Below are 144,179 nucleotides of genomic sequence, written 5' to 3'. Positions count from 1 at the left end.
GCAGTATGGACAGCCTCAAACCAAAAATGTTTGGGCATATTCTTTTCATCCATTAATGCCCGTGTGACTTCTGCAATATGCCCATTTTTCTTTCTGCAACCCCATTTTGCTGTGGGGTATACCTGCAAGTAAATTGCCTCTTTATCCCGTGGGTCCTCAACAAGCCACTAAACTCATTAGAGAGGTACTCTCCCCCTCCATCTGATCTCAAGCACTTTACTTTTAAGCATGTTTCTGTTTCAACAGCTGCCTTAAAAGATTTGAAGTGCTCAAACACATCACTTTTTTCCTTCATGAAGTATACCCATAACTTCCTTGAACAGTCATCAATAAATGTGATAAAGTATTTGCTGCCACCAAGAGATACATTCTGTGTAGGCCCCCAAACATCAGTATGCACTACATCAAGTATTTTTCTACTCGCTTCTCTGTCATGCGAGAAGGGTTGTCTTGCATGCTTATCAAACTGGCATGCTTCACAGACGTTATGCAATTCTGCAACTCTAAAAGAAGGCAACCCTGTAACCAATCCTCTTGACTGCATTAATTTCAGCCTTTACATATTTGCATGTCCAATATGTTTATGCCATATTTCGATATCTACTACTCCTTTTCCTTTAGCATACATAGCAGCATCCATTGCAAGAATTCCAGCATCTAAAGTGAACATTCAACCAACTCTACTTCCTTTTGTGACCAACCTGCACTTATCATTACTGACAGATGACCTTTGATGCCGAGAAGTGCTTAAAAATAACCAAAAATTACGAATTTCAGGGGAAAATTAGACTTCGTCGAAGGCGGCGGTGGCAATCAATACGATTTTAAGCGGCAATGCCCCGAAAGTGTTTAAAAGATCACTCGATGGCGGTCGGAGAATTTTCATAATTTTTTGGCATGACAAACGAGACCCTGGGAGATGCCCGACGGTGGAAGACTTTAAGATGATGCCCAAGATTTTTCAGACCACGATTCGGGTACCGGACGTGGGAGAGGGAGTGCCCGGAAGGCCAAAGGCCAAATAGCCAAGTGGGAAAGGACTTTAGGAGAGTCCAAAGGGTGTGACCCAAAAATAAAAAAAGGTGGAGGGGTGGGGGGGGAGGGGAGGGGGGGGGAGGCATTTTTTTTCCACGCAAGGAAGAAGGAAGGCGCCATGAAACGAAATGGAGGAGAGATGGGTTATGCGGCCAAAGAACAACCCCCACAACTAATCTTGGGCCTGTTCTTCTTCCTATCTTCACTCTCCATCACTCCAATCCGCTCCTCCAAGGGCTACCCAATTGTGGAGATGCAGATCTAGTCTTTCTCTCTCCTCTAAGCGGTGGTTTGCATGCAAGAAATCAAGAAGAAGAGGGGCTAAATGATGCTTGTCTGACTGTGATCGGATTGCTTCAAGATGAAGAGGAGGCTGAGGAAAGAAGTTCAGCACTGAAGAATGGTTGCTGGTCAGTCCGTGGTCTGTCCAGAATAATTATTCAAAAACCCACAACACGCAAGACACGCGGTATGCTCCAATTTTATGAAGAAATTTGCTTGTTTTTGTTGTTTCATGGTCCAAATGTTGTTCATATGAGATGAATTTTTGTTTGAACTTTTTTTGCATCATGTTTGAGGGGTGCAACTACAAAATATCAAAACCCGTAATGATTTAGAGTCGTTATTAATTCTTTAAAACCCGCAAAATATCATTTTTAATGGAAATTAGTGTGTTTTTCCGTTTTTAAGTTGGGAAAAAGGAGTGAAAATGGGATAAACTCAGAGAAAATGTTAAGTTTCAGTCAAAATAATAAGCCAACACAAATAAATCAGAAAATACCTATTTTCCATGAATAATAAATGGAAAAAATAGTAAAAAATAGAGAAATTTGGGATTTTCGCGCTCAAAAAATATAGAAAAATAAGATTTATGTGCATGAATGTTTGGCGAGGCTAAAGCATGAGGTTAAGCCTCAGTTTGGCCTCATCCTTTGTGTTATAATACGTGTTTATTGTTTTTTACATACAAAAATGACACAAAACAACCATTTACACCTATGCAACGCAGCAACACCTAAACGGTGAGAGGGGGAGGAAGTTTGTGCGACAATCTAATTGCTGAAAATATACAAATCTTGATTTCTCTCTTTGTGCATAGAATTTAGGGATCGTTCCATAATTAATTATACATGACTAGTAGCACGGAAATTCCAGTGCTAGTCCCTAAAGCAGTGCATCACATAACGCTTAGTTAAAATTCGTGAAAGGGCTGTTTTCCGCACCTCACATGGCTGGTTTTATTTATCATAAAATGGTTGTGCACAATCGTCATACACCTTGCATCAAGCATGCCACATAGTATCTCTTGGAATGCATTGCAATTGATTGATAAACTTTGACCAACGCTGAGAGAACAGGAAACCTAAGTCGTCAGTTAGACGAGCACTTCCGTTGGGGAAAGTTTTGCGAGGCAAATCAAAATCTCCTGGAACGCTGAATTATGAAAGAGTGGAGTTTGTGCGAATGTTATATGTGTTAGCGACGCATCGAGGGGCCAATCCCCGAGGTGTAGGAGAGTCGCAGTGGAGCCGCGGCAATCAGCTGAGAGATACTTCCCTATGTGTGTATTACGAGGAATTATGCCTATATGTTATGGGATCTCCCTCTGAGGAGAAGGGAATGTGAACGTTGAACTACATATTGGATACAAACGCAAAATCATCATAAGCATTTAGTGCAAAGTGAGTTTTAGACACTCCTAGCCCACGAGGCCGTGTGGTGGGGTTGTCTGTCATATGCATGAGGTCTAGCTAGTGCCATAGCCAATGCCGGCCCATTTTAGGTCCCATCAGTGGTGCGTCTGTCGAGAGCCGCCAACAAGTGGTGGTTCTCAAATCTAGGGTTTTTAGGGACCAAATAGTTGGTTTATGTCCTCTGACAAGGACTGTCAAGCCGAAATACAAAAAGCAGAATATGCTAAGAGTGCTAGATGGCGATTGGAGATTGTAAGACTCTATTCTCCTCAAAGGAGCAACCCGTTACGCATAAGTGGCAGTGGTTCTAGTAACCTAAGTGTTACGAGTAGCTCTTTGAGTGCAAGAGGAAGTCTTGGTACTTCCCTATTTCTAGTTAATCAACCCACAACAAGTGGGGGTGTAGTGTTGCCTACACAAAATCCTGTTGTCAATCCAATTGTAGCCATGGCACAACCTATCGCAATTCCAACAGGTACACCAGATTTATCGGCATTAGGAGCACCGTTGCCCATTTTCCATGGGTTAGCAGAAAATGGAGAACTCCACATTAAGGAGTTTCAAACGCTCATGTTCAATTATCGAATCCAAGATGAAGGATACCTAATGATGTTCTTCAATATGATGTTAAAAGGAAGGGCAGCACTGTGGTATCACAGTCTAGAAGCCGGAACCATAACTAGCAGTGCCCAATTCTTTACGGCTTTCCATAGGGAGTTTGCCCCTGAGAAGAGTGGACAATATTGGTTGCGTGTTCTGAACGTAACACGCCAAGAGTCAAATGAGAATGTCCAAGCATATGCCAAGAAACTAAAGCAAGTTGTTCGTAAACTTAACGCTTATATTCATATTCCAACGGTTGTACAGTTGCAATATTTCCTACATGAATTGGATTTTAATATCCAGGTGCAGCTGAGTAGTGTCGCTTTGGCCGATATTGACATTGCCATTCCCCAAGCAGAAGGAGTAGAGTCGCGCTTGCAAGCGGCTTATGCAGCAAGGATAAATTGGAATGGTAATTGTTTGGCCTTGACCAATGGAATTCAAGGGAACCCCGTGTTAAATACGAGTGGCAGAGGGAGTATTATGTCGAATTTTCCTATGTTACCAACTCCTCCTAGCATGACTATGTCTATGGCTAGTCAGGCGGCCTCAGTAAATAGTGGTGGAAACCAAACAATGAATCATAATGTTGTCCCAGTTGGTCAGCAACCGATTCCTAATCAGGTGGTTAGGCCCATGGGACGACAGACTGACGATCGCGGCTATGAATCGAGTGCTTCTAATGTCCTTGGTGAAGTTAAGGACATGATGAAGCACTACACCAATATGATCTCTAAATAGTTGTGGATGTCAATTTTCTTAAGAAGCAACAGAATTTGATAGGGAGCTGATGCCCTAAAGAGGGTGGCCCCTCAAGATTCAGCTGTAAGTGGTGTGGGGGCCAACATTTCCCTAGGAATTGCCTGAATGTCAAATGTGATATTTGCGGGAAGTCTGGCCACTTAACTGCTACCTGTTGGAGTAAGATCAGTTCTCTCCAACAAGGGAGTAAACTACCAGGTCCAGTTAACCATCACGCACCAGGGAATAATCTCCAGCAAGACGATGGACCAAGGCAAATACTGCAAAGAGGAAAGGCTGTTGTAGGGGAGTTACCTCATGGTAGTGGAGTCAGCCTTATTGAGGCTATACGTGTCAATGATGCTGAAACTTCTAATCTATGAGCCGTAACAAGAGGTCAAAAGATTAAAGAGGGTGACAAAGGAATTGTAAAACCTATCGAGGGAAGCCCAAAGCGAGATGCTAGGGAAAAGCGAGTTCTGAATCCTGATAAGGAAGGTGGACCGTTAAGACCTGTTGGTAGTAAAATCGATCCCGATGAGGATAAAGGATTGCCAAGAAAGAAGGTAAAGGCTAAAAAAGAGGCACCAAAGTCGATGGAAAGACCAAAGGAGCGAATGGTTTGGCACGAGAAGAGAACTTTGGCTAATTACCACGACTTTGATCTAGCAAGTTCTCTTTGCAAAGTCAAACCAGACGTGAATCTCCTGCAATTGATTAAACTTTCTCCAGGAGTACGCAAGGAATTCAAGAAAATCCTGCGTATAGGGTATATAGTAGAACCTTTGGGCATAGCTAGAGTGGGGGAAGATTGGTTCGATCATGCTGAAAAGCATTGCCCTAGGGTTCCAACACATGTGGATGGAATATTAGTGGAACACGCTATTGTGGACATTGGATCCTCCATCAATATCACAAGTTCAGACTTGATGGAGAGGTTAGGTCTAGAGATCCAAAAAGACGGCTCCACACTTCTTAGGATGGCTGATGATAGTCTAAGACAACCAGAAGGTTGCATTACTAAGGTCCACATTACAGTTGCGAGCGTGGAATGCTATCTGCACTTTAGGGTGATAAGGTTTGCAGGGCGTCCTAGCTATTGAGTTTTGCTAGGCAAACCATGAATTCTATGAAAACACTGTCAAGTCGATATACTCGCTGGTCGAGTGATTCTAGGTCGAGGTGCCCATCATGTAATAGTGGATGCTTACCCTGAGTCTCCTCAGAGTGAGAGAGCTCCACTATTCTCACTGAACTAGAAACAGTAGATGATCCATCTGGTAGTGAGACGTCATCAAGCGATGGATCTAAGGAAGGGTTCACTACACAGGATATTTATCAGATAACCTTGAATGGGTCGATAGAGCCTCATGATCAAATAACAAAGGCAGACGTTATTGAGCTGGATCTTGGTACGCTAAATGATTCGCGGCCAATTAAATTAGGGTCCATGCTCAGTTTAGAAGAAAAAGAGGATTATGTGTCCTTAATTCGAGAGTTCCGCGATATTTTTGCTTGGAGCTGTGATGAACTTCAGGGTATTCCTCCCAGTCTAGCTGTGCATACTATTCCTATAAAGGAAGGTACCCGCCCTGTACATCAGAAAGTAAGGCATAGGCCTTTTGAATTAAGGGACAAGTTGTACGAGAAACTACAGAAGTTTCGAAACGCGGGTTTAATCTTCCCTGTTCAGAATACTGAATGGTGCTCACCAGTTGTAATCAAGAAGAATAATAATAATCAAATCCGTCTTTGTGTAGATTTTAGAGAGTTTACTAGTAGTTGTCGTTTATTGACCAAATTTTGGATCAACTAGCAGATAGGGAAATCTATTCTTTTATGGACTGCTTTGCAGGGTATAACCAAATGGCAATTGCTGAGCAAGACAAGCTAAAAACGACGTTTATTACAGACTTCAGTACCTTTGCGTACCATGTGATGGCATTTGGGTTGTGTAATGCACCTAGTTCATGGCAAAGAACAACCGACAAGACCTTTGGAGACATCTCCCCAAAGGAGCTGAAAGTATTCATTGATGATCTGGGGGCAACCATCGTAAGGGATAGACAGTTGATCATTTTGCGCAAGTGTTTTGAGCGTTGCAAACAATTTTACATAGCTCTTAACCCACGGAAGTGCGTCTTTGGAGTCCCTTATGGGCTCTTGTTAGGCCATGTGGTTAGTTCCGTAGGGATTGAGATTGATCCTGAAAAGATCAAAGTCATAGTCACCATGAGTCCTCCACATACTCCAAAGGAAGTGCATTGCTTTATGTCATCAATAGGGTATTATCGGAGGTTTATCAATGCCTTGGCAGAAAGAACATTGCCGCTGACAAACCTATTGTCTAATTGTTAGTTTTCATGGAGTGTTGCTTGCAAAGTATCTTTTGACGATGTGAAGCAGGAGCTTGCCAAAGCACCTGTTTTAAAAGCACCAAAAAGGGGCGAAATGTTCTATATATTTTCAGCAGCAACCATGTATAGTATTAGCTCTGCTGTTTGGCCCAAATTTGGGAGGAAAAGTGGTACCATCCGATAGCTTTTGCCAGTCGGAAGTTGGGCATATTGGAAATTAACTACACCTATATGGAGAAGTTGTGCCTTGCGATGGTATTTGCAACCAAAAAGTTCATGCACTACATTCTTTATGAGAGGGTGGTTTCTTATACGAAGGCGGAAGGGCTTCGATTATTGTTGAATAAGTTACAGCCGCCTAACCATTTAGCAAAGTGGTTAATCACTTTGCAGGAATTTGATTATGAGATTTAGAGCAAACCGTCGAAGCTTCAGGGCATTGTAGAGTTTCTTGTGGATTTCGGAGAACCAAAAGAGGTTGTGGCTGAAGGAAGTGACATGGAGACTTTGTTCAAGATTGATACGGCATCTATTCCCTCCTGGTATGCTACTATAACACACTCTTTCTATGGGAGAGACTGGAGCTACTTTATCAAAATCGAAGAAGAGGAAAATTAAAAAGCAGGCATTGAAATTTTCCTTGATTGCAGGCACATTATATCGGCAGGGTGTTGATGATATCTCGCTGATGTGTGATGCCTGACGAGGTTCCCTTTATTTTAGAAGAGTGCCATGACTCCGCTTGTGGAGGGCACTTTGCTAGGCGGTTAATGGCACAGAAAGCTTTAAGAGCTAGTTATTGGTGGCCGTCCATATTCCAAGATTAATTTGACTATGTCAAGAGATGTGATACATGTCAAAGACATGATAGTCGAGAGAATAGGAAGTATCCACTTATGCCTATCATGGCTGTCCTTCCATTTGAGAAGTGGGGCATTGACTTTCTGGGTCCTATTACCCCGTCATCTACTACTCAGAAGAGATATATTATAGTAGCAACAACTGATTACTTTACAAAGTGGTCAAAAGCACGGGCGATGAGGCAGAACAATGCAAAAGAGACTGCCAGTTTCCTACTTGAGCAAATCATCTGCTATTTTAGTCCGCCAAAAGAAATAGTATCGGACCGTGGAACCCATTTTTTAAATAAAGTGATTAAAAGTCTGACTGAAGCTTGGCAAATCAAGCATAACAAGATGATCCCCTATAATCCGCAAGCAAATGGACAAGTCGAAAGTACCAATAAGTAGCTTGTGGGTAATTCAAGATAGTCTCCGAAAAGAAGCGAGGCTGGGATACAAAATTATATGTGGCAGTTTGGGTGTATAATACGATGTTTAAACGAGCCACTGGCCACACCCCATTCAAATTAGTTTACAGGGAGGAGTGTGTCTTGCCCTTAGAAATTGAGTTGCCGACCATTAGATTCACAATCAATCATTCTCTAGGTGATGAAGATGCCCTATTTGAGCGGTTTATGACTATAGCCCACTTAAACGAGCTCAAATTGCAGAGTTTGTTGCACCAGGAGGTAGCTAAATGTCGGATGAAACGGTTGCATGATTTGAAAGCAAAGAAATATACTTTTAAAAAGGGGCAATTAGTTTTATATTACGATGCGCGTAGGGAGCTATTTCCACCAGGGAAGTTGGAACCTCGATGGGATGGCCCTTACAAGATAGTTCGGATAGGTAAAAATAAGTCCACAGTTCTATTAGTTGATCTAGAAGGGGTGGAATTTAAGAATAAGGTTAATCTTAATAAGATTAAACCTTATTATTTCTAAGTATGCTAACGCGAAAAAATGCATTGCAGGTCCATGCTGGGGCTGATTGAAGACATGCAGGAGAGCTTAAATTGGTTGATGGGGCAGTTAATTTTTTATTTGGAGCACCCATATCTCGAGCAAAGATATCATCAAGGGATGCTTATCTGGTGGATCAAGGGATATAAAGTGATTGGACGGTACCTTTGTATGGAAAATTAAAGTTTTCTGCCATCACTGCTTACAAATCTTGACAAGCATCCCTATTGAGTTTAATGAAGAAGGTGCTGAATATTGCTAAGAAAGGTGGTATTAGGCGGTTGTTAATAAAAGGGAATTCCCATCTGATCTTAAATCAACTCAATGGGACATATATAGTCCAGAATCCTCTCCTTCGCATGTATCATCGAACTGCTATAACCCTACTTGATGAATTTGAGAGCATATCTCTTCAGCTGATTTCATGTTATTGGAATCAGTTTGCAGATTCCTTAGCTAATTTTACTTATGAAGAGGACCTCTTCTTCAATTGTGGTCCTAGTCCGGATGTCGCTATTGATACTGAGGCAGGACCTAGTCGCTTGTGGGGGATGTTATCAGACCACGCGTTATATGGTAGGCGATGGTTGATATGGGTAATGCAAAGAGTAGCCGAGACCCATCTACCACTATTATCTTGGACCCATAGGTTGATCAGAAGACATGTTATGCGTACACCTCTTGCTATATATGCAAGAGGTATGGGCCATAATTTGATGCATTTAGTTTAGGGCTGAGAGCCCTATTTTTCCCCTTGGAATGGAGTGTATTTGCGTATATCTGCCTTCTTCCAAGGAGGGATCTCTATGAGCTGTTTTGTTTGATTCCGTTAGACCAAGAGGGCCAGCAACTTTAAATAGTTAATGTCTGATTTCTTTAGGTCAAGAAGGCCCTTTGTTTTCAGGTTTTAATAATCTATCTCTTTAGGCCAACATGGCCAGTTAGTTTGTAGTGAAAAGTGCTATTTCTTTAGGCAAAAAGGGCCCTATCTCTGTTTGGTGCACGTACGTTTAATGCTTTGTTGTTTTAGTGATTGCGCCATATAGGTTTACGAAGTCGCTGGAGGGAGGCTTTGCTGCAAAGGAGCTTCTTGTGGCCATTCCAGGTGGTTTCATCCCCTTTTCGAGTTTTTTCCCTTAAGCAATTAATGATATATGTGCGGGTGAGGGTTACTTTCTTTTGTTTGTTGGGGATCGGCACTTGAGGCAAGAAGTCCCAGGTTTAGGCTCTGTATGTATGGGGGAGGTCTGATTAGTCCTTGCCTCCTGCAAGGCATTGTCATGGATTGAAAGACCTGTTTTACATGGGAGTTCTAGTAACCCTGTTCTGCCAGCCTGCTAGGTAGCTGTTCTAGGAGTTCCTGTTAGTTTTGAGCTAGTTAGAGAAGCCTACTAAAATAATGATGGAAAGAGACAAAACCCAAAAGATCTTAAAGACAATATATGAATATATGAAGGTGTGTAAAAAGGGGTTCTAACCCCTATAATAATAGAAAATAGAAAAGGAAAGAATTAAAAACGATGGTGGAAGAATTTTCATAATTTTTTGGCATGACAGACGAGACCCTAGGAGATGCCCGACAGTGGAAGACTTTAAGACAAACGCCCAGGATTTTTCAGACCACCATGATTCGGGTACCGAACGTGTGGGAGAGGGAGTGCCCGGAAGGCCAAAGGCCAAAATGCCAAGTGGGAAAGGACTTTAGGAGAGTCCAAAGGATGTGAACCTTTGCCCCAAAAATCAAAAAACGTGGGGGGGGGGGGAGGCGTTTTTTTTCCATGCAGGAAAGAAGGAAGGCGCCGTGAAACGAAATGGAGGAGAGATGGGTTATGGGGCCAAAGAACAACCCCCCAACTGATCTTGGGCCTGTTCTTCTTCCTATCTTTGCTCTCCATCACTCCAATCTACTCCTCCAATGGCTGCCTGGTTGTGGAGATGTAGATCTAGTATTTCTCTCTCCTCCATCTCTCTCCTCTAAGCGGTGGTTTGCATGCAAGAAATCAAGAAGAAGAGGGGCTGAAGGATGCTTGTCCGACTTGCTTCAAGATGAAGAGGAGGCTGAGGAAAGAGGTTCAGCACTGAAGAATCGTTGCTGGTTGCCGGTCCGTGGGCTGCCCAGAATAATTATTAAAAAACCCGCAATACGCAAGACATGTAGTATGCTCCAATTTTATGAAGAAATTTGCTTATTTTTGTTGTTTCATGGTCCAAATGTTGTTCATATGCGATGAGTTTTTGTTTGAACCTTATTCGCATCATGTTTGAGGGTTGCAACTAAAAAAATTCAGAACACGTAATGATTTAGAGTCGTTATTAATTCTATAAAACTCGCAAAATGTCATTTTTGATGGAAATTAATGGTTTTTTCCATTTTTGAGTTGGGAAAAATGAGTGAAAATGGGATAAACTCAGAGAAAATGTTAATTTTTAGTCAAATACTAAGCCAACACAAATAAATCAGAAAAGACATATTTTCTATGAATAATAAATAAAAAATAGCAAAAATAGAGAAAATTAGGATTTTTGCGCTCAAAAAATATGGAAAAATAAGATTTATGTGCGTGAATGTTTGGCAAGGCTAAAGCATGAGGTTAAGCCTCAGTTTGGCCTTGTCCTTTGTGTTATAATATGTGTTTATTATTTTTTACATACAAAAATGACACAAAATAACCATTTACACATATGCAACGCAGCAACACCTAAACGATGAGGGGGGAAGGAAGTTTGTGTGTTGATCTAATTGCTGAAAATATACAAATCCTAATTTTCCTCTTTCTGCATAGCATTTAGGGATCGTTCCATAATTAAATATAGGCGACTAGTAGCAGGAAGTTCCGGTGCTAGTTCCTAAAATAGCGCAGCACGTAACGCTTAGTTAAAATTCATGAAAGAGTTGTTTTCTGCACCTCACATGGCTCGTTTTTTTAATCATAAAATGGTTGTGCACAATCGTCATACACCTTGCATCAAGCATGCCAGGTGGTATCTCCTAGAATGCATTGCAATTGATTGATAAACTTTGACCAACGCTGAGAGGACAAGAAACGGTTAGACGGGCGCTTCTGTTGGGGAAAGTTTTGTGAGGCAAATCAAAATCTCATGGAACACTGAATTATGAAAGAGTGGAGTTTGTGTGAATGTTATATGTGTTAGCGATGCATCGAGGGGCCAATCCCCGAGGTGTAGGAGAGTCGCAGTGGAGCCGCGGTAATCAGCCGAGAGGTGCTTCCCTATGTGTGTATTACGAGGCATTATGCCTATATGTTATGGGATCTCCCTCTGAGAAGAAGGGAAGATGAACGTTAGACTACTTATTGGATACAAACCCAAAATCGTCATAAGCATTTAGTGCAAAGTGAGTTTTAGACGCTCCTCGCCCGCGAGGCCGTTTAGTGGGGTTGTCTGTCGTAAACATGAGGTCGGGCTAGTGCTATTGAAGGGGAGCTACAAGCTCTACCCCGAGACCTACGGACCACTTATTGCTCAAGTATTTCGAACCGAGCGGCCATGGCTACCTCTCACATAGCCGACACGCAATACCTACCTTACGGGTGTAGTGAGCTTACCTTGATACTCGATCAAGTACCCTCCTCTTTCTTGCACACCGGTAGCTCCACAATCCTTGAGGCAAGCTCAAGCAACCTCAATCCCTCTCCCATGAGCTTCATCCTCCATAGCCACGCGTGAGACAAGAGAAGAGAAGAGAGGAGGGAAAGATGAAGAGAGAAGATGGAGAGCTTCTTCTCCAAGATCCCTCACTCTCACACAATCACTCCCTCACACTCTCTCAATCCCTCTCTCAAGCACAAGCAAGAAGGCAAGAAACAAGAGAAGAAAAAGAAGAAGCTTTGGCCACACGCAAGAATGAACTTCTCATTTACTTTTCAACTTTATATACAAAACCCTAAATCCCTTTTGGGCGGTCATCCCCTTTTCCTCTTTTTACATGGTCGGCCGTAGCCTAGGCCCTTTTTCCCATTGTCCTTCTATCTTCCTAGATTCCTTTCCACCGCCCGTCTACATTTACAAATTGCACGGGTGAGAGCCCGGCGCTCTTTTACAAGATTTCAGGGTGTGCCTTTTTATTTTAAATGCGCCTTTCTCCTTTTGCATTTCCCTTGGACTTTTAAGGCTGCCCTTGTGCTTTTGGCCTTTTCTCCTATTCTTTCTTCAGTCGTGCTACCTTTTTTCCGCCTTTGCCCTGCGTCTTTTTTATTTCCTTTTGCTTTCTTCATGTTGGGGTTAAAATTACCCCCCTCCTAGACGAGTGCCAGTCCCATGGCATTGCGGTGGGACACAATGGCTAGTTAGGTCGGCTGCAAGGTGGAATAGGTAGGTGGGTGACACTGCTTCCAATGTGGTTGGGTGAATGATAGGTGATGGGGTTTAAGAACGATGACCAGGAAAGATTTCGACGTGCTTTAGGCTTTATGAAGATACTCGGCATCTTTCACACTGTTGTTGCGCCCCTTATGTAGCCGGTCGTCTTTTGAGTATCAGAAACGCCTGAAGCAATAAGCAATCCCTTAGGAGGGTGGTATTAGAGGGATTTATTCTGGGGAAACCCCCCGAACGCAGTTTGCCTTGAAAATTCGTGGCTTTGATTGAAGATCCTTGTCTTTGAGTTGAAAGTCTTCAGTTTTGAGTTGAAGGTCTTCAGGCTTGTGGAATCAATCAGCGATCCGTAGATCTTTAGGCATTGGGCATGGATCATTGGACGAGCAACAGGCAGATGGCTAGATGCCGGCACATGAAAAGAAGGTTTAAACATTAAAGGATGCCATGGGCGATCCTCTTCCGCGGGTAGCCATTTCCTGAAACTCGAACATAACCTACAAGGAAAGTTGTGCACTTCCTAGGGGCTGTGTCTGTCTCAGTGTGTAGTGCATGGTGCCCGTGCTAGTGGAACTGGGAGATGGGTCTAACCTTGGGCAAGCCCTTGGTAATGCCCCACACTTGAGGACCCAGTTCGTGCATCGTTGGAGGTGCGGTGCAAAACTTAGGGTGACAGGTCTGAAAGTCTTGCCCTTGATGTGCCCTAAGTGTGAAGTGGGGAAGGGGCTAGGGAGGACCCTAGATGCAGTGAGTGTGGTGCACAATAACAATGAAAGGAGACTGCAAGCACATGTGAAGTGTTCTCCTTGTTAACTTGCTTAGTAGTAGATTCATCTTTCAGCTTTGCTATTTTTTGCTCTTGTCTTTCTCTCCAGTCACCTTGTCTTTGTTTCCTTGTGGCTTTTTCTCTCTTTGCTTTCTTTTCTTTTCTTTCCTTTCCTTCTTCTTCTTCTTTTTTTTTTTTGGGAATGAGAGAGGGAGTACAATTGTCAAGGCATATCACACCCATTTAATCACGGGGCGGTTGTACATTGAGATAAGAATGTGCGACTTTGTAGGTATTCTTTAATATCGGCCTTAGCTCTCAGAGGAGTGGTTAACAAGAAAGGGTGATTACACCTTGTGAAGCGGATGTCACTCATATTTTCTAAGAGCTCTAGACAGAAGGAAGGAAGGAGAGTAGCCCGCATCATTAACCTAGTCATAGCTCTACTATCTATTCCTAGGTTGATATCAAAGAAAAGTGGGGGGAGATGGGCTTCCTCTGCTGTGGGTTTTTGGAGTAGCAGGAATTTGATAAGTCGGAGGTAATTACAAGTGGTCAAAAACGCTGGATCTGGGCAGGAAGAGAAGTCTGCAAAGGAAACGATTTATAGAAGGAAGTATATCTTCTAACCTAAACACTAAGCATTCCTCAGGGCTCCTAGCATTTACATTATATATTTTTGGGAAGTCGTAATCCCCATGCAAGTCTCTATCATAGTCCACTCCATGCCTACGGGGGTAGGGCATGTAGATAGGATCATTACGCTCTTCGGGGAGTGAACTACAAAATGTGGTCCATGCATCAAAATTGGTGTCCCAAATCCTCCTCCGCCATTTCGGCAGTGCCTCATAGCCTTGGACGGTTTTGGGAACCAGATTGACCTTATCTTCCTAGTAATCATGTGGTTCTTGTCGCCACCTAGTCATTATCAGGCTCCTCTCTTCAATCCACCTGTTTGCAAGTTCATTAGCCAGATCCTTGATCTTGGCTAAGACTCCTAGAGGCAGGGCCCGGTCCAGAGAGAGTGGGAAAGCAAATGAGAGCTCAAACAGCCTTTTCTGGAACTCTCGCTAACGCCAAATGACCAACTCCTGGGGCCAGTCTACAGGATGTGCATCACCTCTCAGTGGCATGGGCTCTTCAGGAAGTTGTCTTGGAATTGTGCGTGCTCGGCGTTGGGCCTCCTCAGCTAATTCTTGTCTTCTCCTCCTTGCTGCAACTATACGCTCAGGCAGATGGGCATCTGCAGGTTCTTCCTGTGGGAGATTGGGTTGAGGCAGACTCGGCATTCTTTGTTGCTCTTCTTCATCACCTTGCTCGAAATCCGGACCCTCTTCGACATGTCGCTCAACCACAGATGGGATGATTGGCGGTGGTGGTGGTGGCTGTTCATGCTCCTCAAAACCTAGCTCCTTGAGCTCAACAGTGGAAAGGCCTGTACAGCGTAAGTAGTGGAATTGTTGCTCCTTAGTGATCCCTGTACTCGTTGGGAGCTCCCGCTCTTGAAGACCATATCTTAGAGCTCGAGTGGTCAGCTCCAACTTTCTTTTCACCTTTTCCACTGGATCATTGCCCTCAGCTTGTGTGACATGGAGTACCGTGTTGAGGAAGGTCTGCCGCTGTGTTTTAGTAGTTATTTCGGTAGCTTCAACCCTGGCTTCTGCAAGCACCCTTTCGCATTCTGCCACAAACGGAGCTCCATGGTATGTTCTTGTGGTGTACTGGCTTCGCCTTCCTGAACCTCATGTATTAGCATTTCCACTTGAGCGACCTTTTGCTGTAGATCATTGTATTGCTGCACTAGTAGCTTTAGACTCCTTTGCTCTGCCACCAGGTTTTGCTCTTCGTCTTCCAGCCTTTGTCTAAGGCGACTTTCGTTGTCCTAGGCTTTCTTTGCTTTTGCTACTAGCTGGTCCTGCAGGGCCTTCATTTCTCTTCGTCGGTCGGCTCCCTGCCTTGAGACTTCTAGCCTAAGATCAGCTGACGTTTCTTTTTCTTTTTCTAGCTCCATCAAGGCCACTTTCTTCTCTTCCTTCACCTTGTCTAGTTGTGCCAGTAGCTCAGCCACATATGTGTCATAGTCAGTGTCGGCAGGCATGGGAGTATGGGGTGTGGTGGTTGATGCCTCCAGCCTTTGTCTTTTAGGGTCTTGCCGTGACTCTGCATCTACGGCAGCAGCGGGCCTTTTCAATCCGGTTACTGGCATGATCTCGGCCACTTTGCTCACTAGCATTTGGATCATGTTCATTAGCTATGCCGTGTCGAGGGGAGGTGTGGGTTGTGTGGTGGTTGTAGTCGTGGTTTCAGTCATTGCAGGCACAAAAGAGGAAGGAAGTGGATGTAGTAGGGACTTGCCCTTGCCTACAGCCACCGCTGGAGCTGCTTCCACACTTGAACTAGCTTCAGCTTTATGACGGGGGCTCACAGGTTCGAGCTCCCCACCCCTGTGGGTCTCTTCCACAGATCTTCGTGTAGCCTCTGCCAACTCGGCCAGCTCCTTCAGTCTCTGCTCTTCAGCTTCTTCTTCTGTCCTTCTTTTCCTGTCCTCTTCTGCCTTCTTTGATTCTTCTCTTATCTTTGCAAGCTCTTCCTCCTCTTTCCTCCTTCTTTCTTCCTCAGCCCTCCTAGACCCTCTTTGAGCCCTCTTGATTTCAGCTCGTTCTTCTTTGCTTAATTCCTCTTTCCTTTCCTTCTGTCTCCTGTCCCCTTTCTTTTGTCCTTCTGGTTTGCTTGCTTGTATAGGCGGCACCTCCTGTTCTCCCTTGTCACTTATCGTTCTTTCACTTGATTCTTCTCCTTCGTGGTGAGGTGGGCTTTGATGCGATGGGCTTTGATGTGCAGCTTGCTCTTCCATGACTCCAGCATCCTTCATTGCTTCATCTATGATGGCTATCAAAACACCACCATATCTAATTGTGGTTGCCTTTGAGACAGGTTTCTTCCTTGTGGAGCATGCTGTTGAGGCAGGGGATCCTCGTCCTGCTAGTGCTTCCGCTGGAGTGAGAAGGGCAGCTAAGCTTTGAATGGTTTTCTGCACGAACCCATTCCAGTCTACCTCCTCAGGGACTCCTGCTGTGATGCTTTCTAACAACAGGACCAATCCTGTTCATCAACGCGTTGTACCTTTGGCCCGAGAAGAGTGTGTGGATCATCTTCGCTTGCACCTTCACTGTTGGATCCGGGATGTCAGCCAAGCTGATTCCATCCACTGTGTGCACCTCTTCTTTCTTTACCCCTAGCATGGCGTAAACATCCCTTCTCGGCCGCCTCTCTTTCTTGGGTACGAGCCTCAAGGCCTTCTCTACGATTGCCGCATTGAGGGGCACTTCTACTTTTCTTTCCTGCTCCCCTGTCCTCACTGTGACAATGACCAATTCTTTGACTGCAGGTTCCTCCAAGATGGCCTCATCCAGGTTCAACGTGTGCTTGAAGGTGAATTGACTGAATCCTCGTGTCTCGACGTTGATGCCGAACTTGGTCATCTCTTCTTCAAAAAATGGGAGTTTGTTCCCTTTGTCTTGTCCTGCCATGGTGGTTACCTGTCAACACACCATGCCAACATTAATGCTTAAAAATCGGCTTAAAACTCAACTTTGAGAGAAAAATGTATGTGTCAAAAATTGATATACTTGCTTAGAGGCTTGAATTTTAGAGACAGGCTCACAATAGCAATTGCTATTGTTTTCCCTTTGCAGTATCTTCTATTGAAACTCAATTAATCATAACATTCTGCTAGATAGCATGACTCTCATTTTGCTCTGCTCTTGCTTACATTGCTCCCCCCCGTCTTGGATCTTTCAAGGAATCCTTCCTAGGATTAGCTTAGGAAGTACGAGGCAAATGCTGTTTTTCGTGGATTGACTTACTTAGCCAATAACCAATCATAGAAGCTTGGATTGTATTCGAGTTGGGCATGACAATCAAGAGCAGATGGTTGGATGGAGACTTGGGAGATGTAGGTCAAGACATCGTGAAAGAGATCTCCAGTATTAAGGTGGCTTGCAACATGTAATTCCTCTTCCGTAAGGAATTGGTCAATGTAAGGGTGAGCGAGCACATGGTCGTCTAAATGCTGGTTGTGAGTGATGGCCAAAACCCTAAACGAGATAGGTGCCACATAAGTAGGGTCATATTCGATGGTTTTAACTACCTTGCATTGCTCAGCATTGGTCATTATCCGGCAACCTTTTTTCTCCCATTGGATTCTCAGAGCAAACCACTGCTGCAAGAACGTGGAAGGCGAGCTTGCCATCTATGTAAGCTCTTGCAACTCGTGCTCAGGAACAGAACGAGGAGGCTTACGATATGAAGTGATTAGTCTTCTGAGGGCAGCTTGCTCCTTTGAGATTTCGTCGTTTGCTATCAGTTCAGCAGAAATTTTGGGGAATTTACAGGTCATAAGTTCGTATTCTTCCCAAGTGCATGGTAATGCACGAACATCCAAAGCAAGTGTTTTGTCAAGAAGGCCTAGGTCTAGCCTCTCATAACTTCTAGCGAATGTAGTGAAAGTTTGGTCCAACATCTTGATGCAGGTTACTAAGTCATCCCTAGAAGTCGCGGCGAGGTCTTTAGCCAAGGAAAGGAAAGGTCGTACCGTGTAGGAAGGTTTAAGACCTGCTAGTGGGAATGATGCAAATGGACTGGATAGTGGTGACTCCATCATTGGTATCACAAGTGTGGCTTTGCACTCCGAAGCACTTTGAGGTGCTGTAGGAAGCTCTGGGCGCATGGGAGTTGTGCTGGGTTCTGAGTGAGCAGTCATGGGGATATTTAAGTGCTGTGGATTAGGTAAGTCTAAGGCTTGTGGCATTTGCTTTGGTCGATAGATGAGCTGGGGCTTACTAGCCACAGCGGGTAATGGTTTGCTGACTATGCCCTGGGCACCATGTGTGCAAGTCTCCCTCACTGGGATGAGATTGCTTGTAGATGAGCTTTTAAACTTACTATTTTTAGGCACCCAAATCCAGGGGTTTCCCTCGTAGTATCCTTGTGCTCGCAAGAGATCTTTGGGGATCCATCGCGGCGTGGTTGTGTGTCTACGTCGATAGCATCTAGACTGCCTCTTAGGCCGTGATGGTTGATTATTTTGGTGTTTAGAATCACGTTTGGGTGGTCTACCCGGATGTGGTCTTTGCTGTTTTGGCACCCATATAAGCTTGGACTCCTTGGCCTTGTGAGCATTCTTGGTGGGTTTGGGCCTAGGGTGAGCTTGGCATGAGGCCTTAGTTTTCTTCTGTTTAGACTTGGGCTGAAGCGTGGTCATAGGGGTTTCTACCGGTGGCTTCGTAATGGTGGAGGAGTCAGGACAGCCCTTGCTGAAAGTCGTCACTATACGCACATTGCCTATAGCCAGATGAATGCGGTTTAGGTTGTAATCCACATTACAGTTCGTTTGTTTCTTGAAAGTACGACCTAATAGTGACATATTACCGGCTCCTTTAGTGTCAGGCAACACATGGAAGAAAGCTGGTAAACTTTTAGACTCGATAGAAATGACTACCTTGCACTTCCCTAGGAGTGAATAAGCATTACCCCCAAACGGGGTGAGTTTGGCATTAGTGGGCTGTAGTTTCGGTTGACCAATGCGTGTCCAATGGTCATGCGTCAAGATATTGTAGTCGGCACCTTCATCAATCAAGGCATCGAAAGAATACGTCTCTCCTGCTGTGACTATGATTATACGCCGGTGCCACTGCTTCTTGTCCTGATCTATAAGGTCGATTATAGTAGCCATGCAGACATTCATTGGGGGTTCTAGCATGGGTGGCTCATGTAATGGATGGGAAGGAGGATAGTACTTCTTTATGCGGCTGCCATTAAAAAAGCCTATTCCTTCGCCTTCAAGTGTCTCTAACTCAACATTCCCTGTTCTACCAATCATGCGTACTCTGAAAGGCCCTAGCCCCCAAAACTTCATCTTCTGTTTATGTCCTTTTACAGAGTATAGCAGAACAAGGTCCCCTTGTTCAAAGTTTTGATGTTTGACAGGCTTGTCAAACCACATCTTTCGTCAAGCCTTCTCACAAATCAGAGAGTGAGTGGCGAGGATTCGGGTCTCTGGGTCTCTGTTAGGCGCTCTAACTCCACTAAGCGATTGGAGCAAGCCTCTCTTCCCTCCCAATGCTCCTGGAATGCTATCCTTAAGCTAGGGATGAAGAATTCTAAGGGTAAAATGGCTTTAGTTCCGTACGTCAGCCTAAAAGGCATCTGTCCTACATCTGTTTTATAAGCTGTGCGATAGGCCCACAAGGCCGCCATTAGCTTGTTGTCCCAGTCACTTCTTGAAGTAGACACTACCTTTGTAAGCACGTTGACTAAGATTTTATTCGTGGATTCGGCTTGGCCATTAGCCTGAGGGTAATAGGGAGAGGACTTCCGATGAATTATTAGGAAGGTAGAGAGCAGGTGGGAAATCACCTCATTAATGAAGTGCATGCCTTGGTCGCTTACAAGTTCGATTGGACAGCCAAACCGTGAAATGACCTGCTCCCACAAGAACTTTGCAGTGGTTCTAGCATCATTCTTCCTCGTGGCTCGTGCCTCTGCCCACTTTGTTAGATAATCGATTGCCACTATGATGTAGCGAGCTTGGGAATATTGTGCCGTAGGACTGATAGATCCAATAAAATCGATGCCCCATTTTTCAAAGGGTTGTCGGGCTATGACAGGGGTCAACTCCATCTTGTCTTTCTGCACAGGCACTTTGGCCCTTTGGCACTCATCGCAGTGTTTTACGAATTTAGCTGCATCGCGGAAAAGGGTGGGCCACCATAGTTGGGATTGTAGTACCTTTCGGGCTGTTGTGTCCCCGCTAAAGTGTCCTCCAGCGATTCCGCCATGTGCTTCTTTCAATGCATCGTGCATCTCGTGCTCACATACGCATCTGCGCAATAAACCATCTTGTCCCAACCTGTAGAGTTGGCCGATCAGTTGGTATGGCTGAATTTTCAGGATAAATCTTCTCAGCTTGGCCTTCTCAATGGGTCTCTCAGGTAGTCCGCTCTCTAGCACTTGCACTATGTCATCGGCCCAATACAGCATCAGATTAGCTTTAAATAATTCTCTCTCGCTAGATAGGTTAAAGAGATGAGCATCCGGTAAATCGTCAGGTATGCCTTGTCCAACGGCTTCTCCTATGGGTATGCGAGACATGTGGTCAGCCATGTAGTGCTGCTTTCCTTTGCGTACAACCACAGAGAAGTTAAACTCCAGTAGAAGGAGTAACCATCTAGCTATGCGTCCCGTAGCGCAAGGCTTGTTCACAAGATATAGCAAGGCTTGATGGTCAACAAAGAAGACAAAGGGAGTGGCCAACAGGTAATGCCTAAATTTCTTTACCGCAAATACCATGGCCAACCCCTCCCTTTCTGTCGTGGAATAGTTCATCTTGGTCTCTGTGAGCTACCTACTGGCAAAACTCACCGAGTAATCTAAGTTATGTTCACCAGGCTAGCATAGCACGGCTCCAATAGCGAACTTAGAGGCGTCTATGTATACATGAAACGTTATGTTCCAGTCTAGAGCTCGTAAGATTGGTGTAGTAGTAAGAGCCTTTTTCAACTCCTCATATGCGCACTGGCATTCCTCAGTCCACTCGAACACTACCAACAGCTTGTACAATGGTCTAATAATTAGTGCATAATTTAGTACAAAGCGTCGATAATATCTAGTGTGTCCTAAGAAGCACTGAACTCCCTTGTAGTTATCGGGTGGCGGTAAGTCAACAATGACTCTGACTTTAGAAAAGTCAGTGGCAATGTCGTTCCTTGACACTACGTGCCCTAAGATGCATCCGTGTTTCACCCAGAACTGGCACTTTAAGGGGTTCAACGAGAGGTGGTACGACCTACACCTTTCAAAGATAGCTCTCAATTTCTCTAAGTGTTTGGCCCAACTAGAGTGTACGCATAAGTCATCTACAAGCACTTTCAGTTCGCGCCTAAGCATTCCTTAAAGATAATGCACATTAGGCGTTGAAAAGTCGCATGTGCGTTCATCAACACAAAAGGCATGACAATGTAGGCGAATACACCCCATTCCGTGGCAAAGGCAGTCTTGTGCCTGTCGTCGTGGTGCACTTGCACTTGATTACAGCCCGAGAAACCATCCAGAAAACTGTAGGCTTCTTTACCTGCTACCCTCTCAAGCATGTGCTCGGTGTAAGGTAAAGGATAGTTATCCCTCTTTGTAGCGACATTCACTTTCTTGTGGTTCACGCACACTTGGATTTTTCCATTTTTCTTCATGACAATCACGATAGGTAATACCCATTCCGTGTGCTTGATCTCATATATGAATCCTACCCTCATGAGTTTATCAATCTCCTCTTTTACTGCATGGGCATGTTTGGGATTCATGGGATAAGGTCGTTGTTTCGTTGGCACTGCATCAGGGACCATTGGGATATTGTGAGTCACAACCCTAGGGTCGACTCCCTTAAGTTCATCCAATGTCCAAGCAAATACGTCAATGTACTCTTGCAAGAGTGCAACAAGTTTGGTCTCCTCATCCTCCGTCAAGTCATCTGCAATGAATACAGGTCTTGGCTATTCACCTTCCCTAGCCAAGTTAACTTCCTTGACTTTGGCGGGTCCCTCGATCGGTTCACTAGTTTGGCCTTGTCTTTTCGCATCTAGCAGAATCACCACTCTGTCACCCTTTTTAAATTTTGTAAACCGTTTGGGTAGATCCTGTGGTTTCTTTTGCCTTTCTGCTTCTGAGTCCTTTGCTTGCCTTAGGTGGACTAGCAAGTCTCCTGTGCCTTAGGTGGACTGGCAAGTCTCCCTTGGTGAATTTGACTTTAGAAGGTTGTGGTATCTCGGGATCACTCTCAGTGCTGACTTTCGACTCTGAGTTAATCTCGCATCCCTCACTTGAGGAAGGTGTTTCCCCAGGGGGTCGTAGTTCAATAGGTGCATCCGTCTTGAGCACTGGGATTACCCATGGTTGTGCCACTCCGGCGTGCTCGTAATCCACGGTTCCTATGTGTTCTAGCCAGGATCTATCACACTCCATTCGCATGACTCCTTTTTCATTCTGACTGGTCCTTCCTCTCCTAGGCCTCGAGTCTGCCTTGATTTGTTCTATCGCTTTTCCTTCCATGTCGTACTCTATTGTATCTATCTCTTCTTCACTCTCCTCTCCCGTAGAGCGACAGTCCTCATACTCCTCGTCATCAGAGTCATGTCCTTCTGACTGCTCATCATCACCTAAGCTTTCCTCTCCTATCTCCTTGTCATCAGTAACTAAAGCCCAGTTATATAACAAATTCAGGTCGTGGACCTTGGTCCATTTCCATTCTGGCTTAGCTAATAGATCACGTAGAGGTTTTAAGTTAGCAACCAAGTTGCCTTCCAGTTTATTGGTCAAATACTCTACGATTTCCTGAAGCTCTAGTTTGTTGTTGGGGATATGGAACAAGGCTAGTTTGCCTGGGTTGAGTGACCTTCCTGCCATCATGCAGAGTGGCACAATTGGCTCCTCAATTGGCATGGTTGCAGCTTTAGCAGCCTGCCGATATAGTTCTTCCTCATCCAAGAATGGTAGGTCAATGGTTGCCAGAACGTGCATCCAATCCCTCTCATCCTCAGGGCAAGGAATATATTTAGTGAGTGATCCATAGGGTTTGGTCGTTTGAGTATCGCCTTGCAGCATAGCTGAGATGGCATCTAGGTCAACAGGGGTCGTCTTCCAAGTGTCCATCTCTACCCTTACTGCACTAGTTCTGTTCCCTAGGAAAATCAAACCATTACCCCAGTCCTCAATGACACGCGCATTCCTCATCTAAGGTCAGCCTAATAGTATGTCGTAATCCACTCCCTTCATGACAATGAAGTTTACGAAAAACTGCACATCGACAATCTTTACTGGCCAATTCTTTAAGACCCCGAATGGTCTTACCTTCATTCCATTTGCTAACGTGACGTTAAACCTAGCAGTCTCTATAGGAGGATTTTCCCATGCCTCTAAGACTGCATGGCTTAGTACACTAACACCTGCGCCTATGTCTATAATTCCTTTTCGCGTCATATCTCCTAAGGCTAGGACGGGTAAAACTGCATGCATTTCAGTGCCTTCCCAAAAAGCATTGATGTGCAAAGTCTTAGGAGTTGAGTGTAGAGTTAGACTTGGGATCTGTGTAACCGCATCATGATCTTGCAGATCAGCACCTGCAAGTCCTATGTGTCCCTCCATCAAGTCTTTTAACTCCTGCCATAAGGAATGATTCTGCCTAAGCAGGTCTTCCAAGCTTAGAGTTACTAGAGTAGACAACAAGGTTGTGAGGAGGCTACTGGGCTCTTGTCTTCCCCTGAGGCTAGCATTTCTAGGCCATGCGTTCTGTCTGCCTTGGCAAGTTTCCCCTTGGCCTTGCTACTGAGTTGCCCCCAGTGGTGCAGGTATGCTCGCAGCTTGTGGTTTTGAAGGTGAGACTGGTGTGCTCACGCTCGAGAAATTGTCAATAGGATCTTCTAATATGGGTTCAGCATCCTTGAGGTGCTTTTGGGCGTCCTTGACTCACTCCTTGACCTTAGCTATAGCCTCAAACTGCCGTTTGGGATGGGGATATTCCCCTACCTTGGCACTCCCTAGCTCGGTTGTCTTAGGAGCTGAGGTCTCCACCTCTGCGTCTGTGACCCTCTTTCCCGTTACTAACGTAGTCGCTTCCTCGGTTTTAAGAGTTATCTTTGCATCGGTTCTCTTTTTCCGTCTCCTCCGGCTTTTCTTTCCTATTGAGGTTGCGTCAAGGTTACTTGGCCCTGGCAAAGAGATGCCTGCCTGTTTTGTTTGAGCTCGCGTCATAACATGTAGTGGGATGGGTGTATCCTCACTATCAAAGGTTTCCACTCCAAAAAGCCCCAAAGGCACCGATGGCATGTTGGCAGAGCTGGTTGATGGCTTCCGCCTAGGACAGTTAAGAAATAGATGTGTGATTCCACACTGTGCATTGGAGATCTGCTTTGTCCTTGTTAGCTTGTTCTCATTCTGGGCAGCGTAATGAAATGTGGCCTGGGTGGCCGCAAGTCCAGCATGTGACTGGATCTTGGCTTGGCCCTCCAAAGCCTCTGCCTCTTCATCTTCCTAAAGCCATCACCGGCACCGGTCGATAGTCCATCAGGACTGGGTTGCCCTCCTCATCATAGGATATGTACGGGTTGACATATGTTTCTTCCTCATTAGGCTCCTCCACAAAGTGAACAGAAGCATCGCTAGATGGGTGGGTTACAAAAGGCCCTAGTGGTCTGGGTATACTAGTCGGGTTCATCTCCAGCCTAGGTACGGCAGGTCTTGAGTTAATCGGTGCTGGGAGAGCTAACTGGGCTCCCCTCCCAAAGAAATTGGGTAGTCTATTACCTAAGTATGGAGGGTTGTACTGCTGCGCGTATGGGAATCTCCTCGGCATTCAGCAATGCACTGCATCATGCCCGAATCTACCGCAATTTGAGCACGGCCGAGATCTAGGATCTTGGCACTCAACTGGGAGGTGATTGCTGCCGCAGTATATACATTGTACATGCAATCTCACAGGCTTCCTTACCAGCTCTTGCAATCGTGCAATCTCCATTCTCATTTCTGCCATCCCCTGGTTGTGGTCTACACTCTTTCCCTTATCCTGCACACTAGCAGTTGCTTTTCCCCCCGAAGTAGTTGATCTCTCAGGGTCCCTCTGGCTTGCACTCTCTCGGTTGGTAGTCCTCATGCTGCGTTCCCTGAGTTGATCATCTACGCGTATTGCCTCCTCCAAAACTCTAGCTAGCACGTCTCGTTGCAAGGTGGAGTTACTGGCCAAAGCCTTGTAGAGCTCCTCACTCCGAATCCCGTTCATGAACACTGTAGACACTGCCCTCTCGGTAGGTCGCTCATTAGCAGGGATTCTCTTGTAGAGGCTACGCACCTGAGTGACATAATCCCTAACGTCTTCCTTCTCCGTTTGACTGATATTTATCAACCTAACAATGAGGTTATTCGAATACCCTGCCTCCGAAAACCTCTTGATGAAGAGGCCCTTAAGGCGAATAAAGTTCTTACGTTCTGCGTCATCTAGACTAGAATACCAGGTCCTCCCCTTATCGCCTAAGCATAGGCCGAAAGCTTGAGCTCGCTGCGCAGGGTCAGTAAGACCGTTTGCCTCACATATTTGCTCGAACTGCTCCATGAAGCTGTACGGATCACTGCTAGGTTCGTATCTAGCTAGTTGTTTTGCTACAATGGGGATTCTAGCTTGCCCTTTAGCCCCTTGCGTGACTCCCAATCCCGATAGTAGCGCGGTGGCTAGGGCAGTAGCGCTCTGTTCAACGGGCGTATTGTTCAAGAGTCGCTTTGCTACCAGTTCGCTCAATGTCATATCAGCCTCTGCTGCCCGTTCCCTCTCTACATTCGGCCCAAATTTGGCCGCTCCAACTAGATCTAGCACTCGTCTAGCCTCGTACATATCTACGTCTTGCTGTAGCCTTCTAGCCCTTTGCTCATGGTTGTAGGCAATTATGCCTTCTAGCGCTCTCTTGATTGCTCTTCTCTCTTCTTCCAGGTTTGCTACCACTTCCTCTAGTGAGTAGGTCGCAGTTGTGGACCAGTTCCTGGACTGAGGTTGGAAATTCTCCTAAGTCTAATTGTTCTTCTCCTCGTTCGCCTCTTGATCCCGACATTGTTTCTGCTTCCAGCTCCACGAGGTTGTCAATAAATCCAAGCAGCTCCGGCAGCGTCCAATCCTCTATATTGTTGCTTTCCGTATCTTCGTGTCTTTCCAAGTCCTACTAATAGGGCACTCAGACACCTGTCTAAATTTTGGGGTCTTCTCCTACTAGTGGGTTCCTTAATGTTATTAAATATCCTGATGTGTTCCTTATTATTTGAAAGCAGCTGCAATCCTTATTCACACGTTATGCTTAGTGCTTTCGTGGTGCTTTGTGCGAAAATAGGCTTTTCTCTTTTCTTGCAGTGCAAACTTAGTGGAACACAAGAGTGAAGTGCTGATGCAGAAATCGTTTAATGCGAACTCCACTCTGTTTCTCTCCACATTCTTAGCCTGATTTGAGTTCTAAGCTCGGTTCCCGACTATTCTATGGTCTTTTTGAAGGTCTGTGCTGCGTTTTCTATTCTACTCTAAGTTTGATTGGTCTCTGAGGTTCTAATGGTCAAACTGGGTCTTGGGGGTGTTCAGGGTTGTGTCCTGGGGTTCAGGTCTATGCTAGGTCAACTAAAGATCCTTATTTTTTCCTTCTGGCAGGATGGTCCGACTCCCAGAATCGGACTGTCCCTGGGGATTGGACAGGGTTGGTCCGACTCTAGTAGTCGAACTGTCCGATTCTTGCAGTCGGACAGAGTGGTCCGAGTTCAGCAATCGGACAGGGCTGGTCCGATTCCTAAAGTCTGATGGTCCGACTATGATGGGCGGTCCGAGTGCCACGTGGCACGTCCGATCGGGCTGTCCGATTCTGGGAATCAGACAAGGCTGGTCCGACTCTAGTAGCCGGATGGTTCGATTCTTGGAATCGGATGGTCCAACTCCAAGACTCGAGTGGTCCGATTCTGAGAATCGGACCACTCAGACCTGGTCTGACTGCGTCTGGCGGCAGGCGCGATTTCGATGCGTTTCGATCTCACTTGACGTCTGCTATACACAATCACACGAGACTTTCCAGATATGATTAGGGCACTACTAAGAAGCACGAGACTCACCTGGAGTAGCACAAATCGATGGCGCCCAGAATCGTGATAGCGCTCTCTCTTCCCGGCAACCAGAAGCTCTCTCTCTCTCTTTCTCACAAAGCTAACTAGTGCAATGAGGTTTGCCCTGGCCTCCCAAGCCTCTTAAGGTCCTTTCCTAGCACTGCAAAACCTTAAAGCCAGTTCCCTTCTCCTTGTTTTACCCAGAAATTTGAATCTGGTCCCCTGTTTCCCTGTTTCCAGCAGCAGCCAAAACCTTCTATTTTCTCTTTTCTTAACCTAATCTAACCTTAATCTAGTGCAACCAAAGTGCAAAACAGAGATGCAGAATGGTAGTCCTACACTAATGCTTCCAACAAACCAAAACACTTACTTGTTTCATGGATTAAAACCTTATAAATCTCCTAGCTATCTCGAGGGTGTGCAAATTTCCCTCTCAAGCTAGGTTGTGCTCTCCTTCCTCATCAATAGGGGAGGGTCATCTCCCTTTTGTCCTACCAACTTACCCGACATCCACTTTTCCTCGTGGGTATAGACATGCCAGTTCAATGCTAGGCTAAGAAAACAACATGAAATGCATGTATTGAAAGGAATTTGATTTCCATTTCATGATATGCAAGAACTTGAATGGAATTGAGCTGAAAATTGTTAATAAACACGGATCTAGAGCTAGTTAGCTATGGTGGATGCAAATCAAACACACGATACATTATCAAAATGAGAGATTATAACTCAAGTGAATTAGGTTCCAAGATAGATTATCTTGGACTCATAAAGACAATCTTGAGTAACTCAACCAACTTCTATGCTCGATTTGATGCGCACGGCGCTCAAGGCTCGATTCCGTCTGTCCCGGCAACGGAACCAAAATGAAGGGGAGCTACAAGCTCTACCCTGAGACCTACGGACCACTTATTGCTCAAGTGTTTCGAACCAAGCAGCCATGGCTACCTCTCACATAGCCAACGCGCAATGCCTACCTTGCGGGTGTAGTGAGCTTACCTTGATGCTCGATCGAGTACCCTCCTCTTTCTTGCACACCGGTAGCTCCACGATCCTTGAGGCAAGCTCAAGCAACCTCAATCCCTCTCCCATGAGCTTCATCCTCCATAGCCACGCGTGAGACAAGAAAAGAGAAGAGAGGAGGGGAAGATAAAGAGAGAAGATGGAGAGCTTCTTCTCCAAGATCCCTCACTCTCACACAATCACTCCCTCACACTCTCTTAATCCCTCTCTCAAGCACAAGCAAGAAGGCAAGAAACAAGAGAAGAAGAAGAAGAAGCTTTGGCCACACGCAAGAATGAACTTCTCATTCACTTTTCAACTTTATATACAAAACCCTAAATCCCTTTTGGGCGGTCATCCCCTTTTCCTCTTTTTACATGGCCAGCCGTAGCCTAGGCCCTTTTTCCCATTGTCCTTCTATCTTCCTAGATTCCTTTCCACCGCCCGTCTACATTTACAAATTGCACGGGTGAGAGCCCGGCGCTCTTTTACAAGATTTCAGGGTGCACCTTTTTATTTTAAAATGCGCCTTTCCCCTTTTGCATTTGCTTTGGACTTTTAAGGCTGCCCTTGCGCTTTTGGCCTTTTCTCCTATTCTTTCTTCATTCGGCTACCTTTTTTCTGCCTTTGCCCTGCATCTTTTTTATTTCCTTTTGCCTTCTTCGTGTTGGGGTTAACAGCCATAGCCAGTGTCGGCCCATTTTAGGTCCCATAAAAAAAAACCTTTAGCATTGAATCAGACCTGCAACCCCTGCTCTACCATTTGGCCAATAGACACTAGATTCTTTGTAATTGATGGCACATGTAATACATCTATCAGAGTCTTTGTCTGGCCATCATACAAGGATAAGGGAACCTTTCCAATGTGTGAAATTGGGTGGCATGAATCATCACCCGTTTGCACATAACCTGGGTTTTGTAAGTCCCGTATCTCTCTAAATCATTCAACATGACTGGTCATATGATTAGATGCACCTGAATCGACATACCATACATCATCAAGTGTTCCCTTTCTTGTAACCGCATTCATCATATGTTGCATAACAAACAGACGCTCATTTTTGTCTTCATTTTGTTGTGAAGTTGATGCATAGTTTCCTTGCTACAATTTACCACTGTGAATATCATCCTTCTTTGCATAGCAATGGGCTGCAATATGACCTGTTTTGCCACAATAATGGCAAACAATAGCAGAATTTCCAGAACCTCTATTTTGTCATCCACCTCTTCCTCTAGAGCTCCCCCTGTCTCTAAAGCTTCCTCGGCCTCCTGAAACCTACATTTCACCAAATTGCTGATTGAATCTGTTTTGCTGGTTATCGCCAGCACGTCCCATACCACAGCCTCTCAAAGAGGATCTACCACGTTCCCTTCCCGAACTTGAGTAAAATGCTTGAACCTATTCATCATTTTTTTGAGATGAGTCACCCTGCATGTTGATCTCTTTGGTAATCATGGGAGAGATCAAGTCATCAAAATCTGGAAATGGCTTCCGTACATATACTAAAGTAACAAATGATTTCCATGCCTTCTCATTGTCAAGGCCACTCAAAGTGGATGAAACCAAATCATCATCATCAGGCATTGCATCAATCGCTACTAAAGCATCTGTAATGCTCCTTACCTTCAATACATACTCATTGATAAACATTTTTCCTTGTTTCAAGGCATTCAACTCTTGCTTGAGTTGAATCTTTCATGCCTTTGTATTTACTGAAAACATGTTCTCAAAAATTGTCCAAGCTGCATGTGAAGTTTCTGCATTCTTGATATGTCCCAGCATAGTATTATCAATAACTGCAGATAACCAGTACATCACCTTTTTATCTTTCACATTCCATTCTTTCCATGCTTTTAATTCATCTGCAGTCGGAGGGATATCCAGCTCTAGCTCCTTTTCTTCACCTGAAACAAACTCATAAAGACCCTTTCCAATGAGGAAGTTCGTCACACGGAACTTCCATGAAGGGTAGTTGTTCTTGTCGAGCTTCTCAATAATGGGATTTTCACTATTCTCTGTCATTATCACAAACAAGGATACAACACAGCAAGCTAGTCTTCTGCAATCTTTCACAACACGTGCACAGCAATACACCAAGCAACTTTTTTCACTGATTGCTCAATAGTACATGTAATCTGCAACCTGTTTGCAAATAAACCTTATGTTTGCTTTCTGCAAACATCTCAAAAATTACAAATTCGAAATCTATAACCTGTGCATCCACTTTCAGTCAATAAAGCTGAAATCACATCGTACCCTGAAACTGCTGTCCGTAACCCTGCGACTCTAAAACAGGGCTTGAAACGGCCTCAGACGCCCAAAATAACTGCGGGATTGCCCTAAAGGATTCAACTACAGAATATAAAATGATCTACTTGCACACTAAATCTCACAGCAATCTGAGATTTTTGCTCGACCCTGCTTCCAGTGCCTCCACCGGCACTATCCAAGAGAGAGAGTGGAAGAATGGGAGCTTCTTACCCGTTGCTTGCTTGCTCGAACTTTGCTTCTTCTCCTTCACTTCAGTCTTCAAAATCAGCCTCTCTCAATGGCGCGGCTCTAATACTATGTCAAGAATTGCGTGATAGGGGGATTTGCTTGAGCTGCTACACCAAACACACATTGTATACACAAGATGAAGCTCACTCGAGAACACAAGAAGAGAGATGGAGGCCAAAACGTTTTCTTGTTGATTTTTCTTCTTCTTCCACACACTATACAATGTACACAAAGTATAGGTAAGATACAACATAAAGGAAAGTGGCCTTTCTAGTCAAACAGTGCATAACCGACTACACTAATCGACTGGCGTTATATCTTTGCCAGCTGTAGGTAGGTGTAACAAACTAAATATAATAAGTGATAAGTTAGTGGTGGCCATGTGAGTATCATAATGACCACCAACGTGCTAAGTGTAGACGTGCAGACTCATGGACATAATCTTCATTGGTATTCCATGAAGCTTAAAGATACATTCCATAAGCTGATCAACCACTTACTTTGCTATAAATTGAGCATTTGTTGGAATAAAGTGGGCTAATTTAGTCAACCAATCTACCACAACATAAATGCTATTCCACCCATGTTTTGTTGTAGGTAATCCTGTTATGAAATCCATGCTAATATCATTCCACTTCCCATGAGGAATAGGTAGTGGCTGAAGCAAATCACTGAGTAGAAGCGTGGAATCCTTATTTTGTTGATACAGAAGACAACTCATGACATAGTCTTTAACATCTTTCCAAATACATTTCCAATAAAAGCTCTTATGGATATTATCAAATGTTTTGAATAAACCATGATATCCTGCTAAAGGTGAAGAGTGCATCTCTTGTAAAAATGCGGTCTTTGAAAAATGATGGAGGAGTCAAGAAAATCCGTCCTTGATACCATAGAAGACCATTATGCCATTTATAATTTGGATATTCTTCTCTTTTGCCTTGCTAAAATTCCTTCATCATTTTGGATGCTTGCTCATCAAGCAAATACTCTTCTTGAATGTCATAGATCCAATCCTTATGCACGGTTGAAATGGTAGAGATAGAACATACCCACATTCTTGATAAGGCATCGGCCACCACATTGTCTTTTCCAGTCATGTAAGATATCTCAAAGTCATATCCTTTAAGAGAAGCTAACCATAATAGGATACCTATTCTTGACCATTGACTTATTTAAATCTCAATAATCAATGCACATATGAAATGATCCATCCTTTTTCTTGACTAAGAGTACGATGTCGTACCGTTACGTGAACACAATGTGAAAAACTCTAGAGTGTAACGTCATCCGGCTTTCTTATTGATCTAGAGAGTCAATACCATATTAGTCATTAGTGTCAATGTCCATAGTATAGATGGTTCAAAAATACTAGATTTTTGAATAATTTTAGCCTATTTTTGATATTTTGGATATTATTTCTTGTAAATATCCTAAAAAGCTGTAGAAAACTTCTAGAATAGGGTGACATGCAAAAAGCAAGTGGTTTTTTCAGCCAGTTTTGAAGATTTCATGCAAAAAAAGAAGGATTAGTAAAATCGTGCGCGTCACGATCACAGTTTACAGGCAAAAAACAGCACTCCGAAGAAGGAGGGTCATAAGAAGGAAAGACAAAATGGGAGAACCTTCGAGCACAATTTCTAGTGTTGCTTTACAATAGTTAGTGCAGAATATGAACATGGTTGTGCAGGTACAACAATAACAATAGGTGGTGCAAGCTTCTGCTCAAACAGAAACTATTGTGATGAATGCTCTACAACAAGCAGTAGAGCGTGAGATGAAGTTGTTAAATCGCATGAATGTATCTGCATATATGCATAACTATGCTCAAAAGATGGAATTCTTTGGGGTGACTCAACTTGCATGGAGCCGGTAAATTGTAGAGTTATTGTACATGAATTAAAAGTGTGAATTACTGTTGAATTGTACATGAAGGATGCTGATTGGGTAGCTTTCAAGAAGACACTCAAGGAAGAATTTTACATTAAAGACACCAGTTTGATTACGCACACAAGACTTTCCAAGAGTGGGTTCTACAATCCAATAAGGGTCTTGCGGCTACATAATTATTAAGAGAATTTGAAAGTTGATTTGAGCAGTTAGATCTTCCAGAATAGCAAGCTCTTGCAAGTCAGAAAATTGAATTGTTTCTATAAGCAACAAATTCTGAGCTTCAAGAGAAGCTTGATGATTTGTTAGAGGATCAGATTTCAAAGACAGGTCTTAAAATAGAGTGGAGTCATGTCAAAGAAGTTGTTATTACTACACTAGTGAAAAAGCATAGAAGAAGAGAAAGATTGCATGTCTCTAGCTTGCCCACTATTACGGGCAAAACAATTTATGTATCTAGTAAGCCACCCACTTTTGTTGCTAAGCCTATGGTTGTACCTGTTGTTGTTCCCATTGTTAGGGAAGATGTATTAGATGAATTGGTCAAAGGCATGGTGGGATCTTCAGTTGAAGGTCGCAAAATTGGATGAAAAAGGACAAGAGGAAAGGGGACGATAGGCATCAGCCCCTAAACCAGGGAAAAGATGTATGTGGTGTGATAGTTTGCAACATGAGAGAAAGGATTATGCTGCTTATCAAGAGGCCTTAACACGACATCTCATCTTTTGGAAAGATGGCAAGATCCATGCATAAGAAATGGGATTGTCTCTTGCTTTGAATTTTGGAAAGGGAGGTATGTAGAAGTTGTTGGAAGATTTGGCTATCTGAAATGCTTATGCGGCTGTACATGCTTCTACTTTTGGTCTATAGTTGGATAGAATGCCTTTATGATAGTAGTTTAGATAACCAGCATAGTGCCATGTGTAAAGTCTCCAAAAGATGGTTTGGACCTTATGTGGTAAGACAGGTGTTTGATAATACTACTTATGCATTAAATGAGATGGATGGAATAACCATAAAACTTTTGGTAGCAGGAAAAAGAATCAAATTATTCAAGAGGTGGAAATCTACTGCCTATGAGTTACCAAAAATTGGAAGAAAATAGTGGCCATAATATAGGGGCTAGCCACAAAGCAGTCGTCAAAGCACATGTAGTACCCTAATAGCCATGCCATGCATATGCAAATTCCATTGTGGGAGTTGTGCAAGTCAATGGAATGCATGTGTGGTTGTGGTGCTTGGACTTGGAGTTGTAATAATTGGGACTTATAGTGGTTTATGAAGTGTCTCTAAAATTAGAAATTGACCACTATGTGACGGTCAAGTTATTGAGTCTTGGCTTGCCATATATATATATATATATATATATATATATATATATATATAGAGAGAGAGAGAGAGAGAGAGAGAGAGAGAGAGAGAGAGAGAGAGAGAGAGAGAGAGAGAGAGAGAGAGAGAGAGAGAGAGAGAGAGAGAGAGAGAGAGAGAGAGAGAGGCTGCAACCTTGATTCAAGTTAACTACTTATGCATGGCTGCTAACCTTGAGAAGTTTAGATCATGCCTAGTGATGTTGTGAACCTAGGCATGGCATAGCTTACATGTACTAGTTGCAATTCCTCTTTTTCTAGTGTTCTAGTTGAAGTTCACCTTCGAGGTGCAATCAACACATAACAACTTGACAAGTAGAATTTGCCCATGCGTGGCCTAGCTCTAAAGCCGCGTGTGTTATCACTGTACTAGACAGTGAGAATGCAAGGCAGGCCTAGTGTTCACAAAAACATTTTTTACAAAGCCAATACAAAAACCTTTGGATGTGTGGACTTGTAAATTTTTTTCAATCCTTTAAGTTCACAAATTTATTGACTAAAATTTCAAGGTATTTTACATTCAACCTTATAATTTTATTGTCAAAAACTCTATACCAAATAATTCAACATTCTAAAAATTCCACCGGGGGACGAAGGGTAGGCCATTGAAGGAAGATGGAGGAGGAGGAGCCAAAGATGGAGATGGAGGGGGAGGAGAAGGAGGAGCTGAAGAAGAAGTAGGTCACTAGAGGAGAATCAAGGAGAAGGAGCCGGAGATGAAGATGGAGAGCAAGGAGGAGGAAGAGCTGAGTTGCTAGGATGTTGGGCCCGCTTGACTGCTGGAGGAGGATGGAGGAGGAGGAGCTGAAGATGAAGATGGAGGGCAAGGAGGCCGTTGGACAATGGGCCGCTAGAGGAGGATCGAGGGGGAGGAGTCGAAGATGAAGATGGAGGGTGAGGAGGCCACTGGACGTGGGGCTATTGGAGGTAGGACATCAGCTCGTTGATGGAAGATGGAGGAGGAGGAGGAGCCAAAGATGGATATGGAGGGGGAGGAGAAGGAGTTGAAGGAGAAGCAAATCGGACCACTAGAGGAGGAGCCAAAGATAAAGATGGAGGGCGATGAAGATGAGTGAGAGTAGAGGAGAGAAGATGAAGATGAAGAAGATGGAGAGCCGAAGACGAAGATAGAGGGTGATGAAGATGAAGACGCAAGCAGTAGATGATGGAGGTGGAGAAGTTGGACTTGAGGAGTCAAATGAGCAGGAGCCTATAAGATGAAAAATACCAAGACTTAAGGAGATATGAGTGAAAAACTTATTTGAAAAATTGTCATGATTCACAACTCACTTTGGATGCTGCCCACCCTTCCCATTCTACTATCTAGAATCTACCCATTCCAAATTTCAATTTCCAAACTTCAATGCACTGCCCAACCACCCTAGACTATTAACACCTAGTAAATGAAATTCTGTCACCAAATATTCTTCTAATCTTTCTCATATTTTTTAATAATTAATAATTATACATGTCAAGTGTTAAGCCATGAGTTATGCTTCATAACTCATGGCTCATGAGTTTTTAATAATTTAAATTTATATATTTAATAATTAATAATTATATTTACAATACATACCATTTAAATATATTCTATGAATATAATACCAATTCAAAAATTCATATCCAATTAATATTTACATTTATTTACTGGTCTAAATATTATTTTATATACAAATTATTTTTATCTCACTAAAAAAATTGCTAAACCTTTTATCCATATTTTTAAAAGTACTTTTTATAAAATTACAATTCATTTTACCATTGGACCTCGGTTTTTCGTGAACACTGGGGCCCCTGCCCGCCAGGCCCCATGGACGAAATAATAAGTTGACCGTGTACAACGTGGGCCCTGGAAGGGATCTGAGAGTCGATTGGCCTGCTGTCCTCCTCTCTCCAGGTACTTCACGGTTGCTTTTACTGTTCTCAAAGCTCTCAAAGGTGTCTGACATCTGTGCTTGAGGCTCCGGACGTCTGCAAAGAACCAGACAGGCCAGCGTCCTTAGCCTTCGTGCCGATCTCTCACGTCTCGAGGAGGAGGTCCCGTAAAACCACGCAAAGATCGGTCGGCAATCGTGTCTTTCCGCTAGGTTTGGTTTCTTGGCGCCATTTTCAGCCATCATCAAAATTCAATGATTTGCCACGACAGACCGAACATGGAAGCGCACAGCACAAGCGGAGGCGCTGCTTGAAAACGGACTGAAGGAGATCCCATTGCGTACACAAACTCTGCAAGTCTGCATCGGGCATGCTTAAAGGTTCCATCTGAGCACGGGGGTTTTGGTGACGCCAACGTTTGGGAGGAGCTGTGAAATGAAGTCTCCGTTTAAAAAGCTGCGTGATTTGGCTGTAAGCAAGCATGGATTGAAAGAGCAAAGTCCTGATGCCTCGCTTGAGTTGGAAGAAGAGTCACATGATATTAGCAGAGGCATGCAGGTAGTTCCACACGAGTTGATATCTTCTTTGGCAATACCCTGAGAATCAGACTGCAAATTTTGAGATTGATGTCTACCATTCTGATGTTTACTATTTACTTGATTGTCAATGCATCGTACTGTGCTGGCAAAATTGTTCTGCTTGACTATAGTATCAGCATTATACTTTTCAGTATGTTGTTGTAGACCCCTTTCTTTTGTGTGTGAAGTAGAGCTGCTAGAGGTTATAAATGGGACAATATTGGCTGTAACATGTATGCTAACTAAAATGGTTTGTTTCTGATGTCTGTAGGTCCTTTTTTCTTAACCTTGCGATTCGCGAATGGCAAGCTAATTCAGTACAAGTAAATAGATTTAGACCCAACCTTTACCTAACAGTCCATTAGCTTAAGTGCAATATCCATACTGAAGGGGTAAGGGTGTTTGTTCAAAGAAAACATGATACAATACAAACTAGAGTTTTTATCTAGCAGTTGGGTGAAGTCCGTCCTCAAGATACATGAGAAAATTGAGAGTCTATTGTACAATTTTAGGATAAGGTTTCCGATTAATAATGTGCAATAGAGATGGAAGATTGACAAGAGGACAAATGAGGATGTTGTAGACGCACCTTGATAGATGTGGTTATTGGTGTGCATTTTCACACTTGTCCAAATGGTGGTCATTAGTGAACAAGGGACTAATAAATGCTTATGATTGCTTGGATGACAAATTGGCTTAGCCGATTTCATTGTTGGTTGGTATAATTAATTTTTTGGAGCAAGAATTAATCATTATATTAAATTTCAGAATTGCTATTCTGAAAATTCATTTAATTGGTCTGAAAATTACTGAAAAATGTATTTAGAAGATTGCCCCTTGGAAAACTTGCCTATGCAAGTGAGGGAAAGGCTAGCAGAGGCTGGTGGAGGCTTATTCCAGCATTGTGGAGGTTGAGAGAATAGGAAAAGAGCTGCTACTGCAATTTTCGAGCTATTGGAAGTTGTCAAGGAGCTGGCCCTAGTTGATTAGGAGGCCATTGGAGGTAGATGAGCTGTGTAGGCTATCAACAAGTAGGTGACAACAATTTTGGGGCCCACAAGGATAGGTGACAACATGTGGGACTCCTATTGATGATGGGTTGCAGTCAATCAGCTGTCATAGAACAACATTATATTTCAGCCAATTTTGGTGATGAAACTCAGTAATCTCTCTCTCTCCGGCCTCCTCTCTATTCTCTCAATCAATTCATAGATCCCCTCGAGATTTGAGCCAAATTCAATTTGAGGAGAGTGCAATCAAATAATTTCTCATGGTAAACCCTAATTTAGAGTAGAAATTAGAGTTTTCCAACCACCCCAAGAAGAGTTCTTATAATTTAGGGCCTAGTACTTGAAAATCAGCAGCTAGGATTTCAGAGAATCGCAAGATGCTAGCAAGCTAACATTATGTTTGGGGCAGAATTTGTCTTCCTAGGAGCAAATTGAATGCCCATCCCCAAGCAAACCATGGGGCAAATTGGTTTGAAAGCTTGTCGGTTGCTTTGGACAACAAGATGCATTGAAGATTGAAGGAGATTGAGTTGGATCTTAGTATACTTCAACCATTAGCAATACAAGTTAGAGAAATGTTGCAAGGGATGCTAGTTTTTGGGGTCAATAGGGTTATTTGTTGAGAAATCACTTCTTTAGTTCACACACTTTATTTAGGGTTTCGCACTAACAGCCCCAAAAAGGGCCAGTGTCCACATTTTGGCCACTTTTTTAGTGGACGCCCACACAGTGATGTGCCATCCTAGGCAACTTATGCCTATAAATGGGCAGTCACTTCATTCATTCTTTACCACACTCTCTAGTTCACCCCTCTTCCTCCATCATCAGACACCCTTCCCTTCTCTCACCAGCCCCTTTCACTGGCCTCACACCCCTTCACAAGGACATTGCGGCTTGTGGCTTGTGGTTGCCTTCACTCTTTATCATTTGCTTCAGGCGCCCTGTTCTAGCATTAGGCTTTGCGTTTGGGGCATCTTCCTCCTGGCGTCACGATCATCTGCTTGGTGTCAGCACCCTTCTCCTTTAGGCTCCACCTTCACTTGCATTTTTAAGTTTGGAGGCCTTCTCCTTGCTTGGCGTTATCATCTTCAGCTTGGCGTCAGCATTCTAGCCTTTGGCGGCAGTCTACATCATCGATCGTCAGTGATTTCATCACTATATCACAGGGGCTGCTGGGACTTGCATTTTTGTAGCCTAGCTTCTCCTCATGGACACCTGGCGTCACTCATGTATCACAAAGATTACTGGGACTTGCGTTTTTGCAGCCTGGCTCATTCTTCATCATCTGCATCATCACTATCCACCTGGTGTTAGTATTTGGGCTACTCTTCCTACGTTTGACAGCTCGGACACTTTGGAATTTTTGTTTTGGTACTCGGGTCACTCCTCGGCATTAGAGGATTGCGGTACCATAAGTGTTGCCACGTGATTCAGACTGGACAGTGTAGTTATCTTCTAAACTTCAGTTTTGCTGTATAGCTTTTCTTCTCATAGCATGATTTAGTACATTATCACCATGCTCTTCTTGTGTTTTTAAGTTTCTCCTCTCTTGGTGTCTGCCGTACACACTCTGTGTTACTCCTTGCAAATCCTACTGTCTCTCTTCACTGTAGCTTATTTCGACATAGTATTAAAGCATACTTGTTATTTTTGACATGGTATTAGAGTGTAGGATCTTAGAGAGCTAAAGATCCCGCTCATCAAAGAAGGCAAAGACAGGTTGTGGGTTCAACATCATCTACTGATTTTCCTCTTCATTTCCATTGCATCACTAGGAAGATACCTTTCTCTTCCTCTCCCACCCTCCCTCCCTTTTATAGGTTGACGACTTTTTCACAAGCAAATGGACAGACCACTGGGTGCTCCTCTTTTGGCATCATCGGAATCCCCACCGATGCTTGCTGCCGTGGATCTTTGCTTCCTACCCTACCAAAGTTTATATGTCTATTGTCAGGCACTTGTTGTGCCACCTCTCCCTTCTTGGCCACAGAGTTTATTATACACCGACTTTCAGATTTTTATGCTCAAGGCAATAAGACGCATTCAATGCACACTAAGCCCTTTTGAGGCATAGGAGGATTGACTAGTACCACGGTCTCCTCGCAACCGCCGCAATGCGCTACAGAGGTCGCTTCTACTTTTTCTTGGATTTCAGGAATGCCACCTCGACAACCCGTGGTTTTACAATCCGCTCTGCCGAGAGTGATTGTTGGATAACGTCCCCTCGGTAGTGCACTCCTTCAGGAGAGCGTGATTGTTCGATGACCTCCATTACGTCAGCTTCGCCGTCGGCTCCACCAAGAGACAGTGACTGTTGCCAACCCTTGGCTCAGCGTGAGCCTCCCTTTTCCCCGCCTTCGACTACTTAGGTTCGAGAGGCTACCTCTGGGAGTCCTAGATACTTTCTTCGGTACGACTGGCGGCACTTCCTTTGTCATTAGATGATTCGGAGTTCGTGATCCATGAGTTTTTAGATTCCCTATCTCTCGCAAATGTGGGTTCAAAGGGGGATGTACTTCCTTCGTTATCAAATGATTTAGAGTTTGTGATCCATGAGTTTTTAGATTCCCTCTCTCTCGTAGAGGGGGATTCAAAGGGGAATGTACTCTCTTTGCCCTTGGAGGGAGCTTCTACTTGTTTGGCTTGAGAGGGGGACTATTGCACCTCCACTCTAAGGGGGCACCTCATCATGATAACATTCTTCATTCACCCTTTACTCTTTTGGGATGGCTGTCCTCGAGCAATCATTTCTCCTTCGAATACCCAAGATCTTCAGAGACCACTTAGATGGGGCCTTGGTGGTTCAACTGCGACTTGGTGACAACACCTTTGAATTCCCTCTAGCATGGAGTTATGGAGCTAGTGGCTTCTCTCTCGAGGTGGAGTTACGCTCTACAGTTCATCCCGTATATTGTTCCTTACTGCAAGTTACCTTTTAGGTGGAAATCTTGGATCTTCATGATCCTCTACATCTTCGTCTCTCTCTTCACTTCTCTTTCTTTATCCCTTTTGGGGCATGAGAGGGGGTGTTGAGAAACCACTTCTTCACTTCACACACTTCATTTAGGGTTTTGTATTGACAACCCCCAAAAGGACTGGTGTCCACATTTTGGCTTCTTTTTCAGTGGGTGCCCACATAGTGCTGTGCCACCCTAGATAGCTTATGCCTATAAATAGGCTGTCACTTTATTCAATCTTTACCACTCTTCAGTCATTCTTCATCCCTCTTCCTCCGTCATTAGATACCCTTCCCCTCTTTCACTAGCCCCTTCTGCTGCCCTCACACGCCTTCAGGAGGACATTGTGGTTCATGGCTTGTGGTTGCCTTCACCCTTTATCATTTCCTTTAGGCACCCTGGTCTAGCATTAGGCTTTGCGTTTGGAGCATCTTCCACTTGGTGTCACCATCATTTGCTTGGCATCAGCACCCTTCTCCTTCAAGCTCCACCTTCACCTACGTTTTTCAGTCTAGCGGTCTTCTCCTTGCTTGGCATGATCATCTCCAACTTAGCATTGGCATCCTAGCCTATGGCGGCAGTCTACATAATCGATCGTTTGTGATTTCATCACTCGTCTATCACAGAGGTGTTGAGAAACCCTTCACCCTTCACCCTTCACCCGCAGTTTGCATTTTTTGCATTTCTGCGTTTTGCGTTTAGGGTTTGCAGCCCCAAAAAGGGGCGCCATCCTAGACTGACTGTGTCTATTTATAGACCATTCTCTCATTCATTCCTCATGGCTGATTCATTCAGTTCGTCACCTCTTCTCTCCAGCCTCTCCACTACCCTCACACCCCTTCAGGAGGACATTGCGGTTCGTGGTTCGTGGCTGTCTTCATCACCTTCCTTGTATTACGGTACCCTTGTTCCCTTGTATCACATTCACTCCATGATTCGGAACGTCATCATTCCATTCATCAGAGTTTCTTCTCTCTTCTCTTCTCTTCTCCATGTTTGCTGAGTTCACTTCGTGTTCCTCCCCGCAAACCCTACTATCTTGTTGGTACGTCATCTTCTAACATGTTATCAGAGCCAGGTTTTGCTCACCTAGCAGCGAAGATCCTCCACTCCAGTGAAGGCAAAGACCGGTGGCGGGTTTGGCATCCACTTCTCTTTTTCTTCCGCTGCATCGAAATCTCGTTTTTGCAGATTTCAGGTGTCTTCAGCTTGTTGCCCACACCCCTTTCGCAGAGGACATTGCAGTCTTAGCTGTCCCTTGCTGTTATCTACAGTCTGGCGCTTGTTTCCAGCCTTCCACCTGGAGTTTGCAGCTGTTTACAGCAGAACAACTGTTGCTAATTACTCTCCATTCAGAAAACAATCTCGTTTTTGTAGATTTTAGGTATTTCAGTTTGCTGCCCACACCCCAAACACGGAGGACATCGCGGTTCAAGCTGGCCATTGCTGTCTACAACAGTCTGGCGCCTTATTCCAGCCTATCACACACTGTTTGGAGCTGATTTCAGCATATTGACTGCTGCTGCTGTTTTTTTTCTTGCGTTTTTAGTTTTTCTCTCACCTGTTGCCTACGTTTTTAGTCTTTCTCTCTTCTGTAGGCTGTCCTGCATGCGTTTTCAGTCTCTCTCTTCTGCAGCCTGCGTTTTTAGTCTTTATCTCTCCTGCAGGTTGTCCTGCCTGCGTTTTTAGTCTTTCTCTCTCCTGCAGGCTCCGTTTTTAGTAATTCTCTCTCTTGCAGGTTGTCCTGCTTACGTTTTTAGTCTTTCTCTCTCCTGCTGTCTGCGTTTTTAGTATTTCTCTCTTCTCACTTGCGTTTTTCTATTGGTTGCAACCTCTTACTACTGGTCACATCCTCCTCCCACTAGCAGCTCACTTCCAGCCCTTCCACTACCCTTCCATCCCTTGAGGCGGACATTGCGGTTCGTGCTTCACACTGCCCTCACACCCCTTGAGGCGGACATTGCGGTTCGTGGTTCATGGTGGCTGACCTCTTCCTTCTTCAACAAGGCACACTTGTATCCATGGCTTCTTTACCAACAGATGTCCAGACTATTGGGTGCTCCTACTGTGGCATCACTGGACACACCACCGATGCTTGCCGACTTCGACCTTTGTTTCCCACCTCCCCGGAGTATATGCGTCTTCCACCAGGCACTCCTTGTGTCACCTCTCCTTTCTAGGCCATAGAGATCGTTCTGCATTGGCTATCAGAGTACTATGCTCAAGGCAATAAGACGCATCCGATGCGCACTAAGTCCTTTTGAGCACATGGAGGATCGATTGGCGCTACGCCCTCCTGGAGATCGTCGCAATGCTAGCGATAGTCTTCTCCCACTTATTTTCAGGTACAGTGGCTTCCACGACCTACGGATTTGCAGTCTGCTCCATCAAGAGACAGTGATTGTTTGATACCGTCTCCTCATCAGTCTGCTCCTTTGAGAGACAATGGTTGCTCGACTCCTTCCTCTTCTTCGGCTACCCAGTCTGCTCCACTGAGAGATAGTGACTATTGCCCACCTCTTGCTCATTTTGAGCCCCACCCTTTCCCACCCTCGAGTACTCAGGTTCAAGAGGCTACCTTTGGGAGCTCTTCGGCATCCCAGATACCTTCTTCGGCACGACCGGCGGCACTTCCTTCGTCATTAGACATTTCGGAGTCCGTGATCCATGAGTTTTTGGATTCCCTATCTACTTTAGAGGGGGATTCAGAGGGGGATGTTATTTCTTTGCCCTTAGAGGGGGCATCTACTTCTTCTTTGACTTCAGCGGGGGCCCCTCCACCTCCCATCTTAGATGGGGAACCTACTCTACATGAAGTTCTTCACCCATCCTCTACTTTCTTGGGGTGGCTATCTTTGACCAGTCATCTCTTCTACTGATACCCAAGATCTTCAGGTACCACCTAGATTGGGACCTCGGAGGTTCAGCCGCGACTTGGTGACGAGGCCTTTTTATTCCTTCCAGCATGGATGCACGGAGCTAGTGGCTTCTCTCCCGAGGTTGAGTTTCGGGTTTTCCAGTTCACTCTGTCTACTGTTCTTTTCTGTCGGTTCCCTTTTAGGTGGAAATCTTGGATCTTAAGGATCCTCTACCTCCTATGCATTGCATGTTTTCATCATCTTTGTACTAGGGCGTTTGGGCAAGTGAACAATTTTTCCACGAGGGACACTGTCCAAGTGGCACCTGCTGCATGAGCATTCTTCAGCATGTAGCATTGCATCTCCACCTCACTCTTCTCTTGTTTCCCTTTTTGGGCTTGAGAGGGGGTGTTGAGAAACCCTTCACCCTTCACTCGCGGTTTGCGTTTTTGCGTTTTTGCGTTTAGGGTTTGCAACCCCAAAAAGGGGCGCCATCCTAGACTAACTGTGTCTATTTATAGGCCACTCTCTCATTCATTCCTCACGGTTGATTCATTTAGTCCGTCACCTCTTCTCTCTAGCCTCTCCACTATCCTCACACCCCTTCAGGAGGACATTGCGGTTCGTGGTTCGTGGCTGTCTTCATCACCTTCCTTGTGTTACGGTACCCTTGTTTCCTTGTATCACATTCACTCCATGATTCGGAACTTCATTATTCCATTCATCAGAGTTTCTTCTCTCTTCTCTTCTTTTCTCCATGTTTGCCGAGTTCACTCCGTGTTCCTCCCCGCAAACCCTACTATCTTGCTGGTACGTCATCTTCTGACAAGAGGTTGTTGGGACCTGCGTTTTTGCAGCCCGACTCATCCTCCATCATTTGACGTCATCATTATCCACCTAGCGTCAACATCTGGGCTGCTCTCCCTAAGTTTGACAACTCCGATACTTTGGGATTTGTGTTTTGCTGCCTAGGTCACTCCCTGACATTAGGGGATTGTGGTACCATAGGTGTTGCCATCTAATTCAAATAGGACAATGCAATTATCTTTTAAGCTTCGGCTTTGTTGTATCAACTTTTCTTCTCATAGCATGATTCAGCACATCATCACTATATTCTTGTGTTTCTGAGTTTCTCTTCTCTCTCAATGCTTGCCGTATACACTCTGTCACTCTCTGCAAATCCTATTGTCTCTCTACACTATCGCTTATTTTGACATGGTATTAGAGCATACTTGTTATTTTTGACATGGTATCAAAGTGCATGAGCTTAGAGAGCTAAAGACCCTGTTCATCAAAGAAGGCAAAGAGAGATTGCGGATTTGGCATCATCTATTGATTTTCCCCTTGCCATAGGAGGATTGGTTGGTACCACGACATCCTCGCAACCGCAGCAACGCACTATGGATGTTGCTTCTACTTTTTCTAAGGTGTCACAAATGCCACCTTGACAACTCGTGGTTTTGCAGTGCATTCCCTTGAGAGAGAGTGATTGTTGGATACCGTTCCCTCAGCAGTCTGCACCTTCTAGAGACGGTGATTGTTCGACACCCTTCATTACTTTGGCTTCGCCGTCCGCTCCCTTGAGAGACCGTGACTAGAATTCGTGATCCATGAGTTTTTAGATTCCCCCTCTCGCAGAGGGGAATTCAAAGGGGGATGTACTCTCTTTGCTCTCAGAGGGGGCTTCTACTTGCTCAACTTCAGACGGGGCTCTTGCAGTCCACTCTTAGGGGGGGCACCTCCTCATCATGACATTTGTGACCCACCCTTTACTCTTTTGGGATGGCTGTCCTTGAGCAGTCATTTCTCCTCCTAATACCTAGGATCTTCAGAGACCACTTAGATTGAGGCCTTGGAGGTTTAGCTACGACTTGGTGACAACGCCTTCGAATTCCTTCTAGCATGGAGGTACAAAGCTAGTGGCTGCTCTCCTGAGGTGGAGTCACACTCTACAGTTCATCCCGTCTACCGTTTCTTACTACAAGTTCCCTTTTAGGTGGAAATCTTGGATCTCCGGAATGCTCTACATCTTCTACGTATCACTCTTTGCTCCTCTTTCTTAATCCCTTTTTGGGCCTGAGAGGGGGTGTTGAGAAACCACTTATTCAGTTCACACACTTCATTTAGGGTTTCACATTGATAGCCCCAAAAAGGGCGGGTGTCCACATTTTGGCTACTTTTTCAGTGGGTGCCTACACAGTGATGTGCTATCCTAGATAGCTTATGCTTATAAATAGGCTGTCACTTCATTCAATCTTTACCACTCTTCAGTCATTCTTCACCCCTCTTCCTCTGTCATTAGACACCCTTCCCTTCTCTCACTAGCCCCTTCCACTGTCCTCACACGCCTTCAGGAGGACATTGCGGTTCGTGGCTTGTGGTTGCCTTCACCCTTTATCATTTCCTTGAGGCGCCCTGTTCTAGCATTAGTCTTTGCGTTTGGAGCATCTTCCGTTTGGCGTCACCATCATTTGCTTGGCATCAACACCCTTCTCCTTCAGGCTCCACCTTCACTTGCGTTTTTTTAGTCTGGATGCCTTCTCCTTGCTTGGCATCATCATCTCTAGCTTGGCGTCGGCATCCTAGCCTTTGGTGGTAGTCTACATCATGGATCGTTAGTGATTTCATCACTCATCTATCACAAGGGCTGCTGGGACCTGCCTTTTTGTAGCCTAGCTCTTCCACCATCACCTGGTGTCACTCGTCTATCATAGAGGCTGTTGGGACCTGTGTATTTGCAGCATGGTTCATCCTCCATTTATTTGGCGTCATCACTGTCCACCTAGTGTTAGTATTTGGGCTGCTCTCCCTACATTTGACAGCTTCGACACTTTGGGATTTTTGTTTTATTCTAGGTCACTCCTCGGCATCAAACGATTGTGATACCATAGGTGCTGCCACCTAAATCAAACAGGACAGTGCAGTTATCTTCTGAGCTTTGGCTCCGCTATATTAGCTTTTTTTCTTATAGCATGATTCAGTGCATCATCACTGTGTTTTTCTTGTGTTTTTGAGTTTCTATTCTCTCTCAGAATTTGCCATACACACTCTGTGTTACTCCCTGCAAATCCTACTCTCTCTCCATTGTCGCTTATTTTGACATGGCATTAGAGCATACCTATTATTTTGACATGGTATCGGAGCATACTTGTTATTTTTGACATGGTATCAAAGTGCAGGAGCTAGGAGAGCTAAAGATCCTGTTCATTAGAGAAGGCAAAGATAGGTTGTGGGTTCGGCATCATCTACTGATTTTCCCCTTCATTTTTGTTTCATCACTAGCAAACAAAGATACATTTCTCTTCCTCTCCCACCCACCCTCCCTTTTAGTGGTTGATACTCCAGTGCTGTGACTTCTCCACAGGCAGATGGATAGACCATTGGGTGCTCCTCTTCTTGCATCATAGGAACCCCCACCAATGCTTGCTTGTTAGTAGTCTAGTCTGCTCATGTGTGAGTTTGGGCTTTGTTTGATAGTATTGGGTAATTTAGACATTTTCTAGTGGTCATATGAGTGATTATTTAGGCATTTATTGCTGGCTGATCAGCTGTCATATTTGGCATATTTTGGGCCTATTTATTCAGTGGCTCCTCCTCCTCTCATTGAGTCATCATCATGCCGGTGTCGGTGCCGGTGTCCACACAGCTAGTGCCTCACTGTTGTACACGTCATTCTCGTGTTTGGTATATGGATTCCGTTTCCCTAGCACATCTTTTAGTTCTCTTCTTTTGTTGTGTTCTTTTGTTCTTTTGTTCTTTTGTTCTTTTGTCTTGTGTTTAGTAGTTTATTTCAATACTTGTATATGCTTCCATTGCTGCACTGCTTCTGACATGGTATTAGATTGTAGGATCTTGGTTCCTGTTGCGATTTTTCTGTTGATTACATGTCATGGGATGTCAAAGGCAAAAGTTGCTATAAGTTATGTTGCATAGGTACTTGGTGGTGTTTGGTGCCAATTGTTTGCCTAGTTCATTCATTTGGCCATAAGTGTTAGTTGGTGACACTAGAGAAGTGGCGTTTAATGGTACCCAACGCCAATCTGATGGTCAAAGTTGGTGTAGAGACACTCAGGAATGGAAGGAAGTTGCCTAGCCAATTTAATTATTGCAAGAGGAGTTGGAATGCTAAAAGGGATTGGGAAAATCCCATTGTACATCAACTTCTTCAATTAAGTTAAAGAAATACCGAAAGAGGCCCTAGTTTTGGGGCCAACAGGGTGCCCATTGTCCAAGATTGTGAGTTATTGCATTAGTGCTGAAATTGCTCTCAGTAGTGAATTACAGCAAGCAGGTCTTCACATGGTGATATTGGATCAAGCGGAGAGGATGTATCACTCCTTGGTTAGTCACATTGTGAAAAGGGAAATGCAATGATCGATGTTGGGCATGGTTCTCAGCATGGAGAGCAAGCTGAAAATGTGGGAAATGACCCAAATGTTGGCACTTCAATGCATAAAGAGGTTGATGACCGGCAAGGGGCTAAAGAATTCGATGATAGCTTCAAGGATCGAATGCGTACAGTAGCAAATCTTTTTACTGAAATGGCAAAGGATCCCTAGTTTTCTCGATTCATGAATTTCCGAATGAAGGACATCAAAGGCAAAGAGAAGAAGACACCTTCTACAGCTTCGGGACAGCCACAGGAACCGAAGAAAATGCCTAAGCCTTCTTTGAAAGAGCCCAAAATGCCTGATGAGCACAAATTGTTGGTACCGTGGGGCAACAAATGCAAATGCATGGCCAACTTGGTAGTGCCAATCCATGGGAACATGGGCAGCAAGGTAATTATGCACATGCAAGCATGGGACAGCAAGGATACTTCGGTGGTGGTTCCATTTTTCATGCTATGGTTGGAAAGGCACCGCATACGGGAATGTATGGCTCAAATCCCTATGGTATGAGCAACCAATGCATGGCTCACAACACCCAATGTATCCTGCAAGTGGAATGCCTAATGCCATGTATATTGGCATAGGCATGATGCGTGGGGCACAAAGCGGGCCATATAGATATGTATCTGCACCCCCAGAGGACTGTCTGAGCACAAGGATTTGGTACTGGTAATGTAGGAACATTTGATAGTGCTAGTTATCATGTAAATACAGCAAATTTACCCTTTTTATAGCAGCCTATTTATGATAACTTGACTCCCATAGGTCCGCCGAAGGACTATGATGAAGATGGAAAAAGTGTGAAGTTTGAGCCTTTCAGTGGTACACAAGATAGGCTGAAAGCACGTGTTTTAATTCAGCAATTTGATGTAGCCTACTCTGTAGGCAACTTCACAAAGGCATTTAAGATATGAAAGGCAGCCTCATTTTTGAAGGGAAATGCATTACGGTGGTGGTCTACTCTTCTTATTCAAGTGAAGTCACCTACCACTTGGATCTAGCTCAAGCAAATGTTTGCTTCAAATTGGTTGATTGGTACCTTTAAAGTAGATATTATGATAGCTTGGAATCAATTGAATTCCAAAGATTGCAAGAACTTGGATCGGTATAATAAGAAGTTTTTGGGATGCACTGTTGCCAGTTACTTCTTACTGCAGAGTACCCCTCCATGAGTAGGTGGAGAAGTATATGTGTGGTTTACCAAAGGGTATTCGGGATTTTTGCATTAAGTCCACTATTTCCAGCATGTCTCAGCTGATAGAAACTGCTACTACAACTGACACATTGTTGCGTGGAAAGGATGCAGGATTCCAAGATAGTGATGCTAAGCCACATGTCACTGAGGCCAAGGTTAAGAAAAAGGGTAAAATCTGAAAATAAAGTTGAAAATTAGTGCCGATATTGGCACACACAGAGTGGAAGATTAGGGGTAAGGTTTCCAAAAGGTACTTGGTGAAGTTTCACAATTATTCACCAATGGATGCTAAATGGATAGAGGATGACCTGGCAGGCCATTCTTAGTTGTTGCAGCTTTACCTTGATGCTTTCTAGTTAGAGACGACTTTAGTTCTGGGCTGAATTAGGTTCAACAAAGCAAGGGTCTAGAGTATTACACGCGATGCTCGTGAGGGAGCTAGCACCTCCACTCCTCAATGATGGACAGCTCTAGATGTAGTGGATCTTAGATGTATTCAGCATACATTTAGGGTAATGTAGCCGACAATATGTTTGCTAGGTCTTCTCTTTTGGGATCCCTCCGGTTGTCGTGTGAACTAGGACGAAAATCTCTCCGTCTCTCAGAGGAAGGAACAGAGTGTTAGTAGAGTATGTCAACTCATGTGTGAGTCTGAGCATGTATTATGGTTGGGCACTTTATGTAGTTATTTTAGGCATTTTTAGCGTGTAGCATTTTATGCTATTGTGGCATTTATTGTTGCTAGTCGGCCAGCATTAAATGCTGGCTGACCTGACATATTTTATGGCATTATTCATGCCTATATATATTCTGGGCTACTCCTACCAAGGAAGGAGGGAAGATGATAATATATGTGATTGCCAAGTGGGAAATGGCTATTAATACCCAAATATCCCGAAAACTGGTCGATCTGAAATCTGAGGCCAAAAATGTGGCCGACCAGCATTTAATGCTGGTAAAAATGCCAAAAATGCTCAGAAAAATCCCGGAAAGGGTGGACAATGTCTAGCAAGTGAGGTAGGTTGAAGAATGCAGAAAGTGCTTGGGAAATGCACTTAAAATCCTGATTGGAGGAGAAAATGCAGTGAAATGCAATAAACTGAGTGCTTTAGAGTGAGCTACCTCCTCTGTCAAAACAAGTGATAGACAGATCAGAGCTTCTGAAGTCCTTGTTTGACTCTGACTGAGACTCACAGGCATGACAAACATGACTACTAACACATGCAAGCCACCTTGATTGTGGATGAGCAAAGAGATTTGCTGTTATTTCTTAGATTTCTGGTTAAGTCCATATGTTGCATGACTGATATTTGAAGGCATGCTTCCAAAGAGAGCTCAAAGACCCTAATTTCTATAGAAATTGAAACCATCATTTCTTCTCAAATAGGGTGGTATGTGAGCTGATTTAATATAATTTACACCAAGCAGTAAAATTCCCAAATCTGAAATTACATCTGATTGACCCCAACAACGGGTGCAGCTTGTAGTATTTCTTTAACTTGTATTGCACTAAGTTGAAGTACAATGAGATATGGCTGATCTTTGTCAATCTTCGATACAATGGGCTGTCATAAATGACCAGCGGCACTAAGAATCAATTTGCCCTTTGATTCGACTACAAATCGGTCTTGCTCTTGAGTGCAAGCCAAAGCAAATGGGGATGGAGCTATCCTTCGGATTAGCTGCAATTTCTTCAATTAGAGCTGCTAATCCATTGCCTGGGTCTTCAATTAATGTGCATGGGTCCCAAGGTGGTTGAGAAAGCTTGAATTTCTGTTGTAGATTAGGGTTTGACAGCAGTAGACCATTGCCGCTCTTCACCAAAGGTTGGAATATGCTGAGAATTGTGGATGGATGTCAGAGAATAAGAGAGGAAGTTGTGGAGAGAAAGAAGAAAGAAAGAAAGTTATATTAACGTCTACAAGAGGCCAAGTTGGCCTATGAGACCAAAAGGTTACATACAAAATATCTGGGAAGTTTTCCAAGTCCCAGTGTCACAAGGACGTGAAAATTTGATGCTTTGCTTATGTTTAATTGACATTTGATTAAAGGATTAATCAAATGTGCAATTAAAAGATGCACATGTGTTGCACATGTGAGGTGCAAGCTACTTTCTCACAGTTGAAGACCGAAGGACCCTGTGAAAAAGATGGGTGTCAAAGGCAAAAGTTGTAACAAGTTACACTTGTTAGATTCTAGGTGAATTTTGGTGTCAGTTTGCCCCTAGGACCATTAATTGGCCATTAAGTGTCAGTGGTGACACTAGGGACTAGGCATTAATTAATGGATTAATGCTTGTCCAAGGGTCTGTTAATGCATGGGACCACTTTGGGTTGCAAATGGCCTAGCCAATTAATTTTTGGATGGGCAAGGTCAATTTTCTGGACATGGATTAAGGGCTGAATTAATTTTCAGAATTAATTAATTCTGAAAATTAATTAAATGGCTGGAAATTGCTGAAAATGGATTAAGAAAGCTGCCACTTGGCAAAACTTTCCCATGCAAGTGGGGGAAAGGCTAAGTAGGGCTGAAGGGAGAGGGAAATCTCGTTTTTTCATTTTGGAGCTGTTGGAAAGAGGTGTTGGACTGTTGCTGCCAGCTTTTGGGGCCAATTCCCAGCCATTGGCGACCATTTTGGTGATGGAGATTGCATATTCTTGACCTTGGGAAGCTGACAATTGCTGCTGATGCACTTTCTCCTGAAGATCACAGTCTCTGATGCTCCTATTGTTGTTGGTGCATCCGTTTGGGGCTGGTACAGCAGGGCAGCAACTGATTTTTGATCAGTTCTTCGCGACAAATCTCAAAATTTTCTCTCTCTACAACATTCTCTCAGCTTCTTCAGCCTATGCTTAGCCATTCTCAGCAATTATCAGCCATTCGGAGGAGATCTCAGCCATTTTTGGTGGGCTGATGTGTAATTTCTGCAGTAAACCCTAATTCACAGCAGAAATTAGGGTTTAGCAGCCACCTTGGGATCCATGCCAGAGATTGAAGGCTCAAGGAACTGAAATCAGCAGCTGATAATTGAAGATTATCAAGGGATTCCAGGAGCCAGCCCATCCCGAATTGATTTGGGGTAGCATTTGGCCAGCCAAGGGTCAAATTGGAGAAGAAGTCCTGGGTGAAACAAGGGGCAAATGACCCAAAAGGCTTGCTGGACATTTATGACAGCAAGGGCAATTGGTTAGCAGGAGGAGATTGAAGAATCTCAAGTTGTACTCCTTCCAATTGAATGAAAGCTAAAGAAATACCGCAATGGGCGCCAATTTTGGGGCCAACAGGGTGTCTACTGTCCAAGAATGTTATGGTAAAGTGTGTATTTCATTTTATGTGCATTTATTTATTGCTGTGATTAACTCTTAAATAAGGTTATCACCACCCATTCCAAGAAGGAAGGCTGGTTTCACCCAGCAAAGCTACTATCTGGTGCTATGGTGAACTAGGTGAGTAGGTACAAAATGGTATACAGACTCGATACAATCTAGATGCACTTCAACTGCAATGTGGAACTGCTCATGGAGCGTGGTCATCTTAAGATGTCCTGCATGGGCTTGTCTAGCATGGAGAGGCTGAAGCGGTGAGGTGTGGCTCCCCAGTGGCGCTGTAGTATCCACTATATTTGTAGGTGATGTCTCTTGCGAGGGTGTGGGCCTGCTGGGTGTGGGCGGCGAGCTCTGCCTCTCTCTGTAGCTCTATCCAAGGTGACTCCTCAAGGTGGGGCCACTGGTCGGTTGGCTGCAGTCCTCGTTGTAGAGGGGGTGGCCGAGGGTTTGTAGAACTCTTGGAGGGTGCGTTGCTGAGTGTTCCCAACTGTTTGGTCCTGGACTCGTAGAAGGTGGTCCCTATGTCGGCATAGCTCCAAGAGAAAGAGCTGGAGGCATTTTTGGTTGGGGAAGTCTAGTGTTTGGGAGAGTGGTCCGAATCTCTCCTTGAAGAGACAATGGAAGCGGCCTTTGATCTCGTAGTACACCGGGCATCTACATTTGTAATGTTCTTCTGTCTCTGGCTCCAGCTGGCAGAGTTGGCAAATCGTGTCCTCTAGGGGGAGAGAGACTTCAAAATTTTCTTGTTGAAAGTGGCCCAAATCTTCTGCCACCCTTCCACATGACAGCCATAAATGCTGTCATTTGCAGCTTGGAAGACCCCAAATGTTGTCGCCTATAGTTGGGGATGCTAGAAATGCTGTCGCCACTACTTTGGGAGCCTCCTGCAGAATTCTATTGCTGGAAGTGGCCCAAATCTTGCCACCTCTCATAGGACAGCCATAAATGTTCTCATTTGTGGCTTGGAAGACCCCAAATGCTGTTGCCTATCGTTGGAGATATTAGAAATGTAATTCCCGCATTTGGGGGACCTTCTGGCAATTGTTGCTTGCATCCTGGTTGATCTCCTAGCTAGAACCCTCTCTTGGATTAGGCGCCAACATCCACAATAGCCCATCCTTCCTCCTCTAGCTTCTAGAATGGTTGCCACCACCTCAACCAACCCCAAAAAACTGCCCTCTTTGAGCTTGCATCGGCAAGTTTGCTGAGTGGCAGCTTTCCAAAAGCAATGTTGAACTTCAATTAGGACAAGGTATATTTCTTGTCTAGTACTTGTGCTCGGGATTTCTATGTTGGGGTGAAGCAGAATAGATATGTCTTGGTATATACCAAATACGTCACAAAGTAGTGCAAAGCCAAAGCTCTCAAGCAAGATGATTGTTCTTGAACATTATCACCCACTCTAGAGTTGGTAAGTAATCGTGGCACCCACTTCTTGAATAAGATCATGGAACAATTGACCGAGATCTTCAAGATCTGACATCAGAAGTCAACGCCCTATTACCCAAAGCCAATAGCCAAGTTGAAGATGCGTGTGTATAGGGGTTTCCGGTTGTGTTGATGAGGGAGCCCAGGGAGTTGCCACTTCGAGGATATGGCAGATTGTCATTAGTAGCCAATACCTTGATTTGTATGAGCATCGGAGTTTCTCTCTCGATAATCGATTTTACATTTGATGTTAATGTTAATTTAACATTAAATGCGAGTGCAAGTTTAACATTTAATGCTTATATTAATGTTATGGTTAATCCTTATGCTAACATCATTATTAATGTTGATTTTAATGCTAACTTTGAATATGCTAAAAAATATGATGTTGGGGAGAGAGAAGGCGAATGATGTCGAGGGAGAGAAATAGATTGGAATAATGTCAAGGAGAGAGAGTGAATATGATGTCGAGAGAGGAGAATTGGATTCTCTAAGTGTAGTAATGTAGTTGTGAGAGGAGCGAGAATGTGTATTGGGTGGCACAGTGTAACAATAGCACACACACACACACACACAGAGAGAGAGAGAGAGAGAGAGAGAGAGAGAGAGAGAGAGAGAGAGAGGTCTGGCTCGATGGCGATCTGTCGTGACCTGCCTCCTGCACCGCCTTGTCATACTCCAGCCCGTTCCACCCGCGTGCAGACAGAATAAGCCAGTGTCAAGTCTACAGGCCTGCACCACTCTGCGCGGCCCGTGCGGAGGGCTCAGGCAGAGAGAGAGAGAGAGAGAGAGAGAGAGTGCTGTCACCTGCGTTGGCCCCTCGCGCCCATCAATGCGACCTGCACACTGCCTACCTGTAATCGTGCGGCGCTGCAGCGTCGAAGCCCTGACCAGAGTGTCACAGAATTGCCAGGATCAACGGGTGTGCTTGCAGAAAACGTCCCTGCACAGGCCGGGAAACGACAGTAACAGGGACAGACTGATAGACATTTTACAAGGACAGATCTGTGCCCAGGAGGCAGCAGATTACTGACGAGCAGAGACTGTAGACAGTACATTCTGCTGTTGCACGTGCAATCTGCCCCTACGGATAGTCAAAGAAAGCAGACCTGCCTCTAGAGAGAGAGAGAGAGAGAGAGAGAGAGAGAGAGAGAGAGAGAGATTTACGAAAAAGAGAGAGAGAGAGAAGAAAGAAAGAAAGAAAGTTATATTAACGTCTACAACAGGCCAAGTTGGCCTATGAGACCAAAATGTTGCATACAAAATGTCTGGGAGATTTCAAAAGTCCCAGTGAAGCTAACATTTATGCTATGTTGAACTAAATTGAGTAGGTACAAAATGATATCTAGACTAGATACAATCTAGAGGTACTCCCAGTGCGGTGTGGAACTGCTCCTGGAGTGTTCATCCTAGGATGTCCCGCATGGGTCGATCTAACATGGAGAGACTAAAGCGGCGGGGCAGGGCCCTCCAATGGCGGCGTAGTATCCCTTGTATCTTCGACATGTGTCTTTTGCGGGGACGGGGGCCGGTGGGGTGTGGGCGCCGGGCTTTGCCTCTCGCTGTGGCTATTTCTAAGGTGGTCCCCCGGGGTCGGGAGGTCGGTTGGGCTGGTGGGGGCTCGGTGGTGGGGAGGGTAGCTGGTATTTGGTAGAATTCGTTGAGTGTGCGTTGGTTGGTGGCTCCTTGTCTTTGCTCCGTGGTTTGTAGGAGGTGGTCTCTGTGGCGTCGTATTTCCAGTAGAAAGAGCCCCAGGCATCTCTAGTCTTTGAATTCCATCACCTTGGAGAGTGGTCCAAATCCTTCACTGAATAGACAGTGGAAGCGTCCCCGGATTTTGTAGTACACTGGGCATCTACAGATATAGTGTTCCTCTGTCTCTGGCTCGAGATGGCAGAGCTGACAGATTCGGTCTTCTGGGGGGAGGGGGTTGGCCCCGTATCTGCCCGTTTCGACCTGTAGTTGGTGTGAGGACATGCGGATCTGTCCGATGGCACTTCTGACCCTGTGAGACAGGTGTGTGTCCATGTAGCTTGGGCGGGTGATGAAGCCATCCGGGGAGATGTGCAGGAAGTGCTCTTGGTAGAAAGCCTTCTTGGTTCCTAGTTCCAATGTGGGGGTCACCCATGTCCTGGTTGTGTCTGTCTGGATGATATCCATTCTGATGATGCGATTCACCTCCTCTCGGCTGAGCTCCAGGTGTGGGCAGTCTAGGCTGTATTGTAGTGGGGGGAGGTGGTCCATGTGCAGGCCATGGAGCCGTAGCCAGGTCTCTGTTCGGGCATACCAGCACTCAGTGTCCCCTTGTGTTGCTAGCTGTTTGGATGACTCCAGGGCGAGTCTGGGGTACCGGTGCCGGGGCAGGTCCCATATTCCGTGCAAGGTCACGGTCCGGAAGAGGGCCTCAGCCACGAGGGGCGGTGCCCCTAGCTCTGCGCGGATGATCTCGTGTGGTACGAAGGGCTTGCTTCGGATCATCCGTGAGATCATAAGTATTAAGGGTCTCTCCGTCTGCTCCCATCCCTCATAGGTGGCCTCCTCCTTAGGCAGTGGCTGATCCTGTGGGGCCCTCCGCGTGTGGTAGAGACTGGACCCCCATATGGGAGCCCCGTACAGGAGGGTTGGTGTGACCAAGGTGTCAAAAAGCCAGAGCTTTGTCCGGGGTTCCTGGAACTGTATGCGAGCACATTGGTTCTCCACTGACCCGAGGGCTGCATAGCCTCGGGTTAGTCTATCTTCTGCTGCTTTTCTCAGGGTAAATCTCGGTCCAGAGAATGTAATCCCCAGATAGACGTATCTTTGGACCACGTCCACGGTCTCTCCGCCGTATGTGAAGGGGGGTACCGACCATCGGAGCCATTGGGTTGACGTGTTGAACACCATGACCTTGGTTTTCCCCAGGTTCACAGTTAGGTCTTTGTCTTGGCAGAAGGCCTGTAGTGCGTCCAGTTGGCGCTGTAGCCCTTTGGGTGTGCTGAAGATGAGGACTATGTCGTCCGCATATAGTAAGATGGGTATCAGTGTCCCTCCCAGGCTCGATCCCTCCTCGCCCAATCTATCTATGTACTCTGAGATCTCATCAATGTAGAGGCCAAATAGGGTGGGTGAGAGTGGGCATCCCTGCTTGACTCTGATGGTGCTGGTTATCTCCTTTGACAGCCCTCCTGGTGCCCGAACTCGGCCCGTTACCGATTCGTATATTGCCAGTATCCCCCATCGCATTTCAGTTGGGACCTCCAGTTCCTATAGTCTCTGCATGAGCCTCGCTTATGGGACTGTGTTAAAGGCCTTGCAGAAGTCCACGAAGCAGCAGTATACCCATCTTCCATGTGCTCTGCCCTCCTCTATGATGGCTCTCAGTGTGAGGATATGGTCAAGGGTGCAGAACCCCCTCCTAAACCCTGCTTGTCCTGTCGCCCGATGTTGGTGTTGCTCTGTCCACTTGCTCAGCTCGTGGTCCAATATGGATCCATAGAGCTTAGCTAGTACATGGCCAACCATGACTGTTCGGTAGTTCGTGGGAACCATGGGGTCTCCGGTCTTCAGGATAGGTATTATGGTGTTGGCTGACCAGCTGGCAGGGAAGCCTTCGCATAGGGCTTTGTTGAACATGTGTGCTAGGAGAGGTGCCAATATGTCTCTGGCATGGGTCAAATGCTCTGCTACCAAGCCTTCGTGGTCTTGGGCACGGCCATTTTGGAGTCTATCAATGGTGTCCCGAACCCGCTCCGTGCTGAAGAATGTGGATGATCCGGGTCTGCTCCCTGGGGGCCGGGGTAGCTGGGGCTGCTTGGGTACTTGGTATAGTGAGGTTGCATATGCGTGCCAAGTGTCTGAGGAGGTGATGGGCGTCTGGGATGGGGTTCCTGAAACGCCTTCCATGCCTCTTTCTAACCTGTCCTAAGAATAGCTGGTAGAATTCGTGTTCCACTTTGGAGAGGTAGGCTCGTTTCTTCCGTCGCACTAGACGACGGAAGATCAAGCGTGCCTGTTTATGCGTGTGTACTCCCCGTGCTTCGTCCTGTTGAAGACAGAGCCAGGTTTCCCTGCACTCTGCGTCGTACCAGCTATTCTGTGGGACATTCTTGTTCGGAGGGGTGGAGTGGGAGGATGTGTGGGGGAAGTATTTGGCAGCCGAGGTGTGTAGTGTGCCCGCCAACTGTGCTGTGACCTCCTCCAGGGGTGTGCGGGGGTCCATTTCTTGCAGGCTCCAGTAGAGATGGTCGGAGTATGCGCTCATAGTTAGCCTGGTAAAGTGGTACCTGGGGAATCTTGGGGGGTTGCTTGCTGGGGGGGTTAGGTCATACCTGCAGGTTATGTCAAATTGCAAGTAGGCATGGTCGGCAGCCACTGCGAGTGGGCGAGGTGATATTTTAAAGGATCGGATGTCGGGGATAAGTGATAGAGGGCCGAGGATATAGTCCACTGTGCTTGTTCCCAGTTTCTGTGTGGGTGCTCCATGTGCCCCCCGTTCGATGCAATTGGCCGCGTGCTTGTGTGGGAAGCATGTGAGGGCATCCGACCCGGGCCATCTGTTGAGACAGTTGAGGATGGCTAGTCCGTGTGCCCCCCTTAACGCCAGTAGGTATTCACCATATTCGGTGCATTCAGCTGTGTCCTGTGATGCCCGGTTGAGTCCTATCTCCTCCGGTGCGATCTCTTTGTACATGTGGTCTTCGCTCTCGAAGAAGGGGGCCTGCCTCTGTGCTGTGCGTGCGTTGAAGTCTTCGGCCAACATGACATCCCCCAAGCTGGAGTAGTGCATGATATCCTCGTACAGTGGTAGGTATGGTGACTCGCCTTTCGGTGATGCGTATGGGGAGTGTGCTGGTGGGAAATAGCACACCGCCATGTATATGTCTTGGGGGCGATCTGTGTGTATCGGGATCCACATGAATCGGGCTTCCTCATCTTTCCGCATGACTTGCACCATGGGCTGTAACTTCTCCTTGTACAACACAGCCACCCCTCTGTGAGAGTGCGCAACGGAAGAGGAAATACGAACACGGAGGAGAGGAGAGAAAGCAGAGAATGAAGGAAGAAAATCTGCACTGACTGAAATGAATGCTGAATACACTGAAATGGACTGATCAGTCCCTGCACGCAGCCCGAAGCGTCAGTAAGGGAATCAGATCAGGCTGATGACGATGGCAGCACCAAAGACGGAGGAGGATGACGGAGTCGGAGTGTGCACCTGCCAAGGAAGGAGGGAAGTTGATAATACAACTGACTGGCAAGTGGGAAATGGCTATAAATAGCCAAAAAACCCACAAACTGGCCGACCTGAAATTTGAGGCCATAAATATGTCCGACCAGCATTTAATGCTGATCTGACCAGCATTTAATGCTGGTAAAAATGCCAGGGATGCTCAGAAAAATCCCGGAAAGGGTGGACAATGTCCGGCAGGTGAGGCAAGCTGATGAATGCAGAAACTGCCCCGGGAAATGCACATCTGAGTGCTCTAGAATGAGCTACCTCCTCCGTCAAAACAAGTGATAGACAAGTCAGAGCTCCTAATGTCCTCGTCTGACTCAGACTGAGGCTCACAGGCAGGAGATGACAAGGCATGACAAACATGACTGCTAACACCCCTTGTCAGATCCTGGATGTGGCTGAAGGCCGAAGAAGAAATGGATCCGGGGATGGCAAGAGGAATGCCAATGTCGATGAAGTCCGTCGATGTAGACTGTTGCTGAAGGAGCTCCTCACGATCCTGGAAAGCCCCCTCTAAAACACTAGGGGCCAGGGAATCCACAGCCGCATCACCGAGATCGTCCCCCTCTGAAAGGGATGGGAGGTACGAGGGAACCACCGGAGGAGAGGGTGGGGGATGGGAAGGAACCTGTGGAATAGAAAGTGCACAAGCGGGAACGGGTGTAGCAATAGACTGCCTCGGAGGACCCTGCATCAAAGAAGGGGAATGGAGCCTGTAAAGCCCGCTCTCCTGCCAACCTGTAGATAAGACAGCTCCTGTACAAGAATCCTCAATAACAACGGCATGCTCGGTGAAGATCACTCGTGTGCCAAGCCTCGTAAGGCCATAAACTGAGAGGAGGGGAAGGCCCAAGTCCGGAACATGTAGGGCCTGTGAAAGGAAGCTCGTAGGTCGGTCGGTAAACAAAGGCAATGTGCCAATACCACTAATAGGCACCGATAAAATGTCACCAACAGTGACGGAACCCTCTGATGGACGGAGATCCTGTAACAAATCACCTCGGGGAGTCATATGACTCGAAGCACCACTGTCCACTAACCAAGGCTGCGCAGAAGACACTGCAGCCACGGAAGAAGGATCCTCCTCCAAAGCATGGATATGAAGGAACACTGACTCATGGGTAACAGCTGGTGTAGAGGTAGAAGAAGGCTCCGATGGAGATCCACCCTTCGCTCCCGGACGAAGGTGAGGGTACTTCTTCCAACATTTCTCCTCTGGATGTGTCCCTTTCCCACAGTGTGGGCACTTCGGTCTCTCTGAATCTGAGTCAGAGCCTGAAGAACTGTCCTTCTTCTTAGCCTTTGACTTCTTCTTCTTCTTCTGTCCTCCCGAACCTGCAATAAAGGCTCTAGTGGAGTCGGATCCACTAGCACTGACCTCTCTGAGTCGCTCGTCATGCTCCAAGACAAGCGGGGATAGCTCCTCCCATAGAAGCTTCTCACGGGTTCTCGATGTAAGAAGGCTGGTGTAGAAGACATCAAACCGAGGCGATGGCAGCTGAGTCAAAAGAATCATAGCCATGTCTTCAGAAGATATCGTCCGACCGAGGGATGCAAGCTCATCCCTCATATCCTGTAATCTGTTGATGTGGTCCTTCATGGAAGGACTATCATCAATAGCGAGCATCCGCAACTTCTTTTCGAGAGATATCCGGTGGGCAAACGTCTTCTGTTGATAGAGAGACGCGAGCTTGCTCCACACGTCTGCTGCAGTCTTCAACCTGTGAACATGAACAAGGACAGAATCCTGCAAACTCAGAAAGAGGAAAGATCTGGCTCTAGAATTAAGCCGATCCCATAAGGCTGCACGATCCATAGATGTCCCATCTGCGGGATCCACCTTAGGCCGGGGAATAGGAACAGAAACAAGCTCCCAAAGATCGAAGGAGTCCAAGATACACTCCACCTTGCAGGACCATAGAGAGAAGTTGGAGCCATCCAACCGGTCCTCTTTGGGCAGCTGAGGAAGTACGGGTACCTGTACAGGGGGTACCAAAGGCTGCATCTTCGGCCCACTGGAAGAGGCTCGCCGAGATACAGGAATAGAAGGGGGACGTGAAAGAGGAATAAACTCCGGACGATGGTCCTCGTGATAGAAATCACGCCTCCGTTCAGATGAGTGTCGAGACAAAAGCTCATCATCTGAGCCATCAAAACCTGTAGACTGATGAGAGGACATCTTCCAATCTGCAAACACCAAAACACAACAAGGGAAGGTTGCCGGTGCCGAAACACAAACACCAGAAGCTCCTGAGCTGGCCGCCTTGCACAGAACGCAAGGATGATGTCAAACGCAAATGCTGACGATGCAATCACCACAGAAAAACAGTCGCCTGCCTGAAAACGCAGCCTGGGGAGAAGTCGCCAGCAGGAAAAGAGCCGCCGGACGAAGGAACAACAGCCAGAACAGCAAGGCGCAGGCTGGAAGGGTGTCGCCAGCTGGAGGAAGGCCGCCGAGGCTGAAAACGCAGGCAGGAAGAGGGTGGTGATGACGTGGCAGCCACTGGAGAAGGCACCAGCAGCAAACGCAAATTTGTTGACACCAAAACAGGCCGCCCTGATCAAGGAGATGGTGCAGAGGATGACGCCTCAGCTGTTGGAGACGTCTTGACCAGCAAACACAGAGTTGTGGGTGTTCTCCCGCGTAAAACTCAGCTCCATGTACTCTCAGTTTGGCGATGATACCATGTGAGAGTGCGCAACGGAAGAGGAAATACGAACACGGAGGAGAGGAGAGAAAGCAGAGAATGAAGGAAGAAAATCTGCTGGCTGAATACACTGAAATGGACTGATCAGTCCCTGCACGCAGCCCGAAGCGTCAGTAAGGGAATCAGATCAGGCTGATGACGATGGCAGCACCAAAGACGGAGGAGGATGACGGAGTCGGAGTGTGCACCTGCCAAGGAAGGAGGGAAGTTGATAATACAACTGACTGGCAAGTGGGAAATGGCTATAAATAGCCAAAAAACCCACAAACTGGCCGACCTGAAATTTGAGGCCATAAATATGTCCGACCAGCATTTAATGCTGATCTGACCAGCATTTAATGCTGGTAAAAATGCCAGGGATGCTCAGAAAAATCCCGGAAAGGGTGGACAATGTCCGACAGGTGAGGCAAGCTGATGAATGCAGAAACTGCCCCGGGAAATGCACATCTGAGTGCTCTAGAATGAGCTACCTCCTCCGTCAAAACAAGTGATAGACAAGTCAGAGCTCCTAATGTCCTCGTCTGACTCAGACTGAGGCTCACAGGCAGGAGATGACAAGGCATGACAAACATGACTGCTAACACCCTCCGGACCCTCGGGTCCCTCCTTTTGTTCGGGCTCTAGGGCGGCATGCCGTCTCCCATCTATATCCCCTCACTTTTGGTAAGTAGGTGCCTGGGCTTTGGTGGGTTTCTGTGTAGAGGACAATGTCCTTGCCGGTGAAGGTCTCCTGGAATAATCCTGCATCTGTTTTCATAGCTCCGTTGCAGTTCCACACTGCAAACCTCAGGTGGGTAGAGAGAGAGAGAGAGAGAGAGAGAGAGTTGTTAAAGTGGTGATACAATATGGCTGGTTTGGACATGGACTTTATTGACCAAACGGTGGCAGCCCTTGGTCCGGATTCTGAAACAAAGGAACCTGAGGATATGGTTCCTTGCACAGAGGAGATGCCATCTGGTCCTGACTTCCAGCTTGCGGGCAAGCGCACCAAGCATACTTCGGAAGATACAATGGATCATTAGGATCATGAGGAACGTTCTTATGCTCTGGTTGCTTCTGATTCTGTGGATTCTCAGGAGGTTGACTGGGAGCATTTGTTGGAGTTTGCCAACACTCTGCTTGGTGATTATGTTCAACATAATCATGAAGCGTTTTGTGGCTTTGAAACTGATGATGTTCTGGAGGCCACTGTGGATCTTAAAAATGTTTTGCACTCATTCTCAGTGTTTTATGAACGTGCTGTTATACTCTTCTTCACTGGTAGGATTCTAGTGCTTTCCTATATTCGCCGGTGGTTGCAAAGTCTACTACAAGGGGAGTGTGTTGAAGAGATTTTTGTTGGGCCCCGAGGCTTTTATGAGGTGCTGTTGAAATCCGAGAAGCATCGTGCCGATCTACTGACTAAACTGCCATTGTTCTTTGATTGCCGTTTGGTCCATGTTGTGCCATGGCGCCCAATGGCAGATTTTCAGCGCTTGCTTCAACACGAATGCCCGGTGTGGGTTGAAGTGGAAAACTGTTTGGCTGTCTATTGGCCACTGTTAAAGGATGCCATGGCCGTTGTGGGCACTGTTTTGGTTCCCCCGAGCCTGAGGGCCATGAATCGTAATCGTTTGTGTATGCTATGGGACACTGCTCGGAAAAGGCTTGCTTGGTTACGTCTTAATTGCTCTGGCATGCATCCTTTGCACTTTCGTTTGAAATGGGGTAACTTTGCAGGGCATTGTTTTTCGTGTGGAAAATTGGGGCATTTTATGGCCAAATGTCCAGCGAAGCAACCGACTTCAGATGCTGAGCATGTTTTGCCTTCCATGCAAGATAAGGTGCTTAATGCTCCGTCGCAGGATGCGACCTAGCCACCTAAAGTTTTGGATAAAGGCAAACAACAGGTTTCGGGTTTGGATTTCCGTGACAATGACTGGGTAGATGTACGCGCCAAAAAAGGTAAAAGGTTTGATGCTGGCATGGCGGATATTGTGCCTAATGCTTCGCAAGATTCCTTGCGTACTTATATGCGCAGAAAAGACAAGTTGTCTTCAGAGCACACTACTCATGCTATGGTTTTTTCTGCTCCTCGCAATCAGCCCACTAGGAAAGTATATACGGATGGTCCGAAGGGCCCACTTGCTAAGTTGGCTTTTGATGCTAGAGGTAATGTGATTACCCCATGGGATCGTCATTATCCCCGTTCCATCCCCAAGACAGTGGATACACCGTCTACCTCTAAATCTGGCCGTCAGAACTCTTTTGCCGTGTTAGCTGATTTTTTGGATGAGGGAGTCCTTGACATTCTAGCAGAAAAGGTTAAATCGAGGCAAGCTTTGCCTCGTTCCTGATTTTCTTTTTGAATACACATGAAGATACATGTGGAATGTGCGGGGCATTTGTTCTCGCAATAAGCAACATGCCATGCGGAGTTTATTGCATGAGAATCAGTGGGATGTCTTGTGTGCTGTTGAGCACAAGAGTCACGGTGAAGCAGGAAAAGTTGTGGATTGCCATGGGTTTCGCTTGTTTTATGCAGGGATACATGCCATGCATTATTCTGGTGTGCTTACGATTGTACATGAGAAATATCAACGTGTTCTTATTAAAAATGATGTACATGATCGTTTTGTGGTGGTTGAAGTTTTATTTGAAGGAGAGATCTTATGGTTACTTGGGCTTTATGCTCCAAATGATCCTTTATCCCGCCGGGATCTTTGGAATACTTTGCAGACCTCCTTGTCACTTGGCAGACGGGGTTTTTTGATGGGGGATTTTAATATGTGTGTTGATTCTTCACAGTCCACATCAGAGCATTCGGTGATGGAGACTCCGGAAAGCCGTGTGTGGAATGCGTTTGCTCGTGCCGTACTTAAGCAAGATCTCTGGTCATGGCTACATCCTTCTTCTACAGGGTTTACTTTTCATTCTGCGCAGTATACAACTACATGGTCGCGGTTGGACCTCATGTACATTATGCAGGATGATGCTTTTCTTCCTGAGATGTTGGAGATGAAAGTGTTGCAGCAATATGCCTTGTCGGACCATTTTCCTCTACAGCTTGAGATGCTTGTACAACCCATTGCACCTTTTAAGCAATTTCTGGATAGACTCCCTTTGCGCTTCAACTTGTCTTATTTGAAGCATTCAATCTTTCAGGGTTATATGCAGCAACTGATTGATAGATTTTTGTTGGACTTCTCTTCGGAAGGCAATGCTTCTTTTGAACGATTGCTCTCTAATGTGCAGCGGGTTGTTCGGCAGTATGGGATTCATCATGCCTCTCTTTGTTGGCGGTGTCCAGAAGCAACGGAGCAATTACTGGCTTTGGTTCGTTCTCTACTGGTGGAGACTCTAGATGATGTATTTCTGCTGTCATTGGCTATGCATTTGGTTGATCTTATTAAAGAGTTTCCGTTGAAATCTTATCAGCAGGCCAAATTGCAAAATCTGACGGAGAATTTGCAAGATAGTGCTTGTCAGACTCATAAGTTCTTTCGAGCTCTCCATGCCTCTCCTGCTCGAGAGAATATGACTAGATTCCAGGATGCAGAAGGTCAAATGGTCATTGATCCTCAGACTATTGTAAATATGTGTAGGAATTATTTCCTAGACCTTCTTGGTTCTACTCCTTCACCTTCAGACCAAATTACTCATGCCCGCTCAGTTTTCTATGATTTGGTCCACAATCAGGTTCCACATGACATGCAAACTACTTTGGAGACAGAAATCCGTGAGGCGGAGGTTTTGGATGTTTTGGTACACCCGCCCAAGGATAAAAGTCCCGGTTGGGATGGTCTCACCAATGAATTCTTTGAGGTTTTTGCTACCCGACTGGTGAAACCATTGACGGCTATGTTTCAGCAGGTTTGGGAAATGGGGTTCATGCCTTCCTCATGGAAAGGAGGACTTATCAAACTGCTTCCAAAAGTTCCTTCGCCGTCTATGCTGAAACATTGGCGACCAATTTCTTTGATGGGTTCTATGTATAAAATCTTTTCCAAAGTAATGGCGAATCGGCTCCATAAGCATCTTCTTGCCATTGTACATCCTTTTCAATATGGTTTCATTAAGGGCCGAAACGTTCTGCATAATGTCTTAAATGTGCAAATGGCTATTGACTATGCAAGACACTCTAATCATGAGGTGGTATTGATTCAATTGGACCTGGAAAAGACTTTTGATTATTTAGACTGGTCTTTCATTGCAGAACTTATGTCTACTATGGGCTTTGGTACTTGGATGCCTCGTTTGATCTACACCATTAGTGTTGCAGCTTCTTTGCGAGTTATGCTGAATGGTGGTGTTACCGAGCCATTTGTCCTTGCATGCTCTGTGAGACAGGGTTGCCCTTTGAGTGCTCTCTTTTTTGCCCTTGCGACTCATCCGGTTCTTTCGATGTTATCTCATATGGCAACTTCTACTCAGTTGGTTGGATTGTCTCTTCCTTTTGGACATCACTTCATTAGTCAATCCTTGACTGATGACAGCTTTATGATTTTGCGTGCGGACAAGGATAATCTTCGCAATTTGGACTCTCTTTGGTCATGCTTTTGGCCTTCATATCAATGGTTCGAAGTCAGCCATTGTCAATTGCACGGAGTCAGATTTGCAGTCATTGGACTGGCCGGGAATGGTTGTTCCCCGTGGTTCCATTGTTAGGCATCTTGGGTACCCTTTGGGTGTTGATGTTCGGCCGAAGCAACTACTAGAGTGGATTTCACAGAAACTGGCAGCTAAGTTTCTGTATTGGAAGTCACAGGCTTGGCCCTTCCATGTTCGCCTCAAAGTGGCTCAGACAATTATGTTGCCAATGCTCACATATTTCTTGCTATTGCTGCCTTGGACTACTACTACATTGAATGCTCTTACTCAGTACATTCGTTTCATGTTATGGAAGGACTCCTTGCATGCAGGCATTTCATGGATTTCTTGGTTGCATGCATGTACCCCCAAACGCATGGGTGGTGGGGCTATTTTGGATGCTGAAACTCATATGCTGGCACTCTGTTGGTCTTTTTTTCATGCCATGTGCTTGGATCATCACCCGTGGGTCTTTATAGCCCGTTATTTTCTTGAGGATCACGGGCTTGTGCATGGTAATACCCAAATTCGGAGCTCCTGGTGGCATGTTCTTAATGCAGACTCTCGGTTTTCTAGTCCTTCATCATCCGTGCTTGCTCATTTGGTATGTTCCTGGAAATTGGTTCTCCAGAAGGCTCAGTGGCATCCAGCGGAGGACCGCTTAGCTACTAACTCTTTTCAACTGGAATTGTTGGCAGCCTCGCGATTACTTTCTTGGGAAGGCAAACATAAGCTTAGACCAAAATTTAACCGAATGGCACGTTTGGGCTTGACTTCAGTTGCAGATGCCACCCTTGCCTGCTAGGCTTAAAGGTCTCTTGCATTGGCAGATAGATCTCATTCGGCACTCTGACTTACTCCCTCGGGAGGACTTACTTCCTTGGCATATGGCAATTTCCTCTGTGTCTTTGCCATGACTTTTGTAACTCTTTTGTCTTTTAGTACTTTATAAATATAACATCCATTACGAAAAAAAAGAGAGAGAGAGAGAGAGAGAGAATATATGGCTGGGAAATTGTTTGGGTGTGGGCGGCAGCATGCTGATATGTTGAGCCTTTTCAGGCTTCACCTGACTACTAGTCTGTGTGACTGTTGTGGCAATTCATCGTGGAGAGGAGATAGTGTTGTTTTCGCCTCGTATTGACATGATGAGGACTGTGACAGGATTCAAGAGGTCCTTGTGTGGCACAGGGTAGGAATAGCTCACGCGGCATCTAAATGTGACATTTAGATTATAAGATGGCATATTTTTTATGACTCTCGTCTCATTAGTTGAATGTTTTCTCCCAGACCTTCGTATTAAAGAAGCCGCTCAAGAAGTCGGTATTCTTTTTGTTTTTGTTTTTTTTTCCCGGGGGGGGGGGGGAGCAGGAGGAAGAAGGAATCTGTGGAGTAGGTAGGAAAGGGAGGTAACTTGGAAGGGAGAGGTGGGCCATTGATAACCAGTTGGCAGTGGGGGAGACTAATCTGAAGAAAATTAACAAGAGGGACCACCTGAAGAAGATGCACTGTCTGAAGGACAAGAGATGAGTAGTAGGGAAGGATCCTCATGAAATGCCACATCTTGACTCATGATCATCTCTTGTGTCTCTCTAAGGGCCAAAAAGCCTGCTGCTACAGGTCTGCTGGCTGTAACCAATAAGAATGTGCCTCTTGGATTTGGTAATCCAACTTCCCCCTCTTGTCTGTAGATGCTAGGCCTGGCTGGACATAAATAGGCAGAAATTATTAGGGGACACAGTGCCAAAGCTTCAAATGGGACACAGTGCCAAAGCTTCAAATGTCCCCGTCAGACTCAGACTGTGGCTGACAATGAGGAGATGGCACACAAAAAAGACATGAATCAAACATGACTGGTAACAAGATTGTGATCAAGGACTGATCCTGGTCTTCTCCAATTGCATACAGCAGGATTGTCAGTGCTCAACAGCTTGTATGTGTGCTCGTGGTTCAAGGGGCACGAGCAGGAGTGTCTGTGGCTGCGTGAGATTGTTTAGAGCTGATCATGACTATTTGAGAGATTGTCCTTGATTGGGCAGCAAAGCATTCTTTGAGTGTTCGGGGCATGTGAGTGTGGGATTGGATGTGGGGCTGGAACAGAGTGTGGAGTCTCTGTTAATAGTCTTTACCTGTGTACACATTCACATTGTTGCTGTAATATATCTTAATATTACTGTCTAGATCTAGAATTAATTGATCTCCATATCAGGAAAGAGAATCAATTTAGTGATGCTCTTTGGAAAGCCATTAAGCTGTATCAGTTGTAACTTGAAGCCTATTTAAAGGCACATGATTAATGCAATTGTGCCAGTATGTATTTGATCATTTTTTGGACTTCTATTCCACAAACTACCACATCCTCATTGGATTTGTGTTGCCATGGTATGAACTTCTGTGCTTGGAATGAGAGTTACCCGTGTTAGAAATAATGATGTACTATGTCAAAGAGGTTTGTGTTCAACACAATTTGGGATCATCTTAAATCTCCCATATAGATGATGTCAAGCTTAGAGTGTTACATCCTTTCACATCCTGGTGAGTGTAATGCAGGTATTATCATACTTTTCAGCAAGCGTTCATACTTGCTGTAGGGCATCCATATCTAGTATTCAACAACAATATCTTGATATTTTGCAAGTGTCTCATGCTGTTTGATTTGGGGACGGGGGTTATCCACATTTACAAGACATATCCCATGGGTTGGTTGTTTCATTGCTGGGGTCAAGTTTAAATTTCACTTAGGTATTTATGATTGACATGGTTTCTAAAGGTTAACTTTTTGGTCTTAACTTATGTCTAGGAGGTGGAAGATATGCATCTGCAATATGAAGGCCTTGTGACCAATGCTCAAATTATCTCTGGTGCAGCGTTTGGTGAGTTATTACTTAGGCCTCATACTAAACCCTTAACTTTTTCTGGCAAAATGAACTCTTAACAGGCAGTTGAAGATGTCAAATTTATGTTATTTTTGTTTCTTGATGCTTTCAAGTCTTTGGCTGACATGGCCTACAGGCAGTTCCTTTGTGTTTTTAAAGTCCAACTTATGTTTACATTTAGAGTTTGCATATTATCTCAAGAACTGGAACCTTTTTGGTAAGCTAACTTTTTGCATATTGAGATTTTCAATACTCATGATCTATACATTATGTATGATATGCTCAACAAAATGGTGCAAAACAGAGAGCATTATTATAGGATCAATGTAATGAGGGTAAGTGCTTGATACACACACAGTGTCTTGTCATTCTGGTCAGGTTGATATCAATGTAATAAGCATAAGTGCTTGATACACTCAATGTGTATTGCCATTCTGGTTAAGTCGATATCTATAGCCCCATGATAACTCAGTCAAGAAGAAAATAACAAATTTGTTTGTAAATGCTATGTGAGAAAGCAAAATATGATATCGAATATATATATATATATATATATATATATATATATATATATATATATATATATATATATATATATATATATATATATATAAAATCAAAGGTGAGTGTTGGGAAAGTAGTTTAGACTGTAGGATACTAAAAGGCTATATAGTTTGATTTAGATAGCACACAAACTGGTTGAGTTCTAAGACAAGGATAGGTTTTGACGTGAAGAATGGAAGCCAACATACATCGACGCTCAAAAAGATGAAATTGATCTAGAAGGATGACCAACAAGTACAAACAAAGTGAGAAGATTGCATCAAGTAAACGAGGAGAGTGGAGTATCTCCAAGCTGATTTATGTGTAGGGGTTTTGTTTACTGCCATACATTGGGTATCAAACCTTCCCGTGAAGGGACTTTGGGTTATTTATTCTAGTCTTTCCATGTGCTAAGAAGAGCAAAGTTTCATCCTATAGAAAGGGATTAGTGCAAGAGTTAACTTGGCAAAGGACACTGAGTAAAGATGTCATTTTTATACTCCCCAAGGAAATAGTCCTTTCCAAACCATCAACGATCTCTTGCACTAACTCTTCCTTGGAGATATTTGCCAAAAGGTAGCACATATAGAGAAGCAGCTGTTTCATCAAGGATGTGAACATGCTTGTGGCTTCAAGCCTGATTGTAACAAGGCAAATTAAAGAGGCTAATCTACCTATTGGTTTCAAATCCATTTGCTGCTGCCAGCCAAACAATGATACATTCACAAAGAGAGCAGCAGCAGGTATCCCAATTTACCTACTAGAAATGTAGTATGGTGTTACACGCGCATGGCTTATCCCTTTAAATGTGATATTGTGCTCATCTTGCACGTGTTTCTATGGGGCGAAGTGGATGGTCCCATTCTCATTCTGGAGGATGCTTGCTGACTCTGATGTTTTGTATTGTCTGTGACCACAACCACCCACCGTGGGCAACAGGACACAGTACAAGCTTGACAAAGATCTCATGAGCACTCCCATGTCAGCACACATTGACGGTTGATGCATGAGCTCTGTTGCAAGGAGAAACATGACCCATGTAAGAAAGACACAAATAACATTTCATTAGTAAAAAGACCGGACATGATAGGACCTTGAAAAGTAATATCCGAAGGTTAGAAATGGGAAATTTTCAAATAAGGGATAAAAGAGTTGTTTTACCCTATTGTGAAAGTTTGAACCAAAGTTGGGCATGATTATTGAAACTTGAAGTTGGGGCAGCCCATTATATGTTGAAGTTTGCGCAGCCAAATTAAAACTTTGGGCAGTCCAATGATTATTTTAATCAAGAAATTCATTGTGGGGTTTTGTTACCATTTATTGTGTTCATGCTGATAAACTCTTGGTTGTGAGCTTGTCAAAGCCTGATGGAGAGAGAGGAGCTCTAACAGCTTCAATACATTTGCATTTGCATTTCAAGTTTTTCAGTCAGTTTGTACTTTTGTTCACACCTTGGGGGACTGAGTGCATTGCAGTTTTGCCATGTGGCATGCTGGGCGCATTTATGTTAGCAGTCATGTTTGTCATGCCTTGTCATCTCTTGCCTATGAGCCTCAGTCTAAGTCAGATGAGTACAAAAGCCTCACAGCCAAACACTTTCAAGTGAGCATATGAAGGTGGCTTTTCTAACCACGCTTCCTGAGGGATTTCCCCTCCAAAAGACTTGTTCGGTGACCGATTAATCAAGTGAACAGCTGTCATAACAGCCTCTGCCCAAAAGCCATGGGGTAATGTAGCATGAGACAGCATAGTACAGATTTTATCTTGTATGCTCCGATTCATACGCTTTGCAACTCCATTTTGGGGTGGATTATGAGGGGCAGTGAGCTCGCTCTTTATCCCTTTGCTATCACAAAATGGCTGAAAGGCCTTGGACACATATTTTCCACCATTGTCAGAGCGAAGACACTAGTGTCTTATCAGTCTGATTTTCAACCAATGCCAAGAATTTTTGAAACTTGTCAAGCACTTCGTTCTTGCTACGAGTAGGGTAAACCCATACCTTCCGTGTAGCATCATTGACAAAGGTGGCAAAGTATTTCTTTCCCCCTAATGATAACCCTAGCATCTGACATACATCGGAATGTACTAACTCTAGAGGGGAAGATTTCATATCATGTGTCTTCTTGCCCTTTTCTTTCTCTTTCTTCCATTTGTAGCAATCGCGTTTAAAGTGACCCTTCTTGCCACAACGATGGCATTCAACATCCTTACCACGTGATTTACTGCTTCCCTTGCTATCAGATTTGCCTTTCTGCTGTGATCTGCCCCTAGTATGCAAAGCATTGAAAGACTTACTGGATGCATTGTTCTGCTGATTCATTTCTTTCATGAGTAGAGCACTCTCTACATCAGCATACAAAAGTATCGCATTAGAATTGCTCATAGTAGTCTTGAATGTATCCCAACTCTCTGGTGGAGTGCAAAGCAAGAACGTTGCCTTAAATTCTTCATCAATCATGAACTTCGAGGCAACTGGCTGGCTGAAAATGGAGTTAAACTCACTCAAGTGAGTAGACATTGCTGTATCCTCTTTCATACACAAATCCATAAGCTTTTTCAACCAGTAAACTTTGCTTGCAGCACTCTTTTGGGCATACAATTCTTCTAGTTGAGTCCAAATAGCATAGGCAGAATCTAAACCTTCAATGTTAAACAGCAAGGCATTAGAAATCGATAGCTCGATGGTTGAGCGTGCAAGATCATGTAACTCATCCCAGTCTTCTTGTTTCATATCTGCGGGCTTTGCCCCTTTGGTCTTAATCGGCCTTGCCTGCTTCTTCTGCAACAGGATATTATAGCACTGTTTTTGCCAGACTGCAAAGTTATGTGCTCCTTCAAGCTTCTTAATGTGCATGAGATGACTACTATCACTGCTGCCAGCCATGATTTTCAACCTAAATGTGACCAAAAAATTCAGCAAATGCAGGCCCAAACTATCACACAAGTGACCAAGGTATAAACAAGTACCAACCAGCAATAAATAACCATGTAAAAACAGGAATTTCAGATCTGCAAATAAAATTTCAGAAGCACTAAACCTTGTGCTATAGCACTCCACAATTGATTACAGCTATTCAAAGGACAAATACATCACATTACATGAGAAGTCCCAAATTTTAGCTGCAATTTCTATTGTACATGCACCCATGGGCACAAAATTTGACACACACGGTCAAAAGCCCCAAAATTTTTGTGCTCAAAGCATCAACGATACATCTGCATTGTCTCTGACATGCATAGAATAGGCCCATTTTGCCAGAATAGAGTAATTTCAGCAAAACCCCCAAAATTTTCAAGTGCTAGGTGTCCAAATTGCATGGGATTAAACTTGCATGTACATAAAATGACCAAATGGTGCACAAATTTCGTCCAAACAGCAAAAGCCCTAAATTGCACGGGGTCCAATGTGCATCAATGTCGAGAAATTGGGTAAATTTCAGCCCAATTTTTGCATGTACATGAAAAACCCCAAGTGTCGGAGGCAAAATTCACATATTCCTGCAATTTCTGAGACAAATATCACTGTTGTGTCTTGCTTGCATAAAATCTGGACAAATCCCCAATTTTTTGGCACAAATCTGCCCAAAATTCTGAAGTGTGTTTACATGCACGAACGCCCGTCAGTGAGCAAAGGCCTTGCTTGTAGGGAACCTTTGAAAAATTAAAAATTTTGCAAAAGAAAAGTGACGAATTTGCCCTGTTTACAGCCCCAGCTCGTCGCCTGCTTGCGTGACCTGCTCGTGACTTAAAAAGCGACGTTTTGACCTGCGCGTGACTGCACGAGTTGTTGCCTCACTGAAAACGTGGCCTGTTGACTTGCACCTGATTGCACGAGCTGTTCCCTGTCTAAAAACGTGGCTTGTTGACTTGCACCTGGCTGCACGAGCTATTGCTTATCTGTCCAGTGAAAGAACAATGATGAGCTGACCTGCACAGACTCCAAGAAGTGTGAATACCTTAGCCGCAGCTCTAATATCAGTTTGAAGTGAGCGATGCGCAATGGCGATGCAATGTTCTGCGATGAAAATGTCAGGTAGAGAGCAAAATGTGAGCAAGAGTAGAGAGTGAGAGTCAAAGAGAGAGATGCACAATGTTCTTGGGTACAATTTGTTGTGTGTATCTCTTTAGGTTTTAGATAGATATATATGAAAGTACAAATGTGCTAAGGGTGCGTTCACACTCGTGCACATATAAAAGGCACGATGGCCCTTTATTCCCCACAGGGGGAGGCTACTCATTCTAGAGTGGCTATTTGGGTGCTATTTGGCATTTTGTAGGCATTTATTATGCCACAACTAGCATTAAATGCTGATCGACCAGCATTTATGGCATTTCGAGACTGTTGTCGGCTAGTTTAGGTGTCTTGTGGCTATTTATAGCCATTTCCCACTTGGCACTTATTCATATAATCATTTTTCTTCCTTCCTTGGCATGTGCATACTCTTACTCCATCATCTTCATCTGTCTCCGTTGCTCCCGTCATCATTAGCTTGATCTAGTGCCCTCACTGACGCTGTGGGCTACGGATAGGGATTGATCAGTCGTCCTTCTGTATTCGGCATTTGTTCCTTGTTGAGTGTAGGTTTCTTTTCTTCTTTTCTTGCAGATTCTCTCTCTCTTCCTTTGTGTTCAAGTTTCTTCTTCTGTTGCGCACTCTCACATGGTATCAAAGCATGGTATCTGAGAACGACATAAACACAAAATGCAATTAGGGTTAGGGTAACTCGGAAATAGTGAACACAATGACTAATGAAGTGAATGACTACTAAATATAGAGACACAAAACCAATTGTATGACAAAGCATAGGCTGATAAACACAGAATGCACTTAGGATTAGGGTAACTCAAAGACAGTGAACACAATGAATAATAAAGTGAATGACTACTAAATATACAATGCTCATGTAGCAAACACTCTATGAAGTTAATATTGAACCTTGAACTCTCGTATCTCTAGGATCAAGGTAGAGGTTATGAATTGGAGAGTGTGTTGTACTCCGAACAGATCTCGAAACACAGCAGGGCAGCCTTTGTGTATCGAACAATAGCAAACACAGCCAAGAAGGTTGGATTTGATGCAGACAAGGAGTGAGGAGAGAGAGACTAGAAACGTAGGTACTTGAGGAGAGAGAAAACTGGTGATTGTGTAGAACAGGTAAATGAAAGTTGAGTGTGCTGGGTGACAAGTGGAGGAGAGAGATTGACTACAAATGCAAGCAGGATGATGATGGCGACAGCTCCTATTGATGGCTATTGGCCCTAACAGCAGCAAACACAAGTTCCTTGATAGCAGATTGTGAGGCAAGGCTCTGACTACGATGTCCTCCACGAATGAGGTGTGGGTAGTAGAGATATGTTAAAGTTATAATCATCCCTTGGACAGACATATGTCAGATTACGCAGTGTTCATGCATTTTCTTGTCAAATAGGCATTCGAGAGAAGTTTGCCTTTGTGTGCTGCATATGCCTTGTGGCAAGCTGTACAGTCAGCACAGGAGTGACACGTGGCAGTCACATTTATTGCAGATCAGACTGCTTAGTTTTGCCATTTTTGTCAGGTTCCTATGGGCCAGATTTGGCAGGCTGACTGCTATTTTGGCATGGCTATATTTACTGCTATATATAGCAGATATAGCAGCTCTTCAGCATACATTCACACACTCCAGACTGCAGGTTTCAGGCTGAGGTCAAGCAGAGATCATGCTGACTGCAGCAGACTTTGAGGTGTCCAGCAGGGTGACATCATTGAGGTGGAGATACGTAGACATTCGCACTGTGCCTGTGTACATATCTGCATTCTTATTTAGCATTCATTCATTGCAGATCTTCTTGTTCTTCTGTCTATCTGTCTCTCTCTCCCGTCTCTGTGTTCACTCTATCTCTCAGTCCTAGTCATATGCTTCCGCATTGTTGTACGCTGACGTGGTATCAGAGCAGCAAAGAATCAATTGAGTGAGAATCTACTTGAAGAGGAGATTTTGGCACAACACAAGGCTGCATAATCAGTGTTCGAGGGTGAGTGGAAGGGTTGCGCATTAGAATAAGGCTGAGGCAAGCATGGGTGTGCGGGAAAGGAGCAAAATTGCTGAAGTTGTTGCTGATATTTTTGTTGATTGAAGAGGAGGAAGGCTGCGTTTTTGGCCTTCAATTGCTGATTTTATCTTTTCATTGCCTTCAATGAGTGAAGGAGTGGGACAAGTGGAGAAGAGCCCTTGCATGTTGCATTTTCATAGTTAGAGGGGGTTGCTTTTGTGTTTTTGCAAACATTTCAGGTGAAGATGTCTTCTGAGGCTGATATGGAGTTTTAGGCGATTATGGATCTGAAAGTGCCCCCGTCCTATCGGCTCTTCCATCAGATCAAAAGCTCAATGGTGAGAACTACCATGTCTAGCACGTTATGATGCTTGCCATCTTGGAGTCCTATGATTTGGTAGAGCTTGTTATAGAGGCCATTGACCATCATGCATTGAGAGACAAGCCAAACTTTTTGCAGAGGATCATGCGGAGTTGGCAAAGGTTCAGGTATATTGGGACAAATTGAATGCTCGCATCTGGTCATTTCTCTTTCTGTCATGCATTACAGCTGTGATTGCCCATGTGGAGCACTTGACGGTGGCTAGGGATATATGGCTGGAGCTCGATCAAATGTACAACTTGACGAACGTTATGAAATGGGTTTCTTGGGAGGTGTAGAAGCGGACTTTGAGTCTCGATAAATCATTTTCGATGTGAGAGCATGTGAACAAGCTTCGTTAGGTCTAGATGTAGGTGCAGAACGCAGGGAAGGTGATCACTTTTAAAGACATGGTAATAACACTTTTGTTCTAGTTACTGCCACGATTCGGTGCCTTCTACTTTGCCTTGATTGCTTCAGGGCGGATAGAGATTCTTTGGTGGGAGGAGTTGGTTCCTATGGTTTTGGACCAAGAGGAACAGTTTAAGGGACAAAATGCTTCCAAGTCGAAGGCATTGACTGGTCAATCTTCTCAAAAGAAGGGGAATGACCAGAAGGAGGAGGAGGACTAACCAAAGAAGGACAAGAAGAAAGAGTTGACTTGCCATACCTGTGGTAAGACAAGTCATTGGAAGAAGAATTGCCCCCACAAGGACACCAAGGACAAATCCTCAAAGGTTTCAAGAGTAGTGGATGCTCCCTCACCTGCTTTTCTTCACTTTGGTGGTGGTTGAGGCATCAATACCTCGAGTTTCTGATGCAATGTTAGCGGCCCCACATGCTCATGAGTGGATTGTAGATAGTGGTGCCTCTTGGAACACGACTCCTTTCACACATGTTGTTATCCATTTGCGATCTTCACGTGGGCAGATTTTCATTGGAGATAGCTCTTTTGTGCCGATTGAAGGGTAGGGTGATATACAGCTGATTCTAGATAGACAAGGTGGTATTAATACTTCGGACGTGCTTGATGTGCCAAGTTTGGGGTATCATTTACTTTCTGTTCATAAGATTGTACTCTTGGCCTTTTGGTGGAGTTTGACAATGACTTTTTTTGAGTTCTTCATCATGGATCGAGGACAGTCGTTATTATCGATTACGAGGAGAATGGCATCTACAAGTTGAAGTCCTCTTTTGCCTTGACATCTCTCCTTCTTGCTTCTCAGTCATAGTCTGAGCTTTGGCATGCTCGGTTTGGCCACCTCAGCTATGAGTACCTTCAGAAGGCATTACGAGGACAGCTTGTTCGATGTTTGTTGGGCATTGGGTGAGCCAGCAGCCGTGTGTATCTTGCATTCGAGGGAAACACCATTGTGATGCAATTCCCAACAAGGCTTCGAGGTGGTCTATAGTACCCTTGGAACTTGTTTGCATCGATCTTTATGGACCTATGCAGATGGAGTCTCTTAAGGGGAGTCTATATTTCATGTTGATTGTTGATGGTTTAAGTAGGATGACATGGGCATATTTTCAAGTCTAAGGCCTTCTCCAACTTTAAGGATTGATTGCTCTTTGAGGAGAACCAATCAGGCCAAAAGCTGAAGTCCTTGTTGTCAAACAAGGGAGGAGAGCTTGTCTCTAATGAGCTTGCTAGATTTTGTGCAGATCGTGGTATTCACTAGGAGTTTGCGAACATAAATACACCTTAGGAGAATGGCATATTGGAGCGGAAGAATAGGAGTGTGATTGAGATGGCTTGCACCATGATGGTGCATTGTAAGACACCTTTGTGTCTATGGGCTGAGACTGTGGCTATTGCTGTCCACATTCTCAATTGGTCACCTACTTTTGCCGTGGTTGGTATGACCCATTATGAAGATTATTTTGGAGCCAAGCCTAATGTTTCTTATTTCAGGATGGATGTGATGCCTATATTCATATCTCGAAGATTGAGAGGGACAAGTTTGAAGTGGCTTTAAAAAAAGTGTAGTCCCAGGGCTACCACTTGCATGATCCCGTTTAGCAGGATCTCTACACGAGTCTTGATGTGCGATTTGTGGAGGTTCCAGCTTCAGAGGGGGGTGAGGAGCACCTTTGTACTTGGAGATAGTTAGGTGCGAGAGATTGTTCCCTTGGAGCGAGAGTCTCTTGGGGATACTTCTTCTTCAGATGGGGATTCTACTTCACTACTGGCCACCCCGCTTGAGCCACTGCTAATGGATGTTCTGTAGACTTCAGAAAATGGAGAGTGACGAGGAGAGATCTAGCCTCCTCGTTTGGCACATGATACACTTCGTGATACAGGGATTGAGGGGATTCTTGTGGAGTGGCAGTTGCAGGATGGCTGGCGGCGTTCTCGGAGGAACTAAGCACATTCCATTGAGCTTGTTTGTTCTAACTATTGTTTGATGACCCATCTTATATAGGATAGTGAGCATACCTTTGTGAAGGAGACTTTGGAGTTTGAGCATTGGTAGAAAGCATGGAGCACGAGTTGGAGGCTATTGATAGGAACGACACTTGGTACCTTGTGTCCTGTCCTACTCATTAGAAGGTGATTGGCATCAAATGGGTCTTCAGACCAAATACCATAGTGATGGCACTTTGGATAAGCACAAGGTCTACCTTGTTACTAAAGGTTTTGCACAGCACCCAAGAGTTGATTTCCATGATACTTTTGCCCCCACTGTTCGTATGGCTACTATTCGAGTTGTTCTTGCCTTGGCTGGCCATAGGAGATGGCCAGTACATTAGTTGGATTAAAGTCTGCCTTCTTGAACAAAGACTTGAAGGAGGAGATCTATGTAGAGTAGCCTCCTAGCTTTGGATCGTCAGATGGTAAAGTCTACAGGTTGAGGAAGGCCTTGTATGGCCTTAAACAGGCTTCGCATGCTTGGAACAAGAAGATAGACTCGTTCCTCTAAGAGAAGTCGGGATATTGGTGCTCCAAGGCTGATCCACAACTTTATGTGCACACTTCCAATGGAAGTCATGTTCTATTCATCCTTTATGTGGATGATTTGATTGTGATAGGTGACCATGCCCAAATGGTCGAGCAGACGAAAGCAACTTTTTATGAGAAGTTCGAGATGACGGATTTGGGACTTCTCCACTTCTTTCTAGGCCATGGGATCTCTCAGACTCCGAGGGAGATCTTCATCTCTCAGCAACGGTATGTATAGGAGCTCTTGGTTATTTGAGATGGAGGGATGTAGGCCCATTTCTACTCCTATGGATCTGAACTAGAAGGCCACTATCCACTCAAATTCTCCTTTGGTCGATGCTACCCGCTATTGACAGTTGATTGGGCCTTTGATTTGGCTCCTCAACACTCATGTTGACTTATGTTTTGCTGTCGGTTTGCTGGTCGGGTTTATAAGTGAGCCCAAGATGATGCGTTGGCATGTTGCTCAGAGAATATTGCAATTCTTGAAGGGGATCCCTGATCCAAGGATCTATTATCTAGTAGGTACAAATGGTTCCGATCTTGTGCTTATAGATTGGAGTGATTTAGATTGGGCTGGAGATGTAGACCATAGGAGGTCCACGATAGGTTATTGCTTTACCTTGGGTGTAGGTGCTGTTTCTTGGAGCAGTCAGAAGCACCCCACGGTTGCCTTGAGGTGGAGTATTGGGCAACGTCTTCTACCACATGTGAGACAGTGTGGCTTTGGAGGTTCATGGAGAAGCTTGGCTGCCCTTAGTCAGGTCCTAATACGCTTCAGTGTGACAATGAGAGTTGCATTGCCTTGGCATGGAACCCATTGTTCCATGCTTGGATGAAGCACATAGAGATACAACACCACTTCATTTGGGAGAAGCTTTTGGATGGGACCATAGCTGTGGGGTACTGTAAGATGGAGGACAATCTTGTAGATTTGTTTATGAAGGCGCTTCCTCAGGCTTTACTTTGACAACATTCTAGATTCCTCAACCTCATGCCGTGTCCAAGATCTAAGAGGGGGTATTAGAGACGATCATCCCTTGGACAAGCATGTGTTAGATTAGGCAATGTTCATGCATTTTCTTGTCAAACAGGCATTCAAGAGCAGTTTGTTAGGTTTGTGTGCTGCATATGCTGTGTGGCAGGCCATACAGTCATGCAGGAGTCACACGTGGCAGTCACATTTATTGCAGATCAGATCGCTGTGCTGATGTGGCAGTTTTGCCTTTTTTGGCAGGTTTCTGTGCAGTCAGCCAAATCTGGCACAGGTCAGCCAGATTTGGCAGGCTGACTTCTATTTTGACTGGGCCATATTTATTGCTATATATAGCAGATCTTCAGCACACATTCACACACTCCAGACCACAGATTTCAGGCTGACATCAAGCAGAGATTGTGCTGACTGCAGCAGACTTCAAGGTGTACAGCAGGGTGACATCATCGAGGCGGAGATACACAAACATATGCAGTGTGCCCGTGTACATATTTGCATTCTTATTCAGCATGCCTTCATTGCAGATCTTCTTGCTCTTTTGTCTCTTTCTCTCTCCCTCTTCTCTTTGTGTTCACTCTTTCTCTATGTCTTGGTTATACGCTTCCGCACTGCTGAACTTTGATAAGATACGGCTCCTGAAACTTGCAAAAACGAGATCGAGGGAGAGTGGTGGGCTGCATGCCTATCTATGGAAAGTTTGGGGCACCCAAATTAGGGTTTTGCATGTGGGACACAATAACTCTCCAGGATCATTTTTCTTTTTAGAATAAGAAGGATTCTTTATTATTTTAATGTGTTTTGGGATTGTTTAAGTCAGAATAATGTATATTTTTAGCTCAACACCCCCCCTTAGGCCCAAAATTGGGCCGTGAGAAATAAGCCCTTTTGTGTTTTTATTAAAACCCCAAGGTGTCCCACCCTAACGTAACGAGGACATTAGGCAAAGGGTGCATGTCAGCTGCCTAGTCACCTACCAAGATTATAGAGGGGATAGTTATCTTACCAAGGGAGTCCAAGTGATCACCCTAGAGAGGCCAGGTCGTTGGATCAGTGGTGCTCGTAGGCTGCTTGGGAGTGTACCAAGTACTGTAAAGGTGGATAGAATCAACAATGGACGTTTTTAAAAGAAGGGATTTATTTTAATTGTTCATAAGATTTAGCATTGAGTGAGGGTTTTGAATCAGTGTTCGTCCCATTGAGTCACTATGTCCGAAAGTGCGGGAAATAGGGATGGATAGTGGGATTCCATATATATATATATATATATATATATATATATATATATATATATATATATATATATATATATAGAGAGAGAGAGAGAGAGAGAGAGAGAGAGAGAGAGAGAGAGAGAGAGAGAGAGAGAGAGATGGGAGAGAAGAGGGAGTCGACGATGGCGGATCCTTGCCCTGCGCGTCGCCCTGCCCTGCGCCTCCCTGCCCTGCGCGCTTGAACCCTTCCCCCAATCGACCTGACCTTCTGTACGCGAGCGAGCGAGAGGGCGAAACTGAGCGCCAGCAGACGGATTGCGAGCCAGCGCGGGTGAAACTGAGCTGTTTTCCTTGCTCGAGGGCCCTGGCCTTCTGTACAACAGAGAGTGTGTGATCGCGGGTCTCTGCTTTTGCAAGTTGACCTGCACTGCGGGTCCCTGTTTCTGTGCGCCTGTCTGGCCCATCGTGTGACCCGCCCTGCTGCCGAGCGCCCGCGCCTGACCTGCTATGCTGACCTGCGACGCCGACTTCGGCTGCGCGCCCTGACTGACCTGCCCTGCGACGTCGACTTCGGCTGTGCGCCCTGACAGACCTATGCCCTGTGACCGTTGCCTGCTCCCTGCCGCCATCTGCCAGCACCTGTACCTGCGCGGTTAGGGTTGCGCCCAGCCCCACGCGTTTCGCCCTCCTGCATCGCACGGTTAGGGTTACGCCCAGCCCCACGCGTTCTCTAGCGACAGTGCGAGAGCAAGAGAGTGAGAGACAGAGAGAGAGGACATAAGCATGGCTGGCCTGGATATGGCTTTTATCGACCATGGCAGCCCTTGGTCCGGATTCTGATACAGAGAAACCGGAGGATATGGTTCCTTGCACGGAGGAGATGCCTTCTGGTTTTGACTTTCCGCCTGCGGGCAAACGCTCCAAGCATACTTCCGACGAGACAATGGATCCTAAGGAACGTTCCTATGCGCAAGTTGCCTCTGATTCTGTGGATTCGCAGGAGATTGACTGGGAGCATTTGCTGGAGTTTGCCAATACTCTGCTTGGCGATTATGTCCAGCATAATCATGAAGCTTTTTTTGACTCGGGAACTGAGGAAGTTCTGGAAGCCACGGTGGACTCGAAAACTGTCTTGCGCTTTTTTTCGGTGTTTTATGACCGTGCGGTCATACTCTTCTTCATTGGCAGGATCCCAGTGCTTTCCCATATTCACCAGTGGCTGCACCATTTACTACAAGGGGAGTGTGTTGAGGAGATCTTTATTGGACCCCGAAGCTTCTATGAGGTGCTGCTAAAATCGGAGAAGCATCGGGCTGACCTCTTGTCCAAACTGCCATTGTTCTTTAATCACCGTTTGGTCCATGTTGTGCCATGGCGCCCTATGGCAGACTTTCAGCGCCTGCTTCAACGTGAATGCCCGATGTGGGTTGAAGTGGAAAATTGTCCGACTGTCTATTGGCCATTGTTAAAGGATGCGATGGCAGTTGTGGGGCACGGTGCTGGTTCCCCCAAGCCTAAGGGCCATGAATTGAAACCGTTTGTGTATGTTATGGGACACGGCCAGGAAAAGGCCTGCGTGGCTTCGCCTTAATTGCTCTGGCATGCATTCTTTGCACTTTCGCTTGAAATGGGGCAACTTTGCAGGTCATTGCTTTTCGTGTGGAAAATTGGGGCATTTTATGGCCGAATGCCCAGAGAGGCATCCGTCTTCAGATGATGCGCATGTTGTGCTGCCTATGGATGACATGGTGCTTGATGCTCCGCCACAGGAGGCCACCCAACCACCTAATGTTTTGGATAAAGGTAAACAACAGGTCCTGGGTTTGGATTCCCGTAGCAATGACTGGCTAGAGGTACGTCCCAAAAAAGGTAAAAAGTTGGATGCTGGCGTGGCGGATTCTGGGTCTAATGTTTCACAGGATTCTGTGCGCACTTATATGCGCAGGAAAGAAATGTTCTCTTCACAGCATGCTGCACGTACTATGGTTTCTTCTGCTCCCTATAATCAGTCTACGAGGAAAGTATATACAGATGGTCCAAAGGGCCCACCTGCTAAGTTGGCGTTTGATACTAGAGGTAATGTGATTACACCCTGGGATCGTCGTTATCCCCATTTCACTCCCAAGGCAGTGGATATTCCATCTACCTCTAAAGCAGGCCGTCAGAATTCTTTTGCAGTGTTGGCTGATTTTCTAGATGAAGATGTCCTTGACATTCTCGCGGAAAAGGTGAAATCGAGGCAAGCGGTGCCTTGTTCCTGATTCTCTTTTTGAAGATATGTGAAGATAGCCATGTGGAATGTGCGAGGCATTTGTTCTCGCCATAAGCAACATGCCATGTGGACCGTCTTGCATGAGAACCAGTGGGATGCCTTGTGTGCGGTTGAGCACAAGAGTCACGGTGAAGCAGGAAAAGTTGTGGATTGCCATGGGTTTCGCTTGTTTTATGCAGGGACACATGGTACGTACTATTCTGGCGTGCTTATGATTGTCCATGAAAAATACCAGTCTGTTCTTATTAAAAATGATGTACAGGGCCGCTTTGTGGTAATCAAAGTTTTATTTGAAGAAGAGATCTTATGGTTGCTGGGCCTCTATGCTCCAAATGACCCTTCATCTTGACGGGATCTTTGGAAGACTTTGCAGAGCTTCATGCCACTTGGCAGAAGGGGTTTTTTGATGGGGGATTTCAATATGTGTGTTGACTCTTCTCAGTCCACTTCAGGGCATTCGGTGATGGATGCTCCGGAAAGTCGGGTGTGGAATGCCTTTGCTCTTGAGGTACTTAAGCAAGATCTCTGGTCTTGGCTCCACCCTTCTTCTTCAGGGTTTACTTTTCATTCCGCACAATATGCAACTACATGGTCGCGGTTGGACCGAATGTATATCATGCATGAGGATGATTTTCTTCCCGAGATGCTGGAAATAAAAGTCTTGCAACAATATGCCTTGTCGGACCATTTCCCTCTCCAGCTTGAGATACTTACACAACCCATTGCACCTTTTATGCAGTTGCTGGATAGACTTCCTTTACGTTTCAACTCGTCTTATTTGAAGCATCCAATCTTTGAGGGCTATATGCAGCAATTGATTGAGAGGTTTTTATTGGACTTCGCCTCTGAGGGCTTGGCTTCCTTTGCACGACTGCCCTCTAATGTGCAGCGGGTTGCTCGGCAGTATGGGATCCATCATGCCTCTATTTGTCGGCGGCGTCGACACGCAGCGGAGGACTTACTGGCTTTGGTTCGTTCGCTGCTGGTGGATACCCCAGATGATGAATTTCTGCTGTCATTGGCGATGCGTTTGGCTGATCTTATTAAAGAATTTCAGTTGAAATCTTATCAGCAGGCCAAACTGCACAACTTGACTAACAATTTGCAAGATAGTGCTTGTCAGACTCATACGTTCTTTCGCGCCTTGCATGTTTCTCCTACTCCAGAAAATATGACTAGACTCCAGGATTCAGAAGGTCGCATGGTCACTGATCCGCTGACCATTGTCAATATGTGCAGGAATTATTTTCTGGATCTTCTTAGTTCTTCTCCGTCGCCTTCTGACCAGGCTACGCATGCACGCTCAGTCTTCTATGATTTGGTCCGCCATCAGGTTCCACTTGATATGCAAGCTACTTTGGAGGCAGATATTTGTGAGGAGGAGGTTATGGATATTTTGTTACACATGCCTAAGGATAAAAGCCCTGGTTGGGATGGTCTCACCAATGAATTCTTTGAGAGCTCGGCTACCCAACTGGTGAAGCCATTGGCGGCTATGTTTCAGCAGGTTTGGGAAACAGGGGTCATGCCTTCCTCATGGAAAGAAGGCCTTATCAAACTGCTTCCAAAGGTTCCTTCGCCGTCAATGTTGCAACATTGGAGACCAATTTCTTTGATGGGTTCGATGTATAAAATCTTTTCCAAAGTGCTGGCGAATCGGCTCCACAAGCACCTTTCAGCTATTGTGCATCCTCTTCAATATGGTTTCATTAAGGGCCGCAACATTCTGCATAATATTTTAAATGTGCAAATGGCTATTGACTATGCAAGGCACTCTAGTCAGGAAGTGGTATTGATTCAATTGGATCTGGAAAAGGCTTTTGACTATTTAGACTGGTCTTTCATTGCAGAACTTATGTCTGCTATGGGTTTTGGTACTTGGATGTCCCGATTGATCTACACCATTAGTGCTACGGCTTCTTCACGCGTTATGCTCAATGGTGGGGTTACAGAGCCATTTGTCCTTGCACGCTCGGTGAGACAGGGTTGCCCTTTGAGTCCTCTCTTCTTTGCCTCGGCGACCCACCCGAATCTTTCAATGTTATCTTCAATGGCAGCTTCTGCTCAGCTGGCCGGATTGTCTCTTCCTTTTGGACATCACTTCATTAGTCAATCTTTGGCTGATGATAGCTTTATGATTTTGCGTGCAGACAAGGACAACATTCGCAAGGCATTAGATGTTTGGACGCTCTTTGGTCATGCTTTTGGTCTTCGCATCAATGCCTTCAAATCAGCCATTCTCAGTTGCACAGAGTCTGATTTACAGTCATTGGGCTGGCAGGGTCAGGTTGTTCCCCGTGGCTCCATTGTCAGGCATCTTGGGTACCCGTTGGGTGTGGATATTCAGCCAAAGCAACTACTGGAGTGGATTTCACAGAAACTGGTAGCTAAGTTTATGTATTGGAAGTCGCAAGCGTGGCCCTTCCATGTCCGCCTCAAAGTGGCTCAGACAATTATGCTGCCAATGCTCACATATTTCTTGCCATTGCTGCCATGGACTCCTACTACTTTGAAGGCTCTCACTTGCCCCATTCGTTTCACGTTATGGAAGAAGGATTCATTGCACGCAGGTATTTCGTGGATTTCGTGGTCACATACATGTACCCCCAAACGCATGGGTGGTGGAGCTATTTTGGATGCCGAAACTCATATGCTGGCACTTCGTTGGTCTCTTTTTCGCGCTATGTGTGTGGATCATCACCCGTGGACCATTATAGCCCGTTATTTTCTTGAGGACAGCGGGCTTCGGCATGGTAATACACAACTTCGGAGCTCCTGGTGGCATGTCCTTAATGCAGACTCTCGGTTTTCCAGTCCGTCCTCCTCTCTGTTACTGCATTTGGTCGGCTCCTGGAAAGTGGTGCTCCAAAAGGCGCGTTGGCATCCAGTGGAGGACCGCTTGCATACTAACTCCTTTCAACTGGAATTGTTGGCAGTCTCGAGATTACTTTCATGGGAAGACAAACATGAGATCCGACCAAAATTTAACCGCATGGCCCGTTTGGGTGTGACTTCAGTTGCGGATGCCACCCTTGCCAGTCGCAATGTCTTCGCATCGTTTCGTACTGCTAGGAGACTTTTCAGAATCCCGTGTGGATACTGTGATTTATGGGAACAGCTTTTGTTAGTGCTTCAGGGTAGGCAACCCTTTCCTGCCCTTGCTGTGGATCGTCCTTGGCAGGACTGGGACCTTGCAGGCCAGTTGAGTCTGGAAAAGGCCTCTGCTAATCAGGTGTATCATCTTCTGATTAAAGATCATCAATGGCTGGGTGTTAAAGCTAATACTGTATGGGGATTGCGGAAATCTCAGTCATGGCTGGGTGTTAAAGCTAATACTGTATGGGGATTGTGGAAATCTCAGTCATGGTGGAAGGCAACTGTGATGGAGGGCTGGTTGAATAAGACATCTTTCAAATGTAAGGTCTTTCTTTGGCGGGTGATGATTGGTGGTCTTCCTCTTTCCTCCGCCTTTTCCAAGCATCGAATCTCGAACGGCAATTGTTTCTTTTGCACCACTACTGTGGAATCGGCCCGACATCGATTTATTTCTTGCCCGCTCGCCAAGAATATCTGGTCGCTCTTGTCACAGGTTTGGCGCGCAGTGGTGGGGTCCTCACTAACCCCTTTAAATTGGGTTTTTGTGCGCCCAAATTACCCCACACCTCCACAGTTGCATACGAAGATCTTATTCCACTTTTTTAGATACTGGGGATGCTGGCACAATTGGACCACTCGGAATGCCTTTCTTTTTGATTCGGCCTCTAATGTACCGAGACACATTGCCCGGCTTAAAGGTCTCTTGCATTGGCAGATAGATCTCATTCGGCACTCGGACTTGCTCCCTCTGGAGGACTTACTTCCCTGGCATATGGCAATTTCCTCTGGGTCTTTGCCATGACTTGTGTAACTTTTTCGTGGCTTAGTACTGGGATTTTACACACGTTGGCTTAGAGCCCTCGTGTATCTTGTAATCATGTAAACTAGTACCTTTTTTTCGTAATTAATACAATTACCTTTTACGAGAGAGAGAGAGAGAGAGAGAGAGAGAGAGAGAGAGAGAGTGTGTGTGTGTGTGTGTGGGGGGGGGGGGGGGAGCAATCATATGGAGAATATGTGGAGATACAAGCACAACAACATGGGGGCAAGTAAGACAAGCAAAGCTAGCATGTAAGTATAGGGAAAAATTGCCTTTGGAGATTGCCATACGAATATGGTGGATTCGAAGTCAACCACTTCAAGGGTGATTGAAAAGGGATAAATGCACATAGATAAATGTTGATGTGAATAGAATGCCAATGCATAGGGAAATGCAAAGTGAGATGTAGGGTTTTACACTCATGCAGAATGCAATGCAATGGCCACTTGGACAAAGCCCTTGTAGGGGAATTGTTCACTTGTCCAAGCGCCCTTTTATAATCATGTCATCTTGACAGTGTGGATGAAGTTACATAAGTCCATAATGTACAATGCAAAACAAATAAATGTTTGAAAGTGAAAAATTACAAGCATCATCACTGTCAATACCAAGAAAGTGCTATTGCCAATAGTCTAATAATGATGCCAACAAGGTAGAGTCTCCAAACACAGGACCTGAGTGATGGGACGGTGCGTGAAGGAGAAGAGGAAGGGTGATCACGAACTACAATGTCCTCCAGTAGTGGTATGGGCAGCAGTGGAGTGAAGGAAAAATAGTGTGGGAGTGATGGAGGAAGAGGGGTGGAGAAGGACTAAGGTGGTGTGTAAGATTGAATGAAGTGATTGCTTATTTATAGACATAAGCTGTCTAGGTTGGTGCACCATTGTGTCGATACCCATTGAAAAAGTGACCAAAACGTGGATACCAATCCTTTTTGGGACTGTCAGTGCGAAACCCTAAATAAAATGTGTAAACTGAAAAAGTGGTTTCTCACCATCCCCTCTCAGGTCCAAAAAGGGATGAAGAAAGAGGAGCGAAGAGAGATATGATGAAGATGTAGAGGATCTTGGAGATCTAAGATTGCCACTTGAAAGGTAACCTATAGTAAGGAACAATAGATGGGATGAATTGTAGAACTTGATTGCACCTCGAGAGAGAAGCCACTAGCTCTGTAACTCCATGCTGGAAGGATTTAAAGGCCTTGCCATCAAGTCGTGCGATTGAATCCGCCAAGGGCCCTATCTAGGTGGTACCTAAAGATCCTGGATATCAGTAGGAGAAATGACTGCTTGAAGATAATCATCCCTAAAGAGTAAATAGTGGGTGATGAACTTCATGATGAGTAAGTGTCCCACTTGAGTGTGGAGATGTAGGGGCTCCCTTTGAAGCAAAAGAAGTAGGAGCCCTCTTTGAGGGCAAAAAGAACACATCCCCCTCTGTGAGAGAGAGAGAAAATCTAAAAACTCATGGATCACAAACTCCAAATCATTTGATGACAAAGTAAGTGTCTTTGTCGTGTTGAAGAAGGTATTTGGGGTATTGAAGAACTCCCAGAAGTGGCCTCTCGAACTTGAGTAGTCAAGGGTGGGGAAAGGTGAGGCTCATGCGGAGCCAAGGGTAGCCAACAATCGCTGTCTCTCAATGGAGTGGATTGCAGAGTCGAAGTAATGGAAGGTGTCGAAGAGCCATTATCTTGCGAAGCGGATTATTGAGGGGATGGTATCTAACAATCACTGTCTCTCAGTGGAGCAGACTGTATAATCGTTGTCGGACGGTAGTGTGTTGAGCCGCAATCCGTAGGGGATCTTGATCAATAAGACGAGAATCAAGCGACAATGACAATAGAAACTAAATATCTTTGTATTTTTGATAAGAAAAACTAATACAATGAGTTGAAAAATCTCTAAAATCTCTATTGTTAAGAAGTAAGAAACTCTTCTTTCGAGTGGCCTTTTGGGCTAAGACACTCACTTAATGTGTCCTTGATGCCAAGATATTGAGAAACCACTTCTTCAATTCACACAGTTCATTTAGGGTTTCGCATTGATAGTTCCAAAAAAGGATGGTGTCCACATTTTGGCCACTTTCTTAGTGGTTGTCCACATAGTGGTGCACCACCCTAGACATCTTATGCCTATGAATAGGCAATCACTTCATTCATTCCTCCACCATTCTCTTCAGTCATTCTTCACCACCTTCATCGGTTAGCACCATTTTTCTTCTCTCACCAGCTTCTTTCATTGGCCTCACACCCCTTCGAGAGGATATTGCGGTTTGTGGCTTGTGGCTGCCTTCGCCCTTTCTCTCAGCTTGAGGCGCCTTGTTCCATCATCAGGCCTTGTGTTTTGGGCATCTTTCACTTTGCATCACCATCATCTGCTTGGCGTCAATACCCTTCTCCTTCAGGCTCCATCTTTCACCTACGTTTTTCAGTCCGGAGGTATTCTTGTCTGGTATCATCATTTCCAGCTTGGCGTCAACATCCTAGCCTTTGGAGGCAGTCTACATCACCTAGCATCAATGATTTTATGACTCTCCTATCTTAGGGGCTGCTGGGATCCGCGTTTTTGCAGCGTGGCTCCTCCTTCATCACCTGGCGTTACTCGTTTGTCACAGAGGCTGCTGGGACCTGCGTTTTTGCAGCGTGGTTCATCCTCCATCATCTCGCGTCAGCATTTGGACTACTCTCCCTACGTTTGACAGCTTCGATACTCTGGGATTTGCGTTTTGCTGCCTAGGTCACTCCCCATCATTAGAGGACTGCGGTTCGCTCCCTTGACAACTGTTCTTCACCTTCCAATGATTGCTTCAATAGCCCATTGCCTTGAGGACTGTGTTTTGCTCCCTTCATTGTGCAGATTTCCCACAGGTGCTGCCACGTGATTTAGATAGGACAATGCAGTTATCTTTTGAGCTTTAGCTCTGTTGTATGAGCTTTTCTTCTCATAGCATGATTTAGTGCATCATCACCGTATTCTTCTTGTGTTTCCGAGTTTCCCTTCTCTCTCAGTGTTTGCCGTATACACTGTGTTACTCTCCTCAAACCCTATTGTCTCTCTGTACCGTCACTTATTTTGACATGATATCAAAGCATACTTGTTATTTTTGGCAAAAGACACAAGTCAATTCAATTTAGAAATTACCTAGACCTTCATCATCATCCATGCTTCTATTTATACAACACTATCCCTTGTTTACAAACTCAAAATCTTACTTTTCAAACATAAAAGCTTGCTTTTGCATTTTTGGCTTTTACCTTTTGCTTTCCCTATTTTCGTTTTTTTGCAGGCCTGAGTCACGATGTGACTCTTTTTGACCATAACTTTGTCATACCAACTCCGAATATAGCTATCCAGGTACTGAAAATGATTGGAAGGATCTTGATCTACAAGTCAACATGGATAGAATTGCGAAAATCTTCTCCAAATATCCAAAAAATAGAGCTATTCGTAAAACATATTGCTTTTTGATAGTTTTGGTCTTGGACCACTTGTACTATTCAAAATATATCTTGTTATGTATTTAAATCCATCCAAAGTTCTCAATAAGTCATTAGAACATAATATTGGAAATTTAAACTATTTTGGTGAACCAGTCCTGCTACCCGAAAATCGTGTAAAGATCTTGTTCAAGTACACCATAAGCACATATTCAAAATACTTGTATGGATGTCTTTTCCTTGCTTTTTCTTCATTGAATTTGTAGTCTTATGACATCCACCCCCTCTAAACCTGCACATCCTCCGAAGGGGTCAACATATAGTCTACTTGGATCAAAAACCCATATATGTGTTTCCCAAGGTATCATACTTTGGATCATTCTACCTCTAGGATCATAAATCCTAACATCTATCTTCATCACATCACAAGTCCAATCACTCTTGGCTGGATTGTAAGGTATCAAGAGCTTGATTTTCTTATTTTGTATGTATCCCTCTACATCTAATGATAGCTCCTCCAACCTCTATCGTAACTCAAGCTTTGTAAATCTTGTTGAATCATATGGCAAAACATCAATCATATCATGCTTTGTAGACACTTTTGAACCATATTTTTGTATGCATACTTTTTCTCAATCTTCCTACATGTTTTGCAAAAACAGTGGAAAAATCATTGATGGAGTATCTTCACCCCCTCTAATCTCACAATCTATATTGAAATCCAGAATTCTTTTTTGCGCTCCTCTTTATCTTCTATATCTTGCATATGGTCATCTTCAATCAAAGCATCTATCATTGCCATGGTACCGTAAGAAGCTACAACTTGTTTATTATGGACTTGTTCTGCTATCACAACATCTGCAATTACCATCAAAGCATCTATATCTTCAAGTAATTCATAAGTCTTGGTCAAGATCTCTGTTTCTTTAGCACTCTTTATCAATGTCTCTATCATATCTACTATATCTCCAGTCAAAGTCTTAGTAGATGGATCCTTAGCATTAGACATACCCTGTGTCAAACACTACTCTTGCTGCAAATGGGCAGCACTTTGACTTTGTTGGCTGAAAATGATCAGCCCTCTGCTCTTTGGACTGCACAAGGATAGCCCCACACTTTGGACACTGAAATAATTCAGCATTAAACTCTTTTGGCTGATGTAATTCAACCCTCTACAACTCTATCGACTGAAATACTTTAGCTTTCTTCTTTGTTTGCTAAAATAAATTAGTAGATAACTCTTCTCGCTGAGAAAACTCATCATCTAACATATCCAAGGTATGTTTCTGCATAGGTCTCGATCTACTTTGAAATTCTCTTTTTGATATATCTAAAATATCTGTAGCAAATTCTGTACATGACAGTCTATATACTTCGTCAATACTCTCTATATCTTGCAAATAACTCTGTTTTCTCCACTCTTTCTCTTTCTTGCCAATATATTGCCATAGTTCGGTTTTCCTGCCGGGCTTCTTTTCAACTCGCATTCCATAAGCTGAAGCATCTACTGTGGTTACATAATATGTCTGCATAGTCATGTTCTCGAGAATCTCATTCATACCACCCTTGCCGAAGTTTGGAGTAATCGGCATACTTGTCTCAGTTAAGCAGATTTTTCCATTTTGTCCCTAGAAAACCAAGTTCTGTCTCTTACCATCTCTAAATGACTCACAATCCTTACACTGATGCTCAAGACTATCACACCAGATGCATCTCCAAACATATTCCCTTCTAGATGGAGCCTAAGAAGAGCTAGCTTGCTCTGAGTCTTCTTTTAAAGACATTTTAATTTTCAAATCCCTTATTTCTTTAATCAATTCGTCATAAAAATATTCTTTACTTGAAGTAAAAGCAGGCATGATGGGTTGTAATCTTGGTGGGGGAGTCGATCGTGCAGGCGGAGTTATAGGCTATGGAGTCATCAACTGCTCATGTCTATGTTGCCTCTTCACAAGCTTCGAAATAATTTCTTGAACGTCAGCCCAATTAGCCTTTAATCCATTTTCCATTGAATTATCTTCTAAGAGCTTTTCGAGTTTTGATTGGAGTGGAGGATTTGCAAGTTGTAGGAAGAGTGAAACTTTCTTGGGAAGTAGAAGCATTTGCTTGGTTGTACTAAGTTGATCATATTTCTGCTCAAATTCTCTTTGTAGCTCGGTAACAAATAAACCCTTACACGATTAGAATCTTCTAAAAATAATTCATCTTTTAAGGCTTTCTTAAAACCTGCCCATGTCCTGCCAGGGGTTTCATATAAAGTTTGAATTTGACTCCATAGTTCATAAGTAACTACTTTGGTGAAATGTCGTGACATTTCATTTACTGTTACATTTGCAAATTCTAACTTTTCCCGATAGACTTGAAGAAAATTTGAAATATCTTTTCCATCCAACCTCTTTATTTCTGTAATAATTGCTTAAAGTGCCCTTGAAACAGCTTCATCATGTTTTATGCTTTCATAGGTCCACATAAAGTCGCGGATTTCATGTGTCCTATGAATGTTTGTGGTATTGAAGATGCTATCTCTACTCTTGACAAGTTCTGCTTCATGCTCGCTATCGCCCATCTTGCTGAAATCTTGCAGCTTTTCATGTCAGGGTCACCAAAGATGTTGGAGGGTAGTGTGTTTAGCTGCAATCCACAGGGGATCTTGATCAACAAGATGAGAATCAAGCGACAATGATAAAAGACACCAAAGATCTTTGTATTTCTGATAAGAAAAACTAATACAATGAGTTGAAAAATCTCTAAAATCTCTATTGTTAAGAACTAAGAAACTCTTCTTTTGAGTGGCCTTTTGGGCTAAGGCACTCAATTAGTGTGTCCTTGATGCCAAAGACACAAGTCAATTCAATTCAGAAATTGCCCAAACCTTCTCCTTCATCCATGCTTCTATTTATACAACACTATCTCTTGTTTACAAACTCAAAATCTTACTTTCCAAACACAAAAGCTTGCTTTTGCCTTTCTTGCTTTTACTTTTTGCTTTCTCTATTTTTTGTTTTTTTGGCAGGCCTTGAGTCAGGTTGTGATTGTTTTGACCATAACTTTGTCATATAAACTGTGATCCAAGTACTCAAAATGATCGGAAGGATCTTGGTCTATAAGAACCAACGTGGACAAAATTGCAAAAATCTTCTCTGAATATCCAAAAATAGAGCTTTTTGTGAAACATATTACTTTTTGATAGTTTTGGTCTTGGATGACTTGTAGATTCTTGTATGTATTTAAATCCATCCAAAGTTCTCAATAAGTCATTAGAACATAATATTGGAAATTTAGACTATTTTGGTGGACCAGTTCTGCTACTTGAAAATCTTGTAAAGATCCTGTTCAAGTACACCATAAGCACATATTCAAAATACTTGTATGGATGCCTTTTCCTTGCTTTTTCTTCACTGAATCTGTAGTCTTAGGACAATGCGGGTTGTCGATGGCATTCTTGAAATCCTACAAGAAGTAGAAGTAACCTTTGTAGTGCATTGTGGCGGTTGCAAGGAGCCCATGGTACCAGTCAATTTGTGGCTCGAAAGGGCTTAGTGTGCATTGGATGCATCTTATTGCCTTGAGCATAAAAATTTGAAAGCCAATGCAGAATAAACTTTGTGGCCTAGAAGGGAGAGGTGCCACAATGAGTGCCGAGGGATAGATGCATATACTCTGGGGGTATAGGGAGCAAAGGTCCATGTTGGCAAGCATCGGTGGGGGTTTTGGTGATACCAAAAGAGGAGCACCCAGTGGTTTGTCCATTTGCTTGTGGAGAAGTCAGTATATCGAAATGCCAACTTGTAAAAGGGAGGGTGGGTAGGAGAGGAAGAGAAGGGTATCTTTATCTCTTGGTGATGCAACAAAAGTGAAGGGGGAAATCAATAGATGATGCTGAATCTGCAACCTATCTTTGCCTTCTCTAATACAGAAGATCTTTGTGGCTCATTGAGCGCCTTTGGCTCTAATACCATGTCAAAAAATGACAAAGGGACTAGAGAGACAATAGGGTTTGTGGGGAGAAACAAAGTGTGTACAACAAAGATTGAGAGAGAAGAAAAACTCAAAAACATAAGAATATAATGATGATACATTGAATCATGCTATGAGAAGAAAAGTGGATATAGGGGAGCTGAAGCTTAGAAGATAACAACATTGTCCTTTCTGAATTAGGTGGCAGCACCTATGGGAATTTGCACAGTGAAGGGAGCGGAATGTAGTCCTCTGGGCAGAGGACTATTCGAAGTAATCATTGGAAGGTGAAGGACAACTGTTGAGGGAGGACCGCAGGCCTCAGATGTTGGGGAGATGGCTTGGGTAGCAAAACACAAACCCCAAAGTGCGTTGAATCTGTCAAACGTAGGGAGAGTAGCCTAGATGCTGATGTTAGGGGATGGATGATGACGCCAGATGAAGGGACAACCACTAGGAGGGTAATCATAGCTTGTGAAGGGCAGTCAACCCAAAAACGTAGGTATTTGGGGCTATAGAAACTAATGCCAGATGTGGGAAGATGCTAATGCTAGGTTGGAGAAGGTGACACTAGATGCGGAGGTCTCTAGGCAACCAAATGCAAATCTAGTGAAGCGCGAAGGGAGTGGAAGAGGTTGCCAGCTATGGAGGATTGATGCCAAGGTAGGAGTGCTGTTGCCAACAGTTTGATGTTGATGCCAACAGGGTGGAGCCTCCAAACACAGGACGTAATTGATGGAATAGGGCGCCTAAAGGAGAAGAGGAAGGGTAACCACGAACTGCAATGTCCTCAAGTAGGGATATGGGTAGTAGTAGAGTGAAGGGGGAAGAGTGTGGGAGTGACAGAGGAAGAGGGGTGAAGAATGACTAAGGTGGTGTGTAAGAATGAATGAAGTGACTGCCTATTTATAGACCTAAGCTGTCTAGAGTGGTGCACCACTGTGTGGGTGCCCATTGAAAAAGTGACTAGAATGTGGCTATTGGCCCTTTTTGGGGCTGTCAGTGCAAAACCCTAAATGAAGTGTGTAAACTGAGAAGTGGTTTCTTTTACAGTGAATGGGGCTACCATCATGCTTAAAAATGTATTGTATGTGTTGGCATAAAAAAGAACTTGCTTTAGTTCTAGCCATTACATGTGTTGGACTCATGGTTAAATTCCGCATGGATAGGTGTAGTGGGTATAATTGTAGTGATGGAGAAGACCTTATGGTCACAAGCACGTTATGCAATGATCATTATCAACTAATCATGTATGAGAGGAGCATCAAAGGATGTGTTAGCCATGGTTTGCAAGGCCATGGATGATAGTTGCATTCTTGGTTGGTCACCTTAATTATGGTAGCTTGCTTTGTCTTAGAAGCAAGGAAATGGTGCTAGATCTCCCTTTATTGAAAGCACCAATAAATGATGTATGTGAGAGTTGCATTTTGGGAAAAATGCATTGTGCTTCTTTTGCTGAAAACGGATATATATGCATGCTGGTCAAAGTGTACAACTTGTGCATATTGATGTGTGTGGTCCCATGTTGCGCATCCCATCCATTGAAGGATACTTGTACTTTCTCACCTTCATTAAGGACATTACTTGTAGGGACCGATTAGGCATGGAGATCGAGGCAGACAGTTGTTATGCGCAGTGAGAGACAGAGAGAGTGTGAGAGAGCAGAGTAGAGAGTGAGCACGTTTTTAGGTACAATGACGTGTGTACCTTTAGGGTTTTCGATAGATATATATGTGTAAGTACAAGTGCTAAGGGTGTGTTCACACCTGAGCACATTTAAAAGGCACGCGGCCTTTATTCCCAACATTACTTCTTGTTGCTGGTTATATGCATTAAAGCATAAGTCACATGTGTTTGCATGCTTTTAAATTTTCTTGGTTATGGCTGAAAATGCAAGTGCGATTGAGGGGGAGAATATACGTCGAAAGAATCTGATGTTTTTATGGGTCATCAATGTAGCACAATTTATACTCCTTAACAAGATGGTGTGGCTAAAAGGAAAAACAGATCTCATAGAGATGGTACAGTGTATGCTAACTTATAACAAAATTGCCCCCAAAAATTTGGTTAGATGCTATCATGTGTTCAACTCATGTACTTAACTGCAGCCCCACCAAAGCATTGGCTAATTGTACATCTTATGAGGCTTGGAATGGCTGGAGCTAGTGGTGTCACACATGTGCGTCTTTGGCTGTTTGGCATATGCTTTGTTGCAATAGGCACGAAGACATAAGTTGCAAGATAAGGCTATCGAGTGCACTTTTATTGGTTATAATGCAAGAGCTAAAGGGTATTGTTTGTACCAACCCTCTATAATAGATTTCCATCAATAGAGATGTGGTATTTGCTGAACATGCTAGTCAGCACTTCATGGACTGCAAAAATCAGTCACGTGTAGGCCCAATGGATATGTTTGATAGTTTGCCACCATAGTTTCAGAAAAGTGCACCAAACTTTGATCAATTTTAGCAATCTATTGAGGGTATACAGCAACAAAATCAGCAACAAATACAAGCTGAACAGCAGCCTGATTTTCAACCCATTGACCAGAGCATTGGTGAGAGGGCTACTATTTAGGAGGCTAAAGCAATTCCTAGATGGTTGTTGGACACATTATAGGACATCAAACAGCCTGTTCCACTTCCCGGTAGAACTAGACCACTCGTCATGCATAGGGTAACTTGGTTGCATAGGCACTTGCAACTAGTGCAGGCAGCAAAGTGGCTATTCCTTGGCAAAGAAAGACTATGACAGGAATTAGTTGATTCTGACTGAAAAGGCATGAAAAGGAAGCTTTAGATGCCAGCTGCAAGCATAGGGGGTGGGCAGTGGGTTGGGGTTATATGGCATCAACAAAGGGAGGGACAGGGTGGGGAGAAAAATGCAGGTTAGAGGAATGGATTGAATGTGTTGGCGCCAATCTCAGTATTGCTTCACTAGGTAAAACACAGCTCATTGTGTAATCCACTGTCCACAAACATATGTATTATGCTACAATCTTTGCACCTTAGGTCCTTTAGTTCGCCCCCACTAGATTCTTGATGGCAATCTATTTCTATGTGTTTGGAGAAGTGGGAGGCTCTTTATTGCAAGTCTTACTTTTTGTGGCACCCTTGTCCTCGACTACTTGTTAATAATTCTTTGCTTCTTGAGAGCAATTACACTCTCTTCTTGGGAAATTGGAACTTAAAACTCCCCTTTTCTTTGTAGGGTTCATCCTTGGTCGTTCTTGGTTCTTTGCTCTGTTCTCAGCTTGCTCTGGGTACCTCTATTGACTTGCCCCTAGAGTCCTTGTTTGTCATAGCCTCTAAATAGGTAGTTGATGGCCACTGGACTGATGTGATGTTGCAGCACAGGAAAGAGCTCACGAGTTTGAGTTTGGATATGTAAAAAATTGTGCTTGGATCCACATATCTCATTCCTGGAAAAATAGCTGAAACAATTGTGACTAACTGAATGGGAATGTTGTTATCACAGTCTCACAGGCAGCATTGAGTAACCACATTTTTTGTAACGGTCTTGGTTACAAGGCAAATTTAGAGTTGGAAATAAAGATGTCTTTCCCTTCAGTTATGAGAAGCAGAGTACTCTGTCTACAAATAATTTGGAGAGAACTCAAGTTGTTTGTAGTTGAGGAGGCTCTATGTTTAAACATTATATTGCTAATCAGTCAACACTACAAATGCTTGTGCAGATTTTTCTAGAGCTCTTCAGGACATGGCATCATATATGATTGAGACTTTTGGACAAATTATTGATGGGGAAATTGGTAAGTTACATGTTTTCAGATTTTGATTGTGAATCTTCAGATGAGCAAGCATTTATGATTTTGTGTGAGAGCTTTATTGAAAGTTGTTAATGTTGCAGGTAATGTGTTCAGCATGCTAGCAAAAGTTCAGTTTGAAGTTTCCAAGCTACTGGACCTTTTTGTAAGCAGAAGATACTAGTATCTTAGTGTACTTATAATTATACATTTGTCTGTAGATTAGATGAACTCTCTGCATTTTCAAAGTACTAATGCTTGTGCTAATTAAATGACAGGCTGCACATGTTTCTCAAACGATTATTGGACCCACGGAAATGATTATAAAAGAAATTCAACAGGTCCAGGTTAGCTCTTTCAATTTATTGTCCCATTATATTTGAATAATTTTTTATTGTGTCCATAATTTAAATGAGTTCATCAGTCAAAACTTTTTTGTACAGGTCATGAAGGAGCAATATGACGAAAAACGGTGAGTTCATGATATAGGTACTATTTTTTGATAATATTATTGTTGAAAACACCAAGGCTGTTAACTATAAAGGGAGAGTCTAATGACATTTTTAGTGGAGCTCTTCCCGTGTTACTTCTTTTGGAGTCTAGGTGCAATATCAAGGAAAAACCGTATTAAGCTTTGGATTCTGTTAGCCTGCCTATTTTAGTCTGTCAGTCTGTCATCATCTGTTGGTTGTGAGCTTCCTCAGAGTGATGGAGACGTACGAGCTCTGACTGTGTTTTTTCCGAGATTTGTCGGGCAGTTTTGAGTTTGTGCAGCCAGTTTCCAGCCCCTGCCAACTTCCGACTGCTCCAAGAGTGCCACATCAGCATTATGGTTGCCATGTCAGCATTTTTGGCCTGTCCAGCTGCTGCCGACTCCATTAATGCACTTGGCCAGATTTTTCTGGCATCTTCAGGTTGCACTCGGCCAGCTTCTTGAGTTTTCAGTTATATATAGCTGATTTGATGGCTGGGCACTTCACTTCTTTTTCAGTTGCTCCATTGGTGACTGCAGGCTCTTCCATGCCGAGTGTGGACAGCAGCTTGCATACTCTCTATCTTTGTCACCGTCACCGTCACTGTCACTGTCACCGTCAGTGCTGCTGTCATCATTTCAGCCTGATTCGGCGCCCTCATTGATGCCTCAGGCTGCATTCATGGACTGATCAGTCCTCTCCTTTGTATTCAGCATTCTTCTTCAGTCACTGCATATTTCTTTCCTTCATCTCTGTCTCTCTCTCTCTCTCCCCATGTTCGTGGTTCTCTTCTGTTGTGCACTCTCACATATTCTCGGTGCAATATCAAAGAAAAACCATATTGAGCTTTGCATGAAGCCGAGCCTCCTTGCAAGCTAGAGTCCTATCAACATGTTGATTTATAGAGAAAGTGCCATTGCATTTCATATCGTCCATTGGCTAGTTATGTTTTAAGATAAAAGTGCAAGTATGCTTCAATCATTTGAATTTGTCCTTATGGAAGGGCAAGTTGCAGGCACAAGGCAAGTTTTATATTGCTCTGGAGTAATTATACACATATGGAGAGAGAGAGAGAGAGAGAGAGAGAGAGAGAGAGAGAGAGAGAGACCTGCCGTGACCCGTCTTCTGCAGCGACCTGACCTCGTCTGCTGGCTCTATCGAGCTTGCGCCTGCTTTATTCTGCCCCGCTTCTGCACGCAGGTGAGAGAGAGAGAGTGAGCGAGCAAGGGACAGAGGCGTCGTGTTTACCTGCCTGCGGATGTGCCTCCCCTGCCCAGCGGACGTGTGTACCTGCTCGTGCGCTGCCTGAGCTCCTTCGTCAGACCAGTGCAGGGTTTGTCCTGCCCTGTTCGTGACCTGCCATCGCCTACTCGTGAACAGCTGGCCTTCCTGGGGAGCCCTACTCTGCGATTGACACAGAGAGAGAGAGAGAGAGAGAGAGAGAGAGAGAGAGAGAGAGAGAGGATCCGGCGTATCAGAGAATTGTCAGGATCTGGGAGCGCGTGACTGTGACCCTGCACAGGACAGCAGGCAGACTGTGGCAGCAGAGAGAGAGAGAGCGCCCTGCAAATAGTTTCAGATCTCTGGTTAAAGGGGTGATACAACATGGCTGGTCTGGACATGGCCTTTATTGACCAAACAGTGGCAGTCCTTGGTCCGGATTCTGAAACAGAGGAACCAGAGGATATGGTTCCTTGCACAGAGGAGATGCCATCTGGTCCTGACTTCCAGCTTGCGGGCAAACGCACCAAGCATACTTCGGAAGATACAATGGATCATTAGGAATGTTCTTATGCTTAGGTTGCTTCTGATTCTGTGGATTCTCAGGATGTTGACTGGGAGCATTTGTTGGAGTTTGCTAATACTCTGCTTGGTGATTATGTTCAACATAATCATGAAGCGTTCTCTGACTCGGGAGCTGAAGATATTCTGGAAGCCACTGTGGATCCTAAAAATGTTTTGCGCTCATTCTCAGTATTTTATGATCGTGCTGTTATACTCTTCTTCATTGGTAGGATCCCAGTGCTGCCCTATATTCGCTAGTGGCTGCAAAGTCTCCTACAAGGGGAGTGTGTTGAAGAGATTTTTGTTGGGCCCCGAGGCTTTTATGAGGTGCTGTTGAAATCCGAGAAGCATCGTGTTGATCTGCTGACTAAACTGCCAGTGTTCTTTGATCGCTGTTTGGTCCATGTTGTGCCATGGCGCCCAATGGCGGATTTTCAGCGCTTGCTTCAATGCGAATGTCCGATGTGGGTTGAAGTGGAAAACTGTCTGGCAGTCTATTGGCCACTGTTAAAGGATGCCATGGCCGTTGTGGGCACTGTTTTGGTTTCGCTGAGCCTAAGGGCCACGAATCGTAACCGTTTGTGTATGCTATGGGACACGGATCAGAAAAGGCCTGCTTGGTTACGTCTTAATTGTTCTGGCATGCATCCTTTGCACTTTCATTTGAAATGGGGTAACTTTGCAGGGCATTGTTTTTCGTGTGAAAAATTGGGGCATTTTATGGCCGAGTGTCCAGCAAAGCAACCGACTTCAGATGCTCAGCATGTTTTGCCTCCCATAGAAGATATGGTGCTTGATGCTCGGTCGCAGGATGCGACCGAGCCACCCAAAGTTTTGGATAAAGGCAAGCAACATGTTTCGGGTTTGGATTCCCGTGACAATGACTGGGTAGATGTTCGTGCCAAAAATGGCAAAAGATTTGATGTTCGCATGGCGGATACTGTGCCTAATGCTTCACAAGATTCCGTACGTACTTATATGCGCAGGAAAGACATGTTGTTTTCAGAGCACACTACTCATGCTATGGTTTCTTTTGCTCCTCGCAATCAGCCCACTAGGAAAGTATATACGGATGGTTCGAAGGGCCCACCTGCTAAGTTGGCTTTTGATGCTAAAGGCAACGTGATTACCCCATGGGATCGTCGTTATCCCCGTTCCATCCCCAAGACAGTGGATACACCGTCTACTTCCAAATCTGGCCGTTCGAACTCTTTTGCCCTGTTAGCTGATTTTCTGGATGAGGGAGTCCTTGACATTTTAGCAGAAAAGATTAAATCGAGGCAAGCTTTGCCTCGTTCCTGATTTTCTTTTTGAATACACATGAAGCCACGTGGAATGTGCGAGGCATTTGTTCTCGCAATAAGCAACATGCCATGTGGAGTTTATTGCATGAGAATCAGTGGGATGTCTTGTGTGCTGTTGAGTACAAGAGTCACGGTGAAGCAGGAAAGGTTGTGGATTGTCATGGGTTTCGCTTGTTTTATGCAGGGACACATGCCATGCATTATTTTGGTGTGCTTATGATTGTACATGAGAAATATCAACGTGTTCTTATTAAAAATGATGTACATGATCGTTTTGTGGTGGTTGAAGTTTTATTTGAAGGAGAGATCTTATGGTTACTTGGGCTTTATGCTCCAAATGATCCTTTATCCCGCCGGGATCTTTGGAATACTTTGCAGACCTCCTTGTCACTTGGCATGCTGGAGATGAAAGTGTTGCAGCAATATGCCTTGTCGGACCATTTTCCTCTACAGCTTGAGATGCTTGTACAACCCATTGCACCTTTTAAGCAATTTCTGGATAGACTCCCTTTGCGCTTCAACTTGTCTTATTTGAAGCATTCAATCTTTCAGGGTTATATGCAGCAACTGATTGATAGATTTTTGTTGGACTTCTCTTCGGAGGGCAATGCTTCTTTTGAACGATTGCTCTCTAATGTGCAACGGGTTGTTCGGCAGTATGGGATTCATCATGCCTCTCTTTGTTGGCGGCGTCGAGAAGCAACGGAGCAATTACTGGCTTTGGTTCGTTCTCTACTGGTGGAGACTCTAGATGATGTATTTCTGCTGTCATTGGCTATGCGTTTGGCTGATCTTATTAAAGAGTTTCCGTTGAAATCTTATCAGCAGGCCAAATTGCAAAATCTGACGGAGAATTTGCAAGATAGTGCTTGTCAGACTCATAAGTTCTTTCGAGCTCTCCATGCCTCTCCTGCTCGAGAGAATATGACTAGATTCCAGGATGCAGAAGGTCAAATGGTCATTGATCCACAGACTATTGTGAATATGTGTAGGAATTATTTTCTAGACCTTCTTGGTTATACTCCTCCACCTTCAGACCAAATTACTCATGCCCGCTCAATTTTCTATGATTTGGTCCGCAATCAGGTTTCACATGACATGCAAACTACTTTGGAGACAGATATTCGTGAGGCGGAGGTTATGGATGTTTTGTTACACTTGCCCAAGGATAAAAGTCCCGGTTGGGATGGTCTCACCAATGAATTCTTTGAGGTTTTTGCTACCCAATTGGTGAAACTATTGACGGCTATGTTTCAACAGGTTTGGGAAACGGGGTTCATGCCTTTCTCATGGAAAGAATGACTTATTAAACTGCTTCCGAAAGTTCCTTCACCATTTATGTTGAAACATTGGCGACCAATTTCTTTGATGGGTTGTATGTATAAAATCTTTTCCAAAGTGATGGCGAATCGGCTCCATAAGCATCTTCCTGCCATTGTGCATCCTCTTCAATATGGTTTCATTAAGGGCCGAAACATTCTGCATAATGTCTTAAATGTGCAACTCGCTATTGACTATGCAAGGCACTCTAATCAGGAGGTGGTACTGATTCAATTGGACCTGGAAAAGGCTTTTGATTATCTAGACTGGTCTTTCATTGCAGAACTTATGTCTACTATGGGCTTTGGTACTCGGATGTCTCGTCTGATCTACACCATTAGTGCTGCGGCTTCTTCGCGAGTTATGCTGAATGGTGGTGTTACCGAGCCATTTGTCCTTGCCCGCTCTGTGAGACAGGGTTGCCCTTTGAGTCCTCTCTTTTTTGCCCTTGCGACTCATCCAGTTCTTTCGATGTTATCTCATATGGCAGCTTCTACTCAGTTGGCTGGATTGTGTCTTCCTTTTGGACAGCACTTCATTAGTCAATCCTTGGCTGATGATATCTTTATGATTTTGCGTGCGGACAAGGATAATCTTCGCAAAGCATTAGATGTTTGGACTCTCTTTGGTCAGGCTTGTGGTCTTCGTATCAATGCTTTGAAATCAGCCATTCTCAGCTGCACAGAGTCAGATTTGCAGTCATTGGATTGGTAGGGAATGGTTGTTCCCCGTGGTTTCATTGTCAGGCAGCTTGGGTACCCTTTGGGTGTTGATGTTCGGCCAAAGCAACTACTAGAGTGGATTTCATAGAAACTGGCAACTAAGTTTCTGTATTGGAAGTCACAAGCTTGGCCCTTCCATGTTCGCCTCAAAGTGGCTCAGACAATTATGTTGCCAATGCTCACATATTTCTTGCCATTGCTGCCTTGGACTACTACTACACTAAATGTGCTGCCTTGGACTACTACTACACTAAATGCTCTTACTCAGTATATTTGTTTCTTGTTATGGAAGGACTCCTTGCATGCAGGCATTTCATGAATTTCTTGGTCACATGCATGTACCCCCAAACGCATAGGTGGTGGGGCTATTTTAGATGCCAAAATTTATATGCTGGCATTCCGTTGGTCTCTTTTTCGCGCCATGTGCTTGGATCATCACCCGTGGGTCTTTATAGCCCGTTATTTTCTTGAGGATCACGGGCTTGTGCATGGTAATACCCAAATTCGGAGTTCTTGGTGGCATGTTCTTAATGCAGACTCTCGGTTTTCTAGTCCTTCATAATCTCTGCTTGTTCATTTGGTATGTTCCTGGAAACTGGTTCTCCAAAAGGCTCAGTGGCATCCAGCGGAGGACCGCTTAGCTACTAACTCTTTTCAACTGGAATTGTTGGCAGCCTCGCGGTTACTTTTTTGGGAAGGAAAACATGAGCTCAAACCAAAATTTAACCGCATGGCACGTTTGGGCTTGACTTCAATTGCAAATGCTTGCCAGTCGCAATGTGTTGATATCGTTTCGTACAGCCAGGAGACTTTTCAGGATCCCTCGTGGATACCGGGATTTATGGGGACAGATTTTGATGGTGCTCCAGAGCAGACGACCCTTTCTTGCCCTTGCTTCGGATTGTCCCTGGCAGGATTGGGACCTTGCAGGCCGGCTGAATTTAGAAAAGGCTTCAGCTAACCAGGTGTATCATCTTCTGATTAAAGATCATCAATGGCTGGTTACTAAAGCTAATACTGTATGGGATTGCGTAAATCTCAGTCATGGTGGAAGGTAACCGTGATGGAGGGCTGGTTGAACAAGACACCTTTCTAATGCAAGGTCTTTCTTTGGAGGGTGATGATTGGTGGTCTTCCTCTTGCTTCAGCCCTTTCCAAGCGTTGAATCTCCAATGGCAATTGTTTCTTTTGCACCACCAGTGTGGAATCGGCCCGTCATCGATTTATTTCTTGCCCTCTCGCTAAGAAAATCTGGTCACTCTTGTCAGCAGTTTGGCGAGCGGTGGTTGGTTTCTCGCTAAGCCCTTTTGATTGGGTTTTTGTGCGGCCGAAATACCCCACACCGGCACAGCCACATATGAAGATCTTGTTTCACTTTCTTAGATACTGGGGCTGTTGGCACAATTGGACCATTCGGAATGCTTTTCTTTTTGATTCAGCCTCTAATTTTCAGGGACATATTGCTAGGCTTAAAGGTCTCTTGCATTGGCAGATAGATCTCATTCGGCACTCTGACTTACTCCCTCGGGAGGACTTCCTTCCGTGGCATATGGCAATTTCCTCTGCGTCTTTGCCATGACTTTTGTAACTCTTTTGTTGTTTAGTACTTTATAAATATAACATCCATTACGGAAAAAAGAAAGATGGCGACCTGACCCTTCGCTCTGATTCTGTCGGGGCCTGAACGCCTGTGCAATCCTGCTCTGCATTAGCGCTCCGTGCTGAGGCAGTCACAGAGAGAGAGAGAGAGAGAGAGGATTCGGCCGTTCGTGCAAAAGGAATGCATCCGATTCACCCATTTTGTCCCAGCGTGTAGGGTGATGGAAGGCCTTGGTTGAACAGGAGCAAGGGCGGCCGTGTTTGACAAGGAGCCTCAAGCGTTGTAGTCGTTTTCTTTTTTTTCCTTTTAAAGTTTAGTGCAAGGTCTCTCCTGACTTGCTTGCACACCCCATTCTTTCCCCTGCGGTTGCAGTATCAGCTGTCGATCTGTACCCCCACCTCACGCCTGTTCCTCCTACCTTTCTACAGCGCCCGACTGAAAGGTAGCAGCAGACTGTCCTCTGTTTCTGCACCTATGCAGACAGTTTCCACAGAGTGCCTGAAAGAGGCAGTCCCAGCTCAGTTCTGACTTCACTAGTCAGAGTTCACAAAGGCATCTGTGATAGGCATCTGGTTCTGCTATGGCAAATTTGCAGGAATTTAATGGTATCGATATGGCATTTCTCGATCAGTAGATTGGGCAAGGGAATGACAAAGACTTGGCACACTCAGATGGTGATTCATTGGCTGAGGAACTCGGGCTGTTGTTGGACGGTGATGAGATGGGCAAACGTCGTAGGTTGTCGGTTGAAGAACCGGTCTTAGGCCCAAATTTGCCCTAGCCAGAGGCTCATGTTTCCTGCTCACAACCTGATGGGTCTCTTAAGTTCATGCTGGCCACTACCAATCATCTTATGTTGGGAATAAAGGCCTTGTGCCTTTAAATGTGCTCGGGTGTGAACACACCCTTAGCACTTGTACTCTATCTAAAAACCTAAAGGTACACACTCGTCATTGTACCTAAAAACATGCACACACTTTGCTCTGCTCTCTCTCACTCTCTCTGTCTCTCCGCGCCTAACGAACACCTGCTGTCTCGATCTTCGTGCCGGACCTGTCACTACAAACTGGTATCAGAGTTGGCAAGAGATAGCTCAGGTGTTGTAGGAGTCCCAGATGGACTCGACAAGCAGGAGTTGTCACAATCGAGTAGTTGGTTGCGGCAGGCAAGCTCATGAGCAAAGGAGATAGTCGACTGGTGCACAAGTGCGAAGGGTAGCAGCAGTCATGACGTCCCAAGCGATTGGTCAGGTACAGGCGCAATGGACGTTTGATGCACGGACGACTATTGGACTGGCGAGTGGGAAGACGGTTGGCAGTGTGGCAACAATTGTGGCGACCAGGCCAGTGCAACCACTGTGCGTGACAGTTGGGCAGCAGCGTGTAAAAGGCAGTAGATGGGTCATGGCTGACAGGTCACGTGACCCGCCCCACGGCTCAACGGGAGCCCCTCGTCATTTAAAAAAAAAAAATCGGAAATTCTATTGCTTCAAAATCTCCTTTGAATTTGCTTCGTCTCCTCCGGGTGTTTGCGCGCGCAAGCACAGTGTGCAAATCTGTGTAGGTTTAGGCCCAGAAATTTGGGGCTTTTCCTGAATTTGGAGATCTCAACGCAGAATTGGACAATTTGACTCAGAATTTGCAAAGTCGGTGCACATTTGCTCGAGAGTTTTGGGGCTTTTCACATTTTAGTGAAATTCTTTCAATTTCACTGAAATTAGTGCATGTAGGACTTGGAAAATTTTGGGATTTGTCCAGATTTGGTGCGAGCAAGATGTAACAGTGATATTTGTCTCAGAAATTGTAGGAATTTGCGACATTTTGTCCCCGACATTTGGGGCTTTTAATGTACATGCACAAATTTGGCTGAAATTTACCCAATTTCTCGACATTGATGCACATTGGACCCTGTGCAATTTGGGGCTTTTGCAGTTTGGGCAAAATCTGTGCAGCATTTAGTCATTTTATGTACATGCAGGTTGAATTCCATGCAATTTGGACATCAACACTTGGTAAAATTTGGGGGTTTTGCTGAAATTTCGCTATTTTGGCAAAATTGGCCTGTTCTATGCATGACAGAGAAAATGCAGATGTGTGGTTGATGCTTTGAGCACAAAAATTTTGGGGCTTTTTGAGTGTTCGTGTCAAAATTTATGCTTGTGGGTACATGTACAACAGAAATTGCAGCTAAAATTTTGGGATTTCTCATGTAATGTAATGTATATGCCCTTGGAACAGCTGTAATCAGTTGTGGAATGCTGTAGCACATGGTTTGGTGCTTCTGAAAATTTAATTACAGATCTGAAATCTGTGCTTCTATGTGGTCATTTATTGTTGGTTGGTGCTTGTTTGTACCTTGGTCACTAGGGTGATAGTTTGGGCCTGCCTTTGCTGATTTTTTGGTCACATTTGGGCTGAAAATCATGGCTGGCAGCAGTGACAGCAATAATCTCATGCACATAAAGAAGCTTGAAGGAGCACATAACTTTGCAGTTTGGCAAAAGCAATGCTACACAATCCTGTTGCAAAACAAGCAAGCAAAGCTGATCAAAACACATAGGGCAAAGCCTGTAGATATGGAACAGGACGATTGGGATGAGTTAAATGAGCTTTCATGCTCAACCATCGAGCTATCGATTTCTGATGCCTTGCTGTTTAACATTGAAGGTTTGGATTTTGCATATGCTATATGGACTCGACTAGAAGAACTGTATGTGCAGAAAAGTGCTGCAAGCAAAGTGTATTGGCTGAAAAAGCTTATGGATTTGCGTATGAAAGAGGGTATAGCAATGTCTACTCACCTGAGTGAGTTTAACTCTATTTTCAGCGAGTTGGTTGCCTTGAAGTTCTTGATTGATGAAGAATTTAAGGCTACATTCTTGCTTTACACTCGTCTAGAGAGTTCGGATACATTCAGGACTGCTATGAGCAATTCAAATGCGATTCTTTTGTATGCTGATGTAGAGAGTGCTCTACTCATGGAAGAAATGAATCAGCAGAACAATGCATTTAGTAAGTCTTTCAGTGCTTTGCATACTAGGGGCAGATCACAGCAAAAAGGAAAATCTGATAGCAAGGGACGTAGTAAATCACGTGGCAAAGATGTTGAATGCCATCATTGTGGCAAGAAAGTTCATTTTAACTGCTACAAATGGAAAAAAGAGAAAGGAAAGGGGAAGAAGACAGATGATAGCAAGGAAGAGAAGAAGGACAGTTAGCCTAAGAAGAGCAGTGTAAAAATTGAAGAGGTGAATATAGTCACTCATGACAGTCATAGTGGGAGTGACGTACTCTTTGTCTCTTCACACTTTGGTGCATATGCTTTACTTGCAGATATAGATGATGACATGCATACCTAGATTCTCGATTCAGGTGCTTTCTTTCATGTCACCCCTCATCGAGAGTGGTTCTCTGCCTATACAGGGGGTTGACACAGTGTTGTCCATCTTGGGGATAACTATGCATGTGACATTGCAGGTATTGGCAGTGTGTAGTTGTAGTTTTAGCATGGCTATGTCTTCACACTTTAGCACGTATGGCAGGTACCTCAGCTCAAGAAGAGCTTGATTAGCACAGGGCAGCTAGATGATGATGGTTTTCATACCACCTTTGGTAATGGAAAATGAAAGATCTGTAAGGGATCTAGGGTTATTGCCAGAGGTTACAAGAGTGATACTTTGTATCCACTTCATGTATCTAGTGTGTGTAACCATGTTGTTGCCGTGACCGAGTAGCCAAGTGTTTCTTTGTGGCATGGCCGGTTGGGGCACATGAGTCAAACAAGAATGAAAGTGCTTTTTTGTTTGGGCTACTTGCCTTGTCTTCGTTATGCTGATTTTGAGCATTGTGATCATTGTATTTATGGCAAACATGCACATACATCTCATAAAAAGTCTATTTTGTTGAAATCTTCTTCTATAGAGTTAGTACATTCGGATGTATGTCAGATGCCATGGTTATCTTTAGGGGGAAAGAAATAGTTTGTCACCCTTGTTGATGATGCTACACGAAAGGTATGGGTTTACTCTATTCGTAGCAAGGATGAATTGCTTGACAAGTTTTAAAAATTATTGGCATTGGCCGAAAATCAGATAGATAAGACACTTAAGTGTCTTCGCTTTGACAATGGTGGGGAATATATATCCAAGGCCTTTAAGGCATTTTGTGACAGCAAAGGGATAACGAGGGAGCTCACTGCCTCTCATAATCCACCCCAAAATGGAGTTGCAGAGCGTATGAATCGAACCATATAGGATAAGGTCCGTACGATGCTGTCTCATGCTGCATTACCCCATAGTTTTTGGGTAGAGGCTGTTATGATAGCTGTACACTTGATTAATCAGTCACCAAACAAGTCTTTTGGGGGGCGGGGGGAGAGTTCTCCAAGAAGCGCGGTCGGGCAAGCCACCTTCATATGCTCACCTGAAAGTGTTTGGCTGCAGGCTTTTGTGCACATTCGTAAAGAAAAACGCAGCAAACTTGAGCTAAAGTCCTGTAAATGCATTTTCTTAGGATATGGTGACGAGGGTGAAATGGGGTATAGATTGTGGGATCCTGAGAAAAGGAAAGTAGTACACAACAATGATGTTATCTTCCGAGAAGATCGCATGAATAAACAACGTGAAAAGACTGAGGAGGTCGGTAGATTTGTATTCTGAGAAGAAATACCTTTTGGATAGCAAAATGTGTCCATTGTACAGCTGCAAAACATGCTGTATCAGCCAGCTATTCCCAACGATAATGAGCCACTACAACGTATCGCCAAGGAGAAGAAAAAGGAGTTAGGAATGTCTGTTTCTGATGCTCCTTCCACTGCTATTGAGTCCGTGTCCTTTGTTGCAGACAGGGACTATTGCTTTTACACATGCAGTTATGTCACTTCTTGGGTTGATCGAGAATTTAGCTCTACTGAGGATGCAGACACTTGGATCTTTGATAGTGGTGCTTCTAGGCACATCACATCTTGCAGAGATTTATTTGCTTTTGTTGGTGCAGCTCCAGTTGGCAAGTCTATACAATGTGCCAACAATGCATCATAACTTATTAGAGGTATTGGGGAGATTGTGTTCATAGCCATTGATGGCTCTATTCTCCGCCTACGGGATGCTTTGTTTGTGCTAGGTATAAAGAAGAATCTGCTCTCTATTTTTTCTTTGGCACGTTGTGGTTTGCAGGTCACATTTGATGATGACAGATGCATGGTGAGAGACAAAGTACACATGAATTTGGTCTTGACTGACACTTTATGTCATGGGTTATATGAGTTGGATGCTCTTTCAGTTGATCAGTCAGCGTACTTGGCATCCACTCTTACTCCTGTTATGATACAAGTAGAGTTATGGCATGTCGGATGGGGCATGTGAACTTTGGTAGCTTGATGCTCTTACAGCATACACAGATGCTAGATGGATTACCTCTTCTGGAGAGACCTTTTGAGCACTTGTACGAAGGATGTATTTTGGGAAAAATGCATTAGTTTTCGTTTCCCCGTGATGTTGCTTTTAGAGCCACAACTAGGTTATAGTTAGTGTATGGGTCTATTCTTTGGTAAAAAAGTCAGAAGTGCAGGATGCATTCTTGGCTTTTGTTGCACTTGTTGAAAACCAATCTGGTTGTAAAATAAAGACTCTCTATTCTGACAGAGGGGGGGGGGATATATGTTCTCTATGCTGAATTCTTTTTTGAAGTAGAAGGACATTGTTCATTAGTTCACTACTGCTTATACTCCAAAGCAGAATGGGATTGCAGAAAAGAAGAATCGGTCACTCATGGAGATGACTAGATGTATGCTGAAAGCAAAGAGTTTGCCACATAGTTTTTGGATGGAAGCCGTTATGTGTGCTTGCCATGTTTTGAACAGATGCCCTACCAAAGCATTAAAGAAAATTACACCTTTTGAGGCTTGGAACAGCCAGAAACCTTTTGTTGGACACTTTAGTACCTTTGGGTGTCTTGCATATGCACACATTTCCTAGGTACTCAGAAAAAGTTGGATAACAAGGCTGTCAAATGCATTTTTGTGGGATATAGTAGTGAGAGCAAAGGCTACAGACTCTATGATTCAGTCTCTAAAAAGGTGTTTGTCAGTAGGGATGCACTCTTTGATGAAAAATCAGAATTATCCCTTTTTGGTTTAGACACATATCAGCCTGTCCGTGATGTATTTGAAGGGCTGCTATAAGATTGCCTGTACTCCATTAACAATACCATTCCATGACCATGCTCATAGCACGAGAGATGTCCTTTTTTTCACCACTCAACCTCGCCTAGATGAGTGCTGACTCCTCTCTCCCCGTTTCCTCTGCCAGCTGTCTGCTTCCAGTGAGTCCTACTATTCTTAGACTCTCTTACTCTCTAGGCTTCCCTTGACCCCGTTCTGGTGCCCAAGGCGCTCGGACGGTCATCCCTCGCGCCTGTCTCCCAGAAATTACCTTTATTAATGTAACATTTCCTTCCCCTTAAGAATCGGTTTCGTCCTCGAAAACGATACTTGGAAGGTCCAATTGTAAATTGGGAAACCTTTTTCTTAAGGTACTTACTCGCTCCCATGTTGAGCTTTCTTCTGAACAATCTTTCCATTTGACCAAATATTCTTAATAAATAGTATTTCTTGTTTGTCTGTTACGAACATTTAATATTCTTTCTGGTTTATGTGGATTAGATTGGTCATCTAATAGCTCCTCAATGTTATCATTTAAGATTAGATTATCCAAATCACCCAACTTCTTCCTTAGCTTACTTACATGAAAAACTGGATGTGTTTTATTACCAGCAGGTAGTTGAATTTTGTAAGCCTGTTGTCCCACCCTTTTAAGTATTGTGAAAGGACTACTTTAAGATAGACCAATTCCCCTTCTTCAAAGAAGATGTCTCGTCGGTGAGGATTTGTATAAGCTCTAGCTCGATTTTGAGCTTTGTTAATATTTTCTTGAGCAAATTTTAACATATTATTCATATCCTCCAAAAAGTCCTTGGCTGCTTGAACCTTTTCCTTATGCAGTCCTATTGCATGAGGAGCTTTGGGCGGAAACCCATATATTAGCATAAATGGACTATATCCAGTGGAAGAGTGCTTGGCACTATTATATGCAAACTCTGCTATCGGTAGATACTCTTCCCAGTTAGTTTGCCCTTTTACTTACATATGCCCTGAGCATATCTTCAAGGATTTGGTTAACCCTTTCAGTTTGCCCATTAGTTTGCGGGTGGTCCGCCGTACTCACGCTAAGTTTAATATCCAACTTCCTAAATACAGCATGCCAAAATTGACTATCAAATTTTCTCTCTCGATCAGAAACTATATTTGCCGGAAGGCCATACAATCAGTATATGTTCTCTACGAACAATCTAGCCAATTCTGGTGTTTTAACATTAGTTGAAGTTGGAATAAACCTAGCCATTTTGGTTAACCTATCCACAATCACCCATACAGAGTCGTGCCCCCTCTGTGTTCTAGGTAACGCAACAATAAAGTCCATGGAGATACTCTCCCATTTTTCCGAAGGAATCTCCAATGGGTGGAGAAGTCCTTTCATTTTCAATCTTTCAGCTTTATTATTCTGGCATTTATTACATTTGACCACATAGTCAAGGACGTCCTTATTCATTCCAGGCCAATAGAATTGCCTTTTAATAAGACTATAAGTCTTATTAACTCTTGGATGTCCCGAACTAGGGGTATCATGACACTCAAAGAGTGTCTGGCGTCTTATTTCTTCATCTTTCGGGACACATACCCTATCCTTGTAGAGTAAATAACCATTATCAATGGTAAAATTCTTCCACTTGAATCCCATTTGAGCAACCCCTGATGCTTCATTTCCTTGTTGAGCATCCTCAGATATTCATTCTTCGGTGGAGGCCCTTCCACTTGGATCCCCATTTTCAATTGCTTTCCATATGTTGGAATATGCCGGATCAACCTGGCATTTCCCTTTTAAGGATTCAAGCAAATCGGAAGTGAACTGAGTAAAACTCAATTCATTTATGATGGGCATTCTGCTGAGTGCATCAGCCACTATATTATAATTTCCTTTTCTATACCTTATTTCATAGTCGAACTCTTGCAGGAGTTCGGCCCATTTGGCTTTACGCCCTTGTAGATCCGGTTGGTTATTAAGCCACTTAATGTTTTCATGATCCGACAAGATCAAAAGTTTGGCACCGTACAGATAGTGCCTCCATTTTTTCATTGCATGTACTATTGCATACAGCTCCCTCTCATAAACAGAATAATTCTATTTTGCACGGTCTAATTTCTTGCTTTCAAAAGCAACTGGTCGACCTTCTTGTAATAAGACCGCACCTATCGCCTTATCACTGGCATCGGCTTCAACCACAAATGGTTTATTGGGATCCACAATTAATAGTACTGGAGCTGTAGCAATAGCTACCTTAAGTTTTTGAAAACTTTCAATTGGGTGATTTACATCACCCCTATCTGGTGGAAGGCCACTTGGTAAATCAAAAGGAAACACATCTTTAAATTCATCTAACAAACCACTTAATTCATTACTTACATTCAACTCACAAACATAAGAAAATTGTTGCTTTATATTACAGAAAGTAAAAGTGTTTTGTACCGGAAGAGACCATAACATATATACCTCACAAGCTTCCTTCTTTATCAGCTTTTGAACTTCGGTGGAACACAACAAAGGGTTATCAAATACTTCATGTTCACCTTGAATCACAAAAGTCTTACCATCCCTTTCAAATTCCAGTGTATTATGATGATAACTACGTTTTAAGGATGGTTCCAATCCCCATAGCCACTCCCTCCCTAAAGCAATATCGGCTCTTTCCATATTCATAATTTGAAAATCAAGTTTATCTTTATATCCTTGGATCTCGATTTCCAAATTGGATACCATTGTATCCCATATTTTATTATCATGACCTTGCATCATACGAATAACATATTGATGCCCACTCTTTTGTTGGGGAAGTTTCAATTTTTTGACAAGTGCATAATTTATGAAATTGTGGGTAGCAGAGTCATCAATCATGACCCTAGCCCTCTTTCCAGCTATCAATCCATGCACTCTAACTAAATCACGTGGCCCAAAAGTAGACTGCCACATAGAAGTTGACATACAACACCTGTGTTATACATACTTATGCAAGAGCTCTAAAGATTTATACTTTTCATGCCTCTTTAATTCCAGGGTCTGCATTACATGGATTTGTTTTTCTTTTCCCTTGTCCTTGTCCTTATCCTTTCCTTTATCTTCCCCCTTTTTTCTTTGAGGGCAATTCCAGGCAGCATGGTTAGGGAATAGGCAATTGAAACACAGCCTTTTTTTTTTGGCCTTATCAAAGTCATCTTGACTTAACTTTGGCCTTACAAATTGTTTCTTTTCAAAGGGTTGTTTCTTGCCCTTAAGAAATGGCATTTTTCTTTAAATTTGCCTACAAATATTGAGGTTTCAAATTCCTTAGTCTTGGGCTCCGTATCAATGAGACTAGTGAGTGTACTTGGACGCGTACTATCTTCATTAATTAATGCAAATTTAATTGCCTCTTCAAGCGTCTTAGGTGAACTCCTTTTCACTTCCTTTTTATAGGCCTTATCTAGTCTCCTAATGAATCCTCTTGTCTTTTGAAATTCATCTATTCCTTCCAATTTGAGGATTATCTCACGATACTCCTCTAGATATGTCAGCAAAGGTCTTCTTTTTTGTTTGACATAATCCCAATCTTCCCAATTTTTTTCCATTTCATTTTCAGGAAGGAATTGTTTCAAAAAGACCGATTCAAATTGAGGCCAAGTTTCGGGTATTTTATTTACCTCCTTTAAAGTTCGCCACCATTTATATGCGTTTGGCCCCAAAGTTAAACTGGCCTCTAGCACTTGGAGATGTGGAGTATTTTTAAGTTTGTGCAAATTTTTCCATTTTTGGAGAAAATTAAAGATAGTGTCTTTATTTCTATCTTTTTCCTCCCCGAGAAACTGAGGGGGTTTCATATCTTTTAACACTGGGTTATCTCTTAACTTTTGGTGGGGTTCTCTAGTATCTCGCATAGTCACATCTAAATCTTTCGATGAAGATGGAATATCTGAGGTTTTTGCCTTATTTTTATCCCTTTCTAATAACAAGGCTAATTGAGATTTTATTTCTGTGAGTGTTTGAGTTAGAAACTCCATTTGAACCCCTTGTGCTTGCACACGAGCAGTTAAATCATCAAATTGTTCTCGTGTAGCAAAAAATTCTTCCCATTAAATTTCTGTTTCATGGGGATCCGCCATAGGATGGTCCCTCGAACTAGAATCTTCCGTCACCCCATTTTTCTCTTTACCTTCCATTAATACACTGGAATTAGAAAGCAAATATAAGAAGTTTGCGTATAGAATGAAGTACTTCCCTGATTATAGTGATAGGGCAGTTGTTGATGGCTTTAACAATTTAGTGATAACCAAAAGAGTGAGGAATAGTTCGACTTTCCTCCAAACCGAGCCAGTCGCGTTGAAATGAAGCCTGTCGGGTAGGAACACAGAATAAGGAGGGGATTAAACACACCCCCTCCCTAACAAGTCACGTGTGAACTAGGTACCCATAGCTATATCTCAAACGGGACTTCGCTCGACTAGCTTCATACTGCCGTCCACTTCCGTTACACGAAATCAGTCACGTATGATGAGGTACAAGGCCAATCCTGTCAGGCGTCGGCTGGTTAGTACTGACGTAATCCGTCAAGTACTGGAACTTTGATTCGCGTCCATGTGGGCGCCGTCTACTCGAGCTTGGATTCGTGTCCGTGTGGGAGAACAACGTGCCAACACGAAAGCATTCGCCTCAATTAAAACGGAACCCGACGGTTGATCCAGAAGATAAGACCCGACGGCTCTTCCTGAAGACGGGGACCGATGGCTCTGATACCAGTATAAGATTGCTTGTACTCCATCAACAATACCATTCTGTGACCACGCTCATAGCACGAGAAATGTCCTTTTTTTCACCACCCAACCTCGCCTAGATGAGTGCTAGCTCCTCTCTCCAAGTTTCCTCTGCTAGCCGTCTGCTTCCGATGAGTCCTACTATTCTTAGACTCTCTTACTCTCTAGGCTCCCCTTGACCCCGTTTGGGTGCCCAAGGCCCCCGGACGGTTATCCCTCGCGCCTGTCTCCCATAAATTACCTTTATTAATGAAACAGCTGCTCCATTGGAAAATGCAGAAAATCAGCCATTGGCTGATTTGAATATCCAGCAAAGTGCTGAAACTGAAATTCAGCAAGAGCTTATGCATAGTCAGGAGGCAAGACAAATGCCTAGATGGTATTTATAGACTATGAAAGATAGTCATTTGGATGCACCCATGATTGGTCGTACTAGAAGGCAAGCTCGTACGCATGATACTGCACATACCATGGAGTTTGTTATGGCAACAAGCACAGTTGATGATGAGGAGTCTAAATGTTTTGAGGATGCACAACAAAGCGTGCATTGGATGGCAGCAATGCAAGCTGAATATCGCTAAGAATCAAACTTGGGATTTAGTGTCTTTGCCCTTTTGGAAGAAAGCCATTGGAACAAAATGGGTCTACAAGCTGAAACAGAATGCAGATGGATCCATTGACAAATATAAGGCAAGGCTTGTAGCTAAAGGCTATGCACAGAAAAAAGGCATTGACTATGAGGAGACGTTTGCTCCTACCTCTCGGATGACGACCATTAGGTCTATGGTTGCTTTGGCTGCCCATTATGGATGGACTGTGCATCAGTTGGATATTAAAATTGCATTTTTACATGGAGAATTTCATGAGGAAGTATATGTATAGTAGCCCGTTGGTTTTGCAGTTGAGGGTTTGGAACACTTGGTTTGCAAGTTGAAAAAGGCTTTATATGGTTTGAAACAAGCTCTAGAGCTTGGTATGCAAAGATAGATGCCTTTTTTCTTAGCCAAGGGTTTATAAATAGTTCATTTGAGTCTACCCTTTATGTATGTAAAGAGGGGGGGATTCATGCTGATCATTTATCTATATGTTGATGATCTTTTGCTTACAGGGACACATGCTGATCAAATTTCAGCATGCAAATAAAATTTGCAGCAAACTTTTGAGATGTCAGACTTGGTGTCTTTGCATTATTACTTGGGCATTTAGTTCATATATGATGCTAGAGTTATTGGTTTATCACAGTCAAGATACATTGGTAAACTTCTTGAGAAGTTTGGCTTAAAGGATTGCAAGCTAGTCTGCACACCAATGGAACCTAGACTAAAGTTGTCATTACATGATGACAGTGATTTGTTTGATATACACACATATGCTCTAGCAGTTGGATGTCTTATTTACCTATGCAACACTAGGCCGGACATGCAACTTGTAGTTTCAGCCCTGAGCAAATATATGCATCAGCCACGCATGTCACATTGGCAAGCTGTTAAGCGTGTCTTTCGTTACTTGCAGTGTACTAGATCTCTTGGATTGCTTTATGCCAAGGGGGGACCACTGCAGTTACATGCTTACAATGATTCTGATTGGGTTGGTGATTATGATTCACGTCACTCCACTAGTGGCAATTGTTTCTTTCTTGGCTCATCTTGTATATCTTGGCTTAGCAAGAAACAATCCACTATTGCCACATCGTCATGTGAAGCTGAATACAAGGCAACTTTCGCTACCACAGTTGAATGCGTATGGATTAGACGCTTGCTAGCTGATCTGGATGTATCTGTTACGGAGCCTACTCCTTTGTTCACTGACAGTCAAAGTGCCATTGTAGTGGCACACAGAACCCAGTGCTTCATGCATACACGAAACACATTGAGATACATTATCACTTTGTCAGAGAGAGGCTACATGCATATCATATCAGCCTTGTCTATTGTCCTACCACCAGTAAAACAAATTTGAAGCATTTCGCAATGCTTTAAATTTGATCTCCTTTGGTGGCAGATAATCCTTTTACCTTTGATCACTCTTCACTCGAGGGGGTTTTGTTGGGTTTTCAGTCACGCTTGCGCTCACAGAGGAGTGTGGGTGATCATTAGGACACTGGGGCACTTTTTACTCTCGGTACGAGAGATTTTTTGCCCGAGACTTATTGTTTTTTTTTGTATATGCTTATGTCACACACTTACGGGTACTTATTGTATTCGAGTGTGTGAACACCCCCTACAACCCTAAGGTTTAAGGACTGTACTTTGTACTTTCAAATTACACTCTTTTAGTCTATTGCATTGGGTGTCATGTTTCACTCTCCACATTGTCTACTGCACTCTAAGCTGAGCTTGGAGCCTCTCTCCATCTCACATTTTTTGTGCTGTGGAACACAAACAACACGCTTTGGTTGGATCTTCTTATGTATACAAGGATTATGCAGTCTTTTTTAGTGGTCGAGCTCCGCATAAATCAGGAGTTATGTTGGCTGTCAAATCCTCCTTGCAACCATCGTTGGTTTCTCAAGATACTTGCGGCCGATTTGTGATCCTGGAAATAATTTATGAGGGAGAGGTTTTGTGGCTTGTAGGCATGTATACTCCTTCTACTACAAGGGAATGTCATTAGCTTTGGGGTGACATGCACTGCCTTGCTATGACCCGTGTCAAGGCTTTGTCATGGGTGATTTTAATGTATGTGTATCTTTGGATCATGCGACTTATTTCGCATTCGGTTATGGATGGTCTTGAGCAATAGGCTCGAGATGCTCTTGCAACGGTATCTTTAAAACAGGATATGTGGTCCTGGATGTATCCATCACAAGCCGGCTATACTTATCATTCTTTTCAACATCCAAATACCTGGGCTAGATTGGATAGGATCTACATTTGCCAGAGTGATTCTTTTCTTCCTGCAGTCATTGATATGTGGGTGGAAAGACAACATGTTTTGTCAGATCATGATTCTTTGGTCTTGGAAATGAGCCACAGACCTGTTCACGCATTTAAGGCTCTCCTTGCACATTTGCCTCTTCGTTAATCAATCTTTTCTGTAGCAAAACCAGTTTTTGGAAGGTGTTGAACAACTGATAGCTTCTTTTAGCTCGAGGGTACTATCTACAGGGATGGAAGCATGGGCGGTTTTTAGGGATAATGTGCGAGCATTATCCCGACACTATGGTATTCAGCATGCTTCCTCTTTTCGAGCTGAATTGCAGCATGCCCAATCATTATTGGCCCATTCCTTGTCTCTGTGTCAGTTTGGGGATTCCAATGATGACTTGCTCACATGCATTGAATGGTTGAAAGGCAAGGTTCAATCTCTTCAGGAAGAGGAACATGCAAAATACAAACTGCTGCCTAGAGCGGAAGCTTTACACGATAATAACAGTCAAACTCATCAATTTTTTGCTCATTTGCATTAGAAATATGCCCGGGAAAATATTGTGCGCTTAAAGGATGGGCAAGGTGTTATGGTGATTGATCCTACCTCCATCATTTGGACGAGTGTCGTCTTTTATAGGTCCTTGTTGGGTCCGCAAGAGATTCTTTCCGATGCTGTTCTCTTTGCTCGAAGATATATTTGTGACTGGTTAGTAATGAGGTCAAGCCAGAATGGGTGAACTTAATGGAGGCTGATATTTCAAAAGAGAAGTGGAAGAAGTGCTGTCCCACTTGCCTCGAAGGAAAAGTCCTGACTAGGATGGGCTTCTTAATGAGTTGTTTTCAGCCCATGTGGAACTGCTTAAGGACCCATTAACTCAACTGTGTTAGTAAGTGTGGAATTCGGCTATGATGCCTTCAGATTGGAAGATTGAAAGCGGTCTATGACTCACATAATGCGGTAGTTCCTTCAATTAACACTTGGTCTTTTCACACACACACACACACACACACACACCACCATCCCCCCCCCCCCTCCACCTCACTCCCTCGCTCAACACCAGATTAGCCCCGAAGACTGGCGCTCCCCTTCGTATTTCTTTATCAATTAAAAGATGGAAAGTTACAAAAATGAAATGTTCCAAAATACATAACCTGTGAATAGTTGGTTTTCATCTTTTTTGAGTAAATCCCAGCTGTAGAAGGACAGTACAGCATGACCATAACAACATCCCTTTTAGGAAAGCATTTTCTGTGCCCATAACTCAATAATTCATGTGCAGAATTGCAGTCTGCAGAACTCTGTATTTACTGTTTTCACTGTCTAGTATATCCAGATCAACATCCCTTTCAGGAAAACATTTTCTGTGACCATAACTCAATAATTCATGTTCAGAATTGTAGTTTGCAGAACTCTGTATTTACTGTTTTTACTGTCTAGCATATCCAAAACAACATCCCTTTTACCCTGGCATCATTCCAGCAGTAAAACAATCCCACAAACAACACTAAATCAGAGCTGAAAAACCCTGTTCCTGTATGGCATGGTCATCATCGATGGAATCAGCCCATCATGCAGAGCATTTCCTTTGAGAATAGAGAGAGAGTTGACTAGAGGGAGCAAGCTCTACCTCCGTACATGAGTCAGAGACGAAGAAGTACTCTCCATAGTTGATGTACTTGCAGCAATTCGCCCTCAGCCCCTCAAAACTTCACTCTGAGATCTGCCCCTCTTGCCTATTATGTTTTTTTAAAAATGCTCTCTCTCTCTCTCTTTTAGAAATTTGTGCCATATGGCATATATGTAATAATTTTCCTGTTTAAACCTTCCGGTCTAAAATTCTCCATGATCGGTGCAAATTTTGACCTTGGCACAGACCACATAATTAATCCTCGTGCAAAAATGAAGATAATGACGCGAACAGATTTTGGGGTCCAAAAATAGTAGCTTCCTAAATTTTAGGGATGGTGACCCTTGCATTCCTCAAATTGTTCTGAGCAACTTTTATTCCGTGAGCATTCTCACATGTGGCTCAGTTACGGTGACTTTTATTCCGTGAGCATTCTCACATGTGCATCTTCTGTCTTGGCCAGACTCATTGTCTTGCACCATCTCTAGTGGCTAAGCACATAGTCCCAAACCACTGGCATTCTATTCTTCAGTGCCTAGTCAATATGGAACCGGTCCTAAGGCTCAGACAAACCATTCGTCCAATTTATCCCAATGGTTGTCTCTTCTGGCCATGCAAAGATCTCGACTTAGTCCAAGAGAACTTTGGGGGTAAAAAGCAACAGCAACTAAAGAAAAGAAAAAATATTTATATAAGTAAATAAGGAAAGCAATTGCAAAAAGTATCACCACCTAGTGACATATCTTGCGACATCATTGATCTTCTCTGAGACTTAAAAAGGGTCATAGTAACACATACTCAACTTTGGAAATAAACGCTTCTTGCCCTTTCGTTTTCTCAAATGTGCCTTTTCAAAACGCAATAAGACCCAATCATCCTTTTTGAACAAGAGTTCTTGACGATGACTATCAGCAGCTCCTTTCTATTTAGCTTGTGACTTTTCTAAGGCATTCTTGATCTTTTTATATGCTTCTTCCCAAATTTTTACATAACAATCTGCTTTAAAAATATTATCTTTTGTTTCCAAAATGGGAGGCAGTTTCTTTCCACCTTCCATAATCTCAAAAGGTGCTTTGCGAGTAGATGACTACACTGTATTATTGTATGCATACTCAACCAATGGCAAGTAGTGTTCCCAAGAAGTCTTATGATCTAAAATATAACACTTCAATAGATCTAAAACAGTCGAATTTGCTTCTTCAGGCTGTCCATCAGTTCGTGGATGGAAAGAAGATAAAAATTTCAGTGTAGTGCCCATGTTTTCAAACAATGCTTTCCAAAACAAGCTAGTCATTCTTGGGTCTCTATCACTCACAATTGATAGTGGCATTTCATGGTATTTGAAGATATTATGCATAAATATCTTTACCATGTGTTCTGACTTAACCTTTTTCCTTACAAGAATGAAATGTGCGTGTTTGTTGAATATGCAAATGATAGTCCGGATTCCATCATTCCTTGAAGAAGTTCTTAGAGGATCAAAAATGAAATCCATGGCAATACTTTCCCATGGCCTTTTGGAATAGGTAGTGGTTGCAATAACCTTGGTGCCTTTTGTCTATCAAATTTGACCTTTTGGTATACAAGGCAAGATCTAACATATGCATCAACATTAGATCTCAAGACTGGCCAATAGAAGAAAGTCTCTACCGCTTTGACTATAGTATCAATACCACGATGTCTTGTATACGGTGGAGCATGACTTTCTAATAAAACTTTTGGCCTTAGCTGTTTTGTAACGCATAGTCTTCCATGCATCATGATAAAGCCTTCTTTGAACACATAATGATCATGATATTGACCATTGATCAGTGTTCATAGATTTCAAAGAAATCTTCGTCATCAGCATACTGCTCTTTCATATCATCCAATTCATGGTGATAAGAAATTAAAACAACTGACACCTGTGGTTTGCGAGATAAAGCATCTGCAACTACATTCTTCTTGCCTTCCACATGCACTATTTGAAAATGAAACATAGATAGGAAATTTACCCAACGCATGTGTTTCTTTGACAATTTACCCTATGCGAGAAAGTATCTAAGTGTTTGATGATCCATTTGCACTACAAAATCAGCACCAAGCAAATAATGCTTCCAACTAGAGAGTGCATGGATCACGATCAATAACTCTTTCTCATAAATTTGGTAAGTCCTTTCAATGACAGAAAGTACTCTACTCTCGTATGCCACAACTTGGCCATTTTGCATTAATACAGCACCAATGCTGTTTACACATGCATCACATTGCACTATGAATGGCTTAGACAGATCCGGCAAAATAAGTACGGGATTTGTAGTCATTTTTCCCTTAAAACATCTAAATGCTGATTTTTCTTTGTTAGTCCATTGCCATTTGACATCCTTTTTTTCAAGCGTATGTAAAGAAGAAGCAATCTCTGAAAAGTGTCTTACAAATCTTCTGTAGTAAGAGCATAGGCCAAGGAAACTGCGGACATCATGAACGGTCTTCAAGTCTAGCCAAGAGACAATTGCTTCTATCTTTGCAAGATCCATCTTTATACCATCTTTAGAAACTATGTGCCCAAGGAAGTGAATCTCTTCCAAAAAGAATTCACTCTTCTTGCCATGAATGAGCAATTTGTTACGCTTAAGCTCATTAAAGACCGCAACTAGGTGTTTTCTATGCTATGCTCCTCTTCATTCTTTGAAAAGATAATCATATCATCAAAGAATGTGCCAACGAAACTTCGATAAGGGCGGAAAATTCTATCCATCATCCTGCTAAACGTAGCAGGAGCATTGGTCAATCCAAACAGCATGACTAAAAATTCATAGAGACCAAATGTTGTTCTAAAAGCAGTCGTATGGATATCCTCTGGCTTGGTTCTGATTTGATGGTATCCACTTTTCAAATCTATCCTTCTAAACATTCATGCTCCCTATAATCGATCAAGAATGTCATCTATCCTTGGAATCGGAAACCTATTCTTGATCATGTTCTTATTCAAGGCTCTGTAGTCAATACACATTCGCCAAGAGCTGTCCTTTTTCTGAACTAACAATATAGGTGAACAAAACGGAGAACCACTGGGCTGAATCAATCCCTTCTCTAAAAGTTCATTAACCTGTCATAATCTCTTTCTGTTGCATTGCACTGACCCTGTATGGTGGCCTATTGGGCGGACTAGTCCCTGGAATAAGATCTATGGTATGATCTTCAGGCCTCTCAGGGGGTAACTCTCCCAGTAACGAATTTGAGAAATAGTCACTAAATTTATCCAAGAAAGCCCTTTTACTTTCATCTAGTACAAACACATTAGTGTCAACTTCATTAACTGGCTTTGCAAAAACCAAGTACGCAGAAATATGATTTTTCATTACAGAATTAATTGCAGAAGCAAAAACAATTGGGATAGACTCTCCTTTAAGCTTTACATCTAACACATGAGTCTTGCCCCTATGTACAAAAGTAATCGTTCTGTTGTAAGTATCCAAGATAGCATGCTTCCTATGGCACCATGGAATACCTAGCAGAACATCACAGACCTCTAAAGGTATAATATGGAACTCCTCTGTGTCCACATAGCTTTGAATGTGTATACAGAGTTTGCCAAGAATGGGGGTGACAGGTTCAGTATGTCTTGGGCATGCCAAATCAGCCTGTCCAACTGGTCTCATTTCCTCAGGACGTATACCCAGCTTAGTTGCCAATGCCAGTGAGATAAAGTTTGCACGAGCTCCAGGATCAAAGAAAATAAGCACTGTGGAATCTTTGATCTTTCCCCAAGCTCTGCACAATTCTATAGCATCATCAACTGATTGATCTCCCACCATATCGGGCACTAAGCCAATGTTGGGCTTCTTTTTACTTGGCACATCTTTATCCTTCTCATCTTTAGAAGATTGTTGTGGGCACTTAGAAGCAATATGGCCTTTTTGTTCACATGTAAAGCATTTCCCAGCTATCATTAAACCCTTTCTTTCTTCAAATGATTTGCCAAAAAGTGGCCTTTTCTATCCTTTGCCCTGTTTAAAAGAAGTCTGAGGTTGCTGCTGAAATCTTTTCTTCCAAAAAAACTTCTTTATAAAGCTGGTCTTTTCTTGAAATTGCTTCTTGTTTTTGCCAGGATCTTGCTTAAACTGAGAATCCTTCTTTTTAGTGCCTTTAAAGCTGCCATCTTTTCCTTTCAACAATGCATTTGCCACACCAACATTTTCAATTAACTGTACCATATTTGTAACCCTAGTCTTGTTACAATAATCCCTGATGGCTTCGAGCAAACCGCAACAATACTTTTCGATTTGTTCTGACAGGGGCACTGTCGTGTAAGAACTCACGGGCAAAAGTGCTTCCCAAAATTTCTTATTGTACTCTTCTAAATCCGCACAATTTGCCACGTCCAATTTATGCCATGCAGTCACGACATCTACTTCAAACGTGTTAGTTAACCATGAGGCTACAAACAACTGTTTAAAATGGACCCAAGTGGCAAGTGCATATCCTTGCATCAACAAAATGTTCTACCACTGCAGTCTGCAAAGCATTACCTTTCCAAAAAATTGCATCCTTCCGCACCTTAGAAGTCTCAGTAAAATTCCCTCTAGTGTAAGCTGCATCAAACTGTTGTATAAATGTCAAAACTTTTAGCTTATCTTGCATACCACTGAATCTTGGTGTTATGGGAACACTAGACTGTACTCGAGAGACTAGACTAGATGCAAGATTTGTTACAAGAGTTCTGATTATAAGATAATTCCATGTAGGGACACAAGGTACAATGATAACAAGATACGAAAAATCGCACAACTCGAGATTGTAGGTATAGACAATAGGACTCGAACGGATATAAAGGATTCCACAACCCGGGACCGTAGGTATGGATACAAGATATCATAATTACAAGATCTTCCTCAATAGGGACGAACAAGATACAAGACCGTACTAGACAAGATCTCGTACTACGAGATTACAAGGTGACAAGATAACAGGAGTATAATGGAAGACAAGACAAGACTAGATACCATGACTAGACAAGAACTAGAAGTGGAACTCAAAGTTACTTACTTAGAGGTCTTGACTCCTTGAGCTCCCAAGACTAGCGTTAGCAAGACTGAGGAGCTCTATGGCGAGCCCCTCCTTTTATAGGTGTTGGAGAGAAACTAAAGATCTTTTAGAATGTTCCATGATAACATTATCAATGATACTGGCGATGATATGATATATCTTCTAGAAGGTTCTATGATGACATGCAAGGTGGATTCACATGGTTGGCTCAAGGATGTCCTGTTAAGGGTGCATTTGCATGGGGTGTGGATTCATATGGCATGAATAAGAATTAATCCGTACACTTGATCATGGTGTGACATCACCTTCTCCTCTAGCGACAAGTTCCATGAGGAGCGGTTCGGTGATTTGATCCAAGTTTCGTTGGATTCCTTTTGTGAAATTCTTTAACTTTGAGAGGTGCTCTTTGGAGATATTTTGCACGTTTCAAAGTGTGATCATTGATGTCATATCCTTTCCAATGAACAAGGTATTCCAATTGACCTCTGGAGATCCTTGGGTCTAAGACATGCTCAATCTCAAATTCTTCATGATCTTTAATCTGGACAGGTGATGGGGAATTAGATCTCTTCCCCCTTAGTGGTGAGCTATGGTATGGCTTGAGTAAGGAAACATGGAAGACTGGGTGGATCTTCATGGTGCTGGGGAGTTGGAGTCGATAAGTAATTGGGTTGATCTGGGTTACAATAGTCAGGGGCCCAAATCTTTGGTGGTCTAGCTTGGTGGAGGGCCTTGTTGTCTGGAGGTTATGGCTGAGTAACCATACTTTTTAACCGACTTTGTGTGCTGGATGTTGGAGACAATGTTGGTCCATATAGTGCTTGTATTGATTTTGAGCCTTTTGGATTTATTGCTTGAGTTCTTGGTGTATATTTGCTAGGTGTTGAGCTTTATCTCAGGCGACAGGGATCTTTACTTGATTGGAGAGATGTACATCCATCCTTGGATGTTGGCCATGTTAGATATGATCAATGCCCCACCCTCATTAGGTGCTACCAATGATCCATGGTGCTCAAAGTTGTAAGGCCCCCATTATGAGGAGAAGCCAAATGTGAGCCCGGACATTGGTTGAGTCCTGACTTGTATATCAGATGAGGTCTATGTGACCGGATGGCAAAAAGGTGACTGTTGTGGGTCTAATCTTTGGGTTAGACGGAGTGGTTAAGCTGGTAGCAACTCGAGGCGCATTGCATCCCCCGGCCCGATGGTAAAGGGAATATTCCCTGGCCGACTAGTGGAGGCTCATATGGTAGGTCGGTCAGCAGGCCGACCTAACGACCTTCGCGGGCTATAAAAACTAAACCCCTTCGCAGCCATCTCTCACTCATCTTTCACCCAGTCAGAGTTGTTGTTCCAGCTAGCCTTAAGCTCTTCACCTATCTTCTGTCTAGATCGCCATCTAAGCTTCACACAGCGGAAGCGCACGGGTGGACAGAGCCATCTTTGTATCAGTTGTTTGGAGTTAAAGAATTTACTGATTCTCCTCTTATCTATTGTGTACTCTCTATCTCTTTCTCAGATTCTGTTCGCTACGCCGTGTCATATTTTACAGGCCATAGTTTGCAAAGGAAGGAGTTTTCTTAATAGATGCATGGATACTATTATTATAAGCAAACTCAGCAAAGGGCAAGAGCTCAAATCAATCATTCTAATGGTAGTTGATTGTGCAACGAAGATATTGTTCTAAGACTTGATTTACCCATTTTGTTTGACCATCAGTCTGTGGATAACTTAACTTGGACTCTAAGGAGATTGCAAAGGCTCTTCCAAAAACTAGATATGAATTGGGAATCCTGATCGTTGATGATGTCGTCTGGGAGTCCATGTAATCTGCAAATGTATCTGAGGAAGAATCTAGTGGTAGCTGCACTTGTGATGGTCTTGGTGGTGGTAGGGATGAAATGTGCCATTTTTGTGAACCTATCTACCACAACAAGAATAGAATCATATTTGTCTGATCTGGCAAGATATATTATGAAATCCATGGATAGAGAAGACCAGGGTCGTGCTGGGATGGGCAAGGGTTGTAGGAGGCCATGTGGTTTGTGACGAAGTATCTTGGCCCTGTTGCAAGTGTCACATGATTTTATATATTCCTTAACTTCTTTCCACATTTGAGGCCATCAAAAATCTCATGAAATAAGCTCTAAGGTCTTATTAACTCCAAAGTGTCATGCTACATGGTGTTGTTGGAATACTTGGAGTCTTGGCTTTCCTAGAGGGATGTAAAGTAGATCCTTATAGTATTACAATCCATTAGTTTCTTGAAACTCACGAACTTCTTTTCCTTTTCTCTCTTGATTTTTTCTCTTGATATTGCTGGCCAAATCATCGTGCAACGGGGTTTTATGGATTAACTGGATCAAGGTAGGGTTGTCTTGGTGACAACTAGAGATGGCTGCTAGGTGGAGGTGCTTTGGCTTGAGTAGTATTGCTTGTTGTCGATCAAAAGCTTCTTCTCTCTTCTTAGGTGCTAGGTATAGAATCTTCTTGATAAAGCATCTGATTGGCATTGTTGGTGTCTTGGGCAATAGGTGATGACAAAGTCAAACCTAGATAAGAAGTTACTCCAATAAGATTGTCTTCGATTGAGGATGGGGGTTGTTATAAAGTATTCTAGATTTTTGTGATCTGTATAGATGATAACTTTATGTGCTGCACGCTGTAGATGATGATGCCAAGTATCAAAGGCATCTACAATGGCAAGGAGTTCTTTGTCATGGATCTCATAGTTTATCTCTGGAGGGGAGAACTTCCTTTATTGGAATGCCACTGGATGCATATGACCATCATCTCCACGCTGGGACAAAATGGCTCCTAAGGCATAGTCTGATGTATCAATCTCCAAGAACAATGACGTGGTAGGATCTAGGTGGACTAGGATTGGGGTAGTGGTGAAAGCAATCTTCAGGGTCTGGAAGGCCTTCTCGGCTTTTGGGGTCCATGAGAACTTTGAGTTTCCTATGAATTTGGTATAAGTGGTGTGACTATCTTTGAGTAATCCTTGATAAATATCCTGTAGAAGGTGGCAAAGCCAAGGAAACATTGGACATCGCAGACACATGTGGATGTTAGCCGGTCAAGAATAGTCTCGATCTTCTTGGGATCCATGAAGATTCCTCTCTGGGAGACATTGTACCCCAAGAATTGCACTTTTGTCTGATGGAAAAAACACTTCTCAAGTTTTGCATATAGTCCTTTTTCTTTGAGCTTTTCCAAAACTAATTTTACATGTTGCTCATGCTCCTTTGGATCTTTTGAGAATATCAAGATATCATCCAAGATATAAATACAAAATCATCTAGATGCTCTCGGAAGATATCATTCATCATATCTTGAAACATTGGTGGGACTGAATGATATAACAACCTACTCAAAGTGACCATACCTTGTGCGGAAGGCTGTCTTCCATTCGTCTCCTTTTGTGATCCGTATAAGATTATAAGCCCCTCGTAGATCAATCTTTGTGAAGATCTTGACTTTTCCAAGGTGTTCTAAGAGCTCTGGCATCAACGACATAGGGTATTGATTCTTGATTGTTATCTTGTTGAGTCCTTGATAATCCATATATATTTGAAGTGACCTGTCTCTCTTCTTCACAAACGGAATTGGGGCTCCAGCAAGAGACTTTGAGTGCCTAATGAACCCCTTGGCTAAGTTCTCATCAATGTTCTTGCGTAGTTCAGCTAGTTTATCAGGGGATAGCCTGTTGATGGGTCACACAATAAGTAGAGCATCAACAACCACAAAACGAGACTCAAAAGCCTTAAGTTCCGATTTTCATTCACAACACATACTACTATCTCAGGAAGAACAAGCAAAGAAGTGCCTTATGTAGCTCGAGAAAAGCTTTAGGATAACATTGTTAATCTCACTCTTGAACACACAACACAATCTTATCCTTTAACTCAAAACATATATCATCCTCTCAAAGGCAATCTCAACAAATCCTCGAGAGAACTAAATCACAATAATGCTTCTATAGTTTTAGACATAGCATCAATATTGATTTTCCTTTCCTTTAACAATTCCAATGAATTCACATGCGTCATGTAACTCGACAATGCTTATATCAAAATTCAAAGTCAAGATTCAAAACAATTCCAACTTCCAAGACACCTTCTATTCTTGAATCAAAACAACATCATACTCATACATCGATTTAGCAGTACTAATGAAAAACACTCAATACTTTGCAAACATGGAGCAATGCACTTAGCATAAAATAACAGGTCCTACTTGTCAAAGTTCTTAGCCATCAATCTATCAATTCCTCTTCAAATCTCAAACAACTCCAATATAATCATCATGTGGTAGTTGATGATCTAAACATAAGTACATAATTCGGGGAAACTCTTCAATTCAACCAACACATTGAAACACGAGAATGTATGCCAAAAAGGACTCAAGTGTGTCCTAGCTCCCCTTCGGGCCTTGATTAACATCTTCAGCTTCTTTGAAACTTGCTCATGCAATGCTCCTACTAGAAATATGCCTTATTGATGTACTAGTGCTCAACCAATGTTGCTTTGGAAGAAATGCAAAGCGAAATCAATGTTTGTAGTTACACAATTGATGCAATACATGAAAGATGAATGCACTAAAAAGATTTGTGGCTAGCTTGACTATAAGTGTACATGCATCATGCAAGATGCAAATACAATTTCTTCATTAAATTAAATTCCTTATCCGTTGTGCATCCCCATTGAATCTATCATCTACTTTTAGTTGGTATTAGAGCTAGGTTATGTTAAATGGATCATTTGCTTTTGGTTTTCCTCTTTTGTTTCTGCTCAGCAAAGATGAAAGGATACGTTTCTTCTACAGTAGATGGAGAATTCTGACCAAAAGCTTTCCCGTTGGATAGCGAATAACGGAGCGATCCTTTAAAACTTTGCTTATCATTTGCAATATTAGTGGACAATGCCCGATCAGGATGTGAATTGCTCATGCTCCTTGAGGAGGCGGGTGAATTATCTACTAACAAATGCCAAAGATGAAGAGGGAACATACAAATGTGAAGAGATTCCAAAGGCAGCGTGGATTATTGCACCGACAGTCACACTAATGTCGGGATTCAAATCATCGTTGTTTTCTTGGCAAACAATGAAGAATTTGGCATAGCTGCTAAGAAGGAAAGCCTTGTAGAACATACTAAAAATGATTCGAAGGAAAAGTTGCAGGTAAAGATGGAGGTGGCTACAACGAACAGCTGACGGTGATGCAAGAAATCAGTGCCATGAATGGTCGCCGGCAGCTCACGCTTTGATTTCCTTTTTTTAAAGAAAGGCTTATTAAGCCTTAAACACTAAGGCTTATACTCCCTTCACAATTGTTTTGTGTTCACATTGGAACTTGGAGGAACTGGCTATTTTGTGGAGTTGCTTTCACACTGGAAGGAAGACATGAACTGGTTATCCTGAGAATTGGTTCACTGACAGAAAGTTCACACTGCAAGCAGAGAGAATTAGCTGTTTTGGAGGCCTAGACGGCCGGTTTCATGCCATTTTCGGGTGCCATTTTGGTGGCCAAAAATTGCAGAAAAATTCCAGAAAATCTTATGTAGCTTCAGCTTGACTAGCACTTCATTCCTGGTGCAAAAAACTACAGAAAAACAGCAAGGAAATTGGTTGATTTTAAGCCCTCATTTTGATGCTTTTTGGGTCATACGAGCACCGCTTGAGCTCCGTTTTGGATGTTTCTTGCTGGACAGCCAATGTATGATGTATGGGCATCATGTATGAATGTATGTGACTGCATTTGAGCTTATGTATAGCTTCCATTCTCTTGGAAGGGAATTTACATTAATTTTTGGGCTATTTTTGGTGCATTTTTGGTCTCAGGTTGACCATTTGAGGTAGTGGACTGGTTCATGTTGCTGAATGCTTAATTGGGACAGCACATATTGCTGGTTTTTCTGAAATTGCAGCTATCAAAATGTCAGACACAGCTCAAATTACCCAAACTGTTGGAGATAAATTGACCAAGGACAACTATAGTGTTTGGTCATACAGGATGGAAAACTTTTTGATGGGGAGAGGTCTTTGGGACCTCATTATAGGTGATGATGCATGTTTAGAGCTTCGTGAGGATTCCACGGAAGAGCAAAAGAAGACATACAAGGATTGGACTAGAAAGAACAGGAAGGTTTTGCATTGGATTTCTATATGCATATCAAAGACTTTGATTCCTCATATCAAGAAGGCAAGTACTTGTAAGGAAGCATGGGATAGCATTGAGAAAATGTATGGGACATGTACGGAGGCAAGAAAGATACAACTTAAGCAAAGATTGCATGGAGCATGGAGAGGAAACCACACTATCAGTGACTATGTTGCAGAGATCAAATAGGTTGCTGAAGATCTTGCATCTCTAAATGCACCAGTGGATGATGATGACTTGATTTCAATCACCCTTAATGGACTTGGCCCAGCATATAAATCTTTGGATACCTTTATTTCAGTTAGAGGAGGTTCTATGCCAGACTTTGAAGAATTGATTGCTTTGCTACTCATAGAAGAAATAAAGTTGGGTTTGAATGCATCTAGCAGTAGCAAGAATGCAAGTGGAGATAGTGTCTTTTATCATCAGAAAGGGCGTGGCAGCCCATCTAGAGCTAGAGGCTCATCTTATGGCCATGGTGGTGATAGCTTTGCACGTGGTCGAGATACCTTTGGTCGTGGTAATTTCATGTCTAGAGGCAGGGGAGAGCTTACTCTAGAGGTAGAGGACGGTCTACTCCTTCACATAAAGATGGTGCATGTAATTATTGTGGCCAGTATAGACATTTTCAAAGGGAATGTTATCACAAGCAAAATGCTATGCCTAGGGGTGGAGGAAGGACCCAATATAACAGTATGCAGGTGGCTATGGAGGTGCAGGTTATGGACCTAGAGATGGCCCTGCTAGAGGCCATTTATTTGCCATGGAACATGTACTAGGGAGCATGACACACCCTCCTAGTGAAGATAATTGGTTTCTGGACTCAAGGGCTACAAACCATATGACTCATCATGTTGAGTGGTTTGACACAAAGCAACAAATGTAGAGTGAAGAATATGTGGCTACTGGGGATGACACTTTGCATAAAATTACTCATATTGGTAGTGTGCCACTTGTCACTCATCAATTGGTCAAATGGCAGACCAAGGATTGTAGGTGAGATTCAATAGATATGGATGTTTCATTGAGGAATTTCAAAAAGGAAGGCTTGGCATATTGATTGCCAAAGGGAAGAAGAAAGGCGGGTTATTTGCCTTGGATGCAGGTACTCCTGTCATTCAGAATTCTATGTATGTTGAAAGTGGGCATGGTCAAGATAAAGATGTTGAATTATGGCACAGGAGAATTGGACATGTAAACCTGCAAAGATTGAAACAAATGCAAACTAGACAGATGGTTCGTGGTTTGCCTCATTTTGGTTATGTTAACTATGATAATGTATATGAGACTTGCAGTTTGGCAAGCAAAGTAGATTACCATTTCCAAAGAAGGGAAGAATCAAAAGTCCTTTGGAAATGGTGCATTCTCATATTTGGGATCCATGTCAGAATGTCTCATTGAGTGGGAGACGCAGGTTCTATATCACCTTTATTGATGACTTTAGCAGAATGAATTGGGTTTCATGCATCATAAAAGCGAAGCCTTTGAAAGTTTTTTGGAGTTTAAAGCTATGGATGAAAAATAGTTTGGTTGTTACATAAAATGCTTCGAGGTCTGATAATGGAGGAGAGTACATGTCATATGAATTTTCAGATTTTTTGAGAGATCATGGAATCAAAAGATAGGTGACATGCAAGTACACACCTAAGCAGAATAGTCAATGATCAAGATCCTAAGCTCACTAGCCATTTCTGGCAAACAACTTCCCAAAAACTAGACACTCAATTGTCCATGTCGTCCTCGAAGCATCCTGAAACCAATGGATAGACTGAAAGGACAAATCAAATCATGGAGGATATATATTGCCTACATATGTCTCTCGTAGACAATCTGATTAGGAGTGTTGTCTTCCTTAGATTGAGTTTCCTTTTAACAATACTAAGCATTTAGCTACTGATTATAGCTTGTTTATGCTTATGTACAGTTATGAGCTGAAACCACTAATTGTTGTAGAAGTGGGTAAAAATGTAGTCCATGGTCCGACCTTCTACACGATATGTAGAAGATATTGATGATTGCTAGGGAAAGCATTGAAACGGCCTAGGATTCTGCCAGGTTTTATACTAACCAATATCGTACTCCTTGAGAGCTCTAGGAGGACACATGGGTTTACCTTAAAGTCCCAAAAGACTTTGATTCAATGACTACTGGTAAATGTTATAAGTTATGTTTGAGGTATTGTGGTCCTTTCTAGGTTATCAAAAAGATAAGGAATGTATCTTACAAGCTAGATACCTTTGGAAATCCAAGGTCACCTTGTGTTCCACGTTAGTCATTTTAAAGAACAATTGGAACAAGGTGAACTAATTGTTCAAATTGAGCAAGTCTCATGGCTTGAGGATATTGCTTGATATGTTCTACTCAAACCCAAATTGGTTCTTGACCTTGGGACTAAACGACCCTATTGGAGCGTTTATCTCAAGTATTTGGTCAAGTGGAAAAACCACTCAGAGGTAGAGGCTACTTGGCAGTCATTATGTTCTTTGAAGAGTTGTTTTCCTCACTTTGTCCCTGAGGATATTGCTGAGGACAGCAATCATTTGTAAGGAGAGAAGTGTTACATCCCTAGACATCCAAATGGGTGCTAGTAGCATTCGTCATAGTGGTCATTGAAGTGACTTAGTGCGAATCTACTAAGGGTACTTTAGGGTTAAGGTAGTCAAGTCCTATATAGGACCCAAGGCCCTATTGTGCACATTCATTCTATGATTATCACTCTTGAACTCTTGCCCTATTGGCAGATGCATCTGTACACTAGGGCGGTGTGGTGTGGTGGTATGGGATGCCAACCCTTGGGATGTGATTGTGACCTGGAGTGTTGTTAGGTCTTAGGCTCAGGGATGAGCTTGTTTGGCTCTATGACTGGGAGGTGAGTCTAATGTCCAATCCCTTTATTTGTGGATATGGTTTGTGTCATGTCTTGTGTGCAGGTTGGATCCTAGGGGGTCATTTCATGGAAGGTTGCATCAGAGGCACCATTGAGTCCACTACAAGGAGGATAGTAACAGAATCAGCTCTAGAAATGTTTATGAGATATGATTGCATACTTAGTTGTTGAATGGCCATGGCAAAAATTATCCTCAAGTTTCTATGGAGGAGAACAAGAATTAGTTTGATGCTTCTTTGTCACATGCACCCATGGGTGTCTCGCGTGTTTGTCATGATGGGCTAGGGGAGGTACGTATGGATGAGCTAAACTACAGATTGTGGATATATTACCTTTTTGCTTTTTTGGGGGGGCTCATATGCTATTCCCTTGCTAATACTCTCTCCCTTCCTTTCTCCCTATGAAAGGGAGGTCTCACGCAAAAACACTTGCAGATGGAGCAGTGCAATCGCTAGGAGCAAGTGCACATTTGCATGCCTGGATGCTAGGGCAGCATTGGATAGCTTGCAGGTCTTGGCAGTACTCTAGAGCTTGATGCCCTATCTTGGCACTTGATTTGGATAGTCAAGATTGTTGGGTGGTGATGAAGGAAAACAGGTTGAACTATCCTCTCCCTTGGTTCATAACCTGCAGCAACAGAACAACCCCGAGGTTGCAGCCAAACAAGTCCACTTCTTGATTGGAATCAAAGGCTTCTTATTCTCTCCAGCAGTGTCTTTCATCTCCAAAGCAACAGAAATCCTTAAGCTCTCGCATCTCCCATTGATTTTCTTAGCATTCCTTCATTCCTGTAGGTGAGATGGATCTCTAGGTCATGACTTTCCTCTCCAGTATTTCCATGACTGTTTTCTTCTCGATTTCCTCCTCAGAAAAATAGGCCATGTGGGCTACATGCATTTTGATTGCCTCTTATTCCTTTAGCCTCTTCTAAGAAGACCTTGTTCCCAAAGTTTTTACTTGTAACCCCCTCCCACTTATTCAATCAACTAAATGGTTGTGGCCCATGTAGTGAGAAATGTAGAGTTAGGCCAGTTTATAGCTGAGGCTGTAGGTGGCAGTGGGCAAAAGGCAGCTAGGCCACTGATGGCAATGCACTGAACTGCTGGCAGGGTGCCTGAAAGGCAGCGGTGCAGGAAATGAAGACCTGGCCGCCATGGCAGAGCCATATGTTTACATTCAACTTTAGAGGCAGGAGCTGGCAGGCATGGTGTATGAAGCAAGGGAGGTCAAAAACAGGACCTCATTCATACCAGCTATATTTACAGAGTTTTTATTTGCCAGATTCGTTGGTCCTTGTTTGGTCCATATTTGACTAATGCATACTAGATTTAGGAAAGACTGCTGAACTGTATCTAGAGTGCTAACCCAGTTTCCAACATCCAGTTTGATCAAGTTGTTAAAATAAGGATAACATGTTACCTTACCAAATGTAGGAGATTAAAGTCAAGGGATGAGTGTCATAGGCCCTTGATACTTAAGACAATAGATTGAGTCTAACTGAACTCAAATAAGTGTGTAAGCAGAAAGCTTCTAGAGACTAGATATGATTTATTTTGCAAAATCAGATCTCTTACCTCTACACTTCAAGGATAATTTGAAATTGAACATGGGTATCACCTTGGAAGGTGTACAGCTGAAGCAAGTGGTTTTCCAGAAGGTACAATGGACAAACTTAGTGAAGTTCAAGGGGTTGTGTCCCTAGAGCACCATTGGGATATACAAGTTAGCATTTTGTGGTGTTAAATGGTCTCTAATGTTTGAACTTGTTCAGAATTGATGCAACTGATTTCAATTGCAGTTCTAGCTGAGCAAGAATGCATGGAGTTGTGTAGCACATGTGAACCAGCAGATAGCAGTAAAATTTCACAACAGGGACCACACTAGTCGATTATGTTCTTTGTTATCTTGGTCAACTCAATGTTATTAATCCGATTTTACAGCAATGGTGTCGTTTATTTAAGAGGCCATATCTAGAATCCTGTGTGCAATCTATCATGGTTGACTCTTTTGGCTAAGAATTTACTTAATGCAGGCAATCATACAATTTTCTTCAGAAAGAAAGACTAAAAAGGAAATCCAAGAACTGGAAGGGAAGCCATTTTGATCAACAGTCACAGTCAGCTAAAGAAAACATGAAAGGACAAGCTGACATCTTGAGTTTTAGGTTGCAGTCTTTGAAGCAGGGACAGTCGCGAAGTCTTATTACTCAGGCTGCTCGATACCACTCTGCACAGGTTTTAGTAAACGAGACTTCTGACCTTGGTTAACAGTGTCCAGCATCTCTTCAATTATTTCCAAAATAATCCCTATTGTTTGGTTGCTTAATTGATCAGATTCACTTTTTCCAAAAAGGACTTGCATCAGTCAACATAGTAGAGCCAGTAATGAGGCAGTTAGCATTGGAAAGGAACATTGATAGAACTGTTTCCGAGAGTGATGTAAGTGTAAGCGGAAATGTGAATGAACTGCCTGTGGAAGTGGATTCGACAAGAAACTATGAGAGTGAGAGCATGGCCAGTTCCCCCACAAATTTCCTGGTAAGTCTCTTGGGTAAGCAGCATGTCAAGCAAGACATTGCTTTTACTGATTTAACTTTACTGCTGGTAAAGTGTTTGTCTTGGTTGACATAGGTTTTGGACTAAAGGTGCTGGTCTGAACTAAATCAACATTGCAGGATTCCCAAGTTGAGGATGGAGGTACATCAGCAGAAGCTGAGTTTGCACCAAAGCTAGAAGGTGCTAGCAAATCAGATCCTCTCTCTCCTTCCATGTACTATCAAAAGGAGCCCCTCTCACATTTTCAGGATTTATCACTTGAGAATTTTGAGCCAAAAGTTTCAATGTATGCACTTCCCTCTCCATCAGATAAAAGTGGAAATTGGGCTTCTCAGACTTCCAAACAGAACACCCTCCGACCAAGCAAAAGCCATCACTATTCAGGAAACACATCAGAGACATTTAACCAAGATCTGGGTAGCCATTACATTGACAGGAAAAGGTTTGGTGAACATAACAGTGAGCCTTCTAGAGACCGGGGTTCTGGTTTTCAAGCAGCTCAAGTGATGGCAAGTCAGCAGAGTCTAAAGCTTCCAAATAAGGCCTCTACAGGTGTAAGACAGATTGGCCGGACATATAGTCATTCGGGACCATTAATGCACAACTATAGCAGTTCTGTCAAACATAAACCTGATTCCTTATCTCAGGTCAATCAGGCTTCTCCCATTTATAACTCAGGGCCCATAGGGAGGTCCTCCATGCCAGTCTATGCTTCCAATGCCTCTCAAACTGCACCTCTTTCGCTTTTGTCCCCTCCACAAATCAGTGAACTGCATAAGCTGCCACCACCACCTTCAAGTTCAAATGCACCATCCAAACCAGCAGGGCACATCACTTATTCAGCACCTTTAGGGAACAAAGCTCCAGAAGCTCCAGAGATGCAACCTTTGCCTGGCCCTGCTTCGCCCCTTCCTCCACCTCCTGGCCGTGTACCACGTAGCTTATCCATACCGTCTTCAGCAGATCATAAGCATGCATTTCATCAGCATAACACACAAGAGACTTTTCATTCTCCAGTGCTGAAACCGATGACTTTGCCTGCTGCTACAAGTGTGTTACATTAAATTGATGTTATGGTTGGATTCCAGATGAGCTCACATGCAGTCTTTGTTTCTCCTCAGTCATTGTGAGGTAGGCTTCAAGGAAATGCGGAACTGTATGCCCACTCTATGCATGCTGAGGAGCTGTTGGTTATATTTTCTAAAGCATGCTTTTACTACTGGACTGTATGCATTAGAATATTTACCACAAAGGCTTTGAAATATGGATTGAATGATTGATGCTTCAAAGGTTAAGGCATGCATCACCCAGTTTTTGTGCAGCATGAATCACATAGACTCAATATTCTTCTTTACCAAGTCGGAAGGCTTGGTTGGTTATGGTAGGCAATTATAAATAATCAATCATGAGCCAATCAAGGCACGTGTTTTTATCACGAACTGTTGCTTGATTCTGTTGGGACATAGTTTAAACTAGTTCTCTGCCAGTGTTTGAATCAGATGATTCAATATATCCTCAACTCAAGTACAAATTTCATCTATAGTTCCATCCTCACTTTATTGTTTGGTCTTTTCAAATTTTGTACACCAAAAAGGTTTTCAGAGATGTTTATGGCACATCTTATTTAGTGCAAAGAATAAGTAAAGCACATGCATCAAGACGAGAATACCAAAAGAGTTCAGGAACGCATTGAGAGGATACAATTAAGAAATAGCTTAGTTAAAGATCGTTTGAACTTTACATGAGAAAGTTGCACTCCCTTAATGTATGTGGAGGATAAAACCACAGGGCATAGTTGTAGCTAACTTCTTTGTTTTCTTTCATAGTTTGCTGCTTGTTGGCCTGCCATATGACATGATTTGCCTTGGTGGTGAATATGCTGATTCGCATCAAGTTTGCATCTACACTTACTTTTTGTTAAGTGAAAACATATAAAATAAAAAATTCATGGCGGTGAAATACATTTTAGATATTATTAGCTTTCTACCATATGTTTATAGATGTAGTTTCCATCTCCTTGCATCTCTGTTTGCCTAAGTCTTTTCTCATAGGGAGTAGTTATTAATTATGAAAAAAAGGAGTGTAAGGGCCCTTGACCTAGTATAAGCCTTTTACACGATGCTTATCATGAAATTGAATAACTAAAAAGTGAAAATGAACTAATGCAAGAGTAGAAATCCAAGGACACCCTTTTTCTCATGATCAAGTGGTGATTGTATTGGTAAGCCACTTATTTTATCAACCTGTTGACTTGGGTCCAAGTATTCATTTTCTCTTCTTATGCTAAAGTTATGTGGATGTAGGGATTGAACTCACAATACAATTTTGGTCACCATGCATTCAACTTAGCTAATTAGAGCTATATCCCCTTGGTGTAATGATCCCTCTCTCTCTCCCTCTCTCAAAATTGGCACACATATTAAAGGTATATTGTTGAGGGATATTTCTTCTAATCAATAAAATATCCAATAAATACATATTTTTCTTCTTTGGGATTCAATTTACTATACAACTCATTAGGAATATGCACATAAGCAATACATCTAAATACTTTTAGATGGGATAGATTGGCTTTTTACTTACAAATCTCTTCGAGTGTCATACCATGCACAGTAGCAGTAGATATCTTGTTCATAATGTATGCAATAGTAGTAATGGCTCTAGTCCAACAATAATGTGCAAGTCACCTCTACAATATGTTTGTTTTTTCACTCAATAATTTTATTTTGTTGTGGAGTATATTTACATGTATACTATCTTTCTATGGTATTTTTCACAAAATAAAAAATGAATTGATTTTGCAATTGAGGAGATAAATATCATTTGAAAAGTGACTTATTAAAATATAAGCTTAAATGTTTCACAATAAAACAAAAAATATAAGAGAGAATAATACTAGGGTAGAGAATTGGATTGTGGTACTAGCTTTACATTTTAGACATATAAGGCTTGTTATAAAGTTGGGGCTTATTACAAATATAGATAATGGCTAGAGTTTAGAGGCTTTGAGACAATATTAGATTGTTTAATTATAAAGCTTTATGAGGCTTAAAAGTTACTAATCATGGTAGCTTGAAGCTCTTAGAAAGAACATAAGGGATTAATAATGATATGCTTTGATGAGGCTTACATGTTGTTTTTGGATGACAAGATAAAGTTTTATTCTTACGCTTTTCTCTCCAAGGTATATCTAAAAGATTTTCAAGAGTCGTGATTTATAGATCATTGCATGCAATCTAAAGCCAAAGGCAAGTATCCAAGCTTGAATTATACTATGAATTTTCAAGACAAATCATGCACAAAATAAAAAAATAAATTAAATAATCTTTATGATTTTCTTTATATTGATCATAGAGGTTGTAAGAATGCAAGACTAGCTTCAAGGTATAGTAAACTTATTTTACCTTAAGAATGTAAGTCTAGCTTTGAGACACATTAAACTCATATTATCTTCTCACATTTGGGTTATAGTCCAATGGTTAAAGGCTCAATGATGGTTTCACAATCGAAGAAATATGATATGATATTGTTGCTCCTCCATATCCACCATTGAATATCCCCACGTCGAGAGAAAAAGATAGAGAAAAGTGAGAGAAAGAACACGAAGAAGAGCTTTTCCATGCTTGGTCCTTTACTCTCTTGCAATCCAATCTTAAACTCCACCCTCTTAGCAAGAATAGAAAGAACTAGAAAAGCAAGAAAATGTAGAGCTTCTTTATTCTAAGTTTCATCTTTCACATAACTCTCTCTCTCTCTCTCTCTCTCTCTCTCTCTCTCTCTCTCTCTCTCTCTCTCTCTCTCTCTCTCTCTCTCTCTCTCTCTCTCTCTCTCTCTCTCTCTCTGTCAATAAATGCAAATAGATAATAGAATAGAAGTGAATGGTTGCTTATTATTTACACTAACAAAGCTTCTATAGCATGGATGTACCAAATGGATAAATACAATGAAGATGTCATATTCTTATATAGATCAAAATTAGGATTATTAGGGTTTGCATCCCTTTTGCATTTTAGGGTTTTGACCATTGTGAATTAATGTTTGCACCCTTCCTTGGGCATCCTATCTACTTTTTATATTCTCAGTTTATCATTCATTGATGTGTACTTTTATCTTTACCTAATTCAAACTAAGCTTAGACCATTCTAATCACATTTTCATGGCTACAATGCACACAATAATTGCATGTGTATCAAATATAACTATGGGAATATTATAATGGGCACATATGTGAACCTGACTCAGGCAAAATAATCAAATAATAAATATGATATGTGTATGATACAAATACAAGTGTCCAAATATAATGCATTAAATCTCTAAAAGTAAATCTAGTACTTTAACTTAAGAAATAGTGGTCATGATGGAGTAATATATATTGCTAATAGATAATTGTTACTAATAAAGAATATGTTTTTATTAATAGTATAGATGATTGGTTCTCCAACATATAAAAACTAAAAAAGCTATGATACAATGATTGGAAGATGATAGCTATTTAGAAATCATTGATAGCATAGTTGAAGAAGAAGAGTAGAGCATGAAATAATGATATATGGACCATCGATATTTATGGGTCTTTAGATATCCTTCATAAAAACTTACAAGACAATTGATGCTCTCCCTAAGGGATGTGTCTAACTTACTTGTGTAGTGATTTATGCACGTACGAGTGGAATTGGGAGATTGGTTGAACTCTAGGCAAGCTTGAAGTGTTGACCCACACTCTAGATTGAATTGGTGAAAAAAATTTGTGCGATGCAAGGCTCTTGAAGACAAGTTGTCTAAGTAAACCTTGGATATCTCGCTCTTGATATGCCTTGAGATTGTGTAGTAAGGGAAGGCCTAGACGGTTAGAGACAAAGTTGGTTGACCAAAGCCACCATAAGTATCTAACTCGAGGACCCCCCAAGTGTAGTAAGTGCATGTGTATCTAACTTAGAGCTTTTGCTCTCTTTTGTTCTCTTTTCTTTTCCTTTTTCTTTTTCTTTTTTGTTTCTCTTTTCTTTTATTTCCTATTTTGGAATGATGACACAAATGGTTACTCCTTAAGGAGTGGCAGCAAGGTGTGTAATAGGCACCCTTTACTGAGAAGATAGATCTTGATTGTTTCTCAGAGTTGAATGGATGACTTTGAATAAAATGTATTCATATACTGAGAAAATTCATCATCCATCATATCCTTTGGCAAAGCTATATAGTTTGATGGAAAAAATAAATCGTGCAAGTGGAGTGAAGCCATGGAAACACAATCAATTCCTACATTGATATCAAGGAATAAAGAGGTAGGCCATCCTCGTAGGAAGTAGATGGTTGCTATAGAAGCTTGACTAGTAGCAAGTAGAGGTAGTTATAATAAGTGACAATGAATGAAGGATCTAGGCAACTTATAAACTATTTGATGATTAAAAGATGGTCATCATCATAGATCCCTCAATTGGAAAGGATAAACCTTACTAGGTTGTGGAGCATTGTAGTTGAGAATTTTTGAAAATTTATACCTCCCATGTTGTTGAGCATCATAGCTCCACTAATCTCTTATTCAATATGCACAATGAAGCACATTTGTCAATTAATTTGAGTAACAAAAGGTGCTTCAAGCCAACTCATCTACTTCAAGAATAGCATATCTCCATTCTAGTTTAAGTTTATACACTTCTCAGGGTTTCTTGGTCAGATAACCCCTTCAGCTCTTCTTGGAATTTTTGCAAGTTGTCTCAAAGGTTGACTTGTCTTACTATTCCAACCACTTTTTGTCTATATTTTCTTCAAGTTTTCTGAGTTTCTACCATACATTAAGTGGCAAGGCCTTGTAAAATTTTGCATTCTTGTACATATTGAAGTCAAAAGCTATGAATAATTTAGTCATTTGATTCCCATGATATTATCATAAAGTTTCATCTAGGTCTTCCCTCTATGCTTCAATTCCTTGCATGTCAATTGGATGGTCTAGTATTGTTTATGTAGAAGCCTGTGAGATTTGTAACATTCTCTCATAGCACTCTTGAGGATCAAATGTCAAATCTATTGTTGGTGGTAACTTATGTGATTTTGTCTCAACTTCCTTCTCAGCTTCATCAAAACATAATGGGTCCATGTGTTCAAAAGGAGATGCCATCATCTCAAGAGGTTCTAATGCAAAGGATGTTTCAGCCATAGACTAAAGCTACAAACCACTTGGTTCAACAGGCTCTTATTGCACCCAGCCAATGACCCTTTGATCACTGTAATTGATGTCACAAAAGTGATTAATCATTCTAGATCTTGTTGGGTCAAAAGTGAAAAATGTGAGTTCTCTACCATGGTCAAGATTTGCCAAAGCACTTGTAGCAAGCCCCAATTGAGCCTTCAATGCTTCCACGTCCTCTATTTTATTGAAAGATGTTGTGTATATGGCCTATTGATGATAAAGCTCTTGTGCAAAGAAATTGCACGTTTGTAAGCCATTACATGAATTCTAAATTGGCTTCCCTACGAGGAGAACCTGCCAAGTTCATGGGTCAACTATTGTAGTACTTCTTCATAGGCTCCATTAGCTCCTTCCTCTACTTGATTTACTACTCCAATCAAACTTGTTATAATTGTCTCTTGCAACCCATTGAATGCTACTTTCATCTGAGCTTGAGTATGATAAGCATCGGATAATTCTCTACTGACAATAATGGTCCTTGCTTTCTCTGACTCCAATAACACTCTAAAATTCGTATTTTGTGCTCATGTAGAGTTATACTATTTTCTCAAGGTTTCAACTTCTTGCAATTTCACTTT

General features: G+C 43.4%; 1 protein-coding gene and 1 pseudogene across 3 annotated transcripts; one reads left to right on the top strand and one right to left on the bottom strand.

The window, feature by feature from the left end:
* Positions 1–35,665: 35,665 nt before the first annotated feature.
* On the top strand, positions 35,666–138,977 carry LOC148036322 (uncharacterized protein At2g33490-like). Of its 3 annotated transcripts, none has more exons than XM_087678317.1 (10): positions 35,674–35,824; positions 35,909–36,195; positions 68,673–68,745; positions 98,116–98,190; positions 98,289–98,350; positions 98,463–98,531; positions 98,628–98,656; positions 136,892–137,093; positions 137,193–137,396; positions 137,534–138,975. In XM_087678317.1, the coding sequence occupies exons 2-10, from the start codon at positions 36,073–36,075 to the stop codon at positions 138,476–138,478; spliced, it is 1,782 nt and encodes a 593-aa protein (XP_087534443.1). In that variant the 5' UTR covers positions 35,674–35,824; positions 35,909–36,072; the 3' UTR covers positions 138,479–138,975. The 3 variants fall into 3 exon arrangements, with proteins under 3 accessions (XP_087534444.1, XP_087534443.1, XP_087534445.1); XM_087678319.1 differs by lacking the exon at positions 35,674–35,824 and adding an exon at positions 36,487–36,538 and having other exon boundaries at positions 36,063–36,195; positions 137,534–138,977; XM_087678318.1 differs by having other exon boundaries at positions 35,666–36,195; positions 98,463–98,525; positions 137,534–138,977.
* On the bottom strand, positions 54,184–56,318 carry LOC148036323 (uncharacterized; annotated as a pseudogene).
* Positions 138,978–144,179: the final 5,202 nt, after the last annotated feature.

Source organism: Lygodium microphyllum, chromosome 5, assembly GCF_053477565.2.
Source record: "Lygodium microphyllum isolate KBCC chromosome 5, Lygodium_microphyllum_v1.1.10, whole genome shotgun sequence".
NCBI classification, from domain to species: domain Eukaryota; kingdom Viridiplantae; phylum Streptophyta; class Polypodiopsida; order Schizaeales; family Lygodiaceae; genus Lygodium; species Lygodium microphyllum.
The sequence above is the reverse complement of the archived record's forward strand: the minus strand, read 5'-3'. Positions and strand labels throughout refer to the sequence as shown.

Coding starts and splice junctions, on each gene's coding strand:
- LOC148036322 (XM_087678317.1), top strand. CDS start 36,073: ATGAAGTCTCCGTTTAAAAAGCTGCGTGATTTGGCTGTAAGCAAGCAT. Junction 98,191..98,288: donor AATTATTGATGGGGAAATTG/GTAAGTTACATG, acceptor TTAATGTTGCAG/GTAATGTGTTCAGCATGCTA. Junction 137,094..137,192: donor CTCGATACCACTCTGCACAG/GTTTTAGTAAAC, acceptor TTAATTGATCAG/ATTCACTTTTTCCAAAAAGG.